This window comes from Pseudorca crassidens, chromosome 10 (genome assembly GCF_039906515.1).
Source record: "Pseudorca crassidens isolate mPseCra1 chromosome 10, mPseCra1.hap1, whole genome shotgun sequence".
Lineage (NCBI taxonomy): Eukaryota > Metazoa > Chordata > Mammalia > Artiodactyla > Delphinidae > Pseudorca > Pseudorca crassidens.
In genome coordinates, this window is record NC_090305.1 from 96,798,789 (window position 1) to 96,942,967 (window position 144,179).

At 38.1% G+C, this 144,179-nt stretch overlaps 1 long non-coding RNA gene across 1 annotated transcript; it reads right to left on the reverse strand.

The window, feature by feature from the left end:
* Positions 1–25,441: 25,441 nt before the first annotated feature.
* On the reverse strand, positions 25,442–86,780 carry LOC137232688 (uncharacterized). Its single transcript, XR_010947142.1, has 6 exons — positions 86,357–86,780; positions 36,936–37,040; positions 30,981–31,107; positions 28,849–28,944; positions 27,401–27,440; positions 25,442–25,749 (listed from the first exon to the last, which is right to left on the reverse strand). It is a non-coding gene; the product is annotated as an uncharacterized lncRNA (long non-coding RNA).
* Between the last annotated feature and the right edge of the window lie 57,399 nt (positions 86,781–144,179).

The following is a 144,179-nucleotide window of genomic DNA, read 5'->3' on the forward strand; positions in this document are numbered from 1 at the left end:
GAGTGCGGGCAACCTTGTCTTGTTCATGATTTTAGAGGAAATGCTTTCAGTTTTTCACCATTGAGAATGATGTTTGCTGTGGGCTTGTCATATATGGCCTTTATTATGTTGTGGTGGGTTCCCTCTATGCCCACTTTCTGGAGAGCTTTTATCATAAATAGGTGTTGAATTTTCTCGAAAGCTTTTTCTGCTTCTGTTGAGATGGTCATACGGTTTTATCCTTCGATTTGTTAACATGGTGTATCGCATATATTGAAGGATCCTTGTTTTCCTGGGATAAACCCCACTTGATCATGGTGTATGATCCTTTTAATGTGTTGTTGGATTCTGTTTGCTAGTATTTTGTTGAGGATTTTTGCATCTATGTTCATCAGTGATATTGGCCTGTAGTTTTCTTTCTTTGTGACATCCTTGTCCGGTTTTGGTATCAGGGTGATGGTGGCCTCGTAGAATGAGTTTGGGAGTGTTCCTCCCTCTTCTATATTTTATATGAGTTTGAGAAGGACAGGTGTTATCTGTTCTCTGAATGTTTAATAGAATGCGCCTGTGGAGTCATCTGGTCCTAAGCTTTTGTTTGTTGGAAGATTTTTAATCACAGTCTGAATTTCATTGCTTGTGATTGGTCTGTTTATAGCTTCTATTTCTTCCTGGTTCAGTCTCGGAAGGTTGTGCTTTTCTAAGAATTTGTCCATTTCTTCCAGGTTGTCCATTTTATTGGCATATAGTTGCTTGTAGTATTCTCTCATGATCCTTTGTATTTCTGCAGTGTCAGTTGTTACTTCTCCTTTTTCATTTCTAATTCTACTGATTTGAGTCTTCTCCTTTTTTTTTCTTGATGAATCTGGCTAATGGTTTATCAATTTTGTTTATCTTCTCAAAGAGCCAGCTTTTAGCTTTATTGATCTTTGCTATCGTTTCTTCATTTCTTTTTCATTTATTTCTGATCTGATCTTTATGATTTCTTTCCTTCTGCTAACTTTGGGTTTTTTTGGTTCTTTGTCTCCTTGCTTTAGGTGTAATGTTAGGTTGTTTATTTGAGCCGTTTCTTGTTTCTTGAGGTAGGATTGTATTGCTCTAAACTTCCCTCTTAGAACTGCTTTTGCTGCATCCCATAAGTTTTGGGTCATCGTGTTTTCATTGTCATTTGTTTCTAGGTATTTTTTGATTTTCTCTTTGATTTCTTCAGTGATCTCTTAGTTATTTAGTAGTGTATTGTTTAGCCTCCATGTGTTTGTATTTTTTACAGATTTTTTCCTGTAATTGACGTCTAGTCTCATAGCATTGTGGTCAGAAAAGATAGTTGATATGAATTCAATTTTATTAAATTTACCAAGGCTTCATTTGTGACCCAAGACATGATCTATCCTGGAGAATGTTCCATGAGCACTTGAGAAGATAGTGTATTCTGTTGTTTTTGGATGGAATGTCCTATAAATATCAGTTAAGTCCATCTGGTCTAATGTGTCATTTAAAGCTTGTGTTTCCTTATTTATTTTCATTTTAGATGACCTGTCTTTTGGTGAAAGTGGGGTATTAAAGTCCCCTACTATGATTGTGTTACTGTCAATTTCCCCTTTTATGGCTGTTAGTATTTGCCTTATGTATTGAGGTGCTCCTATGTTGGTTGCATAAATATTTACAATTGTTATGTCTTCTTCTTGGATTGATCCCTTGATCATTATGTAGTGTCCTTCTTTGTCTCTTGTAACAGTCTTTATTTTAAAGTCTATTTTGTCTGATATGAGAGCTGCTACTCCAGCTTTCTTTTGATTTCCATTTGCATGGAATATCTTTTTCCATCCCCTCACTTTCAGTCTGTATATGTCCCTAGGTCTGAAGTGGATCTCTTGTAGACAGCATATATATGGGTCTTGTTTTTGTATCCATTCAGCCAGTCTGTGTCTTTTGGTTGGAGCATTTAATCCATTTACATTTAAGGCAGTTATTGAAGTGTATGTTCCTATTCCCATTTCCTTAATTGATTTGGGTTTGTTTCTGTAGGTCTTTTCCTTCTCTTGTGTTTCCTGCCTAGAGTAGTTCCTTTAGCATTTGTTGTAAAGCTGGTTTGGTGGTGCTGAATTCCCTTAACTTTTGCACGTCTATAAAGGTTTTAATTTCTCCATTGAATCTGAGTGAAATCATTGCTGGGTAGAGTAATCTTTGTTGTAGGTTTTTCCCTTTCATCACTTTAAGTATGTTCTGCCACTTCCTTCTGGTTTTCAGAGTTTCTGCTGAAAGATCAGCTGTTAACCTTATGGGGATTCCCTTGTATGTTATTTTTCCCTTGCTGCTTTTAATATTTTTTCTTTGTATTTAGTTTTTGATAGTTTGATTTATATGCATCTTGGTGTGTTTCTCCTTGGATTTATCCTGTATGGAACTCTCTGTGCTTCCTGGAATTGACTGACTCTTTCCTTTCCCATGTTAGGGAAGTTTTCGACTATAATCGCTTCAAATATTTTCTCAGACCCTCCCTTTTTCTCTTCTTCTTCTGGGACCCCTATAATTTGAATGTTGGTTCATTTAATATTGTCCCAGCAGTCTCTGAGACTGTCCTCAATTTTCATTCTTTTTTCTTTATTCTTCTCTGCACCAGTTATTTCCACTATTTCATCTTCCAGGTCACTTATCCCTTCTTCTGCCTCAGTTATTCTGCTATTGATTCCTTCTAGAGTATTTTTAATTTCATTTATTATGGTGTTCATCATTGTTTGTTTGCTCTTTAGCTCTTCTAGTTCCTTGTTAAACGTTTCTTGTATTTTCTCTATTCTACTTCCAAGATTTTGGATCATCTTTACTATCATTACTCTGAATTCCTTTTCAGGTAGACTGCCTATCTCCTCTTCATTTGTTTGGTCTGGTTGGACCTTGCTCTTTCATCTGATACATATTTCTCTGTCTTCTCATTTTGTTTAACTTTCTGTGTTTGGAGTCTCCTTTTCACAGACTGCATGTTCGTAGTTCCCATTGTTTCTTGTGTCTGCCTGCAGTGGCTAAGGTTGGTTCAGTGGGTTGTGTAGGCTTCCTGGTGGAGGGGATTGGTGTCTGTGTTCTAGTGTGTTGGGCAGAATCTTGTCCTTCTGGTGGGCAGAGCCGCGTCCGGTGGTGTGTTTTGGAGTGTCTGTGAACTTAGTATGACTTTAGGCAGCCTCTCTGCTAATGGGTGGGGTTGTGTTCCTGTCTTGCTAGTTGTTTGGCATGAGGCATCCAGCACTGTAGCTTGCTGGCTGTTGGCTGGAGTTGGGTCTTCGTGTTGAGGTGGAGATCTCTGAGAGACCTCTTGCTGATTGATATTATGTGGGGCTGGGAGGTCTCTGGTGGTCCAATGTCCTGGACTTGGCTTTTCCACCTCAGAGTCTCAGGCCCAACACCCAGACAGAACACCAAGACCCTGCTAGCCACACAGCTCAGAAGAAAAGGAAGGGAAAAAAAAAGGAACAGATAGAACCCCAATCCAAATGGTTAAAGCAGAATGAAACAGATAAAATGCCACAAAGGAACATACACACACACACTCACAAAAAGAGAAAAAAGGAATAAATAAATAATTGTTTTTAAAAAAAGGAAGAGAGCAGCCAAACCAATAAATAAATCCACCAATGATAACAAGCACTAAAAGTTAAACTAAGATAAACATAAAACCAAAAACAAATCAGACTCAGAGAGCAAACCCCAGGTCTCCAGTTGCTCCCGATGTCCACCACCTCAAATTTGGGAATATTCTGGTCTATTCAGGTATTTCACAGATGCAGGGTTTATCAAGTTGATTGTGGGGATTTAATCTGTTGCTCCTGAGGCTGCATGGAGAAGTTTCCCTTTCTCTTCTTTGTTCGCACAGCTCCTGAGGTTCAGCTTTGGTTTTGGCCCTACCTCTGCATGTAGGCTGCCCTCAGGTGTCTGTTCCCCATCGAGACAGGAGCGGGTTAAAGCAGCAGCTGATTAGAGCTCACTCAGGCTGGGCAGAGGGAGGGATACTGTAGACATAATTGGAATGAGCGAGCCTGTGGCGGCAGAGGCTGGCACGATGTTGCAACGCCCTGAGGAGCACCGTGTGTTCTCCTTCAGAAGTTGTCCCTGGATCATGGGACTCTGGCAGCAGCATTCTGCACAGGCTCTGGGGCAGAGGTGTGGATAGTGACCTGTGCTTGCACACAGGCCTCTTGGTGGCAGTGGCAGCAGCATTAGTGGTTCATGCCTGTCTCTGGGGTCCGAGCTGATAGCTGCAGCTCACGCCCGTCTCTGGAGCTCGTTTAGGCAGTGTTCTGAATCCCCTCTCCGCGCGCATCCCGAAACAATGTTCTCTTGCCTCTCTGGCAAGTTTGGACTTTTCCCCAGACTCCCTCCTGGCTAGCTGTGGTACACTAGTCCCCTGCAGGCTGTGCTCGCACAGCCAACCCCAGTCCTCTCCTTGGGATCTGACCTCTGAAGCCCGAGCCTCAGCTCCCAACCTCCACCTGCCCCGGCAGGTGAGTGCTGGTCGGCACCGATCCTCTGTGCGGGAAACTCTCCGCTTTGCCCTCTGCACCCCTGTTGCTGTGCTCTCCTCCGCGGCTCCGAAGCTTCCCCCCTCCACCACCTGCAGTGTCTGCCCGCGAAGGGGCTTCCTAGTGTGTGGAAAGCTTTCCTCCTTCACAGCTCCCTCCCACTGGTGCAGGTTCCGTCCCTATTCTTTGTCTCTGTTTTTTCTTTTTTCTTTTGCCCTACCCAGGTACGTGGGGAGTTTCTTGTCTTTTGGGAAGTCTGTGGTTTTTTGCCAGCGTTCAGTAGGTGTTCTGTAGGAGCTGTTCCACATGTAGATGTATTTTTGATGTGTTTTTTGGGAGGAAGGTGATCTCCATGTCTTACTCCTCTGCCATCTTGAAGGTCACTCCCCTACTTATCTTTAAATCCCAACCCCAATAGTGAGAAACCTGGCTCTCACCATCTGCCATACATTTACTTAATTGTTCAATTCCAGTTGACATATATGGCAGTTTCAGAACTGTAAAACCATACCCATGTGTGCTATCACTTTATCAACTAGAGTATAGTGCTTTTGAACAGTTTCTTTTGCATTTAATCTTACAGAGTTTACTCACTTCCAAAGTTAATTAGGCCATCATTTTTTCTTCCACTTCCTTCATCAAACTTGTTTTATATTTTTAGAATACAATCAGTTTGTTTTGTTATATTCAGTGTTCCACCTTAGGATCCCCCCCAGTCTCCTAAATGACTTCTAAACATTTGCATATATTAAGGGTCATACTTTGTGTCGTACAGATCTATGGGTTTTTGACAAATGCATGATGTTACGTGTACACAATTAGAGTATCAAAAAATCTTCACTGCTCTAAAAGATTAAGTGTGCTTCACCTATCTCACCCTTCCTTTCCTCCATCCAATGTCTTGGCAACCATTGATCTCTATATTATCTCTATGGTTTTGCCTTCTCCAGAATATCATATAATGGAAATCATACAGCCCTTCCAGACTGCTTTCTTTCACTTAGCAATATGCATTTGAGATTCATCTTCTTTTCATGGCTTGAGAGCTAATTCCTTTTTATTGCAGAATAATATTACATTGTATCAATATACCTGAGTTTGCTTATCCATTTACCTGTTTAAGGACATCTTGCTTGTTCACAGTTTGTGGTGATTGTGAATAAGGTCTTTATAAAGGATTGTGTGCAGGATCTTTGTGGACTTAATTTTTCACATCATTTGCGCAAATAGCATCACTTGCTTTTCTTTCATATATCCAATATCCACCTTCTGCCAAAGCTTGCTAATTTTCCTTTTTATTGACTGAGTGTTGTATTATGAGAGGGTAGTGGTCTTACTTCTGGCATACAGTGGTAAGCCCAAGTATCTATTGTACCTGACTTATGGAGCACAGTCTAGTGAGGGACACATATTTTAGCAGATTAATCACACAAATAAATTAAAAATTGCAACTGTACCATCTTAACCAAACAAAGTTAATATCACCAATAATTGGACAAATCAATTTCATGTGTCTCCTGATACAGTGTACTGGGAAGGGAAAACATTGGTTCTTTGCTATTTTGGCAAAAATTAAATAACTGAAATGTGACCATAACGGACATTAGAGAAACTCAAACGGAAGGTTATTTTACAAAATAACTGGTTTGTATTCTTAAAAAAATCAAGGTCACAATAGACAAAGACAAACTGAGGAATTATTCCAGATCAAAGGAGACAAAAACATTTGACAACTAAGTGTGATATGTGATCCTGGGTTGGACTTCAAATCAGAATTTTTTTTCCTATAAAAAGGAAATTATCAGGAAATTGGATTGGTGAGGTATGAATAAAGTCTATAGATAATGGTATTATGTTCATGTCAATTTCATAACTAACTTTTAACTGTGGTATGTAAGGAAGGGTCTCAGGAAGCACACAAGTATTTAGGAGTAAAGTGGCATCATGTTTGCAAGTTAAATGTGTTATAAAAAGAAAAAATAACATGCATGTATGCATAGAGAGAAAATTATAAGAGATGTGGAAAGCTTTAACATATAAAAGTCTACACAAATGAATAAAAATCACAAATGCAGTTACATTCTGAGAATGAGACAAATGTGATGCTTTGATAGAAAAATAGAAGGGTTAGGTGAATAAGGGGAAGGGAGAACATTTAAATCAGTATCAGTCAACAAATAATTATTGCACACTCACCATGTCCCAGGGACTGGCTCTGGGTGATGGGAGGATGACCGACATGAGGAAAAACAGAGTTTCTGTCCTCAAGGAGTTTTCATGGTAGAGGGACATTAAACAATCTCAAATAAATTATGAAGATAATTTCAGGAAGACCTGTTAGGGGTCTATTTGGTTCATTCAGGATAGAAACGATTTTTCACCTGGACCACGGTACTGGTGGCGGGTTTTGAAGGAAATGAATTAATTCAGGAGAGACATTTAGCAAGTAAAAGAGTGAGAGAACATATTTGCAGGTTGAGGTAGGAGGATGGTGTCTAGATTTCCCGTCAGGATTCTGGATTTCCACCTTACCATGCCTCTCAAATAGTCCATCATTAAGATGCAAACATATTAATGCACAGAATTCAAGTTGAACTCTTTTTTTGTTTGTTTGTCACATGTTCCACAGAATTTTCAGGTAATTTAGATTGACATTTCTTAAGCACAATATTGGCTTAGTTGTTGTTGCATTAAACAGTCTGTGATGATGTTCTCCTATTTGTTAATTCAATTCCATCTTCTCTCTTTTTCTTAATGTCTTTGAATAAATAAATCTACCCAAGTTGCGAAGCTGACATCATGCCCACCTCATCACGTTCTCTCCCATTACCTACTTTAATCCATTGGACTTCCTTGATCGTTACTCCAGCTGTGTCCTCCTTCGTATCACTTCTTTTCTCTCCTTTCTACCATCAAACATTTCTCTTTAAATACCTATTTCAGGAGCTCTGCCTTAACTCTTCTCATCTTGCAAATGAAAGACTCTTAGGAAGTCTATATCTATCTTTGGAAATGCTTTCTTCTTTCAGAATTAATATAATCAAATTAAGATGACAAAAGGTTAGAAGAAGCTAACTTTTGAATGGTTATTCTAGTACAAGCATAGGGTTGCAAGAGATCTTAAAATCATAGAAAATTAAAAACTCTTTAATTCAGCCCTCCATATGATAAGGAGATGCCCATCTCAAAGACTGTTATTTATATTTCCCAATTAAATGTCTCCAGGGATGGGAAATTCACTACTCCCTGTGCCAGTTTTTATAATCTCTGACTGTTTTAGAGACCTATTCCATATCAAGCTAAAATATACCTCATTATCAGTAAGGACAAGCTAAGCCATACTGAGATAATGAGGAGCCCCCAAATCTCCGTGGCACAACACATGGAAGTTCCTTTCTTGCTTATTCAAAAGCTGCAAATCTGGGTGATGTTTTAGGGCAACCCTCCTCCGTGTAGTGACTCAGGAATTCATTCTGCATCCCTTCCTGCACAACAGACTTGCTAGGGGAAGGAAGAGCAGAGGCATTCTATACCAGTTGTTAAATGCTTCAACAACAAGTGACACAGCTCATATCTACTCCCAGAACTATTTATGTAGTTCTACTTAATTACAAGGCAGCTGGGAAATGGAGAGAGCACATGGATATTCAGAGAGCAGTAAATATTCTCACCGCAGCTGGACTCTCTGATCACCAAATATCTCTTTGTTCCCTTTAACCACCCAGCACAGTTGCTCCATCCTCATGGAGGCTACATAAAATTCCATCCAGTCACTGCACTGAGTTCAGCGTCCAGAATCTCTGGGTGATGTGGCATCGTATCCTCCTTCTCATAGCCAATCATGGGTCCTTTTGTTACCTAAGAACTTAAAACAAGAGAAGCACACCCTTCTTGAAGACTGCAAATCTTATTCATTTTATTTCCTGCCTATGTGGAATGGTGAGGGCCCATGGTGGCTTTAATTCTTGAAAAGTCATAAGTTTAGACCAGGAACATGTTGTTTGGCTAATACATCTTTTCTGAAGCCTTTTAGGTTTCTTATGCTTCTGCTTCCAGTCATTTAAATGTGGCAGTAGCCATGCCCACCTTTCAATATTTTTCTCAATCCTTATTTCCTTTTATTCTCACTCCAAAGGTTTATTTTCTTAATGGCATTCTCTTGAGGCTGTCAGGCTTTGGGTGAGGAAGTGTCGTTTTATTGTTATTTTTAGAGGACACCTGTGACTGTAGTCAGTGTGCAGTTTATTGATTGTCTGGTAGGAGTAAATGTGAGATCTAGTTAAACTTTGAAGTGGTTTACTCCATGTGAATGACACCCAGGATGCTCCTGGCCCCCACCTACCCCAGACAGAGGATGGTGCCTTGTTTTACTTGTATTTGGGTGACACTAAATAACACAAGGTCCAAATCTCTAAGCTTAGAGGGTGGTAAACATTCCCCATGTTCCCATACCATTGAAGAATTTTATTGTAACTTTCTAGGGGAAAAATTGAACTATGAAGATAGCAGAGGTGTGGGGAAGAGAGGATGGATTTGAGAGGCATTTAAAAGGTACACTCAACAGTAAGTAATGACCGAGGCGTGTTATGGTAGTATGGACAAACAAGGAAAATTCGAGAATTTCCACGTTCAGATGGCATATTGAACATATATATCTAATTCCACTTTCTCCCCGAAATACGTTAAAAGGTATCATAAAGATATTTTAAAAATAGATTGTAAATTCATAATATTTTGGAAACTGGAAGGCAGATAGACTGGAAGGAGGTCATTGACTAAATGGACTTGAGAAAGTAAGATTCTAAGATCACGAAGGAAGACCTGAGAACACTATGACATGCATAGCAGAATCCCTATTTAATGAAAATTGAAATATCGCTATAATTAGAATTTGGGGGAGGAGAAGCAGAAGGGTGAAGGAAGAGAGCTACAGTCTCAACTACCAAACAGCACATCAAGAGATGATGCCTCAAATATATTTTAAAGATATTAATTTATATGGAAAGAAAAAGATCTACAAGTTTCAGAAGAGCTAAGAAAATCTAAAGTCATTGCATCTGGGGAGGGATATCTTTTATGTCTATTTATACTGTCTGACTTAAAATTCAAACCTATATTATTTTCATAAATAATTATGATAAGTTTTCCTGATTTGAATCTTTTAAAGATAAAAAGAACTATTAAAAGTGGAAGGCATTCAGGAGGATAACAGAGGCCAAATCTGTCCATTGACGGATGAGAAAATTGAGGCCTAAGATACTTGTGTCTAATCTTGCAGTTCTCCAAACACAGACACTGTCAGGAATGCAGTCTCGGTATGTCTAAATTAGTTTGTACTCCAAATAAAAGTCTCAACCATTCTAGTAGGAAGGCAAGGATGTGGTCATGGCAGTTCCACGCCAGTGCGATGCTGACTTCTTGCCTTTGTATCAAAATGGTAGATTAAACGTATTAAAAAAGCAATGGCGACAGCATTGTCTCAGTGATTAGCCATGGTAACTGTGAGGAATTAAACTGCAATCTGGACGCAGGAAGGGAGAATTATTTATGTATTTCAATGAGAGGGAAAGTGGAACACGCTGCGGATAGGCTGAGGTGAAGGCATACTAATGGGAGTGACAGTAATGAGATTATATGTATTATGAGCACTGACAATTATACTCTCGTTACTAAAATACACAAAGGGAATGAACACAATTACGCGGCAGACACTATGGGACAATGAACTTATTGTACCATTTGCACTGTAGTCTGTAAAAGTTTGCTGGTTGATTTTATATGTTTATGAGAACAAAATGAAGCGTTTCCCCTCTTATGCGCCATAAAATTTGGGGAGACTAATATTTGAAGAAATTGGACTAGAAATGGGCCTTCAGTGGTCATCCACTTCAGGGTTTTTTTTTGTTTTTTTTTTTTTTTTTACTGTGCTGCTTGGGGATTTTGAGTGAGGGGTGCAGGGGAAGGTGAAGAGTATTCCAGGCCCCTTTCAGCCTTCTTCAACCAGAGCAATGCTACCTTTATGTCTTTCGTAAGTAGGTTGTCCCTATAATATTTTATATAACAACGTGATTCTATTGAAAGAACAAAGTTTGGAATTCAGAAGGCTTTTTCAATTTCCTTGCTTTTGAGATGAGGCCTCTGAGGCCTTAAGAATTGAAGTGGCTTGCCTAAGATCAAACCGAGCTAGAATGAGATCTAAGTCCCTGAGTCCTTGGTTCCCCTCGTGGCATTCCATTGCCACTTGTTCCATCACAAATGGATGTGCAGAGAGCACGCTTTGTTTGTGATGACAAACACTTGGACGGACTTCGTCCAACATGGCAGACTTCTCCAGCACTGCAGAAACTGGCACTGCAGTTTAATTCCAAGACAGCAGACCAGCACTGATGACCTCCCAGAGATGATGCCTGGATGGGTTGAAAAGGGCCCTACAGACCAGACTGTGTTAATTCATTTTGATTGGAATGATTTACTTCAAGAACAATGGCTTGCAGTAAAAGCCAAAGTACAAAAGCACTTAAGAACTTACTATAATATATGCCAGCTACCGTATACGCACCTTACATACAGTACTTACGGTTAATACATCCAGACCTAGAGAAATGGATCATTTATTTGGAACTGCAGCCACCAGTCAACAGAATATTTTCAGTTCATACACGATATGGCTTACTGTAGGTGAGGAAATAAAAACAGAACAGTTAAACTCATGGACATTGGATCTCTGCAAACTGAAGTGAGTATGGTTTTTGGAAGCAGCAGTCATTTAAGATGGTAGAAAAGGTGGATAATCAACTCATTTTGACTCAGAAATGGTGAACATCCCAGTTACACTGCTGAGGCCAATATCTCTGCCTTGAGGAGGGCCCCTGTGGATGGGATCCCTGGGCTTCCTTGCCAGCTGGCTTCCAGTGGGAGGTGCTGGCAGAAGACCGGGTAGAGGGTAGGAAGAGAGTGAGGCTGGGGGATGCTGCTTTAGCAGGACACCTCTGTCAGGAGACAAGACCTTCCAAGACTAGAGATTCCCTGAGTTACAAGTCTCCCTGGTGGTCTCTCCCCCCTGAACTTTAGGAACATGCTTTCCTCCCCTGTGCTGTCACCTGGTGGCTTCCCCGTCTCAGCACTGGGAACTTCTCTAGTTCCCGGGAACCTCATGGTCCTGAACCCTGCCCTCACATAAGTTATCTCATCCTTAAAATCTTTTCGTTTGAGCCATCTGGGTTGAATTCTTTTCTGGATCATACTCGATCTAGAGTGAAACTTCCGAAATGTGGTGACTTATAGCCACTCTACTGGCTTTCTAGAAGGGCCACTTAAACAGTGAGCCTCTTTGGGTACATAAGATATGTAAATTCTTGTACATCTGATAAAACTTTTTTTAAAAAAAAAAAACTTTGGCACAGTTTTTCACATACAGCAAGCACGGTTAAAGAACATCTAGGGGTCTCGTATGATTTTTGATTTAGAGTTATGCCTTTCTGTGTCTGAGTATGGACTGGCATGCCTTACTGTGTAATGGAAACCATATTAGACTGAGGACAGAGACCTGAGTTTCATTTCTTGCTGCCTGACTTCAGCACAGCCAGATGAACTCTCTGATCCACTTCGGTTTCTTTTTTTTTTTTTTTAAATCAGTGATAGGAGTCATTGGGCTGTCTATATCAGCTATACAGTTTCTGTGATACCGCACTTGCCTCTAAGTGCAAAAAATATCCCTGTTCACATGTTTGCATGTTATTTGGCTTTGCTTTATATTTACAAACTGATTTCTAGATGTGGATAGCAAGTCACTCAAGCAGGGAGAAAAGGAAAAGCTGACCAGCCTAGCATGGCATCACGTGCTATGAATGCTCTTGGAAAATAGTGGCGGGGAGAGCATGGCACATACGCACATTCCCTTTTTTGCAAGTCTTTGGGGGCAGTGTTTAAATCACATAGCATTCGGTGCCTCTGGTAGCTGCAGATGAGATACCAAAACGGGTTCCCCTGGAAGCCCTTGGTCCATGTCAGTCGTGCTCAGTGATGAAGAAAATCTGTTTCCCTTCCCTGCCCCCCCCAACTCCCCCACGCCCAGGCTCTGTGCTCCCCTCCTTCCCTCTGCAGTTATTTCCCAGGCATAGCTAGAGGGAGCTGCAGACTAAACTGCTTTCTCCTCTTGCATCTTTGCACGTGTCTGATGAGATCAGATTCAAACCAGGTTCTCTTCTCTGCAGAGCCAACTCAAATCACATCACAATAACTGTTACACGGGACAAGATTGGAAGTGTATTTACTGCGTCCCTTCATGGACCTGCCACCCCGTCCCTGAGGCAGGAATACAAGAGAGCTGATGCACCAGAATTGCTTTCCGGGAGGAATCTTTCCCCTTTGGCTCTGTTTCCAGTTGGTCTCTAGGAACATCTCAGACATTAAGAGGGGGAACGTGGGACTCATCCAGAGCTCTGACCTTTGCCAACCTTTTGTCTTCAAATTGTATAAACCTGTAGGATTCCCATTTTTCCACACAGTAAGAGAAACCAGTCCCTGAGGAATTTCTGCTCTACACTACAAAACTCTAGATTTTTGTTCATCTGTGCTGGTCACTTTAACTTCTTTTTTATCTATCTTTGTGCTATACATTGCTACCGGATACCTAAGCAGTAATATTTTTTCCTTATAGCATATTAAAGCAAACTGAGCTATGCTGGGCTCTCTGTGAAATCCACACGGTGTCTCTCTTTCTCTGGAAGAAAAAAAAAAAAACAAAAGGTTTACCTAAACCTTTTTCTTTCTCCTTTATTCTCTTTTCACACAAACACTTTTTATTTATTCATTTTTTTAATAATAAACATCTTTGTAGGTACTAAGGAAGCTTTGTTGCGAAATTCTCTTTTATAATAGTCTGTCCGAGGCAAAGTTTCAGCTTCCTCTCCTGATCTCTTGAGATCACTTTCCAAAAAAGGGCTGCACAGACACAGTGATGGGACATGTTGGTGAATGTGTTTGGGGGCTTTGGGAATCTGTCATACTAAGACTATGGAAATGTTGGGGGGCCTGCGTTTGAGAACTTGTGTCTCTTCTCTCATCCACTCTTCCATGAATGAGGGCAAGGCTGCTTTTGGCATTTTCCCTGGTCTCTACCACAAAGCAACTAGTTCTTGGAGAAAACAGGATCAAGCGACAACTCTGCAGTCTCTGCTTTCTTATTATCAGGCAGGCTCATTCCTAACAGGACGGAACATACAATTGTGTCACATCCACCACTTGGAGGAGATAAGGAAGAAGCCCAAGTGGCAACTGAGAGCACTCAACGTCCTGCCTGATTGCACCTGAGAGGTGGACCTGGATGTATTTCTCTTGACCGTTCATGTGAGTATAATCTAAGCATACGAAGTGGGGATTAAGGAGCACATAGGTTACTTTCCTTCCACCAGTGCTGAGGACAGTCTTTCTCATCCAAATGTGCATCAAAGCTGCTCTTGACTTTAGACAATAGGAAGTGTATTGGACAGTAACCCTGGGCTTGATCTGATCTGTACCCGAGTCATTTCTCATTCCCTTAGGGCTGAGTTAGGACAGTAGCTGCCTTGCTGGACCTCCATTGTGTTTGTCTGCCCAATATCCTTTTTAATTTAAAAAGGAGTATTCAATCTACTTTATAAAGTGAGGGGAAAACACTTCAAGTCTTGAAGAGACTGCATGTCAGGACGCTTTCTGTCTCCTGGGCAAGGTGTCAACACACAAACCAAGCTCTCATGGGAGCTGGATCCCTGAAAAGTGAATCAAGAAAAAAGAATATAATTGATCCTGATTCTTCCCACCGGCCTGGCCAGAAAGAAAATACCTATGAATTCCCACTCAGCTGAATTTCCAGAGCTGCTCTGGACCGGGGCCTTTCCAAAATTTGGTCCCTCAACTTTCTCCTGGGTTCTTTGACCTACCAAACATCCTTCTGATGTGTTACCTCCCTCCTTTTTTTAAAGTTTCTGCAAGTCAATTTTTGTTGCTTACCATCCCCCTCCAACTCTAGCTGTTCTAATCTTCCTTTTTTCTTTTCTTTTTTTTTTTTGCGGTACTTGGGCCTCCCACCACTGTGGCCTCTCCAGATGTGCAGGCTCAGCGGCCATGGCTCACGGGCCCAGCCGCTCCGTGGCACGTGGGATCCTCCCGGGCCGGGGCACGAACCCGTGTCCCCCGCAATGGCAGGCGGACTCTCAACAACTGTGCCACCAGGGAAGCCCTCTTTTTTTCTATTTTTTTAAAGTCTCTGCCTTGCATGTTGCTTTCAGAATAATCTCCCTACCCCACAGGGGATAGATCCCTGCTCACACCCTCAGTGCTTCTATGTCTTCACTGGTCTGTGTCTTAATCCCTCAGCCTGGCTTTTAACATTTTCCACACACTGTCTACACCTTCCTTCAAAGGAAGACATGCTCAAAGAGTCAAATGATAAGGGAAGTAATCAGAATAGGGACTAGAGAAATAACACAGGAGAACTGGTGATTTACATGAATGTAAAAACAATAAGATGTAAAGTCCTTTCCTTCTCTAACCTTCTATGCTTCAAATCTTGTCCCAACTTGATTTTTCTCATACCAGTTTTTGGGCCTCCCCACAATAAAGATGTTTCTCTATGAAAATCTAAGCTTTATGTGTACTACATACCTATGAAAAAGTACACCATGAAAATTAGTGTGTAAATAAAGGGGGTACAAATATATTAACCGTGAGCCCCATTAATTCTGCCATTTGACAATTCTTTGGTATCCTCAAGCTTCTTGTCCCAGTCCTACTTTCATTATATCTCAGGGATTTTGCTTGGCTGTTTCAAATCTCAAGTTTTACGCTCCTTTCTCTCTTTTTTCTTTATCTATGTAGTCTACGCCTTCACATTCCGTTGATCCAAGACATGTTCAGGGAGTGAGTTGGTCTGATGGAGGAGGCCAGGAGAGATCCATTGTTTGCTTGGATGAAAAGCCGGTTTAAGTGTTTCTGGCATGTGCTGTTGAGCGGGTAATATCAGTCTTCAAGGAAAATAGATGCTTGGAAATTTTGGTGTCTAACTTTGGCTCCTTTTTATAATGGCTCGATGTCAAGATTCACGCTAAAGCAGTCGCTTTCCAGGTTTTATTTTATGTAATTTGATCACCTTTTCACCCCCTCTTTTCCCATTTAACTTTCATTCCTGGATCTGGAAAATCATTTAAAAAGTTATCTTTACGTTAAGGGAGTAAAATGCATTAGTTGAATTTGAGGTGTTTTCATAAGAAAACTGTCATTCGTAATGATGGACAGAAAGTGTATTTCTCTTAAATCAGTTTCTGCCTCACTTTCACCTTGTTCTTTTCATTTTCTTCAACCCTCTCATGCCTGGCAGGGCCTTCAGTTTCTGTAAAGGAATGTCTCTGCATTGTTCGCAATGGTACCTTTATAACATTCTCCACCGCACGTGAAAACATCTATATTTACTTTTTTTTTCAAGTTGTCAAGTTGCATGGTCTATTAACTAAACATGCGAGTACCGATTTGTCTTCCCTGGGTGCCTGGGCATGAAGTCTGGCTTGCATTCAAAGCTGTGCCCACAGATCTTGGTGCTGAATGACCCACGCTATCCAATGCCATGTGAGGCGTGTAGAATTTCTATCTCCTTGTAGTAGACGTGTGAAGTCATTGAGGTTTACCCATTCATTCATTCATTCAACAAAGATCTGTTACATGTGTACTGGATGTCAAATACTGTGATAGATATTGGGTATATAATTGGTGAGCGCAGTAAGGAACAGTGTTTGCCCTCCTTGAACTTGATGGGAGAATATTAGTCAAATAATCCTGTATTAGTCATCTATTTCTGTATAAAAATGATCCCCAAATCCACCAGTTTAAAACAACAAACGTGTATTTTCTTGGTCAGTTCCTAAGGATCATGGGATTGGGAGTAGCAGGAAATTTAGCCTGGTGGTTCTGGCTCAGAGCCTCTTATGAGGTTGTGGTCAAGCTGTTGGTCAGGGCTGCAGCCTCTGAAGATTTGTTTGAGTCCCTGCTTTCGGTTCTTTAGGGTATATACCTAGGAGTGGGATTGCTGGACCACATGGCAGTTCTATGATGAGCTTTTTGAGGAAAAGTTGGTCTCCACAGCAGTCAGACTGGTTGTTTGAAAAGATTACTCTGGCTACAGGGTGGAGACCTGCTGAATGCAGTTAGTAGATGCCAGTGGATACATGAGGAGGGTCAGATGTACAGCCAAGAGCCATGTATCATGGTCGAAAGACCCCTGAGTATGACGTGTATAAATATGCATTTGAGTCTCGGCTGAATCACGCAGTAACTGGGTAACCGACTGGCAGCCTAAGCTGCTCTTCTGGGCCTTGGCTTTCCTGTAAGCAAGCCTAATGGCTTATATGAATTTACCATAGTTACTAGGAGCCTGTGATAGACATGTAAATGGCTATAGGGGAAATCTAATCCCTTTAGAAAAAGAATCTGTACTCTGAAGGATCCTTAAGTTCCAAGGTTTTCTGTGACCACACGCAGACCATAAGTTTTGCTTTGTTACTGCATATTTCAATGTGATAGATGACTTTGAACTTAAAGGAAAATTCCAGAATGTCTTTTGGGGGAAAAACACGTTTATGAGGTCTGGAGCATTATGTTTGTTTCTGCCTGTCTGTCTTAAGGTGGCAGGGAGTTGTAGCCATTTTGTAAAATCTCTTGTTTAAAGGGTGAGGTAATTGTCATATATGTCTTTGTATCTTAATTCATTGTCTCATGCTTAGAAAGCATTTGGTAAATATTCGTTGAATATATGAGTAGATATGATAATGTTAAAAAAGGCCAAATGTTCTACCACTAAGGAAGCTTCAGCTTTCCTTTGTAAATTTGGTATGGGAATAAGGGTAACGCTGCAATAAAAATCTTGGATTTTTGGAGACTATTAGAGTATTCTAGGAGTTGCCTAGAGTGCAGACAGGTCTTCTGTCTTTTCTCCTCCCTAGAAGCTATCAGCAATAATGTGCTGACTTAGCTGTCATGAAATTGTCATACCATAAAGGAGCTGTATTTTTATTTAATGAGGTTGAGGTCATAGGCCATCTTACATTTCTTTATTTCTTCTTTCTTCTTTGGAAAAACACGGAAATAAAGTTAGCATTTTATGAATTATAGTTTTTCTGTAGGAGCAGGGTTACGCTTGTTCACAAGTATGAATGTATGTTTGCTTGGGTCCTCTATAACCAGGAATATAAATTTTCAAACTTTTTGCTCTGCATTTGGTCACTGAGCCAACTGCGAGTCCAGAGTCATGCTCTTGGCTTCACTTGCTCTGTTTTCAAATCAGTCCCTCGGCCTGGGGTAGGGGGAGGGAATGACAAGTACTGGAGAAACTCTACCGTGTAAGACTAGGAACCCATTCGTGTCTCTGAGAGAGAAGACCAGCTACAGGAGTTTTTACCTCCTTCAGGCCGAGATATATTTATCACAGGGATTTTGGGATAATAGGCTACAATTACACTGTTTTCAACCCTGGACCACCCTAGCTCTATCTCCTTCTACTTTCTTTTGTAAGCTGGAGGAAGAAAAGGACCTCTCCCTTAGCGAAGAAATCATATTGTGAAATGAAGCCACCTTATCAGAAGACCTGTGTATTTCTGAAGAAGTAGAACGTCTCACTCAGGGGCCTTTTGCGGGGATATTGTTGGCACAGATGCTGATGTGGACCCCTTGCTAAGTCTTTCTGTCATAAAGTTTCACAAGGCGAGCTGGCCTTGCTTAGGCTGTACCTTTCTGTGGTTTCAGGGTTAGATCTCATACAAGTTCAGAGCTGTTGACAGGATTGCCAGCACTTTTTCAGAGTTGATGAAAAATGTAATGAAGTTTTATTAAAACGTGTAAGCTATACATACATACAAAATTCATATAGTAACTGTACATATATATTTGCAGGGGAGATATTTATTACTTAATGCTTATGTGCTTTGTTTATGAATTACTAAAAGCCTGTCATTTTTATAATTAAAATGTGATGATAGGGGCTTCCCTGGTGGCGCAGTGGTTGAGTGTCCGCCTGCTGATGCAGGGGACGTGGGTTCGTGCCCTGGTCCGGGAGGATCCCACATGCTGCGGAGTGGCTGGGCCCGTGAGCCATGGCCGCTGAGCCTGCGTGTCCGGAGCTTGTGCTCCGCAACGGGAGAGGCCACAGCAGTGAGAGGCCCGCGTGCTGCAAAAAACAAAAATGTCATGATAACAGTAAGTATATGTGCGTGTGGCTATACTTTTTGAAACAAAACTTGGCATGCACTTTGTGACTGCTCAGAATATATTGGTAGATATGGGATCCAGTGAACGAATATTTGAAATCATTCTGAAGTATTCAGGACTTTTGAGCCCTGCCAACTATGTATGTGAATGTTTTGTTAGTCTCAGTTTAAGTTTCAGGGATAAAGGATGATTTCTTTCTTCTTCTTTTTTTTTTTTTCCTCCAGTGGTTAAATTGTGCATTGGGAGAAAAGTTGTTACCTTTTCTATTTGTTGGAATGAAAACCCTTGAAGCTTACAAGGGGGTCTTTAAAGACTGAAAGTTGCTGAGGGGCTTTGCAAACTCTGATCTAGTCACAGAGCAGCCCTTCCACATTCTACTTGTCCCCGACTCCATGTTAAGGTAGGTTGTATGATGGTACCGATAACAGGGTTCCTAACTAGCAGAGGACGAACTAGCTTTACACAGAAGGCAAGTTGAGGCAGATCCTGGAGGCCCGTCACGCATTCTGCAGCTCAGGAGAATGGGAGGTGATGAGATTCACAAGGAATAAAATTTTGTGGCTGAACAGCCAAGCTCCCTGTCAAGCACAGTGTAAAGCAAAGCGCCAAATCTGTCACCAAAGGCATCAGTGAGTTTCCAGTGAAGTGAGTGCAAACTAGTAAATACTCAGGGGTCTGATGACTCCAAGTGCCATGTGAAGCCCGTTCAGGAGTCATGGTTTATAGGAGCAAAGCCGCCTCCTCCCTCTAGGATAATGACCCTCAGAAGCCGTGATGAGAATTAAATTTCAATTTGTTTCATTTTGCAACTAACAGTCCAGTGCTGTTTGTGGCATGAATGTGATATGTTTCCCGAGTAAATTCAAATTTACAATATTAGAAACCTGACCCAGATGAAGAAAATCTTTTCTATATTGAACCGCATTACCTGTGTAGATAGATTACTGATGGTACAAGCAAGCTGATTTTTAACATATTGGAATACATGTACATGTAAATGAAAAATCAGTTCAGATTTCTATACTTTGGTATCATTTTACTCAAAATCCAAAATTATTTTTCAAAGAAAATTCTCATCAGCAAACAGAAATTAGCCAACATGTTGGAAGTACACATTCTTTAAGAAGGAGGAAAGAAAAGACTTTCATATATGCACCAACATTTCATTTGAAACAGTAGGTATTTTTCTCTTTTGTTAGTTTTACCTTCTTTGTGACTGGAGTTGGTCTTGGGGCTTAATTTTCCTCCTCACTCAGCCTGGTGAGCGTATTTGTGAGTGAGTGAGTTGGGGTGGGCTGAAGATGGCCTTCAGAGTTGAGAATTATGAAGAAAAAGAGGGATCCTGGGAGAGTGAAAAGAGCCGTGCTTTGCAGTGGCTGTTCCAGGTATCTGTTGCTAGGTAACAAATCCCTTCAAAGCTGAGTGGCTAAAACATACAACAGTCAATTAGTTTGCTGACAAATCTGCAGTTTGGACAGGGCTCAGAGAGGACAACTTACTTCTGCTCAGATGGGATGACTTGAGTTGCTAGAAGTATCTCTCTCTCCATGTTGTTTCAGGCCTTCTCTGCATCACCTCTCTGTGTGGCGTCTCAGCCTGGTGGCTCAGGTCTCCAAAGGTGAGTGCTCTGGAGAGAAGGTAGAAGCTGCAGGGCCTTCCATGACCCAGCCCAGGATGCCACTCTGCATCTCTTCTGCTGAGTCCAACAGGCTTCTGTCACAGCCACTAATTAACGTGGTAAGGATAGATTTCAAACAGCAGTAACTATTTCAGTAGGGAAACGAGCCCAGTGTGAACTGAACTCAACTTCAATTCGTACAGAGGTGACTGGTTGTTGTAAAGGGAGAGCAAAGGAATAAAGAGGGAGATGAGCAGGGTCTAAATAGACTCAGGGAAGTGAAACATTATTTAAAGCGGAAAGCAGCGCTTGGTCCATGTGACACCCATCTGGGTTTGCTAACTAAAGCTTATGGAAATTAGACTCCTCCCATTTTAGAGAGGCTGGGATTCAGAGACCCTGTCTTCAGGCGCTGGCTGGAACAGTCCATTTTTTTGTCAACCTTGAGTTTTCTCAGGCAGGAACTTGAAGGGGGATGAGAATCAGCCTAGGATGTGGCCTGGAGCTGTTAGAAACCGTGTCAGCGTTCTGTTCAAGGCTTTACTGGGTCAGGGTTGAGGCCCACTCGAGAAGGGGCTCAGAGGAGCCCTGCGTGAGATTGATGATGGAGAGCATCTTTCTCATCAGACAGGACAAACTTTCAGAAGAGAAGCACGGAAGGCTGTGACTACCAGGGGTGCAGATTCCTGGGGGACCACGTACAAGTTTACCACAGGAGCCAAAACAAGACTTCTGGATTCAAAGCTGGCTCAGGTCTTTTAGGCCACGTGACCTTAGATGAATTACTTCCTGCTGAAGCTTGGTTTCCTTGTTGGCAAGATGGGAGAGAACAGTCCTAGCTACATCATCGAAAGTTATGAGGATTAAATGAGACAGATAGCGCTTGGTACGTAGTAAGCAAAGCGCTCAAAGTTAATTCTCATTATTGTCAGTGTCATAATATCAGTGACTTGGTAATTTACATGATAATATGAATTCTTAGGGACAAAAGGTTTTCTTTGATGAAGACCACTGAAAAATCTAAGCATCCTTGTCTTCTCTGAATAGAATCCATGTTCAAATAGCTATATATATAGCCTCCGTTTCTGCCCTCTCATACTTAGCATACAGGAGAATATTGAGGGAATATTTCTGCCATAAGGTAAACTAGAGTGAGGTCATGCCCTGTGTCCAGAACTCAGGTTAGATCGCAACTGGACTCCTTCCTGGTTGTACGGTTGAACATTAAAGGGATTATTTCAAGCGAAGGCAAAATTCACACCTGGGCCCTTTGCCTAAACACTACAGCATCCATGGGCACATATTTTTTTTGGCTCTTCTTAGAGACTGGTATTGTGTTTTGGACATTTCATAAGGAGAATCCACTGTTTACAACAGGACAATTATTGTGTATCATGTAACATATCGAACACAGTCAATGTTACTTCACGGTAAGAGAGCTCAGTGTGGTCTGTACTGTTGTCAACACATACTTGATGTTGAGAACAATCAGATCTTAAGTGGTTCATTAATCAGAATTCAGCAGTGCTCTGGCCATAAACAAGTGTTGCTTGATTGCCTCAGCTCTGAGGACCCAGCAACTAAACCAAAGTGACTGTGGATGGAAAATTTTTAGGCAACGTATACCAATTTAAATGTGAATTACTCATCTGTGGTCAATAACATAATATACACTCAATGCAAAATCACCTCTGTGGAAGAAGGTTCAACTAACAAGTTAAGGAAAAAGGGAATTTTATTCGAGCCAAACTGAGGATTATGATCCAGGAGACAGACTCTCAGAAAGTTCTGAGAACTCTTCCACGTGTTTCAAGTCAAAGGCACAGTCATAAACATTTCTGAGACAAAGGATTGTACATCAAAATGACACACGGATATTTTACATAAAGTCCACCAAGGATACGTATAATCCAGGTAAGCAGGTACAAAGTGAGTAGCAACTCACCATGATCCCTTACAGAGTTGCGAAAGAATGCTGTTCTTTTAACAAGTTCCATTGCTTGCCTCAGAAGAAAGGAAAAAAAGAAATCTATCTTTACGGTCCAGCAGGCAATCCCATCTTTGAGAAGGTCTGGTTAATGTGTGATGCAGATGTACACTGCACACTAGGGAGGGAGGGAGGTGACCGAAATGGACACAGAAAGAGAATTTTACGTTTAAATTTTCTTGTCCTGCCGTAAAGTAAAAATTTTATTTCATCACTTCCAAGCAAGGAAGAATGTCAAGAGCAGAAAACATGAACACATTTATGTTAAAGGTAGATGACTTTTGTAAAACTGACTTGCATCATGAATGACTTTCACCTAGAACCTTGCTGATTCTAGGTCACTTCTGAAAATGAGAATTTAGGAAATGCTACTTTCAATATCAAAAACAATTGGGAAATATTTCTTATATTCTCCTTCTCACCTCCTAAATACCATTTTGTAAAGTATTTCAAGATTTCGCATTTACCCAAGAACATAGGATAAAACTAAAACAAACTGAGTTCCTAAAGTATTGTCTTATAAGATAGTTGATCGTAATATTTGTGTTGACTTTACCGAGATACCTTCTTTTCTTTTACAGAAAATATAAACTCGGTTTGGCACTAATACCAATCATCTTTATTTAAGTCCACATTTTTCCCACAGCTGAGGTGCCGAAGGCCTCTCGAAGTTGTAAATGAAGCGTCGAAGTCCCAGAGGCACCCCGAGTTATAAAGACTTTGAAATGAGAACTCTGTGAATAATTCAAAGGTGTGGGTCCTATAGTGGGGGGATTATTTCCCTTCGCACTACATAATAAAAAATTTAGTGTGCTTTATCTTGAAAGTAGGCGGACTAATGGACTGGAGCCAAATGTGGGCCATTGGGTTCGTTCTAAGGCTTTTATCAGTTCAAACGGAGAAAGATGAAGAGGTTGTGCTTCATGTTTTGGATAAATCACACACAAGTAAGTCTGCTTGGAATATGCAATAATGCTGCTACTATCATTTTGTTTTTAAAATTAGGAAATAATTTAAAAAACAAAATGTGGTGGTTGTAATTAAAGATGAAAGCTTTCCTTATCCGCAAACAAAATGATTGACAGTTCACTCATCTGGAGGGGAGTCCGAATAATTGCTCTGCTGTGAACAGTAGTTTATGGCCTTTGTCACACATGGTGATGAAATTTCCATAGGTCATCATTCGTTCTTTTATTTTTCTTGCAGTCGTTTATTGGGACTGTACCCAGGCGTCGGTCGGCTGGTTACCACATGAGTAAATACAGGTTTGACTTGCGAAACAAGTGTCGGAGTCCTTCCTCAAGGCGTAGGTTGGAAGTAGCTTCCGATTTGGCAGAGGGAGTCTTTGCTCCAGGACGGCTTCTCTTTAACTTGCCGGAAACGTAAGTAAGCTTTGTTGTTTGTTTTGAGCTTTGTTGTTTGAGTTGCACTGAGATCACAAGGCCCTGGAGACACACTGAAGCAGACCTTTGCAAGGGGCTAAGTGTGATTATTGTTTTTGGACTTGGGAGCTGAGATCAGCTTTTGATTATTATTATCTTTTTTTTTTTAGCATGACACAAGTATAATCCCAATTTACTGGCCTGTGACATCAAAAAAGATTACATGTCCTATGTTTTAAAAACAGTGGTAACAAAATAATGATTCCATTCACGTGATTGTTGGCCATGAACACTTCTTAGACTGCCCCCCACCCCAAATATTTCTGGGAGGCCCCGAAGGGGTATTCCATTTATGATCACAAACCAAGTTGCTGGCAGAGCACTTAGCTATGTCCGCTTTGCTCTTCCGCTTTTGGTCTAGTGCCCACACAGCTGATGTTTTGCCCTAGATTTAATATGACAGGTGTCAGTGCTTATAATCAGACTTCTACTATCAAAGTCAAGGGTCATGTCTACAGACCTCAAGACATTCACTTTTTAAAATTAAAAATTGTATTGAAGTATAGCTGATTTACAATGTTGCGTTAATTTCTGCTGTACAGCAAAGTGATTCACTTATACATATATTCTTGTTTTATATTCTTTTCCATAATGGGGTGTCACAGGATGTTGGATACAGTTCCCTCTGCTCTACAGTATAGGACCTTGTTTTTATCCATCCTGTATATATACTAGTTGGCCTCTGCTAATCCCAAACTCCCAATACTTCTCTCCTCCACTCCCCCCTCCCCCTTGGCAACCACAAGTCTGTTCTCTATGTCTGAGTCTGTTTCTGTTTTGCAGATACTGTATGTTTGTGTTGTATTTTAGATTCCACATATAAGTGGTATCATATAGTATTTAAGACATTTATTCTTGAGTTGTGTATTAGTTCCAATAGCAACAAATACACCTCTAAGTCTCAAAAGTTAAACACAACAAATGTTTCTCTTTCACAACAGTCTGATTTGTGCTAAGTGGCTTTCCTGGGCAGTTTTCCTCTGAACGGTGACTCAGGGATCCAGGAGTCTTCCATAGAGTGAGGCTGCCATCCGAACCGAGTGGCCTCAGAGGTTACTACGGAAGGAATGGGAAGCTGTATGGCCAGGCGTTGATGTGGTCTACATTGTGTCCTCCCAGATTCCTTGACTCAGAACCCAGTTACATTTGTTCCAATCTACCTGCAAGGGACGCTGTAGAAATGCAGTCTTTCTGTGTGTCCTGGAGGAGAAACATGAAACATGATTAGGTAAATATGCAACACAGGGTCTACCACAGGGAACCAGTACATTGCTGAGTTTTAGGCAGAAGATGGACGAATACAGATCCCAGGCCTCCCATCCCCATGATGCTGGCCATACTGTGTCCCTACCCAGATCATGAAACAGCTCAGCTGGAGCTCAGAGTCTCACTGCTGTTTCGCTTACTATTTCTGGTTCTTACATCTTGTACTGTAGAAGCTCAAACTGATTGTAGGAGTTTGATAGCATGTTCTTTTCCTAATCCTCTTCCATTCTGTCCCTAGAATTCACATTCCTAAGCTAAAGTGTCTTCCTTCTTTGGCTATAAAGCCCAGATTCTTGTTAATGTTAATCTAGGCAAATACAGGAGGAAACAGTTACGGGGCAGGCTGCTTACACTAACATCATCTGAGCCAGAGCCCTGTCACCAGCAGGGCTCTGGAACGTGGGGTTTACCTCGCTTTCAGCTTCTTCAGAAGAGTGTGGGCCTGTTGCTGCCGAGATGGAACTGCTCAGATACGGAGAGTCTGATCTGTGAAGACTGCATTCGGCATTGGTCAACCAGCTCGCGAGCAACAGTGGCTTAACGTGGTAAGAGTACATCTTTCTTCCTGCCTACTTTTATTTATTTATTTTTTAAGGTAGGTATTTGCTGGCATTGGTTCCAGTCCTTAATGATGCTGAGTCCATAATTTCTGGAGTTTCCCTGTCCTAGCTTTTTCATCTGTGGTTGCAGAGGCCACGTGATACGGGCTATTACATCAGACTGAATGCAGAAGCAGATATGAATTATCACAGTTAGTGAAATACAAAATAGTGCCATTCTATATTTATATATTTTTGCTTTGGAAAGACATTTTTAATGCAAACATTATTTCTGTTAATGACTTTATCGCTCTTTTTAAATAAGTGAAAAATAAAAATGATAAATGTTTCAGCTTTAACTTCCAAAATAGTAAATATTTAATCCCCAAAAGGAAAATGATTTTGGGGAATCCTCAAGAATTATTAAAGTACTTGAGGGTTTCTGAGACTAACACACTTGAGGAAAAGCTGCTGTATGGAATAAGCAGCTTTTCTCAGTTTATCATTTGGCTACTGTTTATTGTGTTTTTAGTTATGGGAGTTTTATGGTTTTTATGGAGTTAAATTTGTCAGTTTAGTCCCTAGATAATCTCCTCTTTCTACTATTCTCATGTGTTTTTTCTTTCTGCTTAAACATTATCTCATATTTATATTTTTAGTGCTTAGACATATTAATATAGGGATATCGCTCTTCTCCCCACAGCCACTTCAACGTGTATGTCTGAACATCATATTGAATGTCATCCTTCTGCACTCTTTTCATTTGATAAATTCCAATGTATACTCAGTATTTTAAATAACCTCTGATGTTCCCCCTAGCCTTTGGGTATTTCTCTGCTAGAACCAGACAGACAGCTCTCATTACCATAGCTTTAAAATAAGACTTTGACACCCACCTGCTTTCAAAAGTGCTCTTTCTTCATTTTCCTTTCCCCTAATTGTCCTGATTATTCTCATCTACTTATTTTTCCACATAAAATTTAGCATAACTTTGAAGTTACAAAAGATATACAGTAATACGGTGATGGGAACTGCATTGAACAAAAGAATCAACTTCTTCATATTTGTGAGTAGTCTAGTAATCCTAGCCATTAGTTTGTCTTCTTATGTGTAGTCAGTAAGTTTATATATTCTTATAGGTCTTGCATTTTTGTGCTAGATTTATTTTTAGGATCTCATTGTGTTCTTTCTAAGACTATATGGTTAGACACTTAAAGATCTCCATTACTGCAATGCCACAACCAACCTATTTTTAGTGTCCCTGCCATCATCATTCCCAGTTTTAGGAACTTTTTGATCAGTTTCTCCTAGGGGCTTTCAATTCTTCTGTCTACACTTAACATCATGTTTGTTAATCTTTCATCATCATCCTCATCATTGTCATTATTTTTTTGCTATTCATCTTTTTACATTTTCTGTCATGCATGAGAAAATCTGAGAGGGAGTAATATTCATCTTTCTAACCTAAGTTTTCAGAAAATATTTTCAAAATGAACTACTATTGCCCTATATCCCAAGGTATCTCTATTTCTGGGATCTGACATTTTTTCCCCCCAGCTTCCCAACAGATTTTTGAGGCAGTTCTTTTCCTTTCCATTCTAGAGTTTCTTAAGATTGGATTGCTCCAAAGGGAACTGAGCGGCTGTACTGGGTGCAATGGATGATGTGAACTTTATGGACTTTCCTGGAGTGAAGGGGAAGTAGATATAGCGAAACTTGTACAGAATTTCAAAAATTATTTTCTTAGTTGTCACACATCATGCAAAATTGTCTGGCCTAAACTACTGGATTATCCAGCCCTTTTGGAGAATATGTAAATTTGGATACTTTACCCAAAACTTCAGATGTTATTTGAGCTTGATATAAGTTGCCCTGAAAGAAATCATTTTTAAGGTTAGTTCTCTTGCTTATGGGACAAAGAAAGAAGCATATATTTTTGAAGCTTTATCATTATTATAATGTTCATAGCAAGCACCATGAGGTCTTTCATTTAACTGTCTATTTAACTCGATTAATGTTAAAAACAAAACAACAGCCCAAACTGGAGTCACTTATGCTAAAAGCCCCACATCACCCATGTGGGATTTGGCTTAAAATTATAGTTTCAGCTTTCTCAGAAATATACTCTTAAGGCAATCAGGGTAATCTGTATGATAGGGGCCTGCCATCCCATAAAGGAAAGAAACTTTGCAATAACCAACTATTGTTTTTTGCCTAGTATAACTTCCTTGTTCCTGCTCCCTTCTCTCTAATTCTTTCATTTTGTACAGTTCCCCAGAGCTTTTCTCGAGCTGCTAGATTGGATGCTGCCCAATATATGAATCATTTAATACAGCCCATAATGTCTTTAAATTTTACTTGGTTGGATTTTTTTGGTTAACAGTTTGAAGGTGCTGATGGGATCCAAAGAAGACTTCTGACAGCTTTGGTGACAAAAAGAAACACAGCTGTTGGTACCCAAAATCTAGCCTCCGTTGCCTGAGAACTCAGTCTACTGATCCTGTGCCTGAATTGCCTTTCCCGATGGCCACGTCGGTAGCCTTTCCAAAACCCTCATATCTACCCTTGAACGAGGACCTCCATATGGACTACTCCTAGGGTTGATGGGAGTCTGAGAAGTTCTCTGGTAAACTGCTAGCAATTATTCTTGTAAACGGCTAAGAGGAAACTAAAATGAAAATTAATGAAAACCTTGGGAAATTCTGGTAGATATCTGTGTTCCACTCCATAGTTCAAAGCCCACTCGCTCTGGAGCCTGCAGACGGGATCCTGGGAAAACTGGCAGAAGCCCGTGACGGGTGAGAATCCTTACCAGAGTCGGCGCTTCTGAATCTCGGTAGTATGCAGTCATGAGATGAAGGTAAATTTTCATGTCATCTCCCCTTTAACAAACCCAGCCCTATTTGTTATTGACACTTTCTCTCCCAGGGACAACTACTGCCATCTGATTTGTCTCATTTTGTGTCCTGAGGGGAACTGGTCTAAGTCTGTCTGTCTTTCTTTGGCTGTCTTTGGGAGTAGCTCTGGATCTTGGGAGGGTAGTATCTTCTGCACCCTCTATGGGGACACCTCTTGCATCCATGGAGTTGTTCAGTACTGCCAGGAATATTTACTATTTGTCCCAGCTGAAACCTGACAAGACATCTGAAATGATTTTTTTTTTTTAAGTAGCTCTATGGTTAAAAGCATGATAGGAATTTTTTTTTAGGCCTTCTCCCCTAAACTAAAATGAACCTATGTATCCAGAGGGAAAGAAAAACATCCCAAATTTCCATCTTACCTGAAGATCTTATCCCTGACATAAAGCAGCAGGTTGGAGATAACGCAGTTGGATGGCTGGGTGAGCCTTTGAGGTCATTCAGGTTGCAACCCGAGTCTATGAGGAATTAAAAACAACTGTGTTGGTTTTATAAAATGAGTCTTAACAAGACTCCATGCATCTCTAGAAGCACTTCAAAACCCACCTAACCTTTTTTAACCAATCCACAAACCTCCCCTATTCATCTCAAGAGGCTTATAGATGTAAAAGATGTGGACGTAGGGAACAAAAGTCCTTGCAGTCTTTCTCTGTGCCTTTTGGGATGTAACTATTTTACCTAGACTTCTATAGGAACCAAGGTAATTCTTATTAAAAGCAAAAAACCTAGTGATTTTAAAACTAGGCCCCTGAAAAATCTCCACCACAAATACTAGTGAGAGGTTTCAGCCATCTGAGCAGGTAACCTTATTACGTATGTCAAAAACACAATTTAGATCCAACTGTTCTTTTATAAACTAGTTCTTTTATAAGCATTGTCACACTCATCTCCTGTCTAAAATTTTAAAACGAAAGCTATAAGATCTCTGTGCCTGGCTATAGGTCTATATGTATAGTTACAGATGTGCGATTTTTATCTACTTCTAGATAGTATTACCAAAATTAATTTGTAAAGAGCTTTATTTAACTGACTTAAAGACAAAGACTGTATAAATTAAATATACTTTCAGAAATAAAAACTAATCAAGTGTTTTTCAAGTTCACATGACCTAGGATAATCTTCAGTAAGCAAAGTAAACAAAAGCTAGTTTGTTTGTTGTTTAAAAAAAGCAGGTATTGGGCTTCCCTGGCGGCACAGTGGTTGAGAGTCCGCCTGCCGATGCAGGGGACACGGGTTCATGCCCCGGTCCGGGAAGATACCACGTGCCGCGGAGCGGCTGGGCCCGGGAGCCATGGCCACTGAGCCTGCGCGTCTGGAGCCTGTGCTCTGCAACGGGAGAGGCCACAGCAGCGAGGGGCCCGCGTACCGCCAAAAAAAAAAAAAAGCAGGTATTTTTTACAGTTATCAGCATTAAATATTAAATGAAGACTTTCATTCTACCTAGGTTTACTAAAAGTCAGATAAACTCATGTCATCTCACTATAGAACTTGTCAGCAAGAGAGGTAACTTAAGATGATAGTTAGTGGCTTAGTGTCTCATAGAAATTTTCAGGAGTAATCTAAACATAATTGTTAACAAGTAAATTAAATAGATGTAAGAAAGATAAAAGTTTATAAATAACTTTTCAACAATAATTATGCTTTATGATATATCTACTTAAAAATAATTTCCAAAATCTTTTTGGTAACTTGAAGCATTACAGTTACACTGAGATAAATTAAATGATAGATATTTACTGAATATCTTGATCATTTACAAATAAGATAAACTAAGCATAAGTTTATTTACTTTTGGATTCATTTTAGTGGAACTAAAGATATTTGGGTCTTTTAGTAAACTGGTTTTTTTTTCTGTTACATTGAAAAATTTACTATGAGAAAGAATATACTTCTAGAAATTATGATATCAATAAATTTTCTGATCCAGAATGCTAGTATAACAGTTCACAATTGCTTTTCAGTTTTCACTAGGGATTAAGGATTCTAAGGGTTAAGAATTCTAATCAAGAGGGAGGAGACAAGATGGCAGAGTGGAAGGACTTGAGCTCACCTTCCCTCATGAAAACACCAGAATCACAACTAACTGCTGAACAACCCTCAACAAAAAAGACTAAAACCTACCAAAAAAGATCCCCTACATCCAAGACAAAGAAGAAGCCACAACAAGAAGGTAGGAGGTGCAGTTCCACTATATAATCAAATTCCATACCCGCCAGGTGGGTGACCCACAAACTGGAAAACAATTATATCACAGTGGTTCTCTCACAGGAGTGAGAGTTCTGAGTCCCACGTCGGGCTCCCCAGCCTGAGGGTCTGGCATCGAGAGGAGGAGCCCCCAGAGTATTTGGCTTTGAAGGCCAGAGGGGCTTGAGTGCAGGAACGCCACAGGACTGGGGGAAATAGAGACTCCACTCTTGGAGGGCGCACACAGGTTTTCACGTGCGCTGGGACCCAGTGCAAAGCAGTGACTACATGAGAGCCGGGCCAGACCTACCTGTGGGTCTTGGAGGATCTCCTGGGGAGGCAGGGGTCGGCTGTGGCTCACTGTGGAGGCAAAGACACTGGTGGCACAGGCGCCACGGACTGAGCTCTCCCGGAAGTTGCCATTTTGGCACAGAGACCTAGAAGAAACGAACAAATTCTTAGAAAGGTACAACCTTCCAAGACTGAACCAGGAAGAAATAGAAAATATGAACAGATCAATCACGAGTACTGAAATTGAAACTGTGATTTAAAAACTTACAGCGAACGAAAAGTACAGGATCAGGTGGCTTCACAGGCAAATTCTATCAAACATTTACAGAAGAGTTAACACCTATCCTTCTGAAATTAGTCCAAAAAACTGCAGAGGAAGGAACACTCCCAAGCTCATTCTACGAGGCCACCATGACCCTGATACCAAAACCAGACAAAGATACTGCAAAAAAAGAACACTACAGGTCAGTATCACTAATGAACATAGATGCAAAAATCCGCAACAAAATACTAGCAAACGGAATCCAACAACACATTAAAAGGATCATACACCATGATCAAGCGGGATTTATCCAGGGATGCAAGGATTTTTCAATATCTGCAAATCAATCAGTGTGATAATGTCACATCAACAAATTGAAGAATAAAAACCACATGGTCATCTCGATAGGTGCAGAAAAAGCTTTTGAGAAAATTCAACACCCATTTATGATAAAAACTCTCTAGCAAGTGGCCATAGAGGGAAGCTACCTCAACATAATAAAGGCCATATACGACAGACCCACAGCAAACATCATTCTCAATGGTGAAAAACTGAAAGCGTTTCCTCTAAAACCAGGGACAAGACAAGGTTGCCCACTCTCACCACTATTATTCAACATAGTTTTGGAAGTTTTAACCACAGCAATCAGAGAAGAAGAAGAACTGGAAGGAATCCAAATCGGAAAAGCAGAAGCAAAACTGTCACTGTTTGCAGATGACATGATACTATACATAGAGAATCCTAAAGATGCCACCAGAAAACTACTAGGGCTCATCAATGAATCTGGTAAAGTTAGGATACAAAATTAATACACAGAAACCTCTTGCATTTCTGTACACTCACAACGAAAGACATATGTGGAATGTAAGAAAAACGATACAAATGGACCAATTTACAAAACAGAAACAGACTCACAAAGGTAGAAAATCAACTTTGCTTACCACAGGGGAAAAGGTGGCGAGGGGAGGGATAAATTAGGAGTTTGGGATTAACATATATACACTACTCTATATAAAATAATCAACAAGGACCTACTGTATAGCACAGGGAACTCCACACAATATTGGGTAATAACCTATGGGAAAAGAGTCTGAAAAAGAATGGATCTGTGTGTACCACTAAATCACTTTGCTGTACACCTGAAACTAACACAATATTGTAAAATCAACCATACTCCAATATAAAATAAAAAGTAAATTTAAAAATAAAAAGACCTCAAAAATCAAATTATAGTTTACTGTGGAAAAAAACTACTTAGAAATAATAAGGGTGAAAGGAAACAACTGTGTATGTTAAGTGGGCAAGGGAAGTAAAGTAAGTGGTGGCTGCAAAATGAGAAGATAACAAAAAGCACGGGACAAAGTCTGAATGGAGACAAAACAGTGTAGAAAGTTTGTGCAAAAGCCAGCCTGGGAAAGGAATTTTATGTGTGCTCAAGCTGGCTAAGATTGGGATCGATTTATTTTTTAAAAATGAGTTTTAATATCAAAAGTACATCAATACCAAATTAGAATTTGGTTTTCTGTTAAAAAGAAAAAGTTTCCTTAGACTTCTGACCTGCTTTCGATAACAGATTGTAAAGCTTCCTTACCTTTAAGGAATCTACCTGGACTTTGTATCTCATCCAGATTTACTGTGCTTTGTGTTGTCTTTATCAGGTCTGTGATTACTTAAGAAAACTGGATCTTCTCAATATTACAACAGGTGAAGTTTAATTCACAACTGTGTTCACAACTTCTATTGTCACTCTGGTTAAATATATTATCAAGTTTTGTTTTGTTTTTTTTTGCGGTATGCGGGCCTCTCACTGTTGCAGCCTCTCCCGTTGTGGAGCACAGGCTCTGGACGCGCAGGCTCAGCAGCCATGGCTCACGGGCCCAGCCGCTCCGCAGCATGTGGGATCTTCCCGGACCGGGGCACGAACCCGTGTCCCCTGCTTCGGCAGGCGGACTCTCAACCACTGCGCCACCAGGGAAGCCCATATAATGAAGTATTATTTCATAATGATCTGTAATCCTGTCTAATCAAATATTCAAACCTTTTGACATTCCCCAAATTTTAAACATGAGATAGGTATGATAATACAAAACTTACTAGTTTATAAAAGAACAGTTGGATCTAAATTATGTTTCTGAGAGATGGAATAAGTTAAGATTACCTGCTCAGATGGCTTAAATTTTTCACTAGTATTTGCGGTAAAGCAAATTCTAAATTTGTGGCTTCAAACTAATTTTGAGATTTCCCAGTGCACCCCTGGAAAATCTCAAAGGGTTTGTCTCTGGTAAAATATTAAAATAATTAAGTTTATTTATTAAATTATATGGGAAGCATTATCAAATAAAATGATGCTAAACCTTCTTAGGTTTTATTTGTATAGATGCATATTATTAATAAAAGTGTTCTAGAAATTGTACAAGATTCCTAGAAATCTGATATATCCTGATATAATACTGTCAGTCATAACTGAAGTTATCTTAAAATGTATACCACAGAAATAACCAAAGTTTCTTGTCATTTCTGTAACCATGAGCATTTTAAGTCTTTTGTTATTGACATGCAGTTACTGTTTTACTTTGATGCTTTTGCAGAACTGAAATTCATGGAACGGACCCTACTAAGTACTCCTGACCACTGACACCACTGTCACATTACAAGGTGTTAAACCTTAGCTGCATATTGAACAACTGATGAAGGCTCCACCTGACATCTGATTCTGGGCAAAGTCTGGAGACCTCAAAATCAAATAACTGACAAGGAAGAGAAATAGCTAACACAGAGGAAGACTGCTTCCTCCCAAGACTGTGGCTCACGAATATTTCTTTTCATTCCTCCTCCTTTCTCTGACCGTTCTTTTCCTAATGCTTACACTAGTAAGGTTTCATGATTATTTTGTTTACCTTTTGCCTTGCTCTGATCTGGAAAGATAATTTCATTGTTCATATATCTCAGGCCATTGCGAAGGTGGGTAAACCAACCTCCAGACGACTGTTGGATTTGCCACAATGCCGGTGACAGTAGTCTTGCCCGTCACAAAGTTCTCCTTGATTGCCAGTGCCTCAGTTTCCCTGAAATAAACAGCCTCCTCTCTTTTGTATCAGACTCCCTGACTCTGGACATCCATTTCCGTCTCTGCTTAGCAGCCCCAAACCCTGGGAACCTTGTGTCTAGGCTTTCTACAAACCTCCCGTGTGGTCTATAGAACCTCAAACTGTACTGGCCTCCATGGCTGTCATCTTTCCAGTCCTGAGCCACAGACTCGAATGCAGAGTACCAGGAAGCATTCATAATTCAAACTTTGCTTCCTTTGGCAGATCCCTATTCCCCTGGCTAGGAGTAAGAGAAAATAAGGCTGTGATCAGGAATCTCTCCTTAACTCTTGGGGATACTGCAGAATCTACTGCTAAAGCAAAATCCCTAGTAAAATCCCACAGCAAAATCTCTGGCCAAAGTTGTTCTTAATAATAAGATAACCTTTGATTATCTTTTTCAGCTGAGTCAGGAGGTGTTTGTGCCATGGCCATCCACCACTTGCTGCACTTGGATTGACACCTCTAGGGAAGATGACACTCAGCTACAAGAAGATCACTGAATAAGCCAGTTGGCTTGAAAAAGTGACTCCTTCATTCGGGTCTTTCTTTGACATATTTGATTCTGAGTGGTTTGGGTCTTGGGGACCCATACCTGAAGTACAGCCCAAACATTGGGAATTATCCTGCTTAGAATGATCAAAGCAGTCTCCCTGGTGCACTGTATTCTCTCAAAAGCTTTAAATGCATGCTCACAGCTGATAATCACCAAATAAATAATCACCGTAAGACCAGAACTTCAGAAAAGGAATGAGAATGACTAACTTAAAGACTGTGAACCTGACCCTGTGACCTGTGAATGCCACTCAGAGACTCAGCAAAAAACTGTGAGAACTCCAGAGCAGCAGCTGGTCATGGTGCTGAGGCCTTAAATTTTGATCACATCTCTCAGTTAATCTGAGAGTCTGGTCAACAGTGCGTAGCAGGGTGGGGGTTGAGGGGGAGGATTGTTACAAACAGCAGAACCAAAATGGAGTCACTGACGCTAAGCCCCATGTCACCACACTGAGACAATTACCGCTCTGGCTTTCTCAGAAATAAATCTTAAACCAGTGCCTCAAAAATCTCCTGATTGGCACTAGTAGGTAATCTGCTGGATAGACCCCCTGCCATCCCCTAAAGGACGGTAACCTTGCAATAACCAACCTGATATTCTGCCTAGTATAACTTCCTCCTTCCTGTTTCCCCTGCCTGTAAAAATTTTTCATTTAGCACAGCTCCTCAGAGCTCCTTTTCATCTGTTAGACTGGATGCTGTTTGATCATGAATCATTAAAGCCAGTAAGATTTAAAAACTTACTCAGTTTTGGTTTTTTAACATTAAGAATCCATGATGGAGGAAGTACTACTCAGTAATAAGGGGTCATGTTAGGCACAAAGAATTTAAGTAAAAGTATTTTTAAAATAGACATATGGCTTCAGAAAATAATCCTGTCCCTTCTAAATCATTGTGACTTGGAGAAACATCCAAAAGATACTCCAAAAGAAAGAACTTCTCATTATGATGGGTAAAAGTAATAAAGAATATTAAATTTTACTTGGGATTCTCTACTTTCAAAAGTAGGGACTGGCATACTTTTAAAGTTTCTATCAAACAGGTCACTTTTAAAGTTAGAGCTTAAAGACAAACTATTTTTAAAGTTCACTCATTTTCTAAATAAATGACATTACACATTATATAAAGATATACACACTAGTACAATGAGAAATTTACCATCCTCAGGAAAGTTAAGAGGTTTAGGTACATTAGCTCCTTGGAAACAGACTATTCAACTTCCATAATTAAAAAGAAATCCAACTCTGAGGTCTATTTGTTATAGAAAAATTGATTCATAACTATAAGTGAAATTTGTGTTTCATTAAACAGCTTTTCCAAAGAATTGACTACTGTTCTAATGGCCTTGTTTACTTAAACAATTCAATTAGCATTTAATGAGAAAGAAAAGTTGTAGCCAATTAAAGACCAAAGTAATACAAACACTACATTTTCCAGCAATTAATTGATAACTTGCTTACGATGGGCTATCTAACAATTAACCAGGAGAACATTTCTAGGAAATAGAAAGCGTTAATGCAAATGTGTTCTGGACTAATTTGTTTCAAATCCATTTACCATATTATCTAATCTGGCATAAGCAGAAAACCTCTAAGAAAGATTAATAATCAAAAACACCTCTAAAGCCTCCTGGTGTTGGGAGCCCTAATTGTTTTGGCAACATAAATTGTTAAAGGAAGGAGTTTCTAAGGGCATCCATCACAGGCATCTGAATAAAAACAGGAGAATAAAGAGTTTTCCAGATGTTTCCCTGTATGTTATAGACTGGCAGCTCTCAACCCATGTGACTACTGACGTACTCAAGCTGACATTCCCACGGCAGTGGTCGGGGCCATGCGTGGTTACAGGTGTCTTATCTAAACACCATCTCTATCACCAAGAAAGCATCCTGCAAGGGACTTTGAGAGGCATCATGAACCTTGACTCCTCCCTATTTCATGTTTAAAACATCATTAATTTTTTTTTACCTTGACCTTTTAACACTTATTCATTCAAAATTGAATGTGGCCCACAGTGGCTCCCCGTGCTGAGTCATTACACAACTATTAAGAATTGTTCAAATAGAACTTACCTTTTCAACTCCTACGAGTGCGATCCAAGACGTTTACCTCTTCAGGTAGCATGCTGAGTGCTCATCCAACTGTCTGGCTGTTCAATTAGTTAATGTGACATTCGACTATTTAGAAGGAGAAAAGAAACACTGGCATGGTGTAAATGAAATATCACATCAGGGTTTCCTAAGCTCAGCACTACTGACATTACGGACAGGATAACTCTTTCTTGTAGAGGGCTCTCTTATGCACGGCAGGATGTTTAGCAACATTCTTGGTTTCTACCCACTCGATGTCAGTAGCAGCCCCCAGGATGACACCTAAAATGTCTCCAGACATTGCCAAATGGCCCCTGGGGGGCAAAATCACCCCCAGTTGAGAACTGCTGTCTAGACTGCCAACCAAGTATGCGCTGCTCACGTGCGCCTCGGGTGGCTGTGTTGGCAAAGCCCTGGGACCCAGTTATTCAGAGTGACGTGGCATGTGCTTATGATAATCAGTTCTGACCCTACTCAAGTTCTTTTTTGAAAGAAAAGGAAAATCTTCATACAGTTTGAAAACCAAAGGCAATGGGCCATGATAAAATCACCTACCGCAGTCATGTTTTCTCTCCTTTCCAGGGAGAGCCAAATGAGGTATTTGACAAAAGAAATTGATAGGTTGCTAAAAGTTTTTGGTTCATTTTTTAGAGGCAAATTGAATCTATTTTCCTGAATGGTGTGGCATTAATCACCAGGAAAATGTTCGTACACGCAGGAGCTATCCCTATCCTGGTCTTTTGAAATACAGCAATCTTAAGTGTTCTGCGGGAAAACAAGTCTTGTGTTGACCCATAGTTCATCTACTGATGATATCATCTTCATCTGCGCAGACAGTAGAGATAAATTACATCAGTTCTATTACGGCTTGAACACCACCCATCTATCCCAATAGAACAGTCACAAAAAAAGATAATTTTTCTCAGTATCACCACTACCTTCAGTCTGTGTGAAATTATTACCTCCATACACAGAAAAGCAATGGACCTCTAACTATTTATTCCACTCAAGTTGTCAAACTGAAACAGAGTGAAAATGCCAATAATTTACAGCTAGGCCTTATTACACTTCTAGTATATCATAAATGGAAACCTAAACACATTATAGACAGCTTCCATCGATAAAAGAAATACAGCTGGCCAGGCTAGGGTGAACCAAAATCTAAGTGCACAAGCCCTCATCAAAAGGAATGCACATTTAAGTTTTCATTAAAGATACTTTTTCCATCACTTTTTATGCTCTTTTGACTTGACAATGTGGATCTTTTATTTCTGCACCCCGAAGTGTCTAGCACTGGCCCTGGCACTGAGAAAGCATGAGACAAAAAATGTTATTTGAATAAATGGGTCAATAACAGCTAATTCTTTTTGTATCAGATAAGGTGGTAACATTATAATTATACAGCAATGTGACTCATACGTAGTGAAACAAGGAAAAACAAGTACATCTGTCATTTCTTTGAGTCTAAAAATTGAGCAAAATAAATTGACGTTGATGAAAATAAGAATCTGTTTTATAGAATTTTGTAAGGTATACAGATGTTTTGGTAAGCAGAAATCCAGGTGAGATTGAAACTAGAAAACTGTTCGATGCACTGTGTTTTTAAAAATATACTTTAAAATATCATTTTATAAAAACAATTTAATGTAACACATAATTGTAGAATACTTGGAAAATATAAAAACAGGTATTATTTAATTCTTGTAATTCTCCTAATTGCATTTCCTAGATATAATAGAGTTAATTTATTGGTTCATTTTATGTAGAAATTGTTACAATTATTTCACCTAATCCAATAAATATATCTGATTCTTTAACAATATACTGCAAATGTCTTAAATAAACACATTCTTTTTTTCTTTTTCTTTTTTTTTTTTTTTTGTGGTACACGGGCCTCTCACTGTTGTGGCCTCTCCCGTTGCGGAGCACAGGCTCCGGATGCGCAGGCTCAGCGGCCATGGCTCACGGGCCCAGCCACTCCGCAGCATGTGGGATCCTCCCGGACCGGGGCACGAACCCGCGTCCCCTGCATCAGCAGGCGGACTCTCAACCACTGCTCCACCAGGGAAGCCCAACACATTCTTTTTAAGGGTTGTGTAAGATTTCACTAGAAGGTGTACTGAGAATGATAATCATATACCTATTACTGGCTATTGAGAATATTTCCATATTTCTCAGGTAAGAAAATATAATTGCTCACTATTACCCATGCATTTTGTGTACCTGGCACTTGGAATTACTATCTGCGGCTGTGTCTATTTTTAAGCATCTTGTTATATCTCTGTTATGGGTTGAATTCTGTCGCCCTCAAATTCACACGCTGAAACTCTAACCCCCAGTATCTTGGGACGAGTCCTTATTGAGAAACAGGGTCATTGCTGATGTTTTATGTTAAGATGAGGTCATACTGGAGTAGGATGGGTCTTCATGCCTGTATGACTGGAACCTTATTAAAAGGGGAAATCTGGACACAGACACGCATGGAGGAGAGACAAGGTAAAGAGACGCGAGAACACGGCATCTACAAGGAGATGAGGAGAGAGGCCTGGAACAGATCTTTCCTCCCAGCCTCAGAAGGAACCAGCCCTACTGACACCTTGCTTTTGTACTTGTGGCCTCCAGAACTGTGAGACAATAAACTATAGCAGTTTAATCCACTCAGTTCATGGAACTTTGTTACTGCAGCCCTATCAAACTAATACCCCAACCAACACTGCAGAAGATTTCTTAGTCAAAACTCCTTTCTCCCTAGCCAGTCCCACACCTTCACTAGTACTTAAAATAGTTTTGTTAAGAATTTTCATTTTAAGTTTTTACTATGTTTCATTTTCAGGTCGGTTTTCCTCTATTTTCCTTCGTCCAGCCCAGTCTTTATAGTGGGCATTTTCTCAACTTACTATTCCAGTGGTGTTGAAATAATTAAAAAACAATAATAACAGTAGCTAATATTGAATACTTTCTATGTTCAGGCTTCATGCTAAATTAAGCTCTTTATGTTAATGATCTCCTTAATTGCCATGATGATGAACTCAGGGAAATGAAGTGTCATCTCCATCCTTCTTTTGTTTTGGTCGGTCATATAAGTCATGTCCCGTGCATTTCAGACATTCATTATATGTTGACAGCTTTGCTACTCTGGCCTAAGTCTTTAAAAATGATTATGCCCTGATGCAGAGTTTTAACTAGCTAAACTCTAACTACAGTGGTCCTCAGAAAAGTAGATTAGAATTGGCATTGGGGTGGCATTTATTCCAGGCAGGAGGGAGGAGTGTTCAGATGGCTGCAAAGCCAGAGAGGATGCAAATGTTGCTAAGTGAGTGATGGCAAGTGGCAAGGATAATTACGCTGGAATCTGAGGGCAGAGCAAGAGACAGCTGTTGGGGTTTGGGGAGCAGAGAGCGGTGGAGGCCAGGGCAGTCGTGAGTGAGGTGGCTGGCTGGTGAGTGCAGTGAACAGGGCTGGACTTGGCAGACCAGGGCAGACCTGAGGGGTGGGCTGACTGGGCAGGGTCTGGGAATAGGGGGACTGGAGGAGTTTGTGGCAAGGCAAGGTGGGCTGCGTGTGGCAAGAAAAGCCAAAGGGAAGTTAATGAGGGGAGGATGGGCCGACTGCAGTTCTGGATTTTTGTCACCTAGGTTGCAGCCGCTCGTTAATGCCGGGCTTGCTTTCGGGAGGCAGCTTGTCAAAGCCTGATGTTAGCAAACGTCTCACATAAGCACCGTGCAAACACAACCAGGGTGGAGTTTAAGGGAGAAGGAAGTTTTTCTGTGTTTTGGTTTGCTGATAACAATCTATTTCTTACTATCAGTGAAGGGACTTGGATTTTACCCTTTGACTCTAATTGTGCTTTACTCTGAACTTTTTGAACTGTAAGGGACGGACCATCTAGGAACTGTGTGATCTCAGATTTACTGGGTGGGACGTCTGAAGAGGCCTAAGGAACTCTGGTATTTTAAATAGAGTGAAGCTCTGAAGCAGGTGGGGACATGCATTTATTAATTCATGCCAACACCACCTTCTCCAACAGGAGTGTCTGACCTCAGTTAATGCTCTTTAAGATTCTGCACCCAATTCTGATGCAGAGGGTTTTCCCACACCACCAAGCAATTCTCGAACATCAGTTGAACATCCTACAAGTGTCCACCTGGAGACAGCATCAGATTCCAAAGATTAAGGCCTCAGTCCCACAACATTATCTCCACTTCAGATGCCAATCACAAGTCCAAGTTGTCACCTGTGCTTCTGAATGACTGGCTATGAATCAGAGGTTCCGACCACCCCCTCCTTGGGGTCAGTTAATTTGCTAGAGCAGTTCACAGAACTCAGGGAACCAGTTTACTCACTAGACTACCAGTTTATTACAAAGGATGTTAAAGGATTCACGTCAATAGCCAGATGAAGAGAGAAATAGGGAGACGTTTCCAACAAAGGACCTTCTGTCCTCAAGGAGCTCGGAGCCTGGCACAGTGGCATGTGGAAGGGTTCTGGTTCACCAACCTGGAAGCTCCCCAGTCTCGCTCTTATGAGTTTTTTTGAGGAGGTTACATTACATAAACCTGATTGATTAAATCATTGTCAACTGGTGATTGATTCAATCTCCAGCCCCTGTCCTTAGAAATCAAAGGATGGGCTTAAAAATGACAACCCTCTAATCATGGGGTTGGCTCCTCTGGCGACCAGCCCCCATCCTTAGGTGCTTTCCAGAAGTCGCCTCATTAGCATAACAAAAGACATGTACGACTCTCATCATTTAGGACATTCTACAGCTTTTAGGAGCTCTGTGCCAGAAATGAAGACTAAATATATATTTCTCATTATACATCACACGAGCATACTCTCTCTACCCGAAAGAGTTAATGCTGACTCCTGGCTTCATCTTTCCTGCCAGCACAGCTGCTAATGTATCCTTCCAAGGGTGGGACATGGATATTTGATGCCTTCGCCGAGACCTTGCCTGTCTACTGCAAAAGACTGTGTCCAGTTATGTGCAACAAAATGCCTATTTACGCACAAGGCTAAATATCAATTTGGCTCAACTGCAGCTGAAGCAACAGCCATAATCCTGTGTGTGTTTCTTCTGGCAGTTCATCAATTATGTTTAGAACTGTCTAGCAGTAAAAGATTATGTGCTTGGATTTCTCTGGTTTGAAGTTCATTCATCTTAGATTCTGGCAGCCCTCCTTGTGCCGCCCGCTACTGCTATTCGCTACTCATTCCTTCTCTAATCACACCCACTCACAAACCAAACATTTTCGAAACATTAGCCAAATTTCTTTACCTATTGGGTATTGATTTTGTGTCCCTTTTCTTCACTCAGCAAGGATTTTCTACTAACCCAGGAATGTACAGAAAATGATTTTATGAAGCTTTTGCTGGCTGATCATTCATCCGTTCATTTTATCTTTCAATCAAAATGCACTGAGTGATTTTTTTGGTGGGGGGCTAGGTTCTGGGAATGTGGCGGTGAACAAAAACAGCCTTTTTTTAAGGTGGTACTTACCAGGATGGCACTATAGTCTAGTGATAACAGCTGTAGACGTGAGGGTCCCCCAGGATTCCTGTCACCTCTATCTACTGCATCATCGCCCCAAGGCAAGACTTCCAAAATCATTCAAGATATATAAACAGTTCTCTGGGGAACTTGGCAATTGCCAAGAGGAATGGTGGCACTGGTATAAAAAAGGCCTGGGACTGGGCGTTCCCAGGCAGCGGCTTGTGTTTGCAATACAATCTGCTGGCATCTTACATGCAGTTGATTCCATCCCTTTGCATTTTCTCTGCTCTACACCCTGAGAATTGATCCACAGCAACGGAATCCTTTTCAAATCAGAAAAGGAATGTTTCACAAAGGCTTCTTTTCCCCAAGAGCATGTGCAGGATCAAGGTCGAAGTTGATAAGTTCTACTTTGGTTTAACACTTGATAATGTCATTGTCTCCACAGGAAAGCTTTTGTGGTCTTAACACACAGCAGGCATGACATTTGACTATAACATCCTGTAACCTTGGATGCATTTTGCAGGAGCCTGTGCTTATTTGACCATTTAAGTTCTATGTAACTGTAAGGCTGGTGTTTCACCAGGGATTGACAGACTCTTTCTTCCCATCAGTCCCACTGGGGTGTCAGGGGCCTTGATCAAGGCCAAGAGAAGAGCAGTCTCACCTTCTCCCCTAGCCCTCTCTTCCTCTCACAAAGTTCCTTTGGTGTGCAAGGCACTGGGGATAAAAAATGCATGAGACACAGCTCTGCCTAGTCTAGTGGGAGGACCCAGCAGAACGTACCTCGTTTTAACATAACGTAACAATTAAGAAAATTACAAATAATCGCAAAGACCAGAGTTTCGACTAGGACTTCAGGATAGGATGAGATTTAGTGATAGGAGAAGACCTGGGATAGGGAACTGTCTCTACCTATTATTTGATAATAAAAGCAGGTTTTTATACTTCCTGCAAATAAAAGCCATGTTCTGAAATAGATACGACAACAAATAAATACAGTGAAGCAATAGAGGGCCCGTGAAGAAAATCTGTGCAGATTTTGGTGTTGTGATGAGCACTGTGGTGGGAGTGATGAGTTCTTCCCTGAGATCCCCCCCTCTTTGGGACACTGACAGGTCTTGGCACACCCTCAAATACAAGGAGCTATTAAAAATAAAATAGGCTGCTTGGACAATCATAAAGGTTTGAGAGACAATCAAGAGCTATGGCAGGGTGGAACAAGATGGTTCATCTCCTACACAAGGCTACTCCCTCAAGACTGAGAGAGCTGGTGGTTTTATTTCATGCACAGAAATCAACAAAGTGAGTCTAGCAAAGTGAATAAATGGAGAAATATGTTTCAAGTGAAAGAACAAGATAAAATCTCAGTGGGGGGGGCATACCTAGAGTTAAAAGTAATGGTCATACAGATGATCAAAGAACTCAGGAAAAGAATGGATGAACATAGTGATAACTTCCACAAAGAAGCAGAAAATATGGGAAAGCACCAACTAGAAGTCATGAGCTGAAGAATAATATTACTGAACTGAAAAATGTACTAGAGTGGTTCAACAGCACACTAGCTGAAGTAGAAGATGGAATCAGTGAACTCACCCAGTTAGAGCAGCAAAAAGAAAAAGGAAGGAGAAAAAGTGATGATAGCTTAAAATACAGGTGCCCAAATCAAGCAGACCAATATTTGCGTTACAGGGGTCCCAGAAGGAGAAGAGAGAGTGAAAGGAGCAGAAAACTTATTTAAATAAATAATGCCTGAAAACCTCCCTAAATTGTGTGAGGAAACAGACATCCAGATCAAGGAAGCTCAGAAAATTCCAAGTAGGATGAACCCAAAGATGTCCACACCAAGACACATTATAATTAAAATGTCAAAAGTTAAAGATAAGGAAAGAATCTTACATGCAGCAAGAGAAAAATAACTTGTTATGTACAAGGGAACCCTTATAAGATTATGAGAAGACTTTCCAGCAGAAACTTTGCAAGCCAGAAGGGAGTGGCACAATATATTTAAAGTGCTGAAAGAACAAAAAAATTTCCAATGAAGAATACACTATCTGGCAAAGTAATCATTCAGAGTTTAAAGAGAGACAAAGAGTTTTTCAGACAAGCTAAAGCTGAAGGAGTTTATCACCACTAAATTACTCTCACAAAAAAATATTAAAGGGACTTCTTTAAACTAAAAGACCACTAATTACTAACAAAAAACATATAAAAGTATAAATTTCACTGGTAAAGGTAAATACATAGTAAAGGTAGTGGGTTAATCACTTCTAAAGCTAATATGGAGTTTAAAAGACAAAAGTATTAAAAATAAATCTAAAGATAATAATTAGTTAAGGGATATACAAGATAAAAAGATCAGAGATGTGACATCAAAAATATAAAACGTGGGGGGAAGTAAAAATGTAAAGCTTTAAAATGTGTTCAAATTTATGTTGTTATGAATTTAAAGTAGACTGTTATAAGTTATATGTAAGCTTCACGGTAACGACTATGCAAAAAACTATAGTAGATATACAAAAAATAAAGAGAAAGGAATATACACATATCACTAAACAAATTTATTAAAGCACAAATGAATAGAATAAAAGAAGAAGGAACAGAGAACTACTAAATAGCCCCCCAAAAAATAAAATAAATAATGAATAAAATAGCAATAAGTATATACCTATCAATAACTACTTTAAATGTTTATAGTCTAAATGATTCAATCAAAAGACAGAGTGGCTGAATGGAGTAAAAAAAAGATCCATTGATATGCTGCCTACAGGATACTTCAGATGTAAGGACACATACAGACTGGAAGTGAAGGGCTAGAAGAAGATACTCCCTGAAAATGGAAACCAAAGAAAGCTGGGGTAGCAATAATTATACTAGACAAAATGACTTTAAAACAATGACTAATAAGGGACAAGAAAGGATATTACATGATGAAAAGGGATCAGTCCCACAAGAGGACATAAAATTTGTAAATATTTATGCACCCAACATAGGAGCACCTAAATATATAAAGCAAGTATTAACAGACCTAAAGGGAGAAATAGACAGCAATAAAATAATGATAGGGGTCTTTAATACCCTGCTTACATCAATGGATAGATCATCCAGAAAATCAATAAGGAGACAATGGCCTTAAACAACATGTCAGACCAGACTAACTTAACAGATACATATAGAACATTCCATCCAAAAGCAACAGAATATACATTCTTCTCAAGTGCACAGTGAACATTCTCCAGGATAGACCATATGTTAGGCTACAAAATAAATTTTAGTAATTTGAGAAGACACAGATCATATCAAGCATCTCTTCTAATCACAGTAGTTTAAAACTAGAAGTTAATTATAAACATAAAACTGGAAAATTCACAAATATATGGAGAAGTCAATGAAGGGTCAATGAAGAAGTAAAAAAATACTGAGGCACACGAAAATGGAAATAGAAAATACCAAAATTTATGGAATGCAGAAAAAGCAGTCTAAGAGGGAAGTTCATAGTGATAAATACCTACATCAAGAGATGAAAAATCTCAAATGCCCTAACTTTACTCTCAAGGAACTAGAATAAGAACACATAAAGCCCTGAGTTAGCAGAAAAAAGGAGAAAACAATGATCAGAGCAAAAGTAAATGAATTAGACACTAAAAAGATGATATATAAGATCAATAAAACTAAGAGCTATATCTCTGAAAAGATAAACCAATTGTCAAACCTTTAGCTAGCCTCACCAAGGAAAAGAGAGAGGACTCAAATAAAATCAGAAACAAAAGAGGAGATGTTACACCCGAAACCACAGAAATACCAAGGATCACAGGGGACTAATATAAACAATAATGCACCAATAAATTGGAAAATTTAGAAGAAATGAATACATTCCTAGAAACATGCAGTCTACACTGAGACTGAATCATGAAGAAATGTAAAAGTTGAATAGACCAATTATTAGTATAGAGATTGGATTGGTAATTTAAAAAATCCCTCTCAACAAAACAGTTCATGACCAGACAGCTTCACTGGTGAATTCTACCAAACATTTAAGAAAGAATTAATACCAATCCTTCCCAAACTTTTCCAATAATAGAACAAGAGGCAACAATTCCAAACTCATCTCATAAGGCTAGCATTACTTTGATACCAAAACCAGCGAAGAATGACACAAGAAAGAAAATTACTGGCCAGTATTCCTGATGAACACAGATGCAAAAATCCTCAACAAAATATTAGTAAACCAAATTCAACAATACAGTAAAAGGCTCATATACCATGATCACGTGGGATTTACCCCAGGGATGCAAGAATGGTTCAACACCTGCAAATCAATCAGTGTGATACACCACACGAAGAAAATGAATAAAAATCATACAATCATTGCAATAGATTCAGAAAAAATATTTGAGAATATTTCAATCCATCTACGATAAAAATCTCAACAATGTGGGTATAGAACAAACATACTTCACCATAATAAAGCCCATTTATGACAGGCCCACAGCTAACATCATACTTAGTGGTGAAAAGCTTTCTCTCTAAGATCAGGAGCAAGACAAGGATGCCCACTCTCACCACTCCTATTCAACATAGTATTGGAAGTCTTAGCCAGAGCAATTAGGCAGGAAAAAAAGAAAAAAAGAAAAAGAAAAGAGATAAAAGGCATCCAAATAAGAAAAGAAGTAGTAAAACTGTCACAATTTGTAGTTGACATATGTAGAAAATACTAAAGACTCCACCAAAAAACCGTTAGTACTAGTAAACAAATTCAATTAAGTGGCAGGATACAAAATCGTTATACTAAAATCTGTTGTGTTTCTATAAATTAATACCAAACTAGCAGAAAGAGATTTTAAGAAAACAAACCCATTTATAATTGCCTTGAAAAGAGTAAAGTACCTAGGAATAAATTTAACCAGGAAGGTGAAACATCTATACACTGTAAACTACAAGATACTGATGAAACAAACTGAAGAAGAAACAAATAAATGGAAGATATTCCATACTCACGGGTTGAAAAAATTAATATTGTTAAAATGTCCATACTACCCAAAGCAATCTACAGATTCAACGCAATCCCTATCAAAATCCTTATGGCATTTTTCACATAAAGAGAGCAAAGAATCCTAAAATTTGTATAAAGCCACAAAATATCTGAATAGCCAAAGCAGTCTTGAGAAAAAACAAAAAAGCTGGAGGGGTTACATGCCCTGATTTCAAACTATATTACAAAGCTATAATAATTTTAAAAGTATGATATTAGCATAAAAACAAAAACATAGATCAATGTAACAGAATAGAGAACCCAGAAATAAACTCGTAAGTATATGGTCAATTAATTAATTACAAAGGAGCCAAGGACATACAATAGGGAAAGGTCAGTCTCTTCAATCAATGGAGTTAAGAAAACTGGATAGCCACATGCAAAAGAAAGCAGCTGGACTACTATCTTATACCATACACAAAAATGAACTCAAAATGCATCTGGGACAAATATAAGACCTGAAACCATAAAACTCCTAGAAGAAAAAACAGGCAGTAAGCCCCTTGACAGTGCTCTTAGAGACTTTATTTTGGATTTGACACCAAAGACAAAGGTAACAAAAGCAAAAATAAACAAGTGGGAACACATCATACTAAAGAACTTCTGCATAGGAAAGAAAAACCATCAACAAAAAGAAAAGGCAACCTACTGAATGGGAGAAAATATTTACGAATCATATCTCTGATATATATGCAAAATATATAAAGAACTCATAAATCTCAACAGCAAAGAAACAAACGATGTGATTAAAAAATGGGCAGGGGATCTGAATAGACATTTGTTTCCAAAGAAGACATACAGATAGACAACAGGTTTGTGAAAAAATACTCAATATCACTAATCATTAGGGAAGTGCAAATCAAAACCACAGTGAGATAATTATTTTATATCTGTTAAAATGTCTATTATCAAAAAGACAAGAGATAACAAGTGTTGGCAAGGATGTAGAGAAGAGGCAATCCTTTGTGCCCTGTTGATAAGAATGTAAATCAAAAAATCTATGTACTACCACATTCATCGCTACATTATTTACAAGAGCCAAGATATGGAAACAGCCTAAGTGTGTGGGTGTATATATATACATACACCCACACACAGACATATAAACATATATGTGTATATATATTATATTAAATTATTATTACTTGTTATTAATAAGTTATTATTAATGCATACACATAATTTAACCATAAAAAAGAAAAAACATCTTGCCATTTGCCACAGCATGGATCAACCTGGTGGGCATTATGCTAAGTGAAGTAAGTCAGGCAGAGAGAGACAAATACTGTATGTTCTTACTTAATGTGGAATTTAAAAAAACAAATAAAGCCCCCAACAAGCTCATAGATACAGAGAACAGATTGGTAGTTGCCAAAGGCAGAGGGTGTATGGTGGATGAAGTAAAGCAGGTAAAGGGGATCAAAATGTACAAACTTCCAGTTATCAAATAAATAAGTCATGGGGACGTAATGTACGGCATGGTGACTATAGTTAATAACACTGTATTGCATATTCAAAAGTTGCTAACAGAGAAGATCTTACCAGTTCTCATTTCGAGAAAAAATAATTTGGTAACTGTGTACGGCGACGGATGTTAACTAGACTTATCATGCTGAACATGGGCAATATATACAAATAACAAATCATTATGTTGTATACCTGAAACTAATGTAATGCTGTATAGCAATTATACCTCAATAAGAAAAATAAAGAAGCTCACAAGATAATTCTTATGCAAGTTACTGTTTCAGATTTCAGTAATAAATATTAGAGATATCTGAAATGAGTTTTAATGTTTGAACTTGGAGGAATTCTGAGATCTCCAGGAGCTTAACCTCAATGAAACAAAGCTGGTACTGAAGACCTAGAGATCAATCTGGGAGATAAGGAATAAAATGTCCAGGGCATGGTACCTGCCTCAGACTACTGGAGTGAAAAGGGTGCATTACTTCTTATTCTACTTAGAGCTCTGACAATGCCATTGGCTTGAGGATATTAACTTTTCAGGGGGAATGGAACACTCATTTATCACTAGCATTCTGTGGTTATTCTTCATGACTAATTGAGATGTGGTACGGCATGTAACTCTATTCTTTTATCCCAATAAAACAATTGAAATGTGCTTGATACACAGTTTTTTGTTTGTTTGTTTGTTTTTGCGGTACACGGACCTCTCACTGTTGCAGCCCCTCCCGTTGCGGAGCACAGGCTCCGGACGCGCAGGCTCAGCGGCCATGGCTCACGGGTCCAGCTGCTCTGCGGCATGTGGGATTCTCCCGGACCGGGGCACGAACCCGTGTCCCCTGCATCAGCAGGCTGACTCTCAACCACTGCGCCACCAGGGAAGCCCAATACACAGTTTTAAAGCTAAAATCTAACTATTCTAGAGTAGACAGAAATAATCCAACAAGGAGATTTTAGAACTAACTATATTTAGAGAAAAACCCATTTGGCAGGTGGCTGGGGAATGAGGGAGTACAAAAGTGTTGCTTTAGTGAAACAGACATTAGGCCCTAATACGTTGTCCATCGTTTGTTTTAGACTAGCGGCACTGAGAGAAATTAAAACAGCAGTAATGATCAAAGTATATTTTTATCTACAATGTATTCTGGCAGACAAATTCATAGGCTTTGTAGCTAGTCAGCCACAGATCAAATTCCATATCCACCATATTCTCATTGTATGACATTAGGCAATTTAACCTTTCTGAGCATCAGTTTCCAGCTATGTAAATTGGGTATGAAAACCCATCTTTCAATGTTGAGAGGTTCAACTGAGAGCATCCATGTAAAGTAGAGAAACCAGATTAGTATTAAGCATATAGTAAGTGTTCAGCTTTAAGGGTAGCTACTGTTATTAGGATCGTCATATATGTACATGCAGGACATACAGTTTTAACCTCAATAATTTCTTTCTGGTAGTGGACAACATGAGAATTCTGTTAATGCACTACTCCTTCCCTTGTTCCATGTAGAGCTGTCAAGCATGTTACCTCTTCTTCTCTGGCTAAGAAGTGGATGCTTGACCCACACAAATTTACTCATAGTCTCCCTGCCAGTAACTGAATCTTTAAGAATAGAAAATGTTTGGAAAAGAACCATTTTAAGATAGTCCTTGAAGGACTTGTCAATAATTTCTCTTACCCCATTCCTTGATAATGGCTATATTTCTATCCTTTCTTAGGTTTGATGAGCTACCCAGTTTTCTTTAACACATTCATTTGCATTCTTGAGAGAACTGGTTTCTAATGCTTATAACCAAAGGATCCTCAATGACGTATCAATATTAATGTTTCTTGGTGTATCAGTTGACTCTGTACTCTCTGTTAAAGACCTCAATGTAAGACCAGATACTATAAACCTCCTAGAGGAAAACATAGGCAGGACACACTTTGACATAAATCACAGCAATATATTTTTTTGGATCTGCCTCCTACAGCAAAGGAAACAAAAGCAAAAAGAAACAAATGGGACCTAATTAAGCCTAAAAGCTTTTGCACAGCAAAGTAAACCATCGACAAAAGGAAAAAACCTACTGAAGGGGGGAAGATATTTGCAAATGATATGACCAATAAGGGGTTAATGTCCAACATATATAAATAATTTGTACATCTCAATATCAATAAAACAAACAACCCAATTAAAAAATGGGCAGAACTGAGTAGATGTTTTTCCAAAGAGGAAATGCAGGTGGCCAACAGGCACATGAAAAGATACTCAACGTCACTAGTCACTAATCATCAGGGAAATGCAAATTAAAACCACAGTGAGATATCACCTCACACCAGTCAGAATGATTATCATCAAAAAGAACACGAATAACAAATGTTGGTGAGGATGTAGAGAGAACGGAACTCTGTACACTGTTGGTGGAAATGTAAATCGGTGCAGCCACTATGGAAAACAATACGGAGGTTTCTCAAGAAACTAAAAATAGAACTACAATAGGACCCAGCAATTCCACTCCTGGGTATATATCCAAAAAAAACCCCCAAACACTAATCGTATAGGTTTTATAAATTTTAGATTTTCATCTGTGCAGTTTTCTTCCTACTCTTTCATTTAATGTTATGACATAAATTTATTCTAACAGTATTAAAATATTTTACAAGCAACATTTTTATCAGCTACATAGTATTCTACCATAGAGTCCTATCAGTTTACTTATTTCCCTATGTCAGACATTTCAGATGTTACCAGTTTTGCTATTATAAATAAAGTATAGGGGTATCTGATGACTAATTTCAGCACTGCATCAACCTATCCAACCATAAATCTCCTGTTTTAAACACAGACCAAAGTAGGCCAAAGTGAGTACAACTGAGCCTCATGCTAAACAGTGGCAAGTTAAAAAGCGTCATGTTAAACAGAGATGTTTAAACATGCTAAACATCACTCACTTTCTCAGATCCCCCTTCAGTGTGCCCCAGTAAGCTACCAACTACATGTTCCATTTATTTGGGGTCTGACTATCCATAATATAGACAAATATTTGAAGATGCTTTTACAATTCACAATGATATATACACTTCAATAGACAAGTGTTAAACGCTGAAATGTACTAATACATATTGGAAATAATCTCTAATTTTGCAATTTTTATACTAAGATAGACCAACACAGAGAGTAGTTCAGCTGATGCTCTTTAGTTGTACCAACTCTGTGTATACTCTTGAAGCTAGCTTTGTACCGTGGAATCCAACGACAGAACTACAGAAGCCAAGAAAGTAAGGCTCATGAAGAGGTTGCACTAAGATATAGTTCAGGAAACAATGATCCCAAACAAAAGTAATCTTGTAATCATCCACACAGATCTATGGCCATGTCTTCTTTATGCTTCAGAATTATGTTTTTATCCTTTGGAATCTTCAGGTCTTTCTGAAACCTGAATTCAGAGAGATGATTATTTTTTCCTCAGAGATGGAGAACTTCAGGGTTCTAGGTGGCTTACTGTGCAAATGAAATCATGGAAACCTGTTAGAGTTCACATAGTATATCATTTTTGGAAAAAGCACAGGGTAAATTTCTATGTTCAGTGAGAGAAAGAGACATGAGTTTGCTATTGTTTGAAGTTCCTTAAAAAGTTCTAGAAATGTTAATATTACAATTTATTAACACAATGAAAGCGGTCTCTTGTAATACAATTCTGGTAATTAGTATATTTACTGGGCATCATAAATTCATTTCAGTATTAACTCAAATTCAGATTAACTTCATTATCTTCCATTTTAAAAACAATAACACTTTTATGTCTTGGGGGTAGTATAAAAAGATCAAGTGAATCCAATTTGATTTGGTGATTAGATTCCCAAGGCCAGGTTTAGTTTTCTTGGCACATTTTACCCCCTTGACTCCTCCTTTTGAGAGCTTGGTATTCTTCTTTGCTTCTAGGAACCTAACACTCATGAACATGTTTGCTTAGTGCCACCAACTTCAACATATTGTAATATCAATGACCTGATTCGTTGGTTTGCTACTTTCAAACATCTCTTACATCACTATTAGAGAATGTTGAACCCCTGACACACTGAAATAAGGTGTTCCCAAGTGTTCTGTTCACAAAATGCTTTTAGACTCCATAATTGTGGATAATCCTCTTTGATATTACAACAGAACTTAACAAATGGTAGTTTCTTAAAGGTTAGTTTCTTAAATGGTAGTTTCTTAAAGGTAGTTTCTTTAAAAGTTAGTTCCACAATGTGGAATCTGAAATCCTATCAATAAACTTTTTGGGCTCTGTTTCATTAATATCCTTTGATTTCTCTTCTATTTTGAATGGTTCTTTTACCCATACATGATTTTTTTTTTTTTTAACATCCTGCTTTGGTCATTTGGAAGATATTGATTCATTCTGTTATGTGTATTGTTAAAGGAAAAATTATTCTGACATTTGTTAAAATGGAAAGGAAGACTTTAATCAGGACTATTGCAATAGGTGTCAAGACTGTAGCAATAGGGGAGAGAGATCAGGCTCAAGTCCAAATACAACCAAGACAGCTGGGGATTTATAGCCAATGAACAGAGGGAGGCGGGTCAGTAGAGGAAAACTTAGTAAGAAAAGACAGCAAAGGTAGGGGGAGTCTTGCTTAACCAATCTAACAGGACTTTTGGTGAAGGCAGGTTAAGGACTTATGCATCGAAGGTGGGGGAGAAGGAGCTTGATCAGATATTGAGGGTGATCAGATATCAAGGGTGGGGGAATTCTTGACAAACTGACTCATCAGCGTCCTTGCCAAACTGAGCCACGCAGGTCCAGCAAGGATGGGGGCCAAGGTCAAGCCTAGCTGAGAAGAGGGCTAAGAGGGACCTCACTAGTGTTTGTTGAGAACGTCTTTGTCAGCATCTTCCAAATACTGACACATTTCATTATACAATTTCAGAAATTCACAATTGTTGATATCGAAACTAAACTCATCAGAAAAGTCTGTAAGTACTGGAAAGTTGTCAGGCTGACTGGGAGTTTTCCAATATTCTAATGTTTACTTTAAAGTTCAAACTCTATACCTGGCAACAAGTCATGTTAATTTCTTCCTTGAGATGACAGGCTCACTTTGTTTTTTTTTAAGAAAATGTCTGTCAAATACCCACTGGTGAATAATCATAGTTTGTCTGCCTGCTGTTCTTTCAAGTAAAAATGCCATTCCATAAGAGAAGTGGCTAGTTCAGCTGGCAACCAGAACAACTGTACAAGAGCTCTTTCTCTTGATAAGACCATCACACCTCAATAGGCAGAGTGCTTTATGTATACTTTCAGGGGTGTCATATAAATGTTAAAAAGATCTACACTCCTGAAAAGATGCTCAACATCACTAAGCATCAGGAAAATGCAAATCAAAACCACAGTGAGATACCACCTCACAAGGTCAGAATGGCTATCGTCAAAAAGAACACAAATAACAAATGTTGCCGAGGATGTGGAGGAAAGGGAACCCTTGTGCACTGTTGCTGGGAATGTAAATTGGTGCAACCTGTGGAACTGTGGCAAATGGTATAGAGGTTTCTCAAAAGACTAAAGACACAACTACCAAATGAGCCAGCAATTCCACTCCTGGGTATGTAAAAAACAAAAAAGCAAAACACTAACTTGAAAAGATACATACACCCCAATGTTCATAGCAGCATTATTTATAATTGCCAAGATATGGAAGCAACCTAAGTATCCATCAACAGATGAATGGAAAAAGATGAATGAATGAAGAATATGGATAAAGATGTGTATACACACACACACACACACACAGACACACAATGGAATACTACTCAGCCATAAACATGAAATTTTGCCATTTGCAGCAACATGGATGGACTTGGAGGGTATTTTACTAAGTGAAACAAGTCAAAGACAGAAAGACAAATACTGTATGATGTCACTTATATGTGGAATCTAAAAAAATACAACTAGTGAATATAACAAAGAAGCAGCAGATTCACAGATATAGAGAACAAACTAGTGGTTACCAGTGGCAAGAGGGAATGAGGGAGGGGCAATATAGGGGTAGGGGAGTAAGAGGTTGAAACTAGTATTTAAAAAATAAGCTACAAGGATACATCATACAACATGGGGAATATAGCCAATATATCATAATAACTATAAATGAAATATAACCTTTAAAATTGTGAATCACTATTGCATACCTGTAACTTATATAATATTGTACCTCAACTATCCTTCAATAAAAATACAAATTAAAAAAAAAAAGATGTGTGCTCAATGGCCAAGATTTAACAATTTTTACTGCTTCATCAAGGACAGTCTTAAGTGAAACTGGCAGTTTTTTTAAATTGCAAGTGCATTTTGATGAAAAATGCAATGAATAATTGTACTAGCACAGTTTGGTTCCACTGTTTTGATTCATGCTAAGCTGCCAGCAGTTTTACCCACCACTGTTTTTGCTCTAATTAGTGCAAATATCAATCAGTGAGAAAGGTAACTACCACCTTAATATTGCACAAAGTTTAACACTGCTTACCTCAAAGAGATAGGATTATAGATGGTTTGTGTTTTATATTATGCTTATCAATATTTTGCTTATTTTTATTGTGAGTATGTGACACATTTTTATCAGAAAAAAAAAGAGATGTTAACAAAATCTAGAAAGAAAAGCTAAAAAGATGGTGGCAAACAGTTAACTAGCCAATGTGACTGAGAGATCAAAACAATTCAAGAGCTATTAAATATTTAACACACCAGTCTAAATTTCATTGACTTCTTTCTGTCACTTACGTCAGGCTTAGACTTTGTAATTTTTCTTCCAGTAGAGTGCATTGTAGTAGAACTACTCAAAGCATCTGCATCCTAGACTCTCCTAGAAGGCTACCTATCTCTGTTTTTGCCTGTTTAGGGCAGGCTACATCATCATTTCTGCACTTTCTGACTCCAAAAGCTATTTCCACATTTGTAACAGTCAAGAGGAAATTCTAGACAGAATTGCTAGATTCCATGATGAAGGCTTTTCCACAGGCCCATCTAACATTGCTCCAGCAGCCCGAGGTCCCAGTGGGACATAGAGTGTATTGCATAAGGCTGGAACAAAGCCTGTAGAAGCAGTCATCAATGCTGAATAAATTTGGTCTGATTTTCCTTCTGTATTCAATTCCGCCTTATGAAGGGATTCTCTGCCATCGTGCCCCTGCAACAGCTAGAAAGCTATTTTGCTCAATCCATTACTGAAAATAACTCTATATTTCACCTATGTGAGTACCCTTGGGGATAGTCAAAATCCAGAAGATAATTTAAGTATTCCCTTACTCTTCTTTTCAAGTCTGCCTTTTTATCCCTGCCCTGCCTGTCACTCTGGGGGCACCCACATGTAATTCTTGCTTGGCTCCTTTCCCTCCTTCTTTTATTACCCCTTACCCTCTTAGATCTGGCTTCTTAATTCTGTTGCCATCTCTTATAGATGAGCTAGAAAGTTCCATACTTGCAGTTGTGCCAATAAAATCAATTTGCTGTGAACCTACACATTCTTCAGAGTGAACCTATAAGACCAACCTAGGTCTTGATAAAATTGATGACTTCCTCTAGAATATTTCTCTGGCATATAGAAAAGAAAAATTAGTACAATAGTGGATAGCAGAGTTGTTTTAGAGTATATTCTAGATACTCAAAACAGCATTTCACTGAACAAATAATCCTAAAATTTGTATAGAACCACAAAAGCCCCTAAATAGCCAAAGCAATGTTGGGAGAAAAGAACAAAGCTGGAGGCATCATACTCCCTGATTTCAAACTATATTACAAAGCTACAGTAATAAAAACAGTATGGTATTGACATAAAACAGACACAAAGATCAGTACAACAGAGAGCCCCAAAATAAACCTACACATATATGGTCAATTAATTACAAACTTGCCAAAAATATACAATAGGGAAAGAATAGTCTCTTCAATAAATGGTTTTGGGAAAGCTGGACAGCCAAATGCAAAAGAATAAAACTGGATCACTATTTTACACCACACAGAAAAATTAACTCAAAATGGATTAAAGACTTTAAAGTAACATCTGGAACCATAAAACTCTTAGAAGAAAACATAGGTGGTAAGCTCCTTGGCATCAGTCTTTGTGATAAATTTTTGGATCTGATACCAAAAGTGGAGGAAAAATAAACAAGTGGGACTACATCACTAAATGCTTCTGCACAGCAAAAGAAACCATCAACAAAATGAAAAGGCAACAAATTGAATGGGAGAAAATACTTGCAAATCACATGTCATAAGGGTTTAATATCCAGAATACAGAAAGAACTCATACGATCAATAGCATAAAAACAAACAATCTGTTTTTTAAATAGGCAGAGATCTGAATACTTTTCAGAGAAGACATACAGATAGCCAACAAGTACATGTAAATATGCTCAATATCACTATTTATTAGAAAAATGCAAATCAAAACAGTCACCTCACATGTCAGAATGGCTATCATCAAAAAGTCTACAAATAACAAATGTTGGAGAGAATGTGGAGAAAAGGGAATCCTTGTACTCTGTTTATGGGAGTGTACATTGGTGCAGCCACTATGGAAAACAGTACAGAGGTGCCTCAAAAAACTAAAAATAGAACTGCCATATGATCCAACAATTCCAGTCCTGGGTACATGTTCAGAAAAAAACAAAAACACAAATCCAAAAGCACACATGTGCCCCAGTGTTCATAACAGAGTTATTTACAATAGCTAAGATATGGAAGCAACCCAAGTGTCCATCAAGAGATGAAAATATAAAGATGTGGTATATACACACCATGGATTATTACTCAGCCATAAAAAGGAAGGAAATTCTGCCATTTGTAGCAACAAGGATGGACCTATAGAATATTATGCTTAGTGAAATGAGACAGAAAGAGAAAGACAAATATCATATAACTTACATGTGAAATCTAAAAGAAAATGATACAAATGAACTTATTTACAAAACACAAACAAACTCACAGACTTAGAAAACAAACTTATGGTTCCTGAAGGGGAAACATTGGGGGGAGGGGTAAATTAGGAGGTTGGGATTAACATGTACACATTACTAAATATAAAATAGATAATCAACAAGGACCTGTATAGCACAGGGAACTCTACTCAATACTCTGTAATAACCTATATGGGAAAAGAATCTGAAAAAGAATAGTTATATGTCTATGTACAACTAAATCACTTTGCTGTACACCTGAAACTAACACTGTAAATCAACTATACTCCAATATAAAATAAAAATTAAAAAAATAACAAAAAAATACAAATCAATGTATATAACAAAACAGAGACAGACTCACAGATATAGAGAACTAATGGTTACCAGAGGTGAGAGGGAAGTGGGGAAGGGGCAAGTTAGGGGTAGGGGATTAAGAGATACTATTATGTATAAAATACATAAGCAACAAGGGTATATTATATAGCACAGGGAATTATAGCCATTATCTTGTAATATCATTTAATGGACTATAATCGGTAAAAATACTAAATCACTATGCTGTACATCTGAAACTAAAATAATACTGTAAATCAACTGTACCTCACTTTAAAAAAACGCAATGAATTATCACCTCACACCTGTTAGAAAGGCTATTAACAAAAAGAAAAAAAATAACAAGTGTTTCTGAGGATGTGAGAAAAAGAAATTCTCATGCACTACTGGTGGGAATGGAAATTGATAGAGCCACTACAGAAAACTTATGGAGGTTTCTCAAAAAGTTAAAAACGGAACTACTATATGATCCAGAAATTTCCCTTCCGGCTATTTATCCAAAGAAAACAAAAACTCTAATTTGAAAAGATACATATTTACTGCATTACTTACAATAGCCAAGACACAGAAACAACCTAAGTGTTCACTGATGGATGAGAGAGAAAATGTGATATATATGTACAATAGAATATCATTCAGCTAGAGAAAATAATAAAATATTGCCATTTCTGATAACACAGAAGGACCTCATGAGTATTTTGCTAAGTGAAATAAGTCAGACAGAGAAAGGCAAATACCATATGATCTCATTTATATGTGGAATCTGAAAAACAAAACAAAACAAAAAAAAACAACCAAGCTCATAGATGTAGAGAACAGACTGGTGGTTGCCAGAAGCAGGGGGCGGCATGATCAAAATGGGTGATAAAGGTCAAAACATACCAACTTCCAGTTATCAAATAAGTAAGTCATGAGATGTAATATACAGCCTGGTGACGATGGTTAGAAATACTGTATCGCACACTTGAAAGTTGCTAAGAGACTAAATACTAAAAGCTCTCAAAAAAGTAGTATTTCACTTAAAACAGGACCTTGGCTTCCACAGGCCCTCACCTTTTGATCAAACCATGATTAGAGTTGCTCACAGGAGCATACATCAGCAGATTTTCTTATTAATTTGCAAGGATGGATATTTCTCCACATATTTCTCTGGACTAGTTTTCTAAAAACAAGCTTTGTATGAAAATTTAGGGGTGAATAATTAAAAAACATACTGGCTCTTATGTATAATTTGAGGAACCATATTTGGAAACAAACCTATGATTAAAATCTCTTATATATGCAGGTATTTTTTACATTTGCCGAATAATAAAGATACAACATAAATAAAGAGCAAGCAGTGTCATCTAGAATTAGCAATAATGGTTACTTATGATTTACGTAATGTTAAAAACAAAAACCTTTGAGGATTTTACTCCTCCAAAAGTTCAGGATCTTCGCATAGTAAGTTTAAGAAGGAGGTTCCTCTTACTGGGGGATATAACCCAGAGATTGTCTTGTATTATCCAGTTGTTTCTTAATTTTGCTATACTGAATACATGTGTAGAGCCAACACGAGGAAGGGCATCTACAGCATCTGCCAGCTAAAGGAGGTTGAAATGAAAAGACTTGGGGATTCTTTGGAATATTAATTCACGATTTGGGCTGAAGCCTGCCATTTGCCCATAAGGCATAGATACGCTCCTCAGAATGTTCAGTAGCATTTGTCTGTACGCTGTTTACTACTTTGGGTATGTTCTACTTTCTAGTATAGCTATTACTCTACTTTATCACGTTCACTGGACAGTAAATTCCTTGGGGACAGAACTGGCCTGAGCTGTTGTATGGCCCTCAGACCTAAACTTATGGTACCCTGGGTGTTAATGAGCAATATTTTGATGCAGGATCAAACAGTCTTGTGTTCATTGAGTGAAAAGCACTCTGTATACAGATATGCTCTTATCCTAAAAATCTTTTCATCTAATGGGTATAACCCACTCTGAGCCTCAGTATCTTTCAAAATACACGGAGACCCTGAAAGCCACAGTTACATGTTGTATGTAGCAAATAAAATAAGTAAAGCAAAGTAAGGGCAAATGCGGTCACACCTACATCTAATTTAGTTCAATGATACCTATATGTGAATTATAAAAATAAGCTTTTTCGTCTGGGTAGATACATCTCTTTGCCAGGGTGTACACACTTATGATCCAAGTACAGTCTGCTTTTCAGCCCCCATCTACCTGCTTAGTTAAGCGAACATATACAGGGAACAGCCTACTGGACCATACATGTGCCCCTATTCGTTGCTTACTAATTCATAAAGTAAAGGTTACATCAGTATCGGGATCCATGATACCTGTCCCTCGCGTATTAAGCTAGGTTTTAACTGGTGGTACCCAAGACATATATTCAAGCTCTTCAAATCCAACTAGAATTTGAGGGACTTTTTTTTTTAAATGTCGGTTCATTGGTTTATTTATTTACTTCGTTTCTGTGCGAGGGCTTTCTCCAGTTGCGGCAAGCGGGGGCCACTCTTCATCGCGGGCCTCTCACTGTCGCGGCCTCTCTTGTTGCGGAGTACAGGCTCCGGACGCGGAGGCTCAGTAGTTGTGGCTCACGGGCCTAGTTTCTCTGCGGCATGCGGGATCTTCCCAAACCAGGGCTCGAACCCGTGTCTCCTGCATCGGCAGGCAGATTCTCAACCACTGCGCCACCAGGGAAGCCCTGAGGGACATTTTAAGGCAGCCGGCAAGTCTAAAGAATGCCGTGTAAGGTACTTTTCAAACCACATTAGAAATAGACCCTTCAGAGTCTTGTGGCATAATTTTATAGCTACCACATGATTCTTACCACTCCCTAGCACCCAAATTGCTGAAGAAAGTAAGTATGTTTCTGGGGCATTTCTAGTCCTCCAAAGTTCAAAGACAGCCTAGACCTTGCCATAGGCATGAATTCTTACAGAAACACTTTCGTAACCCTTCACATTTACATTCCTAGCTGCAATACATTAAAGATTCTAGACACACCAGGTAAGCAGCTTATGTACAGAAAGCATTAATAGATGTAATAACTAACATGTGCTAAGCGCTTCCCATGGATGTCTACATTATCCTTCACAACAGTCCTGTGAGGACTATGCTACTAATTTTATGTGATGAAGAAACAGGCTCAGAGAAATTAAATGACTTGCCCAATTTCGCTTATCCAGAAACTGTAAAACCTGAGTCTTCTGATGAGAAAAGCCAGATTTTAACTGCTTCATTATACTTCCAACTACCTTAGAGGTTCATATAATTCTCTAAATTTAGAAGTCAGGAGCCTAAGTTTGTGTAGGTAAGCATCTTACTATGGTACATTAAGCAAGTGACTTCTTACAGCCTCAGTGAATATCTCACAGGACGGAGGAAGCAAGATCCCAAGAGGCAGACTCCATGATGGGAAGTTATAATTACAGAGAGATGTTATATTGAGTCGAGACCGGCCAGTTTGAAATTTCTTCCCAGAGCTCCATGTTCTGCCCTTTGTATGTAAACAGAATAAATCTTTCTCTTCTGTGTATCCACATATCCCAACGAAAGACAATTCTCATGCTTTCATAACCTTCCTCCTACCCTACCCCAATTAAAGTATTCTCCTCTTAAAGCATTCCCAGATTATTCCATATGCCATCACTGGGTTTGAGCACCTCTATTAATATGAGGACCTTTATCTGGATGTGTGTTATAGGTTAACAAAAATATTTTCCTTTATGATGCTCTAAACTACACATAATACCATAGGTGTTATGGGATCAGTATAAAACAGGGATGGTAAGACTGGCAAATTAAGGTTTCTGTTTGTCATTCAGGGCTAGTTATGTTTCCTGCCTGATTTTGGCACAGTTATTCCAGGGGGATTTAATTTCAGTATGCTTAATTTTTTTTTCCTTTCGGTGGGGGAAAGGGGGGTATTATCCTCTGACCTGCCTCAGTCAATCTCGGCTCTTTGGGTTACATGGAAAACCAATTCCTATTCAAAAGGAGGCAGAATTTAAGAACAGTACTTTTTGTAGTGAAACAGATGTATAGAATTTACTTCTCACTTTCCTACTTATGACATCTATCACCTTGAAAAATTATGTAAGCTCCCTGAGCTTCAGCTTCTTCATCTATAAAACGCGGATTCCGATCCCTTCCTTTTGGTGGTGGTGTACAGGTTAAATTAGAAATTAAGTTAAAATGCGAATCTCGGTGTCTGTCTCACACTAAGAGGTAACAAAAAAGGGGGCTGTTATTTTTTAATGAAAATAATTGAAACATTTCAACAATTATTTCTCAGTAATTAGGTGAATATATTGTCAAATACATTTTATTAAGGAATTAACACAATCCCAGAGCACGCATCAAGCCCGCAATGCTGCTGATAATATATTCCTTCAATTCTCAAGGCTTTAATAAAGAGACATAAAACAAGATTCCTGATGCATCTACATGCTTCTACTCGTATTTATATATAACCTACTTTCTGAGTTTAATATTTTTCAAACTATTCTTTTTTTTTCTCCGGTTTTTTTTTTTGTTTTTTGTTTTTGGCGGTACGCGGGCCCCTCACTGCCGTGGCCTCTCCCGTTGCGGAGCACAGGCTCCGGACGCGCAGGCCCAGCGGCCATGACCCACGGGCGCAGCCGCTCCGCGGCATATGGGATCCTCCCGGACCGGGGTACGAACCCGCGTCCCCTGCATCGGCAGGCAGACCCTCAACCACTGCGCCACCAGGGAAGCCCAAACTATTCTTTCTTGATTACTCTGGACAACGATGGCATATTATCAGTTATTAAGAATATACTGGGGCTCCACTGCCATGCTCTAAATTCAGATCCCTGTCATCTCTCTCCTGGGCTACATCAATGACTTTGTAACTTATATCACTCTCACTGAGACTCAGTTGCCCCAATTTGAAGTGAAAAAGATAATACCTGACTTACCTGGCTGCTTATGAAGACCAATTCAAATATGAGCGTATGATATAGCAGTAATCTGGCTCATAAAAAAACCTTAATTCCATTTCCCCACTAGTTAGGAAGAACTTGATAACAGGCCCCCCTCCTCTGTATGCTCCTGCTACCTATTCTAAGCACTGACACAAACGAATAACCTAATACACGTTCCATGAGGAATCCCTCATCCTTCAGCTTTCAGAAGTTGCTTTTCCAATGGAGCTGTAAGGATGAGGGCAGAAAGACAATCTTGCTTCACATTCAGTACCGTAAGCTAAATATTCCCATTATTGAAATTGTACCTCCCAGGAATTGCCTGAGGTTAATGGCAGGAAATGTTTGGAATTTATGTTCTAAATATGCATCTCAATACCTCTGGGGGAGAACTGGGGGAGAAGTGACTGACAGGCAGTTCAAAGTTCTATTTGCTCTATGTACTACAATTAAAGCAGCTATCAGTGAGTGCCAAACATGTGAGATAACGCCTCTTAAGAGGGCAGACCCCTCAGCTCCTTCAGACATCAACAGCAGTGACAAGACAGAGCAGAAACAGTCAGTTGCTCTCAGCCTTTTAAAATACATAGGACAGTCACATTCATACCAAATGATTTCATTAAGATTAATGTTATTCAAGTCAGCACCTGGAAATTAATCATTTCACCATTATTTTAAGGTTAACAAGATACTTTAGTAGAATCATTTGACAAAGACTATTCACATTAAATTGAGTGGAGAAACACAGGTGTCAAAAGCTAATTAGCAGTGGACAAAATCTACAAAGGATTATGAGCTAAGTCTTAGACTCTTTGCTTTTGGAAATCTCTCTTTAGGTTACTTTATCTGGTGCTGGCCTCTTTTTCTCTCAGTGAGCTCCCCAAACCCAGCCAGAATATGTCATCCTCCCTTGATGCTCCTGTTTTAAAGACAGGTACATTAAGAATCCAATTAAAAATCATTACCACAGCCAAAGTTTTTGAACAATTACAATTGTGCTTAGAACATTATATTACATTGAAATACCATTATTATCCCCATTTTCAGCTAAAGAAAATAAGGTATAGAGAGGTAATTTGTTCCAAGTCAAGTTATTTAGGCAACAACTGGTTGCTTTCTTATAGGTAAAAAATTTCACTCCTGTTTCCTTCTATTAAGACATATTCCTTTTTCAGAGAACAACAAACTCAAGTTTCTCAAGTCAAATACACAGTGAACCAGTAGGCAATGTAATTTAATTTTGAGGAAAGAACCATATATTCATTGGCAATACTGTATTTCTCAGTTCTAGAATTCCCATTTTGTTCTTTTTAATCATCTTTCTCCACTATGATTTCCCAGCTTTTGATTCATTATGGGCATATTTTCCTTTGACTCACTGAGCAGTAATAATAGTGACTTTAAAGTCATTGTCTTCTGACTTTAATGTTTAGATAATATGGGTTTTTTTCCTGTTGCTTGTCTTATGTTGAGTATTTGTCATACATTCCTGTTTTTTTGTATGTTGAGTAATTTTGAATTATATCATGGATATTCTGTGTGTTATGTGTTGGAGTTTCTGGACTCTGCTATACTCCTCAGAAGAGGAGTTACTTTAGCAAGTAATTAACTTGGCTGGACTCAAAGTACAAACTCTGTCTCTTGGACAACTGAAAACTAATCTTAGTTCTTCTACCCTAATCTGGGTTGTTTGGTGTCTCTTCCACACATGTATGGTTGGGGGGACAGCCAGAGATTTGGATAGAGAATTTGCTGATTCCTCTGTCTCTCTCCTTTTCATAACCTCTACCCAAAAAATCTTTCCGGAGATTGTGAATGTCCCAAACTCTGTCCTCTAGTTTTTTAGGCAAGAAATGTCATGGGTTTTCAATCACAGTTTTAGGCATCCTCCGTGACCCTAAATGTGAACTGCCCTTAGTTTAAAAGAGAGTAAGAGAAAACTTATTGAGTGCTACTCCCTTCTTCCAAGTTTTGATTCCTTTCTAGAATCTGTTTCTTTTTGTTCACTCTTAGTGCCTTTAGGAACTCATTTTTTGTATTGTGGCCATAGTTTACAGTTGTTGTCTATGGGAGGGTTGGTCTGATAGGCACTTATTTGGCCATACTGGGATTCCCCTTTGAGCATATGAAGAAGTTAGAAATCTTTTCCTAATAAACATAAATGTGCATAGGCAACTTAGCAGGCAGTTCTTGGAAGTTACTGCATCTCTGGAAAATGAACATATGGTAGATCTCAGGTCAAGATTCCCTGATCTCTGTGCCTGGTACTAAGATTACAAAAATTGACCAAGATGTAGTCCCTGCCCTCACAGACCCCTTGTTCTAGAGCAGGGGTCAGCAAACTTTTTCTTAAACGGCAAGATATTAAAAATGTTAGGCTTGTGGGTTGGTCATATGACCTCTGTCACAACTTCTCAACACTGCCATTACAATGCAAAAGCAGCCAAAGACAATGTATAAAATGATGGGTGTGGTATATGCCAATAGAATTTTTCCAATGGAAAAATAGGCTACCAGCCCATTGTGTAGTTTGCTGACCCATTTTCTAGAAGAGAGAGCAAATAAAGAGACAAATAGTTTAATAAGAGCTTCAGTGTTAAAGACAAATTCAAAATAATAGAGACTGTAATTACCAAAGGAGGATGCTGACATTGTAACTTAATTAAAAAGCAAAATACAACAGCACAAACCTCACAAAAAATGTGTCATCTCCTTATAGCCAAGACCCAAACATCAAACAATCAAGCCTCCCCTGACAGCAAAACTCAAACTCCGAATCTAGTTGTGAATTAGCTGTGACATTCAGCTTCTCACTGTGGCTATCAATTTGTAGTCCTTATTCCCCAATGGAATGTGAGTTTACGGTAGGGGTGGCAGGCGGATATGTCATTTACTTATTTGCTTATGGGGTCCTATACTTAGTGTGATAATCACGTAGTACTTGCTATAAATATACATCTATGAACACATGATGGGAAAGAAATTGATTAAAATCAACATCCAGAGTGCAGAGTAATAATCACCTGTTAAGAGAGATATACACAGTGCATTAATGTTTTACTGAAGTGAAAATCACAAGATCATGCCTAAATAAAAGAATCAGTAAGCGTTCCATAGGGGGAAAATATTTAAGTTATGTCTTGAAGGATGGATACATTGAAAAAATAAAATATGTTTTTCTATCGATTAAAAAGATACATGTTTACATCAGAAGATTCCTCAATCCTGTCTTCCTCATCCGAGAATGTTTCTGTCCCTTCATTGACTTCTCTCACTGTACTTCCCTTCTCTCACTCCACTTGAGGAGGAGGAAATAATAGTTAGATATAACTACCTGTATTAGCGGACAGGGTCCTACTGTAGAAGGCAAAAGCAAGTACTCCTATTTTCCCATCCAGGCAGTAGAATAGCAACCTACATACCCAAACCTACATGCCTATCAGACACTGATTTTGATTCCTGTATTTTTGGCCACTCAGGAAGTTGTAATATTTCCGGATATCAAGATAGGAAATAGAGGAAGAAACAGAAGCTATTTACCACTTGTACTAAACTGGGTAATCCCAATCCAGCTTTTTGTGATGCCTGCATGTGACCTGAGCTTTAGTAACAATATAACTAACAGTAAAGTAGTATCTTGTTTCTCACTTAGTTTCCATTCTTCAGGTGGAAATCTTCCCTGGAAACTACCCGCCATGATCTGTCATGATACAATGCTGAAGGGAGCCGATACTGATCAACGGGAATTAACTCGGAAGTGAAACCTATTTTCCACACCTGCTCTGTGGCCATTCTGTCTGGAAGCATGCATGCCCATCATCTTTATGCAGGCTTATTGGATATGTATTTATCTCACCCAATTGTGGGGTTTCTACTAGGACTACTTTGAAGCTGTAGGGGTCACCATGGAGTATCATTCAACAACCCTGTGGGAAGACTCAGTAGGAAACTGAACAGTAAGAAAATAGTGGGGAATCACAGAAGCAAAAGTCAAAGTAAAACCTACTCTAAATTGACTACAAGTTCCTTGAAAAATCATTGGTTGTATGCATGAGAATATCTGTGGAATAGATAAGTGATCACATCTTTCCCAGCAGCAGATAAAGCTCTATAAAGCACAGTCTTAGAAACCCATCAAAGAGCTTTGGTTTCTTTTTTTTTTTTGATCTCCTAGTGACTAGAAAAGTAAATATATCGCGAAGATTTAACAAGTACTGAGAAATGAGTCACTTACTTTCGGATAAAACAACTGTGATTTTCATGAGATCTGGGGAGAAACATCAGCTTGTTACAACCTTAAATCCAAATATTCTTAAATTTCCAGTAGCCTTCGTATTCGGCTACTAGATGTTTTGTGATATTATATAAGAGTTACTGAAGATCAGTGTTACTTCTCTCCTGATTCTGGTCCATAAATGGCTTACACATAGTTTAATCAGTTGATCAAACTGTGGTCCATAAATTCCCTATAACAGGATCATCACCTGAGGTACTTGTTAAAAATGCTGATACCTATTTATCCTAGACCTCCCAAATAAACTCTCAAGGTGGGATGCAATGCATAAGAATCCAAACATTTTAACAAGCATAAGAGATGGGTTTAAAACCTAGTAACACTGGCAACAACTGTTTAGGCCTGCGCTTAAACTTTTACAAAGTGAAGGTGCGGGGCGGAGGTGGTGATGGTGGGATGAATTGGGACACTGGGATTGACATATATACACTAATATGTAAAAAACCGATGACTAATAAGAACCTGCTGTGAAACAAAATAAATAAAATTAAAAAAACAGTCAGTTTCACTGCACCATCTATTCTTGAAAAATCATTGAAATACAGGTTAATGTATTAAGCTTGAGTTAATAAGGTATTTTAACTAACTGGAATCTAAAGAATATCAGTACATGTTTTCTTCTTGCTCCTATTGTATCCCCTTTAAGACTAATTTCTTTGGGTGCAATTTTTGCAGGTCTTCAAAAGCAATAAGAGTGAAGAGGAGTAAAATAAACATCTATTAAAAATAAAAAATGTTGGGCCTCCCTGGTGGCGCAGTGGTTGAGAGTCCGCCTGCCGATGCAGGGGACACCGGTTCGTGCCCCAGTCCGGGAAGATCCCACATGCCGCGGAGCGGCTGGGCCCATGAGTCATGGCTGCTGAGCCTGCGCGTCCGGAGCCTGTGCTCCGCAACGGGAGAGGCCACAACAGTGAGAGGCCCACGTACCGCCAAAAAAAAAAAAAAATTGTAACTATAGATGTTGATAGATGTTAACTAGATTTATTGTGGTGATCATTCCACAATATAAACAAATATCAAATCATTATGTTGTATACCTGAAAATAATATTACATGCCAATTATATCTAAATAAATAAAAGATATATTTTGATGAACATACCATTCTACGTTAGGCTAAGTACTCTAAACATTCTGAAGACATTATTACACTCCTGGCTTCCTCTGTTGCTTTAGAGATATCAGCTGCCAGTTCAACTGTCACTCATTGAAATCTAACTGAATGAGGTGTTGCTCTTTGTCTCTGTGTTCTGCCTATTCAATACGATGTACACAGATATGATTCTGTGTAGTATTTTTTTCTTTCCTTTTGTTGGCATTATAGAATCAATAAATTGTCTTTTGTTTATTCTGAAAAATTATTTCTACAATCTCCTCTAATATTGTCTTTTCATCATTCTTTATCTCCTCTCCTTTTGTAACTCTGATGAAATGTAATTTATATATTTCAAGTATTTTGTCCTCTTTTTAATTATGACATTTTCTATTACTGTAAATTCTGTTAGGTTCTTTTTTTCTCAAAAATTTCTTAAACTTTTTGAGGTCTCTTATACTGACTCTTATTTTCAATTTCTTATTTCATTCAGCATATTCATCATTTTCTGTATTTTCATCTCTATTTTATAATTTTAATATATTGGTCTATTTATCCTGGTTCTTCCTCTAGTGACATATTTCCTGTTATATGATTTTTTTCTAAACTTTAGGAGAATTTTTGAAGCCTCAGTTGAAAGTGAATTCTCTCAGAAAGAATTTGAATTTGTTTCATCCAAGTACCTGGGTATCACCAATAGCCTAGGAGAATGTTAAAGTTTTAGGCTTGAGGTTTTTAGCAACAAGCAAGAGGGAAAAACTGGGCTTCAAATTCACATTGGTCTAAGTTGGGTATATAAAATTTCAGAGTGAATTTCTTTATCTCCTATACTTTGTAGTTCATTTTAAGATGGGCAGTTTTCTTTGCAGCCCCCTGCAGAGCTAAGTTGACTTCTCCTTTACCCCCAAATGAGGATTCTAGCTTAATAAAGAAGATTCCTTTTGGACCCTCCTTTTCTCTAGCTACTAACATGGGGCTTGTTCTGTCCTGTGTAACCTGAGAGGCTGTGACACCTGAACCTCAGGTTTACCAAGTTCAGTAAAGACCCTCAAGTTTAAAGCCAACTTCAGTCTCTCTTTTTACTTAGTTTTTGGTCTTTCGAATATTCTTTACTTTGTTTCAGTTTGTTGATACCTTTTAAAGGTTTTATTAAAATATTTGATCCACGTACTACTCCAGAACTGGAAACAACCCAAATATCTATCACCAGAGGAATGGAGAAATACACTGTGTTATATCCATACAATATAACACACTATAACAATGAAAAGGAATTAACTATACACAACACCCAAATACACACAGCAACAAAGAGTAATTTCACATTTGTTCAGTGGAAAAAAACACTGGTCACAAAGGGTACATATTGCATAATTGCACTTGTATGACATCCAAGAGCAGGCAAAAACAATCAGTGTTAAGAGAAGCCATAGTAGTAGTTATTCTGATTTCGGAGGGGCTATGGGGTTGGTTATCGACTAAGGAGGGCCATGAAGGAACTTTGTGGGGTTCTGGAAACGTTCCATATCTTGATCTGGGTGGTGGTTACACAGGGATTAAAAACTCACCTATCTGTACACTTAGGATTAGTGCATTTTACGTGCTTTAATGATTGTATGTTATACCTCAATAAAGTAAAAGAAAAATTATCCTCCAATTTCAGTTGGTTTGTCCAGGGTACCTCACCTGCCTTACTACTGCAAATAAAAATCCAAGTGCTTTACAAGTATATAAGGGATTTATACTCATTACCTATATTGCCAGTGTGAAGTAGAAGATTGGGCAGTTATTTAGAGAAGGCAATGAGAATATAAAACTGCCACTTCTCCCTGTCTGGCAATAAGGTTTAAAATTTTTTTTGTCATAACTTAAACTCCACATTTCATTTTGCTTTTATAGTCAGTATCTGAATGAATGCAAACATCTCATAGAGAAAATGTATTGAAAGGAAATATTAAGTAATATAATTGCAGATATAATTTCTAAGGGTATAGTAAAGCTACCATTTTTGTAACAGAAGTCCTGAAAAAAACGTACTTTTAATTCTTTAATAAACGCTTCCATGAAGACCACAGGCAATTAGATCCAAAGGACTGTGACTAATTTTTCTAGTGTCTCATTTCTAGATACCTATATCATTTCTAGCACTGCACACTCAGGGCATGTTTTTCATGTCTAAGTGCAATTCATCTATAAACTACATTTGGGTATAGAAGTTTATTAATAGAGAAGATTTATTTTATTAGCAAAAGGAAAGTAGTGAAATGGATTTTTACATATTTAATAGCCATGGTTTACACACTTGCTAACAGAATCATTAATTGTTTTTGCAAATGAAGAGCATGAAGTAGATAACAAATTGTAGATGATACAAGATACTTATCCTCCACATGGTGAATTTTGCAACTAACATTGTACTGATGGAATGACTTACATATCTTTATACATCTTTGTCTCCCTCAGCAATTTTAGCCAAGTCCTAACATATAATCGGCTCTCAGTAATGTTTGCCAAATAAATAAACAATAATGATAAACTTACCCTTCCTTTTAAATCACATTAAAAAAAAAAAACATGTCCCCATTCTTTAATAGCTCTCAAATAAGTTTCACAGTAATGTGATGGGAAAAGAGTAATACTAGGACCATTGTTCTTACGAATCAAATGTGAGCATGGGCTTGCTATTATTTTTCTCTAATACAAAATATGCCTCAGTGTATATGAGAGAATACTTTTAATAACTGGAAACCAATTGTTAACCACTTGATTCCTAAGCATCAAAAACTGAAATAAACAAGTATTTACTAAGTACGGTATTTGCAAGGTATTCTCCTGGCTGTGGGGATCCTAAAACTCCTAAGACATTACCTGAATGTACTTGGGACCTGGCCCCTTGATATGCAATGCTCTCAAGCACACTTTTGGCCTGATGCTCTCAGGGGATCCAAAATAGGTCTAGCTCTTTGACTGAACAATTAAATGGCTATGACAGACCCCAAGGAATTCTGCAAAGGTGTTAGTGGAAGTAGTCAGTACTTTTTTCCCCTAATTTGTTTATTTTTATTTGGTTATTTCCTCCTATTTGTCCAAGCAAGCAGGGCTATCCTTTGTGTTTTGCTATATAATTTCTTAATATTCCCTTCATTCCTCAGAAGCCAAAGATGGATATGCTACCTTCCAGGTGAAACTTAGAAACACCAGTTCTGAGGTAGTAGAGGGACATACTGTGCTCAAGGAGAACATATTGAATGACCTTTCATAAGACATAATTTCTTTATGTCTTGGTGTTCATCATCTAATAATTTGGGCTGACAACAGTACTGACCTCACAGGGTGGTTATTCTAATTGAACAAGATTATAATCTATGTCAAGTTCCTTGCACTTTGCCTGAAACATAAATAATGCTAAATAAACATTGGCTATCATCACTATTGTCTCCCCCCTCCTCACCGTTTATATTCTTAAGCAGTGACTAAGAGTCTCGACTTTGGAGTCAGGCCTGAGATCTTGTCCTGGATCTGTCACTTGATTGTTAAACAACCTTAAAAACAAGATTTCATATCTCTTACCCTTAGTGTGTCCATCTTCAAATTAGGAATTAGCCCTTAATGCATTCAGTTGCTATAATTATTAACTGAGGTGATGCATGCCAATCAAGACTTTTTGCAATGCCTGGCCAAGAGTAACTGTCTAATCAATGTATGTGATGATGATCATACCATCCCTCTACCAGATGATAAATATCTCCAGAGCAGACTAGTCATCTCTATTATATGGCTTATCTGTGAATTCACAGGGCTAGGCACTGAAGAAGAGATATAGACGGGATATGCAATTTGACATAGCATTTTATGTCATGGGACCAGATTTTCAGATCAAGCAAACAAGGGAAGAAGAGGAGGGGGACCGTTTGATCTGAGTAAAAGGGCCTTGTAAAGGATTATTTATTACAACTCAGCCAGGCTTAGAAAACATTGGTGATGGAGGAATTTAATTACAGTAACTTTTTGGAAGAACACACCTAAGGATCAATACATCTATAAGGCTATTTTAAGTTCAAGAGTAACTTAGCTTGAATTACCTGGATGTTTGCCCTTGTATCTCACTTAAAATCCCCACATTCTTAATGAGAGCCCTGTGAACTGGTTGAATCTGGTGAAATACTGGCACTGAAGACAAGGAACAATGAACTTAAATTTGTGGATTTAGTCATTCCTGCCAGGCCCTGGGCTTTCATTATCCTAGTAAAAGGCAATTTACACAACTTTAGTTGTCCTTTTTGCTTACATTCTTCGCTTGAAAATATTTCCCAATAACGAATACCTCTGGGTTTTTGTCTTGATGGCAGAAGGCCTTCTTTTATGGCCTTTATAACCCTCCTGTCTCTTATTCCTCCAGATATTCTTTAATTTTCCTCTCACTCTACTTACCTTGTTTGATAGCAGATGACTGCAGACAACTTCAAGTGGTCATGCCTATGGGATAACCCCTGCCTTCCCCTAAAACATGTCAGAATAAACTCTATAGGACACTGAGAAATGAGGAGGAGAGATTCACTCTTGGAGGGTTGAATTCTCTTATTCTTGTCAATATCTTACCCTGATTTAGAGGTTTTTCTCCCTCCTTGCTGTCGCTTACATTTTCTCATGTCACAAAGGCAAATCTGAAGAAAAGACACACTAGCTAGGGCGTCTCACTACCCTGTGTAGCTGATCTTATTGAAGAAATTAAATCAGTTGGAAAATGAGTGGTGCGGAACAGCAGTCACTGTGCAACTCCTAAAAGCACTGCACACCCTAAGCATTTTGTTCTGGGGGAAAAAAGGGTACGCAAATTAAAGTAAAGCATATTTTTTTTTTTTTTTTTTTTTTTTTTTTTTACTGTTTGCTGAATGCTTTATAGCTTTGTAATTTGCAAAGAGCGGTTCAAATCCTTTTGTGCCTTGCTTTATCATGCTATATAATTACACCTGCTAAAGCCCAGCACCTAATTCTGCTTTTCATGTACGCGTACTGTGTATCATTGCGAAAGACATTTCTTTTAGATGTTGCTGGTTGCTTAGTGCTTTCATTTTGTATTTTTTTAATATCAGTACCAATTCCAGTCAACAGTTTTACAAGGCATCTTCTCATTGTGACTTGCCTCGCTTCCACAGAGAAAAGATGATGGCAGTAAAGTCTGTATGCGGAGGTTTCAAATCAACTGTTCATTTCATTTCCTTCCTTCCTTCCTCCCTCCCTCCCTCCCTTCCTCCATTTTGTCCGCTAAGTGTCAGTTTGCTTTATACATAGTAAATCTGAACTAGTGGCCAGCATTTTGAAATTGGGACATTTCAGCTGGAGCTGAGTGGAGATGACTCTTTAGATGGGGATGGACGGGGTTGATGGGGCATGCACACTCCATTTATGTACGGTTCCTATCGTTTCCTACAGGCTCCCTGGGCACCTTGCTTGATTAATTTGCACTCCCTCCAAGAACTGTGAGGGCATTTGAAGTTTGATCCCTACTATATAGCGAGATGAGAGTTGCTATTCCTTTGTTTCGCTTCAAGCTGAGGAACCTCCATACATACTAGCTATCCTTGAAGGGTTGAAACCCATCTGCCAGGCTACATGCTATCCTTAACACCCTGTGGTTCAACCTTGCGTTGAAATCCTTGCATTCCTGCTCTGTGACCAGGAGAGTGAATCACCTGGCACTTTTGGAAGACAATATAATTTTACAGAGTCACAACCCTAATCGTATTTGGTCTCATTGGTACAGACAACCTACTCCCAGGAACTTTAAGCATGATTTCAAAACAAAAATATATAGGTAGAAAGATACTCACTGAAATGTCTATAACAGCCAGGAAGATTTAAAAATGTTAATTAGAAAGACTGGGTTGAAACATGAAAAATATGTTAAGCAAAAAAAGGCAAATGCAGAATGTCATACACATTATTACAATAACTAAGCCTCTAGGGATATATGAAAATGCAGAATGGCCATGTAAAACTTTAGGAAGTGTTGTCTTTTTAAAATAGATTGCCACAAATTTTATTGATTAGTTTATTTAGCAAAACAACCTTGAATGAATACATTTTATCAAAGGGGAAACATGCCTCTCCGAATCATTTCCATCTTGGAAAGTTTGGCATAATAATATTTATTTTTTAAAGAGAAATTCAGAACTTGGTAGCTTTCATCAACTCAATTAGAGCCCTCTTTCCTAGTGCCTGCCCTCCTTCCCTGCAAGACAGGGAAAGTCCTGTGTCTAAATGAAATCACTCAATGATTTCAAGCGTTTAATTCTTCACCCAGAAATTGTTTCACCTCGTCACCCCTTTGAACATGGATATGCAATTGCCTTTCATCAAAAGAAAATTGCAGGAGATCTAAACGTAAAAAATGCCCCATGAGAATTGGAAACTCCAGGGATGACAGGAAGCTAAAGTCCTCTGAATCTTACCCACCAAATCCAAACAAGCAGATTGGTGAGCGTGGGCTCTCTCATCCCATAAGTCTTGGCATCCCAGAGGATACTGTGTGGATTAACATTTTTGAATTGTGAATGTACTCCCTTAAGACTCTGATCAAATGAAAAGAAAGGGAACTTCATATAATCTTAATAGATGAATAACATACATTTGAGAAAATTCAACATCTGTTCATGATAAAAACTCTTAACAAACTAGGTACAGATGGAACATACTTCAACACAACAAAGGACATATGTGACAAGCACAAAACTAACATCACACTCAATGGTGAAAGGGTTGAAAGTTTTCCTCTAAGACTGGGAATAAGACAAGATGTCCACTCTCACCAGGGCTATTCAACATAGTACTAGAAGTCCTAGCTAGAACAATCAGATAGTAATAAGAAACAAAAGGCATTAGAATTGGAAAGGAAGAAGTAAAAAAACTCTCCCAATTTGCAGATGACATAATTTTATATATAGGAAATAATCAACAAATTCAGTAAAGTTGCAGGATACAAAATTAACATACAAAAGTCAGTAGCATTTCTATACACAAACAACAAATTATCTGAAAAATAAATAAGGAAAACAATCTCATTTACAATAGCATCAAAAATAATAAAATACTTAGGAATAAATTTAACCAAGGAGGTGAAATAGCTACACTGAAAACTATAAAACACTGATGAAAGGAACTGAAGAAAATACAAATAAATGGAAATATATCCATGTTTATGGATTGGAAAAATTAATGTTGTTAATATGTTCATACTGCTCAAAGCCATCTATATATCAGTGCAACCCTATCAAGATTCCAACGGCATTTTTGTTTTCATGGAAGTAGGAAAAATAAATCTAAAATTTATATGGAATCGTCAAAGACTCCCAAATAACCAAAACAATCTGGAGAAAGAAAACCAAAGTAGGAGACATCACACTTCCTGATTTCAAACTCTACTATAAAGCTATAGTAATCAAACCAATACTGGCATAAAAAGAGACACATAGGCCAATGGAAAAGAATCAAGAGCTGAGAAGTAAATCCATACATATCAAGTCAACTAATATTTGACAAGGGAGCCAAGAATATTCATTAAGGAAAAGACAGTCTCTTCATGTGCTGGGAAAACTGGATATTCACATGTAAAACAATGAAACTGGACTCTTATACTACTCACAAAAAATAATTCAAAATGGATTAAAGAATTAAATGTAACACCAGAAACCATAAAACTCCTAGAAGAAAACCTAAGAAAAATTTACTGATATGGGTCTTGGCAATGATTTTTTGGATATAACACCTAAACCATAAGTAACAAAATCAGAAATAAACAAGTGGGGCTACAACAAACTAAAATGCTCCGCACAGCAAAATATACGATCAACAAAATGAAAAGCCAAGCTATGGAATGGGAAAACATATTTGCAAACCATATGTCTGATAAGGGGTTAATATCCAGAACATACAGGGAACTTTTACCACTCAAGAGCAAACCAAGAAATAATCCAGTTTTTAAAATGGACAAAAGCCCTGAAAAGACATAATTCCAAAGAAGATACACAAATGACCAACAAGTACATGAAAAAATGCTCAAACCACTCTCATTAGAGAAATGTAAATCAAAACCACAATGAATAATCACTTCATGCCTGTTGGAATGGCTATCATCAAAAAGACAAGACATAAATTGTGGCGAGGATGTGTAGAAAAGGAAACCCCTGTGCACTGTTGGTGTGACTGTGTACTGGTGCGGCCACTATGGAAAACAGTATGAATGTCCCTCAAAAAATTAAAAATAGATCCAGCAATTCCACTTCTGGGAATATATCTGAAGAAAACAAAATACTATGTTGAAAGTATCTGTACCCCCATGTTTGTAGCAGCATTATTTACAATGGTGAAGACATAGAAACAAAGTATCTATCACCACACAAATGGATAAAGGAGTTGTGGTATATATATATATATATATATATATATATATATATATATACACACACACACACACACACACACAGTGAAATACTACTCAGCTATAAAAAGATGAAATCTTGCCATTTGAGATAAACGTGGACGTTGCTAAACTCATAATAAAAGATATCAGATTTGTGGTTACTAGAGGTGGGGTGCAGGTAAAGAGGAACTGGATGGAGGTGGTCAGAAGGTACAAACTTCTAGTTATAAGACAAATAAATACTAGGGATGTAACGTACAACATGATGGCTATAGTTAATACTACAGTACGGTATAATTGAAAGTAGTTGAGAGCAGAGCCTAAGAGTTCTCATCACAAGGAAAAAAAAATTTTTTTTTGTATCTAGATGAGATAATAAATATTAACAGGAGTTACTGTGGTAAATTTACTTCACAGTATATGTAAGTCAAATCATTATGATATACATTAAACTTATATAGTGCTACATATCAATTATATCTCAATAAAGCTGGAGAAAAAAATCCAGCCTCACAGAATAATTCCTAACATTCACTTGATATTCTTGGCTTTTAAGACAATAATAAAGGGAATTCCCTGGTGGCACAGTGGTTAAGAATCCACCTGCCAATGCAGGGGACACGGATTCGAACCCTGGTCCCGGAAGATCCCACATGCCCCGCAGCAACTAAGCCCGTGTGCCACAACTACTGAGCCTGCACTCTAGAGCCCACGTGCCACAACTACTGAAGCCCACACGCCTAGAACTCATGCTCCGCAGCAAAAGAAGCCTCCGCAGTGCGAACCCCATGCACCATAACGAAGAGTAGCCCATGCTCGCCCCAACTAGAGAAAGCTGGCACGCAGCAATGAAGACCCAACACAGCCAAAAATAAATAAATAAATTTACTTAAAAGAAGACAATAATAAAAATTTACTTTTAGCATTTTATAGTTTTTTTTTTTAAGATGCTTAACCATATGTTCATTTTAGCAAGTTTCCATGAGTCCTTAGAAAATGCTTACCACACAACTACTGTGGGATTTCCTCACCAATTCTAAATTCTAGTTTTCATATATGGAATCAATGCCTTTGTTATTATTTAAAATTGAAAGTTCTTATTATTTAAAATTGAATTTCTTATTATTTAAAATTGAAGTTCTATGTAATATACCTTTTTGGTAATCAACTATAAGCTTAAAAAAAAAGATAAAACTTGAGGAAAGTCAGATCTCAGAAAACAAGTAGAATCTTGGTTTGTAAATAAAAGCATGGCATCTATGTTTTTTCTTTGTAAAGCTGTGTTTAAATCAGGAAATGAAATTTTCAGAAGGAGAGTGTATGACCTATAGAGAGAAGCATTTAGAATTGAAGTCACTTCAATGAAGCAAATACAACATAATCACTGAATGTGCACTATATCCTGGATGTCCGACATAATTTGTCCACAAAGACAGGTAATGAGAGAGATTTTTTTCTTGGTTTTCTGGTAGAAATCTGTCATTTAAAAAAACAGTCCTACTCCCCAGGTTGGGTGGAGCTCATCTCAGAGGCCTTGCCCTGCAGATTGGGTCTCCCTTCGGTGGCTACATGTTAGGTCAGGTTTGTGATTTAATTTTTTACTACAGTTTAATTCAAAGGGTCTTCATGATAATAATACACTCAGCATTTTTCTCAGCATGAGTCTATGCCAGGCACTGGTGTAAATACATCTGCTAGGTCCTGTAAACCTCAGAGCAGCACTTTGTGGTAGATACTGCCCTTATCTTCCTGTACAGGCAAGAATCCTGAGGTTCAGAGAAGTTAAGTGATTTGTCCAAGGTCACACAGCTAGCCAGAGCCTGTCTGACTGCAGCAGGGATCTTAACTACTCTGCCTTGCTGCCTTCAATGACTGTATTCAGAGTAACACCAAGCACCCCAATTCCAGAGCCTGTCAAGGCAGACATGAGGATCAAGCTGATATACTTTCCTGTGTTTCCCAAAGAAAAATGAAATGAATATATTTATACACTACAAATATTTGCTCAACCACGCAAAAAAAAAGTCCTACCCCAAACCAACAATCCCTGATTTTTTAAAATAAAGTTCCCCTTTTCTTTTGGGAAACTATCCTTCTCTATTATTAATTTATATTAGGTGGTTTGTACATTGTAATAGCTTGGTCCATCAGAAAGTTTCAACTTCCTGACCACCATGAAATGGCCCAAATCTGTTGGAACAAAAGCAATGCCAGGAATTTGTTGCAAGTTTGAGAAAAGAGGGGCATTGTTTCCACTGGGATTATGGAATTTAGTAGAAATGCCACTGTATGGGAAAAGGGTACTTGAGATGGAAGATTACATAGAAGAGAAGCTCAGAGATGTGAAGAAGGCCCCAAGTTTCATCCAGGCCCAAAACAAACCAACCTTGAGTATTTCAGTTCCCCTTTTGGGTTAATCCACTTTGAGTTTTTAATTTTGCCCCCCAAAAGGTCTGATTTCCATAGCATTTCATATAACTGTCAAAATGAAGAGAACCTCAGAAAAAGCCCTTGTGAATTTATTTTTCTGCTCAGAAAAGTTTAATCTAGTTATACTTGGAGAGAACATTATTTTCAAATAGAAAACAACTGACAAGGTATCTTCTTTTCTGATATGGTTTTACTTACCAAGTATGGAGTAAACTAAAGACCAGTTAAGTAATTTTCAAGACACTTAGATATATTAAAAAATCCTTACCATATTCTTAAAAAAGTATCATGTAATTATTTCCTTTAAAACCAGCCAACATTTAGGGGTGGTATTTCACATCTACTCATTACTGGGAATGGTTTTAGTGCCCCAAGATCAAATTATACTGATGGGAGCAGTACGATTACTCATGCAAATATTGGGTAACAATTCTGAAGCAGCCTCATTTTTTTTTTTTTTTTTTTGGTGGTACTTTTTTTTTTTTTTTTTTGTGGTACGCGGGCCTCTCACTGCTGTGGTCTCTCCCGCTGCGGAGCACAGGCTCCGGACGCGCAGGCCCAGCGGCCATGGCTCACAGGCCCAACCTCTCTGCGGCATGTGGGATCCTCCCCGACCGGGGCACAAACCCGTGTCCCCTGCATCGGCAGGCGGATTCTCAACCACTGCGCCACCAGGGAAGCCCCAGCAGCCTCATTTTTAACACTCTCATCTTCATGTATAATGCTTATCTGGATAGTGAAAATTGACAGTGTGAAAAGGAAAAAGAGCAACCAACACTGAGAATGGTTTATAAATTATCTTTGCCAGTCTCTTGATGTATAGTAAATTTCTGGAAAAAAAGAAAGAAAAGCTTTATAACTTATTTTTATGTAGGTATCTAGAAGTAATAAGAGATGAGCTAAGTCTGTGGGGATAAAACAAAGCAGAGTACTGAGAGTTATTCGGATGACTGATTCTGAAAGAAACTTATTATGGAAGAGGAATATTAATTCTGGAGAGAATTATACTAGTTATGCAAACTTATTCAATTATCTGTATAACTCAGTAATTTCTCTACTATTTGCCAGAAAGACCTCATGGTCTGTGAATTTTCCAACAAAGCCTGATACAGTGTAGGCTTAATAATTGAGGACTTAGATCATTATTATCATTACTATTATAGATAGGTTGATCAGGTGAGGAAAAACAGCTATATCCCACACAAACACACACACTTATATATAGCATATATTATATATAAATAGGATATATTATATGTATACACATATATAATTTTCTAGTAAGATATATATAAAATGTGTACACATATACATGTTATATATATTGTATATAGATAGGATATTATATATTATATATACATGTATATAATTTCCAAGTAAGATATATGTATAAAATATGTTTGTATATATATATACATATTATATATAGTATATATATTATACATATACATGTAATACACACATATTAGATATACATATATATTTTATACACACACACACACACAGACAGACATTATAATTCCCAGGTAAGAGTCACATGGATATGATTCATAGCGTCAGGCAGAGGGCAGTCAAAGCTGGAGTAGTTAGTAGTAGGTGGCAGAGGTTTTAAGCAAAGATGAAAAGGTCTGGACCAACTACCATGGAATGTTTGCTCTTTGGGTCTGTACGTATGAGCCCTTTCAGCTTCATCTCTCTGTGATGTGCAGAATCTCTGCCCAGAGATCTTTTTCCTGCATGCAGGGTCCATTACTCCGGGCTGACCAATCTCTAAGGAAAATAATCATTTATCATTCAAGCATTTATTTATCCTTCAAACTCAAAAAAACTTATTGTCGTATTACTCATCCCCTTTTAGGGCCCTTAGGTAGACTCCCTCCCTGAGGCTCAAACATTTGATTCATTGTCAAAGGACATTTTTCTCATCTGCAAAACAGCGAATCCTCATTTAAGGCGTCTGCAATAAAAGTTACAGATGTTTCTCTTAATCTTTAAGGTATTTTCATTGATATAGCTTCAAGGACACTATACTTTCTGGTTTTGGTTTGTTTCTTTCTTTCTCTTCCTACCTCACTGGTTATTTTCTGTCTCATTTGCTGGTTCTCTGCTCAACTTTTAACTTTGGAGTGCTCTAGGGTTCAGTCTTAGAACTCAGGATTCATTGTTCTCTTCCTAAGTGAACTCATCAGACCTCAGGGCCATAATGTCATCAGTAGGCTGACATCCAAGTTAATTTCACTCATCATGACTGCTGTCTATCTCAGGGCTCAACTGTCCACTTGACAATGCCACCTGACTATCTAACATGCACCTAAAACATAAAATAGAACTACTGATTCCCAAGATGCCTACTTCCCCATCTACTTCTTCTCCAGAATTCCCCATCTTAGATGATTGGCACTGCCTATGCTCAAGCCAAAAAACCAAAGAATTTCGATTCTTTTCTTCTACACTTTCACATCATTTTAAGCCATTAGGAAGTTCTACTGATTCAGCTTCCAAATTATATCCCAATTCCCAGTGCTTCCCTTCATGTATACTGTTACCGTTCCAACTGGCGTCATTATCTCTTAACTTGATTAAAAACTAGAATGAAACTACTTCCTAACTGCTCTTACTGTCTGTTGCCCTTGAAACAATGCTCTCAGCCGCCAATGACTTCTTAAAATATTCATAATGTCAAATCATCCCCTTATTTAAGACTTTCCACTGACTTTCTACCACTCCCAGAATAAGACCATGATTTCTTCCATTTCCAGTAAACAAGTCATCTGGCTCAACCTTCACACACAGCCTCCCATATTTCCATGCTCTATTTCTAGTGGCTGCACCTTCTTTCTCTGCCTCAGTTGTAGCACCTTTACTCCCATGTCAGGGCCTTTGCACCTGCTCTTCCCTTCCTGGGATGCTCTCACTCCAGTTCTTCCCATTGCTGACTTCTCATGTTTTGGCTCTCAATCAGCCATTACTTCCAATCAGCCATTACTTCCTCAGAGAAGCTTTTCCTATGACTCCACCTAAATGAAGAAAACAGTGCTCCAACATGTTACCCTAATTTATTTTATTTTATTAGTCTCATTTAATATTAGTGTAACCACAAGAAGTGATGAGTTCTTTTGTGTTTAGAATGACTAATTACACATTATTCAGCCTAGCACTGAACCGGAGCAGGACCCTACGGTCCTTCCCCCCACCCATGTCCTCCGCCTGCCTTTTTATTTCCTAATGCTCATTGGAGTGTAGTTGATTTAAAATGTTGTGTTAGTCTCTGCTGTACAGCAAAGTGAAACAGTTATATATATACATCCACTCTTTTTTTTAGATATTTTCCCCATATAGGTCATTACAGAGTATTGCATTCCCTGTGCTATGTAGTAGGTTCTTATTATCTATTTTATATATAGTAGTGTGTATATGTAAATCCCAATCTCCCTTGCTTGTCTTTTGTTTGTAGAAAAACTTCAGCCAAAGCATAAGTTTAATCAGAGAAGTGAGAAAATGCAGAAGCAAAGGAAAGCAGTCAAACAGGACAAACAATAATAGTTTAGCCATTAAGCAAAGTCAAGGACCTCTAGTTCCTCCTCAAGGGCTATAGATAATATGCTGAGCCATATCCTGTGAGCTGTCTTGTAGATGCTGAAACCACCACCATGTGGAAGAAGTTAACTACATGATGACCAGACTGTAGCCATGCCATAAGCTGCCACCATTCTGAGAACTGGCCTCAAAGAAGTGGGAACAAAGTGACCCTGGAACTAAAGATTAACTGTACTCAAAACAATCAGGATGACACGGATAAGACCATGGCATGACCAATTTCAAGACGACTGTCAGAGCTGACTGTGCTGTTTCTGCATATAGCCCCTTCCCTCTGTCTATAAAACTCTAGCCCCCTGATTGTTGGGGGTGAGGGGTGTGGGGCGGGAGGGGAGTCAGCTTTGGACAGGAGTCTGCCCCCACCCCGCTCAGGTTGCCAGCCTCCGAAATAAAGCAAACTTACTTTCCTTCCCACCAACCTTGCCTCTTTATTGGCTTCAGAGCAGCGAGCAGCTGGACCCCACTTTCGGTAACAGCACAATCGAAAAAATTATCCTTTGTTAAGAGCAGAGACCTTGTTTGTAACATTTCGTGTGTTCCTGATGCAAAGAACTGTGCCTAATTCCTTCCTAAAGAAGGAACTGAAAAATACATGTTCCGGGGCTTCCCAGGTGGCGCAGTGGTTAAGAATCCGCCTGCCAATGCAGGGGACATGGGTTCGAGCCCTGGTCCCAGAAGATCCCACATGCCGCAGAGCAACTAAGCCCGTGCGCTACAACTACTGAGGCTGTGCTCTAGAGCCCGTGAGCCACAACTACTGAGCCCACGTGCCACAACTACTGAAGCCCGGGCACCTGGAGCCCGTGCTCCGCAACAAGAGAAGCCACTGCAATGAGAAGCCCGCACACCACAACGAAGAGGGGCCCCCCGCTCGCCGCAACTAAAAAGAAAGCCCGTGCACAGCAATGAAGACCCAATGCAACCAAAAATAAATAAATAAATAAATAAGTTAATTAAAAAATATACGTATGTTCCCCCAAATGAATTAATGGAGACTATGAATTAACAGTAGGGGGATTTGGCCTCCTCAGAGAAGTCAGGAGGGTTTCCTGAGTAAGTGACATTTGAAAAGAGATTTGATGACTTTGTTGGCATGATGTAGTTTTCTTTCTGAGGGTTGTAGGGGAGCAGGAAGTTGGGGAGTTGAACACTTCTGGCAAGAGTGATGGCATATGCCAAGACCCAGGGGTAGGAGGAACCTTGGTGCACTAGAGGAACAAACAAAGGGCTTGTGTGCCAAGAGTGCTGGTGGTATAGGAGGTGACCTGTGTCCAAATTGCTTCTCAGTGAAATCTTCTTTCATAAGCAAAACTTCATGTGGAATTTTAAAACATTCCCAAGGCCCATTCACAATTGCTGTTCCTTTTGTTCTGTAAGGACCCCCAGAAATCTGCCTACCAATTAAAAACTGCTAATTTGGTAAAACATAAATTCCTAGTGGGGAAGACTTTCTGGGATTCATTTATTGGGCTATACTCCTCTGGAACAGTGGTGCCCACTTTATGGACAGTGCCAAGCCCAGCCCTGACATACTGGGAATTTGATACTAGAATGCTCTTGGGGAGCTGAGGCGGCAGCACTGGGCTGGGAGCTGGAACACATGGGCTTTCATCCCAGGGTTGTTATGTAAGATCAGGACCCTCGTGCCTCAATGTTAAAACACACTGAAATCCACAGTTACCTCTATGCCTCAGGCACACCCTACCTCTCAGAACTCCAACTTTCTCAAAACACGTTAAGAAAGGGCACACTCTACAGCCCATTATTCCAGAGGAAGGAAGACCTGGAATTGAATCCGGGCTGTCAGTTACTACCAGTACGACCATGAGTGAATCATCTCGACTCTGAGTTGTGAGAATTAAATAGAATCCTATATTCCCAATCCTGAAGCAGTGCTTGGTACACAGCGATAGCATACCTCAAATTAATATTATTCATTACTGTTATGGTGGTTATTAACATTAATTGTCTACAAAATTGTTGCAGCTGAGAAACCCTATCCTAGAAAAGCAGACCTTGCAACGTTCCCGTGAGAGCACAAAGCTGGAGTACTTTTCTTTGTTTCCATATTTGTTTACCTTCCCTCTTTCCCACTAAAACAAACAACACCACTTTGCCAGGAACACAGTAGGCAGTAAATAATATTTTAATCGGATGCAGCAAAAGGAATGGTTTGTCTATCCCTACCCCAACCCAGTAACCTTCCGCAAAGAATATATGATAAATTGAGACTACATCTGTAATTGGTACTCGGATTACAAGGTTTCAGGATTAAGTTAAATTGGCCTCTGTGCCTCATTCTTTTAATCTCTTAAGTATTTAGAAACAGGAGTAAATTTTAATAACTGCAAAGCTCATAGACAAAAATTTCATCTCTCGTGAATGTCATCAATTTAGCTACAGGGTTAAATTGTTTTATTTTTATATTGGTCAGATCCCTGCAAGAAAGGCACATTTGGAAGAGAATTTCTGCTTCAGAGGCTGTTGCAAAACTGGCCTGTCATACTCTTGAAGGGGAGGATGCTGACTGAAGGGAAATGACAATTTCGTGTACCGCACCTGAGGTTTAAAAACTCACCTGAAGGGCTTCCCTGGTGGCGCAGTGGTTGGGAGTCCGCCTGACGATGCGGGGGACGCGGGTTCGTGCCCCGGTCCGGGAGGATTCCGCGTGCCGCAGAGCGGCCGGGCCCGTGGGCCGTGGCCACTGGGCCTGCGCGTCCGGAGCCTGTGCTCCGCGGCGGGAGAGGCCACGGCTGTGAGAGGCCCGCGTACCGCAAAAAAAAAAAAAACCCAACAAAAAACCCTCACCTGAAATCAAGTGAGAGGCCTATTTTCAAGAAGCAAGCAGATAGAAGCACTTGTACCAATGAGGCAATCACGTGTTGCGGTCTGTGCTTCTTAACGCTGGCTGCACATAAGAATCACCTGGGGAAATTAAAACCATACATATGCCTAGCCCTCCAACCTGCATTATTTTAAGCAAAACCTCTGGGTTGAGCTAGGTAGCAAAATGTTACAAAGCTCCCCATGTCATTTGTATACACTGCCAGAGCTCAGAAGCCCTGGTTAGGTGAAGAAATAAATGACCATTCTAACATTTGGGTTGTTTTGGAGAGCTAAATCAGGCAATATTGCTGGCTTTTTACTTTGCAATATTAAGAGATGTCTTGATATGCAGGCCACCAACAAATCTTGCACAACATCATTAAGAACAACACCTTACATCTGTTTTTACTGTCAATTTTCAGAGGCACATATTATGTTTAATTCTCAAAACTACTCTTAAGAATAACCAGAAAATATATTCCTTTTTTTTAAAGGTGAAAAAAAAAAAAGAGCTCAGAAACCTCACTTGACTTACCCAAATTCAAGTTGTTGGTTCCTTCTTTTTTTTTCGCTCTTCATTGATTTCCTCAATAAATATACTGAGTATTCAGTATGTGATGAAAGCTTACGAGTTAATTAGTTCTGGGATGACAGCAGCAGGATGCAGAATTCCAGGCTAGAGGAGGCCCCACGGTAACAGGAACATGGAATCATCAAACGGAAAGAACGTTTCCTGGCAAGAGTTTGTCAGAGGGTGCCAGGGCAGGGATCTTACACAGTTCTGACATCACTGGCACTGGAGCTGACTTCTCTTCTGGTCTCAGCTCCTTGTCTTCAGCATTTATACTGTTCTCTTGTCTCCATTCCAGGTATTTAGTCTCCATTTTCAACACAAAGTCTTTGTTAAATACTTTGTTTTCCTGTTGTGGTACCGACTGCCCCTACACACTAGCTTCTGCTGCGACCACCACTCAAAGCGTTCTATCTTCTCCCAACCACTGTATGAGCATGTGACCAAGGGCTGGCCAATCCTGGCGCCTGTTCCCTCTGTTCAGTGATTGGTCCAAAATGTGGGTGTGTGTTTCCAGTATGGCCAACATGGATCTTCTATGTGATTTCATTGGAGGATACGGGGAGACAGTGCATCTCTCTTCCTGGTGGATCATGAGCTGTGAGATTCCTTCTCTTCTGCCTCTTGAAGAAAGAGCTGTCTGTGGCAGGAGACACTGATGTCAGCCCGCATAGAGGAGGGCCGACAAACAGAACCAAGAGATGAAGAGAGTGGAAACTCGGAACACACGGTGCTGCCGTGCCTTACATCCACCTGTGCGTGGATTTCCCAATTACTTAAGCCAATAAATTACTGCATCAAGAAGTGTGAGTTGTACTTGTCAATTTTGTAACAGAAAATAATCTGGTCATTACACCGCATGTCATAAAGACCTGGGGCATTTGGATATGTTTTTGATTAACCAGTTTCAGCTCAGAATGGAGCTGTTACACATAACTGAAGATTGTAAGGCCAATTCCTCCCCAATCATAGCCTTTGGCCGTGGGCACAAAGGACATTCCTCTAAGCATCACGGAGTATGAAGCCTACATTAGTGCAGTGCTCCTCGAGGGGCACTCCTGCACCAGCAGCAACGGCATCGCAGGGGAACTAGTTAGGAATGCAAATTCTCAGGCCATTTCTAGGACTTAGTGAATCAGAAAGTCTAGGGGGAGCCCAGCAATCTGCCTTTTAACAAGCCTTCCAGGTGATCCTGATACATGCTAAAAATAGAGAACTACTGTAGCGTCCAAACATGTCCCTCTCCTTTTATCAGAGGTAGTTAAAGCAAATTTTGAGTGATAATTTTATGAAACGTATATTACATACACACAAATCTTCCTTGTCTAAACAATTTTCCAGACCTAGACAACCTGAAAGTGTCTTAACCTATTTCTGTTAATAATGACAATAAACAGTAAAACTCATAGGAGCTAAAATTCATTGAATGCTTATTCCATACAAGGAATCATACCACTTTCTTTACATGTGTTATTTCCTTTTTGGAATGTTGGCACTGTGAAATTTTTTGGTTTCAGTGTTTCCCCGGAATGAACTCTCAGTACCCCGGTAACCATCCCTGGATTAGGACTCAGTAGGTACATCTATATTTATTTGTGAGATGCATTTTACTCTCTCAGGAGAGAGAACATCATTTGAAAGAATCAGCAAAAAATTTCTCATGGTAGAAGCAAGAAGCTTTTAAGTTAGGGATGGAAAATCCTTGCAAATAATTCATTATTTGCCTGTTATCACAGAAGCACGTCTGGCCCAGGTGGAATGATGGCACGATTTACAAGCCATCTGTTTTCAATATGGTAAGGTGAAGCTAATAAAAATACTCTGGTACTGTGGAGAGGGAATCGTATGTCATTTATTTGGTTGTTGTTGTTTTGAGCACTTGAAAGAATATTTGAGAGATTCTACTGTCGTAGTTTCAAATACTGATTCACGTCAGCCAGCTGGGTACCTTAAAAATTACCCAGGGGCTTGTGGAAAGTATAGTTCTCTGAGACTCTGAGTCAGATGATCTGGAATAGAGCCCAGGAGTCTGTATTATATGAAAAGGCTTTGCAGCTAGATCGGGGACCTTTCTAAATCAAGAACGTTGGTTTACAAAATGTGCATTAATTATTTGGGGGAATTGTCATGAGGCCTGTGGGTAATCCTTCAGTGACTGCCACCTTTATCTATTTTATATTCTGAATTTTGGTGTGAGCCTTCATTTAAAAGAAGGAATGTGCTACAAATTTTTAAAATCTCTACTTTGGTTTGTTCTTTAGTTTAAGATTACAGGAGGATTGGGACTGGAGTCCAGGCCTCTGTCTCCCACTGCAGGGCTCCTTCTGCCTGCATCACAGTGCCAGCAAGCATCCAGGACGGTTGAGGGGAAGAGCGCTTGCTCAGAATTCTCTAGCTTTCCAGTTACAAGGCAGGTTTAGGGGTATGTTAATTTGGTCAGGTCCTCTGTGTCTTCTAACTTAACGATACTCTCCATTTAAAGGCTGACCTTTAGGAACTCAGCTTGTTCATTCACAGAAATCTGCTGAGAGGTTGCACTACCACTGTGTGTGTGTTTGCCGAGGTCCTGTGAGTGATAGTTAGAGGGAGGATGGTTAATGTTGTAGTAGGCTTCGGGGTTAGAGCAGAGAAACTTACACCGTCCTTTCTTCCTCTTTGGGGGATCTCCTCTTGGGTCTGATTGTGCATCTTTTTGAGGAAATATACTAGAACGTAGGTTTTAAGATTCTTGCTCTGGAAATAAAGAAACACTATTTTATAAAACTCTGGGCGGGGGTGGGCAATTTATGATTATGAGACCTCAACACAGATTTTGGAGAAGAACTAAAAAATATTGATTAACAAATACAGGTATCAAGATATTTAAGGCATAGGGTCAGAAACTGAGGTTCATGAAAAAGCAAGAAAGAGATTGGGCAAATATGTGCATATAATATACATAGACCCCCCCACCCTCCCCCTCCACACACACACACACACACACACACACACACACACACACTATACATTGTCTCACAGAGGATATTTCTAAGTTTCCTTTGTAAATAGGAGGCAAGCAACAGAAAACAAAAAGTTGTATGGTCTTTGTATTCCCTTACTAACCGGGATACATTCTGCTGATGGCTACACATGTCCTTCTAATAATCCACAAAGGGCTGGTTTTCTTCTCAACAGATGACCACAGGGCAATATGAGACTCCTTTTCTTACAGAGCATGGAGCTTTGACAGTTTTGTTCTTTTTGTTTTTTTTCCTAAAGAAAAATTATGTCAACCTGAAGTAAAGGATTAATAAGTTCTTTTACCAAAGAAATGTTCAAGTTCTTGCCCCAAGCAGTTCCAAGTCAGGATGTTAGGAATTGTGCCTCTTGCTTAGACAACTTGTTCCATTATATTATCCAAAGGAAGGGGTAATTAGTCAGGATTCATCAGAGAAACAGAACCACTAGGATGTGCATATACAGCAAGAGATTTATTATAAGGAATTGGTTCATATAATTATGAAGGTGGGCGAGTCCCAAGATTGCAGGGTAAGCTGGAGACTATTGTGAATCAGAGTCAGTGGTGTAGTTCCTATCCCAATCCAAGGCATCCAGCTAAGTAGAACATGATCAGACCTTAATATGCAGACAGACTCAAAGGTTAAGTGAAATTGTAGAAAGTGTTCTAAATTATATTGTGTTCTTCAACCCCCAGTGTTAGGAAAGTCACGTCACGATAGTATTTAAACTATTTTCTGCATACTTAGTTTGACACAACTTTTGACATAAACTTATCGCATCAAAAGAAATCACCTTTCGTCTTTAAATTGTCACAGAGCCAAGAGATATGATGGGTAAGAGGAAGATTTGTTTAGCTCATAGCACAGTAATTCAATTTTACTTCGACTTGTAATATATTGTTGTTTCTAATGGCCTCCCAGCCCCAAATTCCAGTACGGAGCCCACTATGTAGTCAGGGTGCCTGTATCTGACAAAATTCCCTGTTGCCTTAGGAGATTATATCTAAACACCTTTATTCTTTTATGCCAGTTTCATAAATCCTCGTGCTGCCAGACTTTGAATGTGGTGTAAGTATCAACCCCCAGATAAGAAAGTAGATTCTGACAGAACTATATAATCAAAAGTAATTTTCCTTTTGCAACCATTCCACAAAGAAATACAGAAAATTTGAAGTTCTTCACCTACTTCCATTGTCTTACATTAGTATTCTTTTTTGAGAGTTGTCATATGAAGCTAGGGCAAAGCTGAAATAATAATATCCTGCATCATTTTACTTTTTATTTTGGTATTTCTCCCCTAACTTACTGCCTGTCTCTTTTCAATATTCCCACCATCCTTTCATATTGCCTGCTGAGCAATCTTTTCTCAAGTCAAAGAGTTGAATTTTCTTATTATGTTTCAAATATTTTAGAGGTGTCCCTGTATTACTAGGGTCCCTTGCAGCTAGGCAACAGTCCCATGAGCTCCAGCCCACACAAGAAAAAGGAGAACGTATACCTTGGGGGATTTGGAAAAGGAAGTGAAGACTAGTGCTAGGATTGCCCATGCTGCCTTTGACTTTGGAAATGAGCCCAAGGTGAAGGCAAAGACAGGTCATAATAAAGGCAACCAGAGTTTTTCAGAGAACATGGTGCAAATTTGTCTTCCAATTAAAAATAGAAACATAAGTTTCTAAAAGTAAGTCTTTGGAGAGGAAGTTTCTTACCCCAGCTCCAAACCAGAGCACAGTGAGTTCTAAGTTCAAAGATAAGAGATGCATCTGTGATACTTTTTAAAGCTGGCGGAGATGGGTGACAAACCAGAGAAGCACTGATGGTTGAGGGCTCTCCTCGTTCAGAGTGTGGGTACCGGTGCTACTGGGAAGTAGAGGAGGAAGGCTTACGACATATTTTATGCATCCAGAGGGCTGTGAGAAAAGATTTCATAGAGCAAGAGGGATTTGCCTTATGGCCTAGATCATATATTCTATATACTGCTGCCAAAATTCCTTGACTGGGGAATAATGCAGCTGTAAGTATAGATGGGATCTGCCTGCCTGACATTCAAGATAGCTGGTGGCATTCTCCCATGCCTCAGCACCCTGCATAACTAGAAATAATAATGACAAAGGCCAGGCTTCATTGCAAGCTTAGCATGTGTCAGGCACAAATAAGTGCTTTGCATTGGTAACTGCTTTGCATACATTATCTCACTGAATCTTCCCAGAAATATAGTGAGCTATCACTATTACCACTTCACACATGAGGAGATGAAGTTGAAAAATATGAAGTACTTTGTCCATTCAGCTAGAGAGAGTGAGAAAATGAATACGATTCCAACACAACCAGCCACATAACTTGTGAGGTCCTTTGTGAAAAAAAAAATATTTTCATTATTTCTAAAACTGCTCTATTGAGGTTATAATTAATACAAAAAATGTACATATTTAATGTATACAATTTGATGTGTTTGGACATATGCATACACCCACAAAATCATCACCACAATCAGGGTAATAGATATATCCATCACCTCCAAAATTTTCCTTGTGTCTCTTTGTTTTTGGTTTTTTGTGTGTGTGTGTGTGTGTGTGTGTGTGTGTGTGTGTGTGTGTGTGTGTATGTTAAGAAGACTTAGCATGAGATCTACTCTCTTAACAAATGTTTAGGTGCTCAATGCAGTATTGTTAACTATAGGCAGTATGTCATACAGCAGATTTCTAGAACTTATTCATCTTGCATAACTGAAACTTTATACCCATTGAACAACAACACCTCCTTTCCCCTTCCTCCCAGCTACTGGCAACTGCCATTCTATTTTTCCTTCTATGAGTTTGCCTACTTTAGATACCTAAGTGGAATCATGCAATATTTGTCCTTCTGTGACTGGCTTATTTCACTTAATATAATGTCCTCCTGGTTTATCCATGCAGTTACAAGTGGCAGGATATATTTCTTTTTTAAGTTTGAATAATATTCCATTGTATGAATATACCACACTTTCCTTATCCATTCATCTGTCAATGGACATGTGGATTGCATACATACCTTGGCTCTTGTGAAAAATGGTATAATAACTATGGTAGTGCAGATATCTCTTTGAGGTTTTGATTTCAATTATTTTGGATGTACACCCAGAAATGGGATTGCTGGATCATATTTGGTAGTCCTATTTCTAATTTTTTGAGGAATCCCCATACAGTTTTCCAAAGTGGCTGCAACATTTTACTTTCAAAACTGCAAGGGTTCCAATTTCTCCACATCCTCACCAATATGTTTTATTTATTTTTTTGTAATAACCATCTTAACAGGTGAGGTGATATCTCATTGTGGTTTTGATTTGCATTTCCCTGATGACTGGGATATTGAGCACCTTTTCATATACTGGTTGCCCATTTTCATGTCTTCTTTGGACAAATGTCTATTCAAGTCCTTTGCCCATTTTCTAATTGAGATTTTTGGGGTTTTTTGCTTTTGAGTTGTAGGAATTTCTTGTATATTTTGGATATTAGCCCCTTAACAGATACATGGTTTGTGACTATTTTCTCCCATTTTGTAGGTTGCCTTTTAATTTTCATTGTTTCCTTTGCTGTGCAGAAGCTTTGAAGTTTGATGTAGTAACACTTGTCTGGTTTTGCTATTGTTACCTGTGCTTTTGGTGTCATATGCAAGAAATCATTAGTAAGACCAATGTCAAGAAACTCTCTTCCTATGTTTTCATCTATAAGTTTTATAGTATCAGGTCTTACATTTAAGTCTAATCTATTTTGATTTTAATTTTGTCTATGAGTAAGATAGGGGTCCAGTTTCATTCCTTTGCATACAATTATCTAGTTTTCCCAACACCATTTATCAAAGAGACTATCCCTTCCCCATTGTGTATTCTTGACACCCTTGTGGAAGATCAATTCACCATATATATGTGGATTTATTTTTGGGCTCTCTATTCTGTTCCATTGGACTATATGTCTGTGTTTATGCCTGTACCATACTGTTTTCATTACTGTAGCTTTGAAATATATTTTGAAATCAAGAAGTGTGATGGCCCCAGCTCTGCCTTTGCTTCTCAAGATTTAATTTGTCCTTTTGTGGTCTTCTGTGGTACTATATGAATTTTAGGATTATTTTTTATATGCCTGTGAATAATGCCAGTAGGATTTTGGTTTGGATAGTATTGAATCTTTAAATCACTTTGGGTAGCATGGACATTTTAATAATATTAATTATTCCAATCCATGAATGTGTGATGTATTCTCATTTATTCATGTTTTGTTTAATTTCTTTTATCAATGTTTTATAGTTTTCAGCATACAGATCTTTCACCTCCTTGGTTAAATTTATTCCTATGTATTTCATTCTTTTTGAGACTATTATAAATAGAATTGTTTTCTTCATTTCCTCTTTGGATAGTGTGTTATTGCATAGACATGAAACTGATGTTTGTATGTTAATTTTGTATCCTGCAACTTTACTGAATTTGTTTATTAGCTCTAACAGGTAGGTGTGTGTGTGTGTGTGTGTGTGTGTGTGTGTGTGTGGAGAATTTAGGGTTCTCCATGTATAAAATTGTGTTATCTGCAAATAGAGATAAATTTATTTCTTCCCTTCTGATTTGGCTGCCTTTTATTTCTTGTTTTTGCCTAATTACTCTGGTTAGGAGTTCCAGTGCACTATGTTGAATAGAAGTAGCAGTGGTGGGTATCCATGATTTGCTCCAGATCTTAGAGGAAAAGTCTTCAGTATTTTACCATTGAGAGTGTTGCTAGTTGTGGGCTTGTTTTATATGGCCTTTATTAAGTCAAGTTAAATTCCATCTATGTCTAGTTTGTTGAGTGTTTTTATTATAAAAGTGTGTTGAATTAGTCAAATGCTTTTTTCTGCATCCATTGAGATGATCATATAATTTTTATCCTTCATTATGTTAATATAATAGACGGCATTTACCAATTTGCATAAGTTGAACAATCCCTGCATCCTAGAAATAAATCCCACTTGATTATGGTGTATATTCTTTTAATGTTCTGTTGAATTTGGTTTGCTAGTATTTTGTTTGAGAACAGTTGCATCTATGTTCATCAAGGATATTTGTCTGTAATGGTCTATAATTTTATTTTCTTAGAGTGTCCTTATTGGCTTTGGTATGAGGGTAATGCTGACCTAGTAAAATGAGTTTGAGTCTGAGAAGGATTGGTGTTAATTCTTCTTTAAATGTTCGGCAGAATTCACCAGTGGAACCATCTGGTCCTCAGATTGTTGCTGTTGTTGTTAGGAGGCTTTTGATTACTGATTCAATATTCCTATTTGTTATTGGTGTGTTCAGTTTTCTATTTCTTCATGATTCAGTCTTTGTAAGTTGTGTATTTCTAGGAATTTATCCATTTTTCTAGGTTACCTAATTTGTTGGCATACAGTTGTTCATAGTAGTCCCTTATGAACCTTTTTATTTCTGTGGCATCAGTTGTAATGTTTCCTTTTTCATTTTTAAATTTTATTTGAGTCTTCTTTTTTTTAGTTAGTATAACTAAAGGTTTGTCAATTTTATTTATTTTTCCAAAAAGCCAACTCTTTGTTTCAGTGATTTTTTTCATATTGCTTTTATAGTCTATTTCATTTCTTTCTTCTGTGATTTTTATTGTTTCCTTCCTCCACTAACTTTGGACTTAATTTGTTCTTCTTTTTCTAGTTCCTTGAGTTTTAAAGATAGGTTGTTTATTTGAGAGCTTTCTTGTTTTTAAATGTAGATAAAGTGAGTCCTTCAAGTTGAAACAAATGGCATGAAACAACAACATGAAAGCATACGGTAGTATAAAACTCATTGGTAAAGGTAAATATATGGACAAATACAAAAAAAAACCCCACAACAGTAATACTGTAAAGGTGGTTTGTATATCACTTTTAATTTTACTGTAAAAATTAAAAGACAAATTATTAAAATAAACTGTATCCACAAAAATTTGATAATAGATTTATAATATTAAAATGTAAATCATGACATTAATAACATAATGAGTTATTTTTTTCACCTCTACCAATCTGTAGTTCTGGCCATTTTTTTGCCACCCTGTTAGTGTCTAAGAGAAGATATTCACCTCTAGATTAGAGATCAATGTTTTACAGCTGAGGTATTTTTGTTATGGTAACTGTGAAATTTTTCAGCATAGACATGGTGAGGTTCAGTGAGATATATCAAAGTGTGCATGCCCTTGAGCTTTCTGAAAAAGAGATGCTGTATAAATCAAATCAGGTATTAACATTATCACAACTTTAGTAGCAGCAACCAGCAGAGGTCTGCCTTTGAAGTGTTTATTCTCATTTAGACATGACCATGCATTTGTGAGTTAATATTTAAATGCTTACAATGCTTGGACTTCCCTGGTGGCGCAGTGATTAAGAATCTGCCTGCTAATGCAGGGGACATGAGTTCGAGCCCTGGTCTGGGAAGATCCCATATGTCGTGGAGCAACTAAGCCCGTGCACCACAACTACAGAGCCTGTGCTCCAGAGCCCGCGAGCCACAACTACTGAGCCTGTGAGCCACAGTTACTGAAGCCCGCGTGCCTAGAGCCTGTGCTCCACAACAAGAGAAGCCACTGCAATGAGAAGCCCGTGCCCTGCAACAAAGAGTAGCTCCCACTCGCCACAACTAGAGAAAGTCCGCGCGCAGCAATGAAGACCCAACACAGCCAAAAATAAATAAATAAATAAATGCTACAAGGCTCGTTTTTTACTTTATTTGAAAATAGTAAAGTGGTGGTGATTTTATATTTCTATTTACATTGCAGGGGGGCCACAGGTGGTATACACTGTGATCCAGACATGCATATTACTGGAAGACGTCTGCTATTTTATAGCTGTGGCTTGGAGTCCTCATACGCTGCTAATGGGATCAAGTTATATGCTCTCCTTTAGTTTCTGATGTGTAGTGGCTTTCATATCAATTGGGGGGGGTCTAAAAAAACCTGCAGGAAGACATCAGTTAACAGCTGTTCCAAGTAGGTTAGTCTTTTTTTCTCTCCTTTTACTTTCTTTTATTCTTATTCATTTATTTATATACATTCAGCCTTTGTGGGTCAAAAATCTCTCACTGGGGTTAGGTTTGCTCCAAGGAAGGTAAGACTTTAGAAAAGAACTATGTTCCTCAAACATCAGAGAGAGACGGGGCCAGAATAGAGAGAGAAAAAAGTCAGGAAGAAAAGGAAGGTGGTGATTACATAAATGAATTAGACGGGAGATAAGGAAGCTTTCAGAAGAGACAAGGGATCTATCAGTCAATTTTCTCTCTCTTTGAAAAGCATAGCAATGTGATTTTATGTCTTTCAAATAGATTCTAAACAGTATTCTTCTAAATTAAAAAATTTGAAGAAAAGGAAAACAAACAGACTAACTTTTGCATTAAGTAAACCTTAGCAATGAGATAACCCTGGGTAGGAGGAAAAGGGCAGGGGAACAGATTTTTTAAAAAGCAGTATTCTTAGTTTTGTTTTATAATTGAGCCATGAGTTAAATTTTTTGAATTGGTTACTAGTTTTTTAAGATTTGAAAGTGAAAGGAATCTATTACTGGCTTTATTGTCATGATCAAATATTCCAGGCATCTTTATGCCTAAGAATTCAATTTTACAGAAAGCACTTTCAACTGCAATTGCTGGAAGAGATTGCTTTATGAGATGTGAGCAAGCTCAATTTGAAAAAAAATATTTTTTTGAGCTCTTATTCTGTGCATAGCACTGGGCCTCATGGAGCACACAAAAGAAAAGAAGACATCATGACTGGGCATATAATCAGCACATGTGGAACAATTAAAGGGCAGTACAAGGCGGCTCATGGTGGGACTCAAGTGTGGTATCACTGTAAACACTTAGGGAGATCAGAGGAAGGATGGATTGTGTCAGGTGAAGTGAGGCTTAAACAAACGTTTAAAGGGTAAAAAGCTTTCAAATAAGTCACAAGGGAAAGAAGGAGATATGCAGGCATGAAAAATAGCCTTGGACCAATCTGGAGGTGGGTAGATCAGACCTGAGTTCATAAGGCAGAGCAGAGATTAATACTGGAAGTTAGATGATATGAACTAGACAGTAGGGGAAAATGAAGTTATGTGTGCATAGTAAACATTTATTAAATGCCTAATGTGTGCTGGGCACCACTTGAACAACTGGGGTTACGAAAGCAAGCAGGATTTAATAGTCTAGAATCTCACTGTCCCCTAAAAGAACTAAACATGTAAGTCAGTAATCACAAAATTAGTGTACTATACACAATAATGGAGGTTTTAAGATCTAGTGGCAATAAGAAAGGGTATCATTTAGGTAGGAGATGATAGAAATAAATACAGTCTCTTTCCCATTATAGTGTTCAGATCAGAAACCTGGATTCAGGCACTTTGGTGTGGCTACCATGGGAAAAATCCTAAATGCCAAAGATGTGAACTCTTCTTCCTGCAGATCAAGTTCTAGTGTCTTCTAACTGAAAAGCAGTGGTTCTTTCATCTGGTGCATTCAGCCTTTGCAGGACAATTCAGGAATTTAACAAACTTAGCAGGGAGAAAAAAGACCCAGATTCAAAGAATGTTTTCAACTCTTTAGGATGCATTTATAATAGAACACACTCCCTTTTAGAGCAACATAAGTTCTGCAGATTCAAGCTTCTGCAGTTTGAAAGTCAAATGGATTGTTTGAGGGAATGTGGTTTCTGCTGATAATTGGAAGAAGGATAAGAAGGTTATAAACAATGGGCTGAAAAGTAAACAACATTTAAGGAACAATTTTACTCGGTATCTCTACTTCTTATAATTAAGCCTCAGCTCAGTAATTTGTTTGGAACTCAATTTTCAATAATTTTTTGCAAGTCATAAGATGCTAGGTCTATGGGTAAGCTAGTTGTGTTTAACCTACTGGTTATGGCTGAAGAAATATAGAATGGTTGTGGTGAAGTTTCAACTATTGCATATATTGGAAAACTGTTGTCATATGAAAGTAAGGAGAAATGGGTCATTTTATTTGTAGGCATTACAAAAATTTCAATATTCATTCATTCATTCATCTATTCATCCATCCACTAAATATTGAGTACTTTCCATTGGCTAGGCATTGTGTTATTGTTTGTTAAGATTCTAGGATTAGGCAAGTTTCGTATTTTTTTTATTGAAGTGTAGTTGATTTACAATATTGCGTTAGTTTCAGATGTACAACTACAGCAAAGTGATTTGGTTATATATATATATGTATATAGCTATATTCTTTTTTTACATTCTGTTCCATTATAGGTTATTATAAGATATTGAATACAGTTCCCCATGCTATACAGTAAATCCTAGTTTATATATGGTAGTGTGCATCTGTTAACCCCCTACTCCCAATTCCCCCCCCTTCCCAATTTGGTAGCCATAAGTTTGTTTTCTAAGTCTGTGAGTCCATTTCTGTTTTTTAAATAAGTTCATCTGTAATATTTTTTAGATTCCACTTATAAGTGATATCATATAATGTTTGTCTTTCTCTGTCTGACTTACTTCACTCGGTATGGTAATCTCTAGGTCCGTGTTTCATCTTTGAAATCCCGTTAAGCAGTTTGCAATAGTGTATTGTAGTAATAATAATGCTAGCTAACACTTACTGTACACTTACTCTGTGCCGGGCTCTTTTCTAAGTGTTAACTCATTTAATAATCTTACGTATTTTGTGAGTATATTATTATTACTATGTTTCTTTTACAATTGAAGCAACTGAAGCTCAGAAGGGGTAAGACACTTGCCAAGGCTACACAGCCATACAGTGTTCCAATTCAGGCAGCCAGAATCTAATCGCTTAAATACTTTGATAAATATTGTATGCATCTTGTTCAACAATCAACAAGAATGTATTGAGTATATCCACTGACCTATGAACCTTTCAAGAGCAGAGACTTTTTCTATACTATCTCCTTATGCTCAGCACCTAGCATAGAAAGCCATTATAGATATTTAACTAATGTTATTGGATATATACCTCAAGGAATACTCAAAATATAGAAGATAAGCTTTCTCCTTCAACCTGTTTATAGCCTAGTTACCACTGTAACTACACTTTAAATTTGTTAAGAAAAAAAATTAAAAACTTAGAAATAAGGCAAAAGTGTATATAATATGTCCACTGATAGTCACGTTACTTCAGTTGTTTAACAGTTCCACCCAAGAACTATCTCATTCTTTAGGAAAACATACCTGTGTTTGACTTTGCTATTTACTAATGAATTACATGCAAACACTATGAACTTACTTGTAGATTTCTCTGTGGTAGACACGATGACTCCAAAGGTTATAGTTTTATTGTCCTGTAGGTCACTAACCACTTTTCCTAGCAATCCCAGTCTAACAATGATTTTTTTAATACCTCGAAATAAATATTCATTTCCTTACATGATCATGGGACCAACTTTACCATCTTACTAGTTCCCTTATTAATGCATTAATACATATTTGCCATATAATCATTCTGTATTTGTATACAAGTCATGTTCTGCAAGTTTTAAATTTATACTTTGACCCTTTCCTCATCAGGATTTAATGCAAAATATAAAGTACGACTGGCCCTCCGTATCTTTGGGTTCCAGATCAGTGGATACTGAGGGATGACTATGGGACTTGAGCACCATAGGATTTTGGTATCAGGCCGGGTCCTGGAACCAGTCCCCCACGGATACCAAGGGATGATGGTACACCATCTAAACATTTGTTTACATGAGGATAATAATCATAGCTAACAATTATTAAGGCATTATCCTAAATGTACTCTATGGATTATCTAATTAAATCCTTACAACAACCTTGTGAAAAAGGTGCTATTACTAGTTCCTTTAGATGTTGAGGAAGAAAGAAGGTAAGTGACCTGCTTCAGTCCACTCAGTTGGTACTGGTGAAGACTGTAGGATTTTGAAATCAAACAGCCTGATTCCAAAGACTACCCTACTAAAACCCACCCTAAACCCCTACAAACACATGAACCCTAACACTTCAATACATTAATTATTGTAATGTAAATTAATACATTAACACACAGACAATGGGCTAAACCATGATAACTGTCACTTGTTGAATGTTAGACTGTGACAAGTGCTTTACACCTAATAACCTTTAATCTTCATGACATTTTGATGTAGTTACTATTCTCATCCCAATTTGACAGAAGAGGAATCTAAGGCTTAGAGAAATTGAGTTTTAGCTAAGGTCACACAGCTGGGGCTCAAGATAGTATGGTCTGTATGACACCAAGGCCATCTTCTTAAACGCTTTTGAGTCTCAGAAAATCATACACTGCTATAATATCTTTTAAAATACCTCATATTTTTAGAGCTGGTTCCAGCAAGAAGGGTCATTTAGCTAAATGGTCTTTATATTGGCAGAACATGAGTTAGAGTCAACTGTTGTTCACATTCTTACCTAAGCTTATCACAGAATCTGGATAAATGGAAATATTGATGGTGATTATTAAACTAGAATTTTAGTCACTCACTATATATGGGAAACTATCAGCAAAGATTTTAGAGACCATTAGCAAGACAAAGAGAAACAAGAATCATTTTAATGTAATCAATAAGAAGAATTTTTAACATATTAGTGTGGGAAAGTTGAAGATAAACATTCAGGGTGTGAAAGACACTGGACACTTAGGATGCCATAAAGATTTCTCTAGTCACAGGGAATCTGTTGGTCTATTTGGCTCTGAAACACACACACACACACACACACACACACACACACACACACCACACTCACTCCTTGCATATCTTACATTGTTTTCTAACTACATCACATTCCTCTCCGCTTTGTATAATTTGCTGGAATACATTTGCACCTCCATTGTATCTTTCACTTATCTAAATCCTAGGCAGACTTGTCTCAAAAGCATTATCTTCTCTTTTTTTTAAAATTTTTATTGGGGTATAGTTGTTTTACAATGTTGTGTTTATTGGGGTATAGTTGTTTTACAATGTTGTGTACAGTGAAGTGGAGTTCCCTGTGCTATACAGCAGGTTCTCATCAGTTATCTATTTTATTTTATTTTTTTAAATTATTTATTTATTTATTTTTGGCTGCGCTGGGTCTTCGTTGCTGCACTTGGGCTTTCTCAAGTGCAGCGAGCGGGGGCTACTCTTCGTTGCGGTGCATAGGCTTCTTATTGCGGTGGCTTCTCTTGTTCTGGAGCACCAGCAGGCTTCAGTAGTTGTGTCACGTGGGCTCAGTAGTTGTGGCTCATGGGGTCTAGAGCACAGGCTCATTAGTTGTGGCACATGGGCTTAGCTGCTCTGTGGCATGTTGCATCTTCCCAGACCAGGGCTCGAACCCATGTCCCCTGAATTGGCAGGCGGATTCTTAATCACTGCACTACCAGGGAAGCTCATAGTTATCCATTTAATACATATTAGTGTATATATGTCAATCCTAATCTCGCAATTCATCCCACCCCTCCCCCTTTCCCCTCTTGGTGTCCATACGTTTGTTCTCTACATCTGTGTCTCTATTTCTGCCTCGCAAAATGGTTCATCTGTACCATTTTCTAGATTCCACATATGTGTGTTAATATATGATATTTGTTTTTCTCTTCTGACTTACCTCACTCTGTATGACAGTCTCTAGGTCCATCCACGTCTTCTATGCAGACTTCCCTGAAAACTCCATCCCTAAATCATCTCCCTACTCCTTCATATTCCTATCACAGAGATTTTCAAATTGTTTAAAATCCCCATTGTATGCTTATTAAAATGCTGATTGCTAGGCTCCTCCCCCAGAGACATTGAATCAATAGGGCTTAGATGGGATTTCAAACCAACAGATCTGGGGAATCTATAATTTTAACTAGCTCTTCTGGTAATACTGATTTAGGTGATCTGATTTTGAGAAGCACTGTCCTGAGCTTTTAGGTGTCAGAGACGAAATGGAAATTCATTTGTTTGACCAAAGGGTAAGCATTTACAGGCTTTCTCTCTGTAATCTCTTCTACACTTGCCTGCCCACTTCCCTGAAATTTTATTAAACAGAATAAGGACACTAGACAGAGAAAGAGGGAGACAAAATCAGAGTCAGGAGAGAAAGTGAAGTTTTGCTGCTCAAAGCCCAAAGAAAACCAGAGAAAGATAAGAAATAGGAAGAAAACGAAGGAAATCTATATAATGAAAAACAGAGGAAAAGACGGAGGAGAGAAAGACAAGAAAGAAAGCACAGAGAGAATAAATTAGGAGGGAGAGTATTTTTGGCACTAAAACAGTGGTGTGATGTGATATCACTGGGAGATAAGGAAGAGAGATGTGAAAAGCTATTGCTGTGGGTGATGAATGGGTCCCCTATGATGGTCTTGGAAAGATTCAATAAAGAATGCAATTTCTTTTCAATTATTTTTTGCCCTTAGACTACTAAGAGTTTCTCAAGTGCAGTTCTATATGGAGAGTGACCCACATGAAGGCTCCAAAATTTATTAAAGTTACAGGAAGAAACTACACTGTTCTCAAGACGCTTACTGTCTGGTTGAGGAGATAAGACATGAGTGCAAGTGTACTCAGAGGTACAGGAAATGGCCTCACAGCCAGATCTTGGTGCAACTTACTGGGAAGTGGGGAGAGAGGAGTCTTCAACAGCTAGTCAGTCTTGCTATTCTTTGACTTCCACAGCCCTTATCAGGGTGAATGTTGTTAGACTTACCACATTGCACTGGAATTGCTCTTCAGTACAGGAATCATGTCTTATTCATCTTTGCATCCGTATAGCCTGAAAGGGTACCTTGATGTCTATGCTTTCAGGAAGTGATTGCTGAATCAATATCCCAATTAATGCCAAGTTGAGCTTCGTGTGAATCCTTTAGCCTAGTTTTACTCTTCTCACACACACAAAAAGGAGATATGGAACCACTTTTGCATACTGACTTAAAACTGGTAATATCATAAAGAATTACAGACACTATATCTGTTATAATAGCCACAGATTTCACAAGGCAGAAGAAAGGCGTGTAACATTAGGTGGAATTGAGATCGCATAATAGTTCCCTTGAAACTATGGTATCACTCTCCCTTTTACAAAGGGAGACAAAAAAAATGAATATTGCAGCCATTGAATAAAATAAATTTGATGATACCATCATCATTGCAATTAAGATAATTATTAAAGAAGCATCATCATTGCAATTAAGATAATTATTAAAGAAGCATCATCATTGCAAGAAAGATAATTATTAAAGAAGCAGGAGACAGAGACAGAGACAGAGAGGTAGAGAGAGAGAATAGAGAAGCACGAGAGAGAGAATATGAAGAAATAAAAACATTCCCCAGGATTAATTTTTATCCTGGGCACACAGTATACGCATCCTTTGAATCGCCTTAATTCATCTCTGTCTGTAACTCTGATTTGGATGATAGACTGGCTCAGTTAAATTGAAATTGAGTTAACTTGACAAACAAAGAGTGGCATTGTCACTGGCTGAAAATCATTAATTTTGATGTGATAAACTCCTTTCTAATGGGGGCATTTTTATTACCACTAGTGTTTTTTTGTTTCAGCGACTTTTTCTAATACTGTCAATATTTCAAGTAAGCCAGAGGAGAAACAAAACAATCATATACTCCTTTCTCCATTATTCTTACACTTTAAAAATTCCTTGCTGCCCTAGTTTGCTTAACGTAAAATGAAAAATCAATATTATCAAGAACACACCAAAAATTGTGATTGTAATGTATTGATTAATTCTGAGATTTTATCAGCATATAAACATAGAAACAAATATGAAATATACTACATCTGGATATCAGTTGGAAGTTTAAACCTACTGGGAATAAAACCCAGCTGTCTGACAATGTCTTAGTCAGTAAATGTTCTTCTTTGGGAGCCTGCTATATATTTACTGTCTTTGTACCACACATCCAAAGATGCCTTTCTTGTTTAGGCACAATGCGGTCACAACCATAGCTGCATATTGTCATCTCCAGAACTTAAACAAGCAAACTATATATATCTTTCCCTTAGAGATTTGTATTTACTTGGTCTGGTCTGTGGTGCAGCTAACAGTGGCATTTCTCAAAGATCCCTAGGTGATTTACCATGAGGACTAATATGCTAACTGATTGACAAATTGTCTTTAGATGTGTTCAGTTGTCCACTCGGAAGGTTGGACTCAAAAGCATTAACTGAGAAATCCTTCCCTCCAACATGATGGTGAGCAGGTCACCTCTTGTGTGGTAACTGGATAGATTGGTAGTGGCTGCCTGGAATACAGTATTAATACAATAAGGATATTAAAGCCACATGTGGCCTCAGGAGGACACGGTGCCCTGATTTACGAGGGACAGGAAGAGTAAACACCAGGTATTGCTCACCCCTGAGTTTGCAAATATATATGCTTAAGTTATGTTTAATTCAGGTGGGATTCATATTTAATAAGTGACCTCAATTCAGCAAAGAATCACAATACTCCTCCGAATCCAGATTGAGGCAAAAATGCTCTTTGAGCTCACTCTTTTTTGCTTCCTCTTTCTCTATTGCCACAATTTCAGCCTTGACTAGGTAACAAACAGAAAATGTTGATTAAAAGGGGTCATAATGCATTCTTGGGACTTTGAACTTCTTGAAGTCAGGAATCGTGTTGTATAATCTTTGTAACCCCAGCACCTAAAATAGGGTTTGGCGTGTGGGTGCTAATATAACCATTCAGTGCATTCAGATGACTTCACTCAAGCCCACTTTGTGAAGTACATATCTTCTTAACTTTAAGAACCACTCCTACTTGTTTTAAACGTTCCTCATTCTATCTCTTCCTCCGTGTCTGGTTATTTGGGCATTGTGCTGGTACTGTTGGATGGAAGGTGTCTTTGGCTGGGAAAAGCTTCATTTTTAGTCTGATAATCTTCCTGTGCTGTCTGTTTCCTATGCATCCTGCTGCACTGCCTCTGAAGAGTGTCTCTCTGTGGGGTGGTTGTGTTTGACAAAGATGGTGGCCACATTATCTCCCATTTCTTATACTCCCCTGCAGTGTGACCTGGACACTCCTGCATCAAGAGGTAGGATTTATTCCTCCACCTCCTTGAATCCAGGCAGCTTCTGTACTGCTTTTATAATAGATATGGTGGAAGTGATGCTGTGCTTTTTGTGAGCATAGCCCTTAGCTGTCCTGGCAGCCTCATATGTCTCCCTGTTGGAAGCCAGCAATCTTGTAAGATTTGTGTCTACCCTGAGGTTCTCTGCCGTGAGAGCCCTAAGCTAGTGTGGAAATGCAATGTGGTGAGAGAGAGAGGCCAAGGAGCAGATGCCAGCTGTGTAGATGAAGAGACCTTGGGTGTGGGTCCTCCAGCCCCAGCCAGCAGCTGATGCCACATGGTTCAGATTCAAACTGACCACCTGAGCCCTTCCTGATTTTCTTTCCCACAAGAAGCTGAGCAAACTAAAAATTAATAAAAATATTTTTAAGTCACTAAGTATCAAAGTAGTTTGTTACACAGTAAAAGCTCACAGGGAAAGATTCTGATCAAGTCTTAGCAGCCGCTGTCTTCCCTCCACGATGCTGTGCTTTCTGCCTAATGACCTCTATTCAAGGACAAGTTCCAAATCACCAGTGCCTGACCACATGGTCAAAATATTTCTGGACTCACAGAGATCTCTTTGACTCCCAGCTTCACCTTATGCTGGGGGTATGACTTTGGACCTAACATTTTCCTTTTCTGAGCCTCAATTTTCCTGTTTTGTAAAATGAAGTGACTACTAGATAATAATGGCGTTGGGGTTTAAATACGATGTATAAAAAGCACTGAGCGGATGGCTTAGCTCACTTTAAGTGCCTAGTAAATGGGACTTCTTAAAAACTGGAAAACAACCATACCGGTTTTCTGCTTCTGCTCTGTTGCTGTTGTTTCACTGATTATTGGCTAAACTGAGCGGCTGTGCCTTGTGTATTCTCCTAACTATATCCTAGTTACTCTGGGAGACTCACATTCGGAGTATGTGAGAGTTCGGAAATAATCATGTCTTCTTTGGAACTTCAGCCCATGACGGTTCCTTTGTGAGGAGCCAGCCTGGCTCCCTATGCCCATTGCTTTAGGTCAGAAGGAAGAGCTTCCAAAAGAGACTGCCTCTGGATAGGTCCTCCCTAAGGAAGCAGTAGATTGTCTCCTCTGATTTTCTCTTCTTTATTATTTCATGGAATGTCCCCTTCTTTCACAGATGTGGGATGAGGGAGGAAATGGTTGTGTTTAGTATGCAAAAGTTATGGCTGGCATTTAAGTTTATAATTATCGTTGGGTATAGAAGCTGTGGGGACAAACCAACGGCATTCAAAGGCAAGTGTTCCCTGAACTCTCTATCCCACGCTGTTGGCTGTTCTTTGAAGCATCTTACTCCCCCAGCAGCCTGAGGGCCCCTTAAAGTCGGGCAATGCTGTTTTCTTCTTGTGCATGTAGAGAGACTTTTTACAGTTCTGAGTACATGCAACATTTATTTGAATAAAAGATACACTCAAATGAATAGCGAAAAAGTGGCTAATGAGAGCCAATGATATCTTAGACCTTCTCATGATATCTTATTTAAAATACGGTCTCTAAAGTACCACCTTATTTAAGGTAGGCAGGACTACTACAGTAAATAGACACTGAATATATCATTGCTCATTCTAAGGTAGTGTTTCTGGTCAGGGGGTGTGAATGAAATGCCCAGGTCCTTTTCATTTTGTGGCTCCATCATCATTTAGAGTTATGTCTATATAGCCAGGGTAGCAGGAGACCCACCTCCTCGCTTTGAAATCACCAGCCAATAAACAGCACACATCACTATTGCTTCACGGGGTAGAAATTAGCCATACGACCTCATCTAAATCCAAAAGGTAAAATTCAAGGAGGGGCTTCCCTGGTGGTGCAGTGGTTGAGAGTCCGCCGGCCAGTGCAGGGGATGCGGGTTCGTGCCCCAGTCTGGGAGGATCTCGCATGCCACGGAGCGGCTGAGCCCGTGAGCCACTGGCCGCTGGGCCTGTGCGTCCGGAGCCTGTGCTCCGCAGTGGCAGGGGCCGCAGCGGTGAGAGGCCCGTGTACGGCATAAAAACAAACAAACAAACAAAAATTCAAGGAGGCAAAAGGTTTGGCTGTTCTTTGTATAGGGGATGCCCTGTGTGGTGTTTAGCACCATACTTGGCTTCTACCCACTGATGCCAGTCACACACCACCCCCAACCAGTTGTGACTCCAAAACTTGTCTCCAGATGTTGCCAAATGTCCCCTTGAAACTCTACCCCATGTGGTTAACAGAGGATGATCACTAGCAGAATTTCTTGACCCTGTTTTACAGAAAGGTAGATAAGGGAACAGCTTGTTAAAACTCCTTAGCTTGTAAACTGCCCTCACTGATTAAACTTACCTTAGTTATTTTGTTTCTTTTCTTTTTTCTCTTTCTTTAACTGCAAACCCTCCAAGCCTCAGGTATCTCAGGTAATATATCACAAGACTCCTTAAGCACCTCTACAGACATTGCCTTCAACATATGGGTAGCTATAGTAATGAGGGCTTAAATTGTTTTTCAGCGACTTGGAGCCAGCTCTTGTCTAGTTTGAGCCAGCTAAGACTGGTTTGGACCACTGACACTAAACTAAGCCTGCACAGGTGTCTGATGAATGACGTTTTGATGTCACAGGGCCAAAAACTCCACCCTCAGATAATGCAAAACACCTCCATTTTTGAACATGCATCCCATGAAGAAGCATGTAACTCAGGTACACCTGCACAGAACACCAATTTCCTTACCTTTTCCCTACCTCCAATCACCTGTCCCCACACTTAAGACCATCCTGCTTCTTTATCCCATAAATATTCCCAAGCCCCTTGCCTTCAGGGAGGTAGATCTGAGTCTTGATCTCCCATCTCCTCGTTTGGCTGCCTGGTGAATAAACTCTTTCTCTGCTGCAAAGCTCAGCATCTCAGCGTTTGGCTTGCTGTGCATCAGGCAAATGACCCTGGTTCATTTCAGGAACATCCTGGGGTATAAAGTCACCCATGGTTGAGAAACTCTAGACACACCCAATGTGCATTAGTGGATCATTAGGATGATCACAATAAAAACTTCCATTTAAAAAGAGAAGGATAGAAAACAGTCATCAGTCTGGTCCATTGCCATGATGGGATCTCGGGAACAGGCACTGAAGACCCCTGGCAGTGAAGGAAGCTCTGCGACTAGAATCGTCATATCCTCCTTCTGCTCTCTGGGAAGAACACCCTCTGGGATGCTCTTCCTTGCCTGTTTCTCTCCTGGCCATATCTTAAGTGCACGTAGGTGCCTATATGGAGCTTGTGTAGCCTGCTTGCTGCTGGTGCAAGTTTTGAACCCTTGGGATGTTTTATGACTTGAGCAGTTAAAGGCATCTTTAGGCCAGGCTTGTGCTTTCACTGGCAATGCAATTCTTTTAAAAACTTTTGATGTATTTGCGTCTAGGGAGTTCTAGATGGCAGCAACAATGTCCTAAGCTTTTGCCTAGATGCATCCTCCATATTTCTTTTCTTCTTTGTCCCCAAGCCTCTTTCTCTTAAATTAATGGCACTTACCTTGAGGTTATCTGAAATAAAAGTCTTGGGTAGATATATAACAACCTTTATCTTTGCTACAAGGCTGAGTTCCTTTTTTTTTTTTAAACTGAGCTGTTTTAATAGGCCTTCTTTAAATTGTCTCCTGTTCTTTGCAATCTACAAGAAATTGGCTTTTTCGGCCCTGTAAATTCTTTAATTTCTGCTTGCAAACTTTTGCTTGTAATTACTTGCTATAAGCAGCAAGAAACAACCAGTAAGTACTGGCATTCTAACACATTCCATCTGCTGCTTCCAGAGCAACAGGCTCAGTATGCCCTTGATCTTCCTTCCAAGTGATCGTAGGTGACAGTTCTACCTGACATGCCTCCATCTTTCAAGACTGTGAAACCTACTTCTGAGCTACCTGTTGTGGGCCCAATCAGTTGTTCATTGCTACATATTTTTTCAGTTTTTGGTAAAGCAGTACTGGACTTGAAAATGCTAATTCCTGTATTCAGTGGTGTAGACTGAACTGCTTTAACACATAGATATTATGTGTTAAATATTTAGATATTTATACCAATATGTGTACTAATATATTGATATACAAATTTATATTATATAATTATGTATGAGATTTATATAATATATATCTAAAAATATAAACTAGTTGAAACACACAAGTTTATTTTTTGATCACATAACTATTCAAGGCAGGCACAATTTGTCGGTGGCTTTGCTCTTTAAAGTGATTACAAGACATTGTGTTTTTCCATTTTACAGTTATACCACCTCTGGGACCTCAGGAAGGGAAAAGATGCAGAGGAGCCATATCATGTCCTCTCAAACTACACTGGCTAGAACTTTAGTCATGTGATTATTATCCAGCCGCAAGGCTGGCTGGGACATGTAGTCTAGCTGTGGGGTCAGCCACAGAAAGTAATAAGGGCTGCTGCTCCCCCATGTCCTCTGTGTTCAAGTGAGCCCTGATCCCACAGTGGTTTCTGACCTCTACACACTGATGTTTTACATTCAACTTGAAAGTCAACGGAATATGCCATCCCAAAATATGCCACTTGGGTATATTGGTTATTTGAGCTGTAGGTACTTGGAAAACAGGGAATTCAGGGAGTGGTTTTCTCTGAACCCCCCTTATCTGCCTAAAGACAGAACCTCCAAAAGCAGTTCAACTGTATTAAATCCCTCCGCATGTGTTTCATCAACAGTGAAGATTGACCAGTCACAGAAGAGGAGACTAGAAGTTGACACCACAGCCAAACTTTGTCACAAACTATTGCACCTTCCATCTATTCTTCTAAAGGCCCTAAAAATCACTGACTCTCTCCTAAGAGGCCTAAAACCCCTCTTTGCTTTCCTTATTAAGATGGTATTTAATCCTGAATTCTAAGCCCTCCTGGGGAGTTACACAATTTTCCCTGGGTATCTTCCATGTATACATGAGGTACACATGTTATGAAATTTCTGTTTGTTTTTCTCTTGTTTGTTTTCTCTTTCTCCTGTTAATACATCTTTTATTACAGGGGCCTCAGTTAAGAACTCAGAAGGGTTGAGGGAAAATTACTTTTCTTCCCTGAAAAACTCAAAATGAAATGTTGTTCTTCCATTTCAGTAAATGGCATGATCATTCACTCAGTTGCTCAAGCCAGAAACCCAAGAACTCCTTCCCACCCTCTACCATTTAATTTACAATTCCTGACTTTTGTTTGCTCATTTTAAACACAGCTGAATAGAATTGGATTAATGGTGATCCTTTGTTTATTACATTCTTTGTGGCTGTCCCTATACCATCTTTCTGCACATTTCTGTCTGAGGTAACTGCTATCTTTAAACCTTTCTTTGCTTTTTCTTCTCATGTTTTATCACATATATACGTATCCCAAAAAGCATACTGTTTAGGTATTTTAATGTTTATAAAAACAATGTTAGGCTATTTGTAATCTTCTGGGACTTAACTTTTTACTCAATATTGCAATGCTAATATTTCTCCATACTATTGCATACACCTATAGCTTTAAAAAAATATTGATTGTTGCATAATATTCCAAATATAGAATCACACTTTACTCATACTCATTGGGCATTACGATTTTGTATATTCTTGTGCATATTTGGGGGGCCCAGGGCATGTCCCCCTAAAATGGGCTTCAATACCATATTAATTATTTTGAATTAAAGTTACTTAACAAATGGCTAATGCAAGAGGGACACTCTGACCCTTCTGTCTATTGAAAGTAGAAAAATGCCAGAGATAGGGAATTCAGGCTTAGAAGCCTGTATAAACAAAGCTTGTTACCTCTTTCATTTCCTACCCCAAGCCAAAACTCTGTCTAGATTCTTGACTAATAGGGCACCCAAAACCCAAGTTTGTTTGTCCTGTCAATTCCTCACAAACTGATTGTTCCTTTGTCTAAAATTTAGAACAGGTGACATCCTAGGCTTGCCACTGGCATCTGAAGTATGTATGTATGTGTGTGGGGGGGGTGATGGTGACTCTGGGGGGTGACTCCCATCAGAAAGATATAAGATACAAGAAATCTTGTCTCTCAAACATTTGATGTTGTCAGCTTTCTTAATTTTTACCCATGAAATTTGCATAAAATGATCCCTTAAAGCACTTTAGGTTTGCATTTCTCGATTACTTTTAGCTGAACACCTACTCATGTATTTGTTTTTCTGTAAAATGCCTCTTAATGATTTATACGGAGATTCTTTTGGTTTTCCATGATTAGTGTATCATCTGTAAATGATAAAATGTTATTTCCTCCTTTCTTATCCTTATGACCTAAATGTCCTCTTTCTGTCTTACTTCGCTGGCTCAGACATCCTGTACAGTGTTGAACTGAATGGTGTGAATGAGTTTTTCAGTCCTGATTTTAAAGGAAGTGCTTCAGACACTTCCTTATTTAGGATTTTATTTCTTATTGCTGCTGTTAAATAGAAACCCTTTATTGGGCTAAGGACATTTTATACTATTTTGAATTTACTAAATTTTTTAATTCATAAGTTTATGAAGGTAAATATTTTAGGTCGATAAATCTAGCAACATGCTATGTGTTCCAAACAGCACTTGTTCCTTTCAAAAAAGAATTTGACTATTAATAAGTTTGGTAAACACTGCATATTGTATCCCACAATCTACATAATGTTATTAAATACTTGGAGAATTCCTGAAGTTAAATTTTTTTTTTTTTTTTTGGTACACGGGCCTCTCACTGTTGTGGTCTCTCCGGTTGTGCAGCACAGGCTCTGGACGCGCAGGCTCGGCGGCCATGGCTCACCGGCCCAGACGCTCTGCGGCATGTGGGATCTTCCCGGATCGGGGCGCAAACCCGTGTCCCCTGCATTGGCAGGCAGACTCTCAACCACTGCGCCACCAGGGAAGCCCTAAATATTTTTTTAGTCCACATTTGTCAAACACATTTGATACTAAAAAATTTCTCTGATGCTAAAATAATGCTATTTTTCTAAAATATTAGCACACAAAGACTGAGTAGGGACCAATTGAATGTGGGGAGATAGGGTAGAAAGTAGGTTTAATAGACCTTGGAAAATGTATTGAAGGATTTTATTTTGAAAATAAGAAGAACTGTGCAGCAAATTATTTTTTTAGGGAAGGAGGAAAAACAGGGAAGAAGGGGAGAAAGATACAAAGATGATACTGGGTTTTGGAAGGTAATAAGTGGAAAAATGGAGCCACTAAGCAAAAATGGGGAAGATAGGAAGGGAAGTTTAATTCAGTTTGAACTATTCGACATTTGAGTTGCCTATGAGAATTTCAGGTGATTTCCGGCAAGCAGTTGGATATGCATGTCCGTACCTCAGGGATGGATTAGACGTTTGGGAGTCACTTTTATAAAGCTAATTGATAAAATGAAAGTATGAATTTCCAATGAGGAAATGATGAGAAATCAAACATCCAATTCAAGAAAAATTTCTTGGGGAAACAGCCATCTTTAGAGGGATGAGAAGAAGAAAAGAAGTGAGTAAAGTAGGGGGAAAAAAACCCAAAACCAAAACCAAACAAACAAAAATTGGGCCAAGAAGGAAAATCTAGATTGCATTGTCCTGGAAGTGTTCATAGAAGTTGGTAGAAAACATTGAGGAATAGTGGAGGATGATGAACACTGTCCCCATCATTTTCTTAGAAGAATTCCATTTGCATTTTCTTTTAGAAAACTTCACTTTACTTTTTCAGAATACCCTATTCTGGGGTATGCATTACTCTAAAGACCTTTCTTACACTGTGGATTATGAGCTAACTGAGAGTAATCATCATGCCAATAGCTACCCGCTTCTGTGACCCAACTGTGTAAAATATGGATGGGAGGAAATGTTCTATTACAGAAGGAAGCTCTTCAATTCATTGTCACAGGGGAGTTCTGCACCATCTTGATACACATGCAGCTAAGCCCCAGGACCTAATTTGAATTGGGAATTTGGACAGTAATGATCTTTTCTAGCTCAGAGAGCATGAAAAGCATTAGTGTATTATCATCTATACCATGTCTCAGAGCTTTTCAAATGAGGGGAGGAATCATGGATGCATCCTAGGCATAAAGGGTATGTTTTATGAATAACTGTTGGCCAGGGCATCCCGCTAAACAGTTAAATAATTGAAACTGAACTCATCCCTGCTCAATAAACTCTATTCTCATTAGTGATACATCTCACGAATTTCTTGCTGGCATCCAATTTGAAGCTCACAAACTCACTGCAACTTACTTGGATCATAGAACTGCTGTGGTGAGCATGGACAAAGCCAGCCAATGAGGGATTCTCTGAGATGTTGTCAACACCATAGGCTGTGTCAAATGATCCATTGGGACCAATTTTTATGAGAACTGCTCCCAAATTCAAGCATCATCAGTAGAGCAAGTAATGTATTGTCAAAAACTTCCAGCTCCCCACGTTCCAGGTGATTTATCTCGTGAGAAAATTGTATAAATGGACCATATTTTTCCCATGCAATGAAGAAAAATAAAAGGCACCCTTATATTCACCACTGTGTCTTCAGAGGAAAAAAAGGATGGAGGGTCTTACTTACAAGGAACAATTAAAAGAGCTTAGGGACAAAAGCAGGGGGAAATAATGATAGCATGTGAATATTTGAAAGAAAGAAAGACAGATGAGAGTGAAATTACAGTATTTAGAATGGCCCAGTAGGGGATAACTAGGAGTAATGGGATGAAAATAATGGAAGCATTTAGGCTTACTCTCAGTGACATCTTGCTGGCAATGTTAGATGATACACTCCTCTTGAGGCAAGAGACAGAATTGCTGTCATCTTGGGGACTTGAATCTGGAGTGGAAAAATACATAGATTTGGTGGCTGACAGCACCTCTGCAGTGGCAAAGACATGAAGCCAGACTCATTTCTTCTTGATTTTTCTCACCTTGAGATGCTGTGATTCTCAAAGACAAAGCATGCTCAGTGGCTGCCTTTGATCACCTCAGCATCTGTGAGTGTATCATTTATAAAGTTCATGTGTGTCCCTATAGAATGATTTAGCTGATTTATACTCTTGTATAGAATCTTTTTTTTTAACATCTTTATTGGAGTATAATTGCTCTACAATGGTGTGTTAGTTTCTGCTTTACAACAAAGTGAATCAGCCATACATATACATATATCCCCATATCTCCTCCCTCTTGCGTCTCCCTCCCACCCTCCCTATCCCATTCCTCTAAGTGGTCACATAGCACCGAGCTGATCTCCCTATGCGATGCAGCTGCTTCCCACTAGCTATCTGTTTTACATTTGGTAGTGTATATATGTCCATGCCACTCTCTCACTTCGTCCCAGCTTACCCTTCCCCCTCCCCGTGTCCTCAACTCCATTCTCTACGTCTGCATTTTCATTCCTGTCCTGACCCTAGATTCTTCAGAACCAAATTTTTTTTTTTTTACATTCCATATATATGTGTTAGCATACGGTATTTGTTTTTCTCTTTCTGACTTACTTCACTCTGTATGACAGACTCTAGGTCCATTCACCTCACTACAAATAACTCAATTTTGTTTCTTTTTATGGCTGAGTAATATTCCATTATATATATGTGCCACATCTTCTTTATCCATTCATCTGTTGATGGATACTTAGGTTGCTTCCATGCCCTGGCTATTGTAAATAGAGCTGCAATGAACATTGTGGTACCTGACTCTTTTTGAATTATGGTTTTCTCAGGGTATATGCCCAGTAGTGGGATTGCTGGGTGGTATGGTAGTTCTATTTTTAGATTTTTAAGGAACCCATACTGTTCTCCATAGTGGCTGTATCAATTTACATTCCCACCAACAGTGCAAGAGGGCTCTCTTTTCTCCACACTCTCTCCAGCATTTATTGTTTGTAGAGTTTTTGATGATGGCCATTCTGACTGGTGTGAGGTGATACCTTATGGCAGTTTTGATTTGCATTTCCCTAATGAACAGTGATGTGGAGCATCCTTTCATGTGTTTGTTGGCGATCTGTATATCTTCTTTGGAGAAATGTCTATTTAGATCTTCTGCCCATTTCTGGATTGGTTTTTTTTTTTTAAAGTCCAAATTGTTTTATTGAGGTATAGTTGATCTACAATATTAAACAAGTTTTAGGTAATCAACATAGTGATTCACAATTTTAAAGGTTATATCCCATTTTTAGTTACTATAAAATATTGGCTATATTCCCTGTATTGTAAAATATATCCTTAGAGCATTTTTCTTTTTTTAGTGGGTGTATTGTGCCTTGGGCACTATTTTATTTTATTTATTTTTAACATCTTTATTGGAGTATAATTGCTCCACAATGGTGTGTTAGTTTCTACTGTACAACAAAGTGAATCATTGAGCTGCATGAGCTGCTTGTAAATTTTGGAGATTAATCCTTTGTCAGTTGCTTTATTTGCAAATATTTTCTCCCATTCTGAGGGCTGTCTTTTCGCCTTGTTTATGGTTTCCTTGGCTGCGCAAAAGCTTTTAAGTTTCATTAGGTCCAATTTGTTTATTTTTGTTATTTCCATTTCTCTAGGAGGTGGGACAAAAAGGATCTTGCTGTGACTTATGTCATAGAGAGTACTGCCTATGTTTTCCTCTAAGAGTTTTATACTGTCTGGCCTTACATTTAAGTCTTCAATCCATTGTGAGTTTATTTTTGTGTATGGCGTTAGGGAGTGTTCTAATTTCATCCATTTACATGTAGCTGTCCAGTTTTCCCAGCACCACTTATTGAAGAGGCTGTCATTTCTCCATTGTATATTCTTGCCTTCTTTATCAAAAATAAGGTGACCATATGAGCATAGGTTTATCTCTGGGCTTTCTATCCTGTTGGATTGATCTAGATTTCTGTTTCTGTGCCAGTACCATACTGTCTTGATTATTATAGTTTTGTAGTATAGTCTGAAGTCCGGGAGCCTGATTCCTCCAGCTCCATTTTTCTTTCTCAATATTGCTTTGGCTATTTGGGGTCTTTTGTGTTTCCACATAAATTGTGAATTTTTTTGTTCTAGTTCTGTGAAAAATGCCATTGGTAGTTTGATAGGGATTACACTGAATCTGTAGATTGCTTTGGGTAGTATAGTCATTTTCACAATGTTGATTCTTCCAATTCAGGAACATGGTATATCTCCCATCTGTGTGTGTCATCTTTAATTTCTTTCATCAGTGTCTTATAGTTTTCTGCATACAGGTCTTTTGTCTCCTTAGGTAGGTTTATTCCTAGGTATTTTATTCCTTCTGTTGCAATGGTAAATGGGAGTGTTTCCTTAATTTCCCTTTCAGATTTTTCTTCGTTAGTGTATAGGAATGCAAAAGATTTCTGTACATTAACTTTGTGTCCTGCTACTTTATCAAATTCATTGATTAGCTCTAGTAGTTTTCTGGTAGCATATATAGGATTCTCTATGTATAGTATCATGTCATCTGCAAACAGTGACAGCTTTACTTCTTCTTGTCTGATTTGGATTCCTTTTAGTTCTTTTTCTTCTCTGGTGCCTGTGGCTAAAACTTCCAAAACTATGTTGAATAACAGTAGTGAGTGTGGGCAACCTTGTCTTGTTCCTGATCTTAGAGGAAATGGTTTCAGTTTTTTTACCATTGAGAACAATGTTGGCTGTGGGTTTGTCATATATAGCCTTTATTAGGTTGAGGTAAATTCCCTCTATGCCTAATTTCTGAAGGGTTTTTATCATAATTGGGTGTTGAGTTTTGTCGGAAGATTTTTCTGCAACTATTGAGATGATCATATGGCTTTCATCCTTCAGTTTGTAAAGATGGTGTATCACATTGTTTGATTTGCATATATTGAAGAATCCTTGCATTTCTGGGATAAACCCCACTTGATCATGGTGTATGATCCTTTTAATGTGCTGTTGGATTCTGTTTGCTAGTATTTTATTCAGGAATTTTGCATCTATGTTAATCAGTGATATTGGCCTGCAGTTTTCTTCCTTTGTGACATCTTTTTCTGGTTTTGGTAGCAGGGTGCTGGTGGAATCGTAGAATGTGTTAGGGAATGTTCCTCCTTCTGCTGTATTTTGGAAGAGTTTGAGGAGGATAGGTGTCAGCTCTTCTCTAAATGTTTGATAGAATTCGCCTGTGAAGCCATCTGGTCCTGGGCTTTTGTTTGTTGGAAGATTTTTAATCACAGTCTCAATTTCAGTGCTTGTGAATGGTCTGTTTATAGCTTCTATTTCTTCCTGGTTCAGTCTTGGAAGGTTGTGCTTTTCTAAGAATTTGTCCATTTCTTCCAGGTTGTCCATTTTACTGGCACATAGTTGCTTGTAGTAATCTCCCATGATCCTTTGTATTTCTGCAGTGTCAGTTGTTACTTCTCCTTTTTCATTTCTAATTTTAGTGATTTGAGTCTTCTCCCTTTTTTTCTTGATAAGTCTGGCTAATGGTTTATCAATTTTGTTTATCTTCTCAAAGAACCAGCTTTTAGTTTTATTGATCTTTGCTATCATTTCCTTCATTTTCTTTTTCATTTATTTCTGATCTGATCTTTATGATTTCTTTCCTTCTGCTAACTTTGGGGTTTTTTTGTTCTTCTTTCTCTTGTTGCTTTAGGTGTAATGTTAAGTTGTTTATTTGAGGTGTTTCTTGTTTCTTGAGGTAGGATTGTATTGCTATAAACTTCCCTCTTAGAACTGCTTTTGCTGCATCCCATAGGTTTTGGGTCGCCGTGTTTTCATTGTCATTTGTTTCTAGGTATTTTTTAAATTTCCCCTTGGATTTCTTCAGTGATCTCTTGGTTATTTAGTAGTGTATTGTTTAGCCTCCATGTGTTTGTATTTTTTACAGATTTTTTCCTGTAATTGATATCTAGTCTCATAGCGTTGTGGTCAGAAAAGATACTTGATACAACTTCAATTTTCTTTAATTTACCAAGGCTTGATTTGTGACCCAAGATATGATCTATCCTGGAGAGTGTTCCATGAGCACTTGAGAACAAAGTGTATTCTGTTGTTTTTGGATGGAATATCCTATGAGTATGAATTAAGTCCACTTTTTTTAATGTAACATTTAATGCTTGTGTTTCCTTATTTAATTTCATTTTGGATGATCTGTCCATTGGTGAAAGTGGGGTGTTAAAGTTCCCTACTATGATTGTGTTACTGTTGATTTCCCCTTTTATGACTGTTAGTATTTGCCTTATGTATTGAGGTGCTCCTATGTTGGGTGCAATTTGTTACATCTTCTTCTTGGATTGATTCCTTGATCATTATGTAGTGTTCTTCTTTGTCTCTTGTAATAGTCTTTATTTTAAATTCTATTTTGTCTGATATGAGAGTTGCTACTCCAGCTTTGTTTTGATTTCCATTTGTATGGAATATATTTTTCCATCCCTTCACTTTCAGTCTGTATGTGTCCCCAGGTCTGAAGTGGGTCTCTTATAAACAGCATATATATGGGTCTTGTTTTTGTATCTATTCAGCCAGTCTATGTCTTTTGGTTGGATCATTTAATCCATTTACATTTAAGGTAGTTATCGATATGTATGGTCCTATTACCATTTTCTTAATTATTTTGGGTTTGTTATTGTAGGTCTTTTTCTTCTCTTGTGGTTCATGCCTAGAGTAGTTCCTTTAGCATTTGTTGTAAAGATGGTTTGGTGGTGAATTCTCTTAACTTTTGCTTGTCTGTAAAGGTTTTAATTTCTCCGTCGAATCTGAATGAGATCTTTGCTGGGTAGAGTAGTCTTGGTTGCAGGTTTTTCCCTTTCATCACTTTAAATATGTCCTGCCACACTCTTCTGGCTTGCAGAGTTTCTGCTGAACAATCAGCTGTTAACCTTGTGGGGATTCCCTTGTATGTTATTTGTTGGTTTTCCCTCCTGCTTTTAATATTTTTTCTTTTTAGGTTTTCAATTTTTGTTAGTGTGATTAATATGTGTCTTGGCGTGTTTCTCCTTGGATTTATCCTGTATGGGACTCTGCGTTTCCTGGACTTGATTGACTATATCCTTTCCCATGTTAGGAAAGTTTTCAACTATAATCTCTTCAAATATTTTCTCAGTCCCTTTCTTTTTCCCTTCTTCTTCTGGGACCCCTATAATTCAAATGTTGGTGCGTTTAATGTTGTCCCAGACGTCTCTGAGACTGTCCTCAATTCTTTTCATTCTTTTTCTTTATTCTGGTCCATGGTAATTATTTCCACTATTTTATCTTCCAGGTCACTTATCCGTTCTTATGCCTCATTTATTCTGCTATTGATTAATTGCAGAGAATTTTTAATTTAATTTATTGTGTTGTTCATCATTGTTTGTTTGCTCTTTAGTTCTTCTAGGTCCTTGTTAAACATTTCTTGAATTTTCTCCATTCTATTTCCATGATTTGGAATGGTCTTTACTATCATTACTCTGAATGCTTTTTCAGGTAGACTGCCTATTTCCTCTTCATTTGCTTGGTGTGGTGGGTTTTTGCCTTATTCCTTCATCTGCTGTGTGTTTCTCTGTCTTCTCATTTTGCTTACCTTACTGTGTTTGGGGTCTCCTTTTCACAGGTTGCAGGTTCATAGTTCCCCTTGTGTTTTGTGTCTGTCCCATGTCTAAGGTTGGTTCAGTGGGTTGTGTAGGCTTCCTGGTGGAGGGGACTGGTGCGTGTTTTGGTGGATGAGGCTGGATCTTGTCATTCTGGTGGGCAAGACCATGTCTGGTGTGTGTTTTGAGGTGTCTGTGACCTTATTATGATTTTAGGCAGCCTCTCTGCTAATGGGTGGGGATGTGCTTCTCTCTTCCTAGTTTTTTGGCATAGGGTGTCTAGCACTGTAGCTTGCTGTTCATTAATTGGAGCTGGATCTTAGCATTAAGATGGAGCTCTTTGGAAGAGCTTTAGCCATATGATATTACATGGAGCTGGGAGGTCTCTGGTGGACCAATGTTCTGAACTCTGCTCTCCCCCCTCAGAGGCAGAGAGAGGCCTGACAGCTGGTCGGAGCACCAAGCCACATGGCTAGTGTGTGGCCATTGGCCCCGGGAAGTCTCACGGCTAGGGGGCAGCCATTGGCCCCCGGGAAGTTCCCCATCGGCTACCCACACCCCCAGCCCCGCTGCCCTGCCACGCTGGTGCAGGGTGTGCATTGCGGGGTGCTCCCCGGCTGCACGCCAAGCCCAGCTTCTGACACACAGTCTAGAAACTTTTTTTCTTGTCTGCTATACATCTTTATTCCAGTTATTGATTCCATGTGTCACTCTTGACATGTGAACCTAATGCTTTTGATGATAGTTGTTATCCTCAGATTTATGGAAATGTACATGAGTGACACCACTAAACAATGTGAAGCGGGTGGCAATGTTTACATTTGGAACCAAATGCCACTACTTGCAGAGACATGTAGCACACACAAGGGATTGTCATCTGGTGCCAGCAGATCAACTTCACAGATCCCATGGACCCTCTTAAGTAGTATGAAATATTTCCTATGAGTATAGGCTCTTTTTTCTTTGGACATTATCTGCAGTGTTCTTCAGCTTCTAAAGAGAATACATGAATACCCAAATTTAAAAAATAAAAAAAGTAAAGCTAAACACTTGAATGAGATAGTCATTGAAATTGCATTTCTGTAACTTTTTTTCTTTAAATGTAGATTTTCTTTACAGAAACTTAAAGGCTAAGACTTCAGTCCATCTTCAGGTGCTTTACTTTTGTTGTTGTTGTTGTTTAAGTTTCATCTGTACATTATATTTCTACTTCTACTTCTCTATGCACTACAGCATGCTCACCAGCAAAATTTTCGTTTCCATCGTGACCATACTTCTGATCCCCTTTACCCATTTTGCCCTCCCTCTACCCATTCCCCTCTGGTAACCACTACTCTATTCTCCATATTTGTGTAATTGGTGTTCGTTTGGTTGGTTGGTTGATTCATTTATTTTGTTTGTTTGTATTTTATATTCCACATATGAGTGAAACCATATGATATTTGTTTTTCTTGTCTGACTTGCTTCACTTAGCAAAATACCCTCAAAGGCCATCCATGTTTTCACAAATGGCAAGATTTCATCATTTTTATGGCTGAGTAGTATTCCAGTGTCATGTGTATACCACATCTTCTTTATCCATTCATTTGTTGATGGGAAAAGAAATTAAAATGAAAATATGACATACCAAAATCTATGGGATATAGCAAAAGAGGTACTAAGAAGAAAGTTTATAGCAATGTAGATGTACCTCAAGAAACAAGAAAATCTCAAATAAATAATCTAACCTTACATACGAAGGAACTAGAGAAAAAGAATAAATGAAGCCCAAAGTCAGAAGAAGGAAGGAAATAATATAGATCAGAGTGGAAATAAATGGAATAGAGACTAAAAAGACAATGGAAACCTTTTAGCATTTCAATAAGTTTTGATAATGCTGTGAGAAAACGTGAAAATATCTTGACATTTATTTTCTTTGAGAATGAACTAAAGGCTTTTTGCATTATCATCTAGTTCTCCTTGGAATAGTCTCTGATCACTGCTGCAGAAAGAGGAAATGAGATATTTGTGAGCCTCACTTCAGGATATGGGCAACACTCTGCCTGATCACATTTTTAAATGGATTTATTAATACTGTGAAACTAATACATACTCTCATTATGGAATTAAAGAAATGTAGTAAAGCGCACAGAAGAAAATTTTAAAATCACCTAAAATCTATCCTACTCTCCAGAAATAACTATTATTACTATTAGGTGAATGCCATTCCAAATGTCTCTGTGTACATAAGAAGACAGAGACACATAATTATAAAATCAGAAAAACTCTAAAAATGGCATCATTAATGCTAATTAACAAAATTGTTAATTTAATTTAGGCAAATTACACAGAAATAAAATAATTTCAAAAAAATAAAAGAAATTAAATATCAAATAATTATCCACCTTACAAAGTATTGTTTTTCTAAATGATCCCTCTAAGGTTAAAAAGTAGTACCGTAAGAAATATTAAGTGATTGGCATCATTATTATTTTAAAATTGCATTGCAATTTTATCTCTTAACCTCCTTCTAAAAATATTAGATGAGTAACATTTTCCAACTTCCTCCAACTACCACACCCCAATTTTCTAATATAGTTTTATTCCTAAATTTATTTCAGCTCTAAAATTTCTTTTAAAATTTCTTTAAAAAATAAATTATTTTATCTTGGAGCTCTTACTTTATTTACTTTAGTTCCTTAATAAGATCTTCTCTAGCACAAAACATTTATGGAGAATTTTCTTCTGATCCTTGAGTTGTTTTTTATTCCAGATTGGGTTCATCAGCTATTATTTCTATTTCTCCCTACTGGACAATGTTCTCAGTCTAGTTACTGTGCTACATATTTTGACTTTGTTTATGTGTAGTATGGGAAGTTCTTTCCAGAAATTACATTTACTCTGGTACAGTGTGAGGTAACTTCTCCTTTACTTCTTACTATATCTGAGGTTGTTTTCCATCATGAACTATAGTTTTAGGGCTGTAAAATTATGTTTTAGATTCTTTTCTTTAACTGTGTGAAATAGGACAGGAAGAGAACACAGCTGACACCTTGTGTAGTCTGTTAGGATACCATGCTTTTTCTCTCTTCTATTATATGGTTAAACCTTCAGTACCAGGCTTTGCTTAATTCAGTCTAAGAGTGTGCAGCTTGGATCCCAGATCATAAATCTTAGTGCAATGTCAGCAACTAGGATTTCAGAACATAACCCACTCTGGCCTTCAGTTTTCCTCATTGCCTTCTCATCAGCAAGAGTCCCTGGATCCTTCTACAACACAGCACCTCAGTTCCTTTGTTTCTATTCTGTGAATCTTCACTTTCTATTCTGAAATTTTCTTCTATACCTTATGATTTCTGTCTACTTGTAGTTTCAATTTCTTGCTGGATTCTATTACCTTGGTATTACATATTTTCTGTCTTTACGCAAGTTTTTTTTTTTTTTCCTTTGCTCCCCTTCCAATGGATTTTTCTGTATTTCCAATCCAAACCACCATGACAGAGGATCTGGTTGTTTTAATGGACCATTATCTTTCCTAATGCAGAAGACTGTCTCCACCCAGACTCTCTCACTTGTCACTTCCCAGGCAATAGATTGGCTGCTTTTAGGGCTCATGGTTCAATCAGTTGTGCTCAGAGTTTGGGAGTTACAGAATCAAAATTATGATCACTTTTGCTTAAGGGACTCCATAGGGACACTTTACGTGTGTGTGTGTGTGTATATATATATAAACACACATACACACCATAGATGCGTACTGTTAGAACAGGGTTATTGGTATGGTCTTCAAATTGCCTACTAATATTGGCCTTGATAAGATGCACAAAAGAGTTAACAATTTTTTATTAGCATAAGTTTTTATTTTCGTTTTGGAGAAAAAGACCTTGTTTTGCGACTGACATGAGAAAGTTATGTCTGTATCATTCACAAAGTGATTTACAAAACATCTGGTTAATTGAATTTAGATCAATTACCAGGTTTCTGCTGTGGATGAAAAATGTTGCCTGCCATATCAGTAAACACAGCATGTTGACCACCAAGCCCGTAGCTACTGCAGCCACCCCTGACCATGCACCGAGGGGACTCAGGGTGGAGAAAAACAGGGTACTGGCCCTAGATAGTTAATTTGCATACCAAAAGAATGATTTCAATGAGCCCAGACTCCTCTTGCACCTTCCCATACATAGAAAATCACTAAATTTATTCACTTGAGATGTTTGTTTTTTCTTTAATTAACAGTAATCTTTTCATGTTTTTTTGCTAAAACTCCTATATATCCTGGCTCCTCCCATACCCCTTCCCAACAGTCCCTCAGAGCTATGTGAGAGGCTATCTTCCAGGCTTAAGTTCTCAGTATGACCACAAAATAAAACATAATTCTCAACTTTCAGGTTGTGCATTTTTTTCAGTCAACACTATTCATTCAAAAGAGAAATGAATGACTGATTAAATTCATCTTTTAAGACTAATCTGTGCTTAGTTTAAATAATAGGGAGATAATAACATACTATGATATAAAAAATGGGTATTTTTAACTTTATTTACAAATAATTCACAGAAATATTTGTATATTTTTAAAGTGTACAATGTGATGATTTGATATACATATACATAATGGACATTTTGATTAATAATAGGGGCTACTGACTCGCAAAGGCTAAGTTCAGTTGAGAGTTGAGACAAAATATCTTTGAACGATTTCAGATAAGCCTGTGTAAAATGTGTTTTTGTTTTTTATCATAAGGCTATCAAATGAATTACAGAGGAAACTTCTCTAACTCCCAACTCTACTTTGTCTATACAGAGAGAATGAGGAATATTCCATATAGCAATTATCAGCCAGATGAATAAAATCTACACAAAACTTTGGCATCTAATGTAAAAGGAGTCATGAAATCTTAGAGCTTCAGCCTGGAAACCATCCTACTCAAATCCTTATCACTCCAATGAAAAAACTGAGGTTTGGGGCAGAAAGAAAGTTGCTTAGGGCACAAGAGGACAGAACTCACTCCTTTTCACTCCAGATCTAGAATCTTTTCCAGTCTGCCAAAGGCTTCCAGCTTAGATCAATGCTTTCTCAAATACAGGACACCCAAGAGGCTCTTAGGCCCTTTCAAGGGAAATGAGTCTGTGAATCGGTGATTTACAGCTGCTATAATGCTTAGCCTCAAAATGCCCAAGGAAAGAAAACAGACTGTGATAGGTACTGCATGAATGAAACCCAAGGTCTTTTTATACCTAGACATTGTGGCTCCTGTATCAGAAAGGAAAGGATAGGTGTGAAGAATAATTTAGAAAATATTTAAGAGAACTGAGGGCATTTTGACATATTGGTTTTGCATATTTTTATTGTTTGATAGAAATAGGAAGCAGAAAGGACTCTCAGACTGGAAAGGCAATAATTTTAGGTACAACTGGGAGGAAACATGTAGAATGTTTTTTTTAGCAGGTTAAATGTACCTAAGTCAAGTTAAATATTTATGGTTAAACAAAAGAATGTATCCATGTTAAAAAATAATACCTAGCAAATAAAAATAATAAGATACAGGTGTTGAAAGAGTTGTAATACCTACCAGTAGATTAAAAGAACCAAGATACAGAATAATGTGTAAATATGATACCATTTATATTTAAAAATACACACACAAATCCCTATATATTTCAGTATATGTAAAAGTGTTATATATAAATGCACAGTAAAAGTCTCAAATGATATACTCTAGATAGCAGCTCTAAATCAGGATAGATTTTGCTCAACAGGGGACATTCTGCAATGTCTAAGGACATTTTTGGTTATCACGGTGGGGAAAGGGGAAGTTCTACTGGAATCTAGGAGATAGAAGTAGGGGTGCTGTTGAACATCCTTCAAGAGAGCCTCACAGCAAAGAATTACCGTATCCACAATGTCACTACTGCTGACATTCAGAAACCCTGCTTTAAATTGATAACAATGGTATTCTCCAGACGGTCAAGTGGAACCTAAGAGAATTTTAGAGATTCAAAGCAAGAACTTCCACTTTATTTGTACTGTTTGTACTTCCATTAATGATTCTGTATTAATACTTCACTGGGTAAGTTTTTTAAAAACGAAGTTTAAAACACAATAGATGCTCAAATGTATTGCCAAGTTTGGATTTCCCCTTAAGTCCATGAACATGAGAAATGTGATAATTCTTCAAGCAAGTTGGTGACAAGTGGTATTTAATGGTGCAGTCTGGTGTGTTGAGAGCAGCGCAAGCAAAATTCCGCTTCTCTAGGGTGAGTGGCAATTTATGGAATGTAAATGGGGAAGACTGCTAATTTCCTTCATTATGCTATAATTTTGTTTTATGAAGGAGGCTGATGAATTTACAAGGTAAATTAGGGAAACTTCTAATATCTACCTGGAGGTTTTGTTGGTTGGGAAAGACTTATCAAACCCTGCTGAAAAGATTGTAGTCTCTATATCTCATAGGGCTTGTAAAGACATCTATTTGGAATCTCTATACTTGGTGAATAAGACCCTCTCACATCATTACTCTTAAGTGTATATGTATGTATTTGTTCTTTAAAGTATATACTCGAGTATTTTCAATGATGAGTCATCCCACAGGCCAGCTTCTTGTATTTTTTATTATAGAATATTGCCAGTAGATGGCAAGTTGAAGAAAATACTATAATAAACATCTATGTAGATACCAGCTAGGATGAACAGATATTAATAATTTGTCATATTGGACTCACATTTCACTCCTTTTCTCAATAGATCTTTTTCTCTTTAGAAAATACAGCATTACAGGTAAAACTAAAGACCCATTTATTCCTCCACCTCCCCTATTCAGAATAACCCCTGTTCTGAACTTGATGCACAGCCCTTCCCTCCTATGTTTTTATTCTTTTATACTTACATTTATCTATCACACACACACACTTGAACTAGGTTTGCTTTTAAAGTTTAGAGAATGATATCCTTCTGCATAGTTTCTTTCATGAAATGGTTATATCAATTCATATGGGCACAAGCAGTCCTAGTTCATTCATTTGAAATGTTACGCGAATCACATTCCATCATGTGAATATATCATAGTTTATTTATCCATATATATTTAGTTTCCTTTTTTAAAAACTATTGTAAATAATGCTTCAATGAACATCACTGTTTATGGTTCCATGATTATATGGATGGAAGTTCCTCTAGGCAAATATTTCCAGAAATGAAATTGCTGAACCATAAGATATGCACATCCTCAACGGTACTAGACAGCAGATAAACACTCTGCTCTTCAGTATTTCAACTAACTTATAGTTTCACCAAAAGTGTATAAGAATTTCTGTATTCTTGCAAATACTTGATTCTTTAAGATTTTTGGCAAAAATTACTCTGATGGGTATAAAATAGTGTATCACTTTAATTTTACTTTGAGTTTTTCTAATATCTAGTGATTGAACAACTTTGAATCTTTTACCCATGATGTATAGTCTGGGTACTAGTCTTTTGTCTATGATATGTGTTATAACTTATCAATTTTTCCAGTTATGGATCATGCTTTTGGTGTCAGGCCTAAGAACTCTTTGTTTAGTCTTAGATACAAGATGTTTTCTCATATTAAAATTCTTAGACTTTTATGCTTTACATTTAAGTTCGTGATCGATTTTATGTTAACTATTATATAATATGTGACACTAAGGTCGCAGTCTCATTTTTTAAAAACTATGGCTGTCCAGGTGGGAGATGGCACCTGGCAACGTAGGAGGATGCTGAGCTCACCTCCCCCCACAAACACATCAAAAATACTACTATCTGTGGAACATCTCTCACTGAAAACAACCTGGAGATTGGCAGAAAGACTCTCCTACAGCCAAGGCTGTAAAGAAAGGTCCACACAGAGTCAGGTAGGAAGGGAGGAGAAGCAATTGGGTTGGGACCTGCATACCTAGCAGGGGACAGAGAAGTGGAGGGGGATATCGCAGGTTTATAGAGCTTCTCTGGAGAGTGAGGGATTTGAGCTGCATATCAGGCACCCCCAATATTTATATTTAATCTAATTATCAATATGTTAGGTTTTAAATCTTCATTTTATTTTTCTATTTATCTCTGGTTCTCATTTCTCCAATATTTTTTCCTGCCTTTCTGTGGGTTACTTTATGACTCAACTTTGATATAGCTATGGTGTTTTTGATATATTTACAATGTCTTACTTCAACTTTCTGGTGTTTACTTTAGATATCACATTATATACACACAAGTTATTACAGTCTATTGGTGTCACCATTTGCTAGTTTGAGGGCAGTATGAAAAGTTTACCTCCCTTTTGTTCCTTTATCCTTTCTTGTTTATAATTGTCTTCAATATTTCTTTTAGATGCTTTAGAACAACATCAGACTGTGTTAAATTTTTTACTTCTATTGTCAACCATTTAAGAAACTCAGAGGAGAAGAAAAGTCTACTATATTTACCACTTTTTACTGTGTTTTTTATGTATTCCTTATGTCCCAAGACCTTTTCATTTATCATTTTCTTTCTGTTTAGAGAATTTTCTTTAATTATTCTTTTAGGGTAGGTCTGCTGGTGACAAGTTATGTTAATTTGCCTTTTTCTGCAAATGTTTTGATTTCTCCTTTATTCCTGAGGAATATTTTTGTTGGATATAAGATTCTGAGTTGCTAGTTCTTCTCTTTCTGTGCTTAAAAAATGTTGTGTCACTACTTTCTGGCCTCTCTGATGAAAAATTTGCTGTCATGTTAATTATTTTCCTTTTGAGTAAAATAATTCTCTTTGGATGCTTTCAAGACTTTTCCTTTGTTTTTAGTTTTCAGAAGTTTACTATGATGGGTCTTGGAATGGATTTCTTTGGGTTTATTCTATTTGAGATTCTCTTAGCTTCTTGAGTCTGCAGATTTATGCCTTCTGACAAATTTAGGGAGCTTTCAGTCATTATTTCTTTTAGCGGCCCCACCTCTTTTCTTCTGTCTTTCTGAGATTTAGTGGCACAAATGGCAGATCTTTTGTTATAGTCCCAATAGCCTATGAGGCTCCATTCATTTTTTTTTTTCAGTTTATTTCCTCCACGTTGTTCAAATTAGGTGGTTACTATTGATATATCTTCAGGTTCATTGATTCTTTCCTCTTTATTCTTCATTGTGCTGTTAAGCCTATCAATTGAGTTTATTTATTTTGGTATGTATTTTTTCAGTTTAAATTTTTCCTTTTTATTCTTTAAAATTTTTAAAGTTTCTTTTCTGAGACCTTATTTCCTTGCTGAGACTTTCTATTTTGTCATGTTTTAAAAGTGTGTTTGTAATTTTTGAAGCATTTTTATGAAGATTGCTCTAAAACCTTTGTCAGATACTGCTAGCATCTCTGTCTTCTCACCATTTATATCTATGTATTGGGTTGGCCAAAAAGTGCCTTCAGTTTTTACGTAAAAATAAAAGATACATTGTTCATTTTCACCAAGAAGTATATCGAACAATGTATTCACCATTTTGTTCCACTACCTTCTGCCATTTTTCAGGCAACTTCATAATTCCATCTTCCCAAAACTTTTTATCTTTTTGAGCAAAGAACTGTTCCAGGTGCCTTTTACAGTCTTCCAGGGAACTGAAATTTTTTCCATTAAGAAAATTTTGTAAAGACCGAAATAAATGGAAATCTGAAGGTGCAATGTCTGGTGAATGTGGCAGATGAATCAGAACTTCTCAGCCAAGCTGTAACAGTTTTTGCCTGGTCATCAAAGAAACATGCGGTCTTGTGTTATCCTAATAGAAGATTATGAGTTTTCTGTTGACTAATTCTGGACACTTTTCGTCAAGTGCTGCTTTCAGTTGGTCTAATTGGGAGCAGTACTTGTTGGAATTAATTGTTTGCTTCTCTGGAAGGAGCTCATAATAGAGGACCCCTTCCAATCCCTCTGTATACACAACATCACCTTCTTTGGATAAAGACCAGCCTTTGGTAGTTGGTGGTGGTTCATTTCGCTTGCCCCATGATCTCTTCTGTTCCACATTATTGTACAGTATCCATTTTTCATCACCCGTCTCAATCTGTTTTAAAAATGGAACATTTTCATGACGTTTAAGTAGAGAATCACCTGTGGAAATACAGTCAAGAAAGCTTTTATTGCTTAACTTATGTGGAACCCAAACATCAAAGCAATTCACATAACCAAGCTGGTGCAAATGATTTTCAACGCCGCTTGATTTAAATATTTTGAGTCAGCTATCTCCCATGTGGTATAACATTCATTGTTCTTAATTAATGTCTCGATTTGATCGCTATCAACTTCAACTGGTCTACCCGGCCATGGAGCATTGTCCAGCAAGAAACTTGGCAAACCACTTTTCACATGTCAATCAGTTCCAGCACCTTCTCCATACACTGCACAAATCTGTTTTTGCATTTCAGTTGCATTTTTACCTTTCTTGAAATAATAAAGCATAATGTGATGAAAATGTTGCTTTTTCTTACATCTTCAATATTAAAATGGCTACACAAAAATTCACCAATTTTGATGTCTTTTTTTAAATGCACACTGCTACGACAGCTGTCACGTACAATCTAACAAAATTGTTTCGAATGCAGTTAAAGAGAACTAAGTGCTACTAGAGCCATCTTACAGAAAAAAACGAATGAAACTTTTGGCCAACCCAATGTCTCTGTATCTATCTATCTATCCTTATTGAGATCTTCTTGGTTCTTTGTTGATGAGTGATCGTGAATGAAACCTGGACATGTTGGGCTATGGTATGATACTGGATCTTATTTAAACCTGTTTTTGTTGGCTTTTTCTCACTCTGATACATCATGGGAGAGAAGGCACCAACTCATTAGTGCCAGAAGTGGTAGAAGTCAAGTTTCCTAATAAGTTTCTCTTTATCAATTGAAACCTAAAGGGAACCGTTTCCTTACTACTGTCTGACAGTGGTAAGACATTCTGGATCTCCATATTCTCCCAGTTGGTGGGAATAGAAGCATCTCATTACTTCTTCCCACACGGCTCCTACTGACACCATAGAGGCAATGGTTTCATCATAGCTGGAGAGTAATGGAAGCTCTGACTCTCAAGTAGGCCTCTTGTTACACTACCTCAGCATATGATGGACTCTTCACAAATTTTGGGTGATGGTGGGAGTCCCAGCTTCCCACAAACTCTACACTGACAACATGAGGGGGTCCTTGCTACTGTTTGGTGGGAATAAAAGTGACTATTCCGGACTCATCCTTCTCTGACACTTCCCTGGCGAGTGAAATGTGATGCCTTGTTACTACCTGGAAAGAGCCAAAGTCTAGGCACCCCTTTGTCCTTTGCTAGCATGGATGGAGCTGTAATCACAGTTTTTTTTTTTCCTGTCGTATTTGGCTGGAGTAGAGTAGTTATTATCTAAAAGTTTTCTCTTTCTAAGCTGTCCTTTTCTGGCTCTTTTCCTATAGAGAGAGAGAAGGCTTTCGATGTGACATTTTGGACTCTGCTCATGGGATACTGCTGGCTTCTTTAGTTCATGTCTTAGATGTATAAGGCTAAGAGAAAACCTAGGAACCTCAATACCATGCCATTCCTTGGTTCTTGAAGTCCCGGACAATCTACTTTCTTATCTCCACTTTTGAGAGTTTTCTTATGTTTGTTTTATACATAATGTCCAGAGTTTTTAGCTGTACTTAGCAAGAGATATAGGGAAAGTACATCTGTTCTGTATTCCCAGAAGTCTTCTTTGGTTTTTTAATGTTATATTAACTTTGAAGTCATAGAATAAACCTTATTTGGCCATGATGCATTATTCATCCCAAACACACTCTGATTTGGTAATTTTTTTTTTTTTTTTTTCCCAGTACGTGGGCCTCTCACTGTTGTGGTCTCTCCCGTTGTGGAGCACAGGCTCCGGATGCGCAGGCTCAGTGGCCATGGCTCACGGGCCCAGCCGCTCTGCAGCATGTGGTATCTTCCCGGACCGGGGCACGAACCCGTGTCCCCTGCATCAGCAGGCGGACTCTCAACCACTGCGCCACCAGGGAAGCCCTTTTTTAGGTATTTTTAATCTGAGTTCTCAAGAAGATTAGCCTCTAATTTTCCTTTTATGTAATAAATAGCCTTGCTGGTTTGTGGCATAACATTTTTTTTAAATTTATTTTTTTTTAATTTATTGTGGTTGCATTGGGTCTTCGTTGCTGTGTGCGGGCTTTCTCTAGTTGTGGCAAGCAGGGGCTACTCTTCATTGTGGTGCATGGGATTCCCATTGCGGTGGCTTCTCTTGTTGTGGAGCACGGGCTCTAGACACGTGGGCTTCAGTAGCTGTGGCACGCAGGCTCAGTAGTTGTGCCTTGTGGGCTGTAGAGCGCAGGCACAGTAGTCGTGGTGCACGGGCTTAGTTGCTCCATGGCATGTGGGATCTTCCTGGACCAGGGATCAAACCTGTGTCCCCTGCATTGGCAGGTGGATTCTTAACCACTGCGCCACCAGGGAAGTCCCTGTGCAATAACATTTATACTGGCTTCATAAAGCAAGTTGAGAAAGGAATTCATCAATTTTTCTCTAGAAGATTTTGTGTGAGAATGACATTTTTCTTAAAATTTGGAAAGACAGTACTAGAGAAGCCCTCTCTTAAAGGGATTATTTTATGGATTTAATCTCTTTAACAGATATATATGTTCAGATTTAAAATTTTTTCTGTTTTAGTTTTGGCATGCTGTGCTTTTCTATGCATCTTTTTTCTTTTTTTTTATGTTTTCAACTTTATTTACATAAACTTATTCATAATAATCCTTCCTTCCCTTGCAATTTCTTTATGATCTCAGTAATGCTTCCTCATTCTTCTCATTGATGATTTATTTTTTCTCCTTTTATTCTTGATTAGTCCACTATTTATATTTTTTCAAAGCACAAACTTTGGCTTTTTATTTTCTGTATTTAAATTTTGTGTTCAATTTTATTGCTTTCTATTTTACCTTTATTTTTTCTGTTCTTTTCTTTGGGTTTAATTTGCTGTTATTTTCTTGAGGTGAATGTTCTGTAAATGAATTTCAGGCTATTATTCTAATATATGTATCAATTTTTAAAGCTGTTAATATCATTTTAAGTCCAGCTTTACAAGTATCCCACAAGATTTAACATGTTTTATTTTCATTATTAGTAAGCTTAAACTTAATAATGTCCACATTCTAATTTCCAATAAGATTTACTCTTTGACTCTTGGGTTATTCTAAAAAAAATTTTTTTTTAACTTTCCAAGTAGTTGGGTTTTCTAGTTGTCTTTTGGTTACTGATTTCTGGCTTAATTCTATTGTCAGAAAACATATCCTGAATGGCTCATTTTTCTTTCTTTTCACATCTATTAACTTTCTGGTATAGCATACTATAAATTCTTATAAAAGTTTGATATGTACAGGAATAAATGTGCAGTATTTCACTGTTGAGTGCAATTTTCTATATAAGCTAACTTGTTGATATTTATTCACACATATTATGTCTTTACTTTTATTTATTTATTCTAAAAATCTGAAAAACATGAGTAAAAGTCTCCTCTGATTATAGATTAGTCTATTTCTCCTTTACTTCCTTTATTTTGCTGTACATATTTTTAAGCTATACTTTTTACATGACTACAAATTACAATTTAATTTTCATGGTTTTGTTTTTTTCTGTTATTTCAAGTAATACCTTTTACCTTAAAGTCTAATCTGTTTCATTTTAATATATCTACTCCAACTATCTTTAGATTAGTATTTCCATAAGAAGTCTTTTCCCTTTCTTTTATTTTTACTTTTTTATCCCTTTATTTAAGGTGTGCCTCCTTTAAGTTAAATTGAGTTTTACCATTTTATCCATCCCAGCCATCTTTGTCTCTTTTTTTCTCCTCTGGAATATTTCAGCTATTATATTTGATGTATTATAATTCATATGGATTTATATCTGTCATTTTACTTTTTTATAGTTCTTTTTCCTGTTTTATGTTATTTTCCCCATTCTATTTTTCTTTTACCTAATCAAACATTTTAAAAATTATTTTATTTGTGAATTATAAAGTCTTTTTGCTATTATTTCAGTATATATATCCCATAGATTACAATGTATCTTTGATTTAATAGAATACAAAATATAGTAAAAGTTTTACCACTTCTTAGACAATTATAACACGTTTGGACTCTTCAATTCTATTCAATTCATCTTGTTCCTTGTGTTATTTGTGTCTTGTGTTTCAATTCTATAAGCCAATTTAGTTACCATAAGACATACTTGATATTGTTTATTACAATAAGGATCCATTTAGATTTAGCTATATGTTTATACTGTTCAGAAATTTTCATTTCTTGCTTTATTTCTGTGTTTCTGTCTGGAATCATTTTACTTCTGCCTGAAGTATTCTCTTCAGTCTTTTCTTTTAGTGAGATTCTTCCATTGACGAATAGTTTCTTCTTGGCTGGAAACATCTTTATTTTTCCTTCATTTTTTAGAGAAATTTTATAATCCTTAAGATTGGACTGGAAGTTTAGCAATTATTTTCTTTCAGCAAATTAAAAATGCAATTTCATTGTCTTCTAGTTTTCATCACTTCCATTGAGAAGTCAACTATCAGTCTTGTTGCTTCTTTGAAAGTGATGTTTTCCTTTCTCTGGCTGCTTTTAAAATTTTCTCTTTGGCTATAGCAAATTATGACTTACCAACCAAATCTGGCCCACTGACTGTTTTTGTAAAGTTTTGTGGAACATAACCATGCCTATTTGTTTACATGTTATTTAAGGCTGCTCATCACAGAGTTTAATAGTTGTGACAGGAATAGAATGTCCCTCAAAAACTAAAATATTTTCTATCTGCCCCCTTACAGATATTTTGTCTACCGCTAATCTATAATTTTCAGCTATTTGAGTTATAAAATGTCTAGGTGTGTTTATTTTATTTTTTTTTAATCCTCCATGAGGTTTGTGTAGCTGCTTGAATCTTTAACTTGATATCTTTCATAGTTTGGGGAAATTTTTTTCTGTAGCGGTTTCTTTCTTCATTCCCTTTGGGATCTCTATCACCTTTATGTTAGACATTTTCAGCATTTCCCATATGTCTCCTACACTTGTTTCTCTATTTTCATACTTTATCCTACTCATTCAGAGTAGGTATTTTATTGTTGATAAATTTTAATTAATAAATCCTCTCTTCTATTGTGATGAAAGGTTTTTAATACATTTCTGTATTATTTTTTATAACAATTATATTTGCAGGTTGTATAATTTTTACTTAATTCTTTATGAATTCTGTTTCTCAGGTGAAATTCTCCATTTATTTTACTAAACATATTAATTGTAATTATTTTAAAGTCAATATTGTGATCTTCTAAGGATTTGTTTCTACTACCTTTTTTTTTTCTTTTTTTTTTTTTTTTTATGGCTCTGTCTCCTGGCTTACAACTTTTTATTGAATGCCAGAAATTGCATGTGAAAAACTGTGATTTTTCTGAAGCTCTGGCTGATATTATTATTTTTTTCTTCCAGATAGAATTTACTCTGCTTTCTGGTAGGCGATTATACTAGGGACAGAATACCTAATACAGTTTGGGACTGAGCTTGTTTGAACGGAATTTCAGGCTTTGTGTTAACTAATATAATTCTTGTTCACTCTTTCCCCTATTAGGATCTTTGTAGTGTCCTAAATGAAAGTGTAGATCCTCACCAGACTCCCCTCTTCTTGGTTGTGAAACCTAGTCCCCCTAAAACCAAGTTCCTCTGCTGAGTTTATGATTAACGTCTGTTTCCAAAACAATTGCTCCCTTTCTTGTCCAATACCTGTTCTCAAGATTGAATAGTATTAGAGAAAAGGGCGGAATGAAACCGAGCAGAACCCTGTGGGGCTCCAGGGCACAAAAGTCTTTCTGTGTCCCCCGTTTCTTTTTTGTAGGAAATAGGCTTCCTTCAGCCTCCATGACCTTCCTTGAGCTCCAACAGGCAGGTTCAAACATTGTTAATGAGGGAAGGGAGGGGATGTCCAAACAATGGAGGAGCAGTCAAGAAACAGCAGCCTTGGGGAACGGTCCTGGTTCCCCTTCAAGGGGTACTCATAACAATATCTTTCAGCTGTTCTGTAGATACTGAAACCCCCACCAGATGGGAGAAGTTAACTGTCTGCTGCCCATAGTACATAAATCCCAGACTGGTTGGAACCAGAAGGTTGATGATGCTGACTCCCAGTTACCTCACAACCAACCAATCAGAAGAAGGTCCATAAACTGATCATGCCCTTCTCTTTGAACCATTACTATAAAACTCCTCATTACCCCTTTCCAGGTCGGGACACACAGTTTTGAGGGCATTAGCCTGCTGTGGCCCCCTTCGCCTGGCAAAGTAATAAAGTTATTCCTTTCTACTTAACCCAGAACTCTGCCTCCAAGATTTAATTCGATGTCTGTGTACAGTGGCTGGATTTGGTTGTTTCTGGATTCGAATTCTTGTTTCCTCAGCCCTGTGAGACTCTAGAAAGCTCTGCTCAGCTTTCCAGATCACGAGATGCTGCTTTCTACTCTGCCTCTTACGGTCTCAGCTCTGTGCCACTTACACATTAATAAATAACCTTGAGGGAAAAATGTCACAGCTCTACTGACTCGCTGCTTTCCTTCTTTCTGTGATGCTAAGTCCTCAAATCCTGACTCATTTTGGATAAATTTTCCAGTTCTTAACAAGAGAATTGATCTGCAAAAAGCTACTCCACCATCAGTAGTGATGGCAGTCCTTTACCTTCACCTAACTTTTCTTTAGAGTTTAACCCAAGAACTTTGGTGATTCTTATTCTGAATAAACTTTCAAATTTGCATTTTCAGAATCTGGGACATATTTTTGTTTCTAATTTAGAGTAACTTCTAAATGATCAATGACCCTTTTCTGTATGCTATAATACTTTCAATAATTCATTACATCAATTTTATCCAATGTGCTTTATAGTAAATTGTGAAGAAGCCCATTCTATTGCTGGGCAGTCCAGATTATTAGAAAATTACAATTGCTAAAGAATTAAAATTTATGTGTAGACAGATGATAATCATGCGAGAATTTACTTATTCCAATAAAAGCGTATCTCCTTTTATATAACACTTTGGAGGTCTAAACACTTATTCCAGTCCTTCTATTTGATGTTTGACACTTTTTGGAATATTTGAAATTACTCTTAGAATATATTCTTACAAACATGCTTAGTGGTACAAGTCTTTTTTCTTGGAGTCTGGAATTAATTTGTATAAGTAGTCTACAGTCATCCAAGCCATATCTGGCTAATAAGATAAGAGATAAAGTTTGGAAGGTTTGGAAGTACAATCTACTAAGAGAACTGTAAAATTAGTTTCTATTTTTTAAGTTCTAATTCATCAACTTATTTTTAAATAAAATTTAACTTAGTGCCCACTATATAACAAGCACTATGTCAGGTGCCAGGAAGAATAGTGTACTACAGGTAATGGATTGGATAATTGATTATTACTTTAAATGGTAATTTCAATATGTAGAAAGGTTTTTTATATATATATATATATATATATATATATATACACATACATACATATTATACATACTTACAGTCCTACATATGCCTACATGCATGTATGCATACATATGTTTATGTGTATAAAACTGTCATATGTTTTCATGTATTTTTCATATTGATTTGTTATGCATGCCCCAGTAGTTAGACTGTCAACTTTTCAAGGTGTTTTTATATCTCCTGACAGTGTCTATTCTCGTATTTTATATATACTGAGAACTTGATTAGTGTTGACTGACTGATTATAAGTCGACACTTTTAAATAATAAACTCAAAATTGCCATAAGCACAGGAGTTGTTCTATTACAATATTTCTTGCTGACAGTTGTTTCGTTCTTATAATCTATGAGTAAAATATTTATTGTGAATTGCAATGCCTTTACAGAAATTATGGCAAAATTCTGATAGATGGAGCCCAGGCATCATCAGGAAAAAGAACTAGCTCGTGACTCATAAGAAACTGCATAAATCAAAGAATATGGGAATATCAATTACAATGAGTACTGATTGACTCTGACCCTATATAGTTCAGGACCATATGGGCTACTGCTCTTAAGGAGAGGGTAGGTTAAAACACCCACATGCTTGGCATGTGAGTCATCCCACACATTCATATTTTAAAGTACTTGTGTTCCTTTTTGGCAGTTAAACATGCTTTTAAAAAAAGCTTTCTGCTTTTCTTAGGACTTTACTCTTAAAATAAAAACAAAAACAACAAAATGGAACTCTAAAATGATACTCCAGAATGGTTAGGGTTAGATTGTAATACATTACATACATCAGTAGGAAGCAACAAAAATGCTGCTGTATTTTTGTACATTTCTATTGTAAGAACTTACTTGTCATTTAACAGTGAGATATGAATGTGTGTTTCAGAGAATTTCTATGATAATACATTACCCTACTTTTTTGTGAATTTGTGTGCCGTGGTAGTGATGGAGTAAGCCTAAATCCTGAATTATTCCATTGAATAAATCACCCTTTCTTCTCACATATCTCTTAAACCATAAAATATAGAAGAAAAATTTTCAGATGATGATGTAACTTCCAAAACAAAGTATTTGCTTCCATTTTGACAAGTCTGACTATGGGCTGAATACAGTTGGGATAAAGTTGCTTTCTACCAAAATTTAATAAGATAAAGAAAATCTACTTACAAAAACCATTTGACACTATTTCAGAATGAATATTTGAAGTTGGATTAAATGTCATCACATCAGAAGGAAATAAGATGGGTTGCAAATGCGGATAAAGTCTTCAAGGAAACTAGGCAATTACAAATGATTTAGGGATAACTGAGGCAGTACATTTAGGCATCTTTGGGAGATAGGTGGATCAGTCAGTCTGTAAACTTTCATCCAGCTCAAACAGAGTACTGTGTATCTGTCAGGACACAATATTCAGTAAGAAATGATCCCCAATATCAGTGGCTTATAGCAATAAATGTTGATTTCTCACTTGTGCTTCATGTACATTATGATTCAGGTGTAACTGATTCATACCATTTTCATACTGGATTCCAAAATGATGGAATTCCCTACTGAATATTTCTTGTTGTGGAAGACGGAAGAGAAAACATAGTGACGTAGATTCTGGCTCTTAAAGCTTCTACCTAGAAGTGGTACCTACAAATTCTGTTAACTTTTATTGGTCATGAAAATCAGATGGTCATGCTGTAATTGAAAAGGTAGGGATGTATAATCTGCATTTATGGAGGGACAGTGGATATTGGTGAGCCTAGGGTTGTAATAAAGGACCCCAAAAAGCATCTGCTGAAAGAGTAATGGTAAGTTTATGAGCAGATTGAAGACACAATTAAAAGTGTACTTTAGAATGATTTGTCTACCTGCAGGAAATAGGAAAAGAGACAGAGCAGGGACAAGAAGGTCTTTGCCCAGGTATTAGGTCTAGAATTACTGTGCAACTCTGTACTCAAACATACTAGACTTGTATCCTGATTTCTGGGAAATTTAAATTACCCAGACAATTTAATTCTGAAATTTTCTAATACTCAACTTTCTCATCTGTAAAATGGGAATACAGTAATACCTATATGATAAGTTTGCTTGCTATGGGAAAGTTGCTTAATTTTCTAACCTTTCATTTGTTCCTCTGTAAATGGGGATATGAGTGCCCACCTAAGAGCATGGTTTTGAGAATCAAATGAGTTAATAGTGTGGAAGACTCTATTTGTTGACCAACCATTATCAATTCCCCAGTTTTGTCTTTCTGTTAGAACCACTTTTTGGGGTGTGGGGAAAGTGGTGATTTTCTCAGTTAGAATATTTTGTCTTTTGCTTCCCTGTATGTAGGGATGACCATTTGATGCAGTCAGAGCCAAAGAATTTGAAGTGAGTGTCTACTGAACGTGGTTTCCGGGAAAAATATTGGTCTGATGATATGTGAGACAGAGTCAGCAACAGACTCAGTGGCATATACATTTTTCCTTCCCCTCTCTTTTTTCTTTATGCCTCAAAGGCCATTATGATGACTGGACCTTGAATAGTCTCTTCTGTGTGAGTAAAAAAACCACATTTTAAAGATGATGGTGTAGAAAGAACCAGAAGAGAGTAGGACAGGTGGGAGCTCCAGTGAAACTTCTGAAAAGACAGAAGAGAAGAGAGTCTGGAAGAGAACTTGAACAGCTAAAATGTCCAAGACCATGTGTTTCTAGCAAAGCAGATGCTCTGGGTGGTCTTGTTGCCATAGATGTAAGCTGCTGAGATCAGGACCCATGTCACCTTTAACAAAACACTGAGTGTCACAAATGGTCAGGGAATGGGGGATTTTGCTGAAAAGGAGAATGTCAGAAAAAAATCCTCCCTTGTTGCAATTCTTATTAATAAATGTGATATAGTGAGCCTACCTGTATCCTTATTTAAATATTGTGGATCTCAAAGTATGTCTGGACATTTATAATATACACCAAGTATCTGTAAATGGCAAACTGTGAGAGATCTTGGGGATTTAAAGTGATTGCCAGGAACTAACATACATATGATCTATTTGTGTAATGATTTACTTAGTATAACATGGTAATTTGAAATGAGATTCCAGTTAATGGAGGATATTCTGGTCAATATGAATTTTATTATTTTGAGAGTATTTTTCCTTCAGTGCTTTCCCACAATTTTGACTCTAGTGTAATGACTGTGCTCAATTATGTTTACTATATAAATAACTTAATCTATTAAGTTTTATAAAAAATGAGTTAAACCCATTTCCTATCTCTTTCTATGTAATGTATTATTATAATTTAAAATACACAGTATTTGTGATCATGTTTAAACCAATTAAAATTTTTTCATGTAGTAGAACTAACGAAAATCCTGATGGAGACATGATGTTAGGTTAGTGTTAAAAAGTAATTTTTCCAACGTCTCTAACAGGCATCATGCCTGGTCATGTGCTATCTGCTAACTGCAGGTTGAGATACCTCATCAGCAAGTGTTATAATAGGTTGGAAGTGCAAGGAGAAGAAGTGATTCATTTTCACTCTTTCTGCCTCTTTGAATAAAATGACTCACACCGCTTACCGCTCCTGTGGTTTTCACTAGAGGGACCTTTTAAAAATAGAATTACTAAATCTCAGCACTGGAAACAATTTCAGAAGAGGTCACAGAAAAGCCATCATACCTTATGGGGAATCTCTTTTATATGTCTTTAGGCCTCTATGGATTTGAAACCTCTAGAGGGGGTTAACTCAAGATTTCTATATGTAACCCATTCCATTTTAATTTAACTGTTTGAAATGTCTTCCTTATTTAGAGCTAAAAATCTGCCTTTCTGTAGTAAATTGATAGTAGTAATAGATCAACAGCTATGCTTGCGTTTGTTGAGCATTATATTTAGTTGCATCTAACAGAATCCACTCCTGCTACTTTTAACAGAAATATTTTTTGAAATGGAGGTATAGATACTGACAAACTTAGAAAGGCAAGTGTAATAAGCTGTAGGCAAGTCTTCTAGAAACAGCTCCTTAAACAAAGGTGCTACTATCTCCATCACAATTCGGAAGAGAGGAGCAAGCAGAAACCAGTCATACCAGGACCACACCACCTCACATGTGACCTAAGCCAAAATGAAGAAAAACAAAGCAGAGCAAAGCAAGCTGTGCAACTGACCTCCATCTAGATCTATCTAGTGCTAGTTCTTTCCACTAGTCTACACATGTCATGGTCTCCAGATTCTTTTCTTTATCTTTGCTGTTGTTATTATTGTTTTTCACTCCCCTTGTGAGGATGCTCAAGTGAGTCATGCTATTTTACAACCGTGGTGGACAGAACTAAAGACAGGAAGATCTGATGCAGCAAGTTGGAGAACTAGTACTTTTTGTATGTCACACATAGCTTCTTCAATTTTTTGTCAAATTTTCAATCTGTCAAAGAGCGCATCAGAATAATCTTTGTAGGGAAACACAGGAGATTGGGATAGATGAATACAAAGGTAAAGCTTTGTTCTTTCTGCAATTCCTCTGAGGATTTCAGTCTATTCTGATAGTATTAATCAGTTACATTTTATAACACTCTGTTTAGTAAGTGGTATTCTACTAATTTTAAGTATGAATAAACAAAGGATGAACAAGATTAAGTGGATTCCCAGAGATTACACACTCAATGACAGAATCAGGAATTAAACTAACTCATTTTCCCTCATAACCATTCCACTTTTGCCAAGGAAGGAAGAGAACAGCCCATTTATTCACATTAAAGGAAATGAAGATACTACACTTTTGTAGTTATCAGTGATGTACTTAATAAATTTGACAACCAGATTATTATTATTATTTTTTGCGGTACACGGGCCTCTCACTGTTGTGGTCTCTCCCGTGGCGGAGCACAGCCTCCAGACGCGCAGGCTCAGCGGCCATGGCTCACAGACCCAGCCACTCCACGGCATGTGGGATCTTCCCAGACTGGGGCACGAACCCGTGTCCCCTGCATCGGCAGGTGGACTCTCAACCACTGCGCCACCAGGGAAGCCCTCAGATCATTTTTTAACATTCCTTTTCCTCTCTCTGAGAAGAAAATAACCTTAAGTGAAACAACTAATAATAATGACCAGAAAAAAAAAATGCAGACAGTGAAAATATTACTTGAACTTATTCAACAATGTTGGTTTAAAAATAAATTATAGGAACAAAAAAGAAAAGAAATAAAAAGTGAAAGATTAATATCTTTTAATTACATTAGTACATGTCTTTTAAAAAGGGAAAATCTTATACTTCATAATGGTTTGTACTTAAGAATAGCACAATTTCACTTTTTGAAGCTTAACTTCTGGAAATTTGTCAATGACTTCGTCCAAATTGATCTTTGCATATTCATATTCAATAGACAGTATAGCCAGATTTGTGGCTCTTTCTTCACTCATAGTTGATCAAAGCATACTTTTTGATCAATTTTTATTTTGAAAACTTTTTTTCACATAAAGCACAGATATAACAATGGGAAAAGTCTCCAACATATAGATATGATTTTGTCAGAAACTCATGAAAATTTTATTTTACAAAAAATTCCAGATTTTAAACAAAAATAAAACTTCAAGTGGTCTCATAGAATAACAGAAGAAAAGCAATGCAGGTTCTGTTTCTTTTCTCTCTTTTTTCCCCAAAACACTATGCTTTTTCTTTTTCTTTTAAAACCTACTATTTCAAGGCAGTAATGTATAGTTTCACAGGGGTAGTTCACAAAAACCATTACATGATAAAGCCATTACAGAGTATTATGAACTAATTTTTGAAACAAGTGCATGTATCTGAGTCTGTGTGCATCAGGGACTAATTATATAACTGGGGATTCTCTAGTTCTCTCAGTGTCCAGTTTCCTCTTATTTCTTAATGAGAATTTGTCCACCTGAAAACACTGCCTCCCTTCCTATTGACATGATCATGTAATTATATACATGATGAATGGATAAGCAAATTGTGGTATATTCATATGAAACATGCTCAGGAATAAAAATGAATTAATTGTTTATACTTATTAACAACATGGATGAATCTCAAAACTATTATGCAGAATCAGAGAAGCCAGGCTAAAAACAGACAAACAAACAAAAAAACCTTCCCCCAAAACCAAGTGCATACTTTATGACTCCATTTGCTTAACCATTCATCTGTTGATAGCTATTTGGTTTTTTCCCCAATTTTTAGTTATTATGAATAAAACTACTATGAGTATTTATTTATGCACAAGTCTTTGGATAATAATTATTTCTCTTGTGTACATACTTATAGCAGAATGATTGGTTTCTTTTATATGCATATAAATATGATTATATATGATTTCTTTTTAAGAAGCTGCCAACCTTTTCTTCCACAGAGGTTGTAGCATTTTATATTTCCACCTGCAGTATATGAGAGTTCCATTTGTTCAACATCTTCACCAATACTTTGTATGGTCAACCTTGTAAATTTTAGACAGTCTAATGGGACTAATAGATATGTACTGTCATGTCATTTTAGGTTTAATTTATATTTCCCTAGTGACCAATAATGTTTCATTTTTTCATGTACTTCTTGACTATTAATCTTGCTCCCTTTCCTTCTGTCCCTGTGCCTCTGTATATGTTTGGTGAAGTGCTTTTTTAAATCTTTTGCCTTTTTAAAATGTTTTTGTTACTGTTCATCTTCTCACTTTTCAGCTATAAAAACTTTTTATATATTCTTGATATAACTCCTTTAGCTGATATATGTGTTGTGAATGTTTTCTTCTAATCTATGGCATGTCTTTTTGTTTCCTAAATACTGTCTTTAGAAAGGCAACATTTAAAATTTTAATGGAGCCCAATTTATTTTTTTAAGATGTTTTCTAGATTTCAAATGTTTTGAAACACTAAGGTTGCAAAGATTTTTACCCTATGTTTTATTATAGAAGTTTTA